The sequence below is a fragment of the Silene latifolia genome, chromosome 10 (assembly GCF_048544455.1).
Source record: "Silene latifolia isolate original U9 population chromosome 10, ASM4854445v1, whole genome shotgun sequence".
NCBI classification, from domain to species: Eukaryota; Viridiplantae; Streptophyta; class Magnoliopsida; order Caryophyllales; family Caryophyllaceae; genus Silene; species Silene latifolia.
This window is the reverse complement of record NC_133535.1, coordinates 26854141-26998319: the sequence shown is the minus strand read 5'-3', so window position 1 is coordinate 26998319 and position 144179 is coordinate 26854141. Positions and strand designations below refer to the sequence as shown.

Here is a 144179-nt window from a genome sequence, read left to right as displayed (position 1 = left end):
ACAATTTATTCCCTAGTGGCTTTTCATTTTATCTTGGACTGTTTTGTCTTTATTTTGTGGACTTGGAGAGTTTGAAGTCCTTATTTATTTTGTCGTCTTTTATTCATCGCCTCGCTTAACTGTTTAGCTAATATCAGCATCAAAATAGCTCCTTCCTACAAATAATTATATAAATCACAGTAATGTGTTCTAGGAAGTAATTTATTATTAAAATGAAATATAATGAAGAAAATATAAGTAAAATTATGGGAAATACGTATATAAAATATAGTAAATTATGCGCTTAACATGTAGTTTGCATTCATACACGTTGCATTTCGTTTGTAAAAATTTGCATAGGGAGTGTAATACTACGAATATTTTGAGTTGTTGTGATACTTTGTGATGCGATTGGTATGGATGATAATCGTAAATGGATGATTGTGTTGGATGATGCTTAGTTGTGAGGATGCTTATAAGTGATGTGGTGGTAGTTGTGGGCGAACTTCGGGACGAAGTTCATTTTAAGGGGGGAAGACTGTAATACTCCGTATTTTGATAATAATTTATGAAAGTAATTTATGTAATTTAATAATTGATTAAAGACATTTCTAATAGTAATTATGATAAGACTTTAATTAAGTAATAAATTAATAATTCAAGTCAGGAATTGGGTTTAGCTAATATTTGTGCTTTGGGCTGTGTGCCATTATTATATGGGCCAAAACGTATTAAATTGGTGTGAGTGTAATCGGGATTTATATCGGGAATTAATAATAATATAATATGAGAATAATAATATGTAAAGGTAATAATAATTATATCAATAATAATAATAAAGTTATGGCAATAATAAATTAGTAAAGATAGTATAAGGAAATCTTACCTATGGTAAGATTAATATATGTAATAATAAATAATAATATAATGGTAATAATAATAATGGTAATTCCTATACTAATTAGAATAACGTAAATTATAATAATTTCCTAATTGACCTCGTATCCTCTATAATCCTACACTATAAATACCATGTTAAATCTGAGAATTTATTCATAAAAATAGAGGAAGGAATTTTAGAAGACAGGAAGAGCAAATAAAGCGATAAAAGGTGACGGTTGTGAAGAATTATAATTGGATCGGATTCCTTTATTTATTGGATTGCTTGAGCTGCTTAATTGGAATCGCTTATCAGGTAGGGATAAATCCTACTCAACTTTTACTCGATAATGTTTGTTGGATGATTTATATTAAAGTGAATTGATCATATGAGAATTGTGTTGGTTGATATCATTGAAATTGTTGGAAGGGAGAATTATATTGTATATGTTGGTTGGATTGGTTATGATGGAGTTACTATTATTGCATTGGTTATTCAGTTTAATACTGGACGACATCCCTTCGTGGTGATGTAGATTATTATTGCGGTTATTTTGGCAGACGTCATGGTAAGAGCCTTCGGGTGACGTATTACAGATTTATTCTGGCAGACGATATTTTATCGTATTTACTCGAGGCAGGCCCCAGATTGATCTGCAGGCCATCTGGTGGATATTACTCAACTATATGTTGAGGCAGACATTACCTTTTGGTAATGTAGTGTGTATTTACTCACCTTCGGGTTGAGGCTGCCCCGGCCTGGGATTGGCGGGATGATTAGTGTAACGAGTAAGTAAAAGGGATGGAGCATGTTGTCAGGGGGTTGTGCAATGTAAAAAGGAAATTGGATTGTTATCGTATGTTTTTGTTGTTAGTATTTATTCCTACTCAACCTCGCGGTTGACTGTGTATTCGTGAACACCTGCGGTGAACCGTTTTATGGGAGCGATTTGTGGTACCAAAGATTAGCTGACTTGGGAGCATTAGGATGAGAGCCAAACTTGGAACCTTAGATGAAGTATAGATCACATATATAGTTATATCACTTATTTAATTTCCGCTGCGAGTTGTATTTATTTTTATATTAAGTTTTAGTTGATTAAAATTGTAAATCATATGTAATCATTAAAGTTTTTTTTATTTAAAGTACTTTGGTGAGTTGGACTTTGTTATCTACTACCTTGGGAAACCGAGATCGTAACAGTCCTATTTATTTGGGAATGTCTAGCTAAAGGCTCCCGAATAAATGGGGGTGTTACAAGGAGTCTAAATGTGGAGGTCATATGTCGCCAATGATGATAATTTGTTTTGCCCGTGTCATTTCCCTCTTGATAGCTTGTGCCTCTTGATGACACATGTTAAGGTTTTCGCTTGCAAAAACCCGGAAGTTTAGCTTAACAACCAAGTTGCGACCACCTTGTGAGACCGTATTAGGCCCTAGACTTGACTTAGGCTCGACATAGCTACTAAAATGTGAGGATAGAGCCTCCATATGGCCGGTCCATCAAACCGGTCCCGTTTAGGTCATGAGAGTAGTTCTCCTTACATGGTATGTCATGTCAAAACGCATAAGTATGGTGCTCATTCCTTACCGTAGAAGTGTCGGTGTGCATGTTGAGACAATTTTTGCTCAAATAAAGTAACCTCACAATAGCCAAAATAAGCCTATGTTATACCCTTGAGTCAATTGTTTCCTTTTGTTAACCCATTTTGAGCCTAAGCCTTATCATTTCTAGTGCCAACAAAACAACTACATCCCATAAACAACTCACCTTGGTTGAGTAGTCCGTCATTGTGGTTCTTTTGTGGAGTATATTTGGGTTGAAATTTTGACTCATCTTGAGGTGTATGATCTTAATGCCACATGAGTGAAACGCAACTTTGGCTACTTTTGTCTAATAAGAGGTGAATAAGTTGTGAAAAAGGCAAGAAAAAAAATCAAATAGAAAAAAAAAATGAAGAAGAAAAACAAATAGAAAAGGAGAAAAATGAAATGAAAACAAAAACAAAAAAGAAAAGAATGTATATTTTTGTGCCAAATAAAGGGTTGATAATTGCCAAGCTTTGTGGAAGAATTCATTTGCATGGGTCGAGTTTAGTAAATTGGTTAGATGTGGCGACTACTCGATCTTAAGCCCCACATTTCCTAAAAACGGTGCTTGCACCAACCCCTTTTCACCGAACCCAAGCCCCATTACAACCCGGTTGTCTCTTGTATGTGCATCATTTGACATTTCTCTTTCGGATATTGGATATAGTACCATATTAGATTGCGGGCATGCTTCGCAAGTTGAGTTAGGATAGCGATTTTGGCTATATTTTGTCACAAAAATCACCCCACTCTTTCAATTGAGTGACTAGTGAAACCCGTGAGAGTCGGACTTTGGTCTCCTTTTGGTCAAAGGTTTGATATGGAGTCGAATCTTGTGTGTGTCGTGTCATTCTTGGGGGTATAGCGAAGCACTTCCCTTTTCCCGCCTAGAATTTGTTTCTTAGGCACCCGTGTTGTCAATTTTGGTTGCTTGATCTAGAACTTGGGAGTCGGCAACTTGGTAAGACCCGAGACGACATCCTCTACTAGTGACTCTCTCTATTTAATTTTTAAAAGCAAAACGACCGCTTAGATGAGGAAAGTGGTTTGACTTTTTGTAGATGCATCCATTGCTTATTTGTGTGCTTAATGTTGGATGTGTCGCAATTTTCCGCAAGCCCCCACTTGCCTTGCATCGGAATGCATACCTCATTGTGTTTCGTTGTGAGTTGAAGGGACGGAGAAGGCCCGTTAATTGCTTTTCATCGGATATTATTAGTTTAGCTAGTTTTTTATATTAAGGGTCTTGGTTTAGTTTAAATGAGCTTACTCGAGGACGAGTAAGGTTTAAGTGTGGGGAAGTTTGATAAGTAATAATTTAGCGTCATTTTACTCGCACTTATATCTTATTTGTAACTCGGTTTTGTGTGTTTTGATCGTTAAATAGCTCATTTATTAGTTTAATTAGTATTTAATAGTTTAATTCTATTTATCGCGAATAAATGTATATATTTGTCGGAAATTGATTATTGCTTTCGTTATTAAATCCTATAGGTACCAAAATGATAAAGACGAAAATGAGACGGGTCAAAGAGTAAAGCATGAATCAAATAGACCAAGTCAAATTCAAAGTCAACCATTGACTTTGTCAAGGTGAACCCGTCTTCATCACAAACCAAGTTCCCCTGCATTTCACCATCATCAACTCGCCATTCATACCATCTCCTTCATTCACCCCGACAACCTACAACAACGACATTAACCACTGCTCCTTCACCTCCATTTCGTACCACACATCACCATTCAATCAACTACCACGGCAGCAACAACACCGACAACCACCTTCTCCTCCATCACCTTCATCCTGCAACCACTTTACCTCCTCTGCCTCGCATCATCAGAATCAACCACCGGAGCTCCATCACCACTGCACCATCAGCCCATCATCACAACAGAACCAACACGAGCAGCCTCACCCGAGCTCGACCTCATCTTCCATTCAATCACAATAACCCATCACCTGTATTGTCTATGTTCATCACCAGTCATATGCTCGTGTTCTCACCATCATTAACCAAATAGCAGCAGCATTAACCTCGCATCAACCACCATTAACGATCTGCATTCATCACCATCACCTCCACAAATCAACCACCATAGCCGTTGTTCTCCTGCACTATTTTTGCACCACCTGAGGCGAGCAGTTTCGACAACCACCATAGATTTCCTCTGTTTCAACCACACATCACCATCAATTCAACTAACCCAATTCGCGTTCTATGCCGGCTTGCCGGCAGCTGACTCCTCCAACCGGCAAGGAATACACCAAGTCTTGGTCCAATTAAATGAAGATCTCGCTACCGGTCTTGACACCGATAGCCGACTCACCGGCACAAAGCCTCCCTCTTCAAATCTCACAACGATTGATGCTTCCTCTACCGGTGCCCCGGTAGTCGAGCTGCCGGCATACAACACGCAACAGTAATTCTTCCTCTTTCATGATTGTCTCGCTACCGGTGACCAGCGACGGTCGCCGGTTGACCGGCAGCCACACCCCTGCTGCGTTTTGTCGATGTATCGTGTTTCCCCTTTCCCCTTTTTCATTGTTTTGTTTGTCGATTAATGAGGATTAGTTGAGTGGATTAATTAGGTTTATTATTATTATTATTATTATTATTATTATTATTATTTTTTTTTTTTTTATTATAAAGGGATGCGCGCAGCTTTCATTAAAATAAAAATAAAAGTTTACATGAAATTGGTGGGGAGCCGAGAGACAATCTGGGCTCCCACACCCTTAGCAATAGCAAAGCTAAGTCTAGTAAAAATGTAAGCGGCCACCCGAGCCCCCGCATCCTGAGATACCGAGAATTTCTGGATCCGCTTGAGCAAGGCAACAGCATCCGAACCCAGCTCCCCAAGTGAAGAGAAAGAGAAAGGTAGGAAACCATAACCCGCTACCGCGCACAAATCCCCATACTTAGCACACTTTCGCCGAGCAAAGACATCGGCCGACAACCCGGCCCGCACAAAATCGCCAACCCGATCCGAGTCAAAGGTGAAGAACGTCAGGTCGACGCACACATCACGCCCCTTGTCCCAAGAATAAAGCAATAAATCCGCAGGACGAAGAGAGCCACCATGCCCATCAACCAAACCGATATCAACCTCCTTCCCCGCAGTAATACCAGATCTATAGCAGATGTCGAAAAGAGTGTCCCGGACAAGGTTATGCTGATGTTTAACGCCCCACACGATCAAAAGACAAGAAACAGCGTGGTCACCAAAAACATCCCAAAGCCAAAAACCCGAGAGCAAGCGGGGACGGGGCCTAGATACCGTGAATAACGGAACACCCGGACGATACCCAAAGACACTACGGTAAGTTCTTCCGTTCATAGTCCGCCCCAACCCCGAGATAGGAACCGCACGTAACCAATCGGAGGAGTGAGAACCCTGCCGAGATCGCCATAAAGCAAGTGGCGTGGTGTCAAAGAGAAAACAGACTCGAGGCAAAGCAAAGAACCGTCGTGAAATAAATGTCCGCAATTTCTTCATAAGTTTGGGGGCAGCAACCGTCGTGAAATAATAAGCTATTATTATTATTATTATTATTATTATTATTATTATTATTATTATTATTATTATTATTATTATTATTATTATTATTATTATTATTATTATTATTATTATAATTATTATTATTATTATTATTATTATTATTATTATTATTATTATTATTATTATTATTATTATTATTATTATTATTATTATTATTATTATTATTATTATTATTATTATTATTATTATTATTATTATTATTATTATTATTATTATTATTATTATTATTATTATTATTATTATTATTATTATTATTATTATTATTATTATTATTATTATTATTATTATTATTATTATTATTATTATTATTATAAAAGACACCATTACACTACACATTACCACATTAGTCTACCATAGAATTAGACTACTCTAGATTAGAATACTCTCTCTCAATTAGATTAGAAATTAGTCTCTCCATTTGTAATAAGAACCATAATTTTCCTCTCTTATTAATTTATCATTAATTAAAGTCTTTATGTTTCTTCATCATCAATTTAACTACTCTTTAGTTCATTCGATATTCACAATTATCAATAGTTTACATTTAGTTTAGTGGGTTGTAATTTGAGGGAAGAAGAGATTCATTCCTCACTATTTTCATCCAAGTTTCCATCTTTAATATTATTATTGGTATAATTCTCTTCTCAATTTCATTGCTTTCTTCATTTGTTTACATTTCCTCATAGTTTGATTAGTATAATCTCCAACATGTTTTATTGTGTTTATCTTATGTTAAAGTTTCCACCTTTGATTGTTGTTATGGCTCATTTGTTTACATGTTGATCATTCACTTAATTTACTTCCTCTCAATTGTTTACATGTTTATTGTAGTTTAATTACTTGTCTTTATATTATGTTTGTTCTTGTTATTTTCATGATAAAGTTTCCATCTTTTGTTCTCAATTTTATAATCATGTTTGAGTAGTGTAATTGCTTGGGTGGAAGGGTAATCTTGTGTGGTTAATAGGAGTAGATTATTGGCTTGAACAAACAAATACTACATGGGTAATTTCTCTTCTAATTGTCATGCATGCTATGTGTTTGTGGAATTGCTTAAATGAGGGTTTGAGTCTCTTCCACCATCTTATGTCTTGTTAAGTGAGAGTTTAGCTTGCGACTAGATACTACATGATAATTAGGGGGATTTAATTAGTCTTAAGTGAGAGCTTAAACTTGTTTAGCCTTGGATTAGCCTTGCCTCGAGAGAGGGAGATTTAGTCTTGATTTTGCCTCGATTATTTGTTAACCTTCGCCAAGTCTCGATGTTTATCCATATGAATGAACCCGACCACCCTAGCTTTCTTAATTAGCATATTAATCAATTTGTCATTGCTTGCTTTAGTTGTAGTCTTATTAGCTAGTTTATCAATCATTCAACATTTGCTAGAACTAAACTAGAAACAAAACAATCAATTTAAGAACCACAACCACCGTCTCTTGGGATCGACCTCCTTACCCTACTACATTTATTGGTTGGTATTGAGTTTTACAAATTTTGTTTGCATACCGAGGAGTACGACAAACTTGGTATCAAAGTTTTTAATATATGCATTAATTATATTAGGTTGTGTATAATTTAGTCTTGAATTTCCCTTTTCCCTCACTTGCTATCCTAGTTGCCTTATTGTGAGAGGAGGAATATCCGTCATAAGCTTGTGACGGATAATGTCCGTCACAAGCAAGACGCTTTGTACTAACTTAATACTCCCTCTATTCAACTCCAGATTACAAGTTTGCTTTTTCATATTTGTCAACGCGTGTTTTACGCGGTAAATATCTTTAGCTACGTATTTGCAAAAATTATAAAAGTTAGACGATATTCTTAATGTACTCCTAAAGACGAATCAAATAAAATCTCACATGAATATATTTTCACTTATATATCGAGAGAAAATCGACATTGAATGTTCACTTGTGAATAGTGTACAAAAGAGAAACTTGTAATGTGGAGTTGAATGGAGGGAGTAACAAATATGGAAGATGCTTTTGTTTTTTGGCGGGGAAAAATGGACACAATGAAAGATAAAAGACAACGGTTACACACCAACCGTTGTATTATAAAGAAAACAATTACGGATTTTTAATCAACCGTTGTCGTATTGCAAAATAAAGAAGGCGGTTTGGCTTAACCCGCTTTTATTAGTTTAAATTAAATCATTCTTCAACCAACACACGTGCAAACCTTCTCCTCGCTCACTTAAAGCCCTCGAACACCGAGTTTCCCTAGAACCACTAGTATTCTCCGTCGCCATCCCCATTGCCTCTGCCGTCCCCTCCGTAATCGCCAGGCCGGGCCCGGTTACTCCTCTTTGAAGAAGTAATAATAAAACGTTCTCCTTCGTCTCATTAACTTAATGTCTATAATTTCTTTTTTAGTTGTGATATTATCTCCTAATTATCTTAGGTTTATTGTGTGTTAAACAACACCTATTATTTTAAGTATATTGTGTGTTAAATAACACCTATATTTTTAGGTATACTGTGTGATCATTTATTTGAGACGGTGCTACTGCTATGTCGACTTAATGCTTAAAGTTAGTAGTTGATGTAAAATCAGATCCGACATAACAAACTTGCAGCGGAATTAAGGAACTTGTTTATGTGTTTTTGATATGGAACGAAATCAGTAGTAAACTGATTCGAAAGCAGAAAATAAAGAAGGATATTTAGTCTGTTGTTCTACCTTGAACCCGGTGCTAATAACGAAGAGATTGGAGCCCAATCCTCAGTTGCCAATTCGAAGTACAATCTCAAATTTTGTATACAAACTGATCTTCAATGATCAAAAGCTTGCAACGGTTTTTGTGTTTATTTCAAACATCAATTTCATAATCTCAAATCTCCAAAAATACAGCAGTCTCGCCTTATATAGGCTTGATCAGAATATTCTAGTGATCTTATAAAAGATCTTATTCTTGCTAAATAAGATAACTAAAAGATAACATATTTTAAAGATGAAATACAACTAATTATATAATAAAGTAGCAGCAACATATAATCTTTTGATCTCGTTTCCTTAGCTTGTAACATGGCCAGCTATATTCGAGTTCATTTGCATATCTGAATTCGTTTGCAACATTCCCGTAGGATTTGGACAGCTTAACTTAAAACGCGCATATCTCATTCGTTACTCAACCGAATCACGCATAAGACCACTTCTTGGAAAGTTAACATCACGAACTTTCATTTCCAGTTAATGTCAGCGCAAAACGAGTCACGGATTTTGAGATATTCGTCCTTGAAGATAGCTGGACGAATCTGGAAGTTCAGAAATGTCTTAAGCATTCTTGTTTATTGCACATCCATGTTTTTCTTGCATCATACATCCCTTCTTCAAAAAGAATCGACCTGATTCTTATATCCATGCAATCCCCCGGGATCGAATACGAATGTCTTGAACTTGCTGCACCCGTTCTTGGTGTTACTCATTTTCTCATGGATAGTGACTCCGAGTACATTAAATCGAGTCAAATGAGTTTGGGCTTGGATCTTTTCTGTGTTATTCTCTAGCAAGCCCGAAACCCCTTTTACATAGCAATCCCTATTCTGATCCTCGATTGTCTGCTCATCGACAGACTCGTTGCTGACTTCGACTTTAATCGTACCATGAGGTTGCTTCTTTTTCGACTTGATAGAAATATACGGATCACAACTCCTTGGCTCTTCAATTGATTGTTTGATATCACATTCACAAACCTTGGAGCCGAAATTACCTAATAACTCCTCATCTCCATAAACATCAAATATTGGTGGTAAATCGAGATTTAAATCAGAATTACCTTCACATGAGTTTCTTCATAAAAGAACGGACTCTCAAAGAGCATAATCTGATCGTTGGAGCGTTCAAAATCTCATGCCCCCATAGGATCGTCTTGGTTTGACGAAATCAAGAGCCGAAGCTCTGATACCATATGATGTAAAATCAGATCCGACATAACAAACTTGCAGCGGAATTAAGGAACTTGTTTATGTGTTTTTGATATGGAATGAAATTAGTAGTAAACTGATTCGAAAACAAAAAATAAAAAAGGATATTTAGTCGTTGTTCTACCTCGAACCAAGTGCTAATAACGAAGAGATTGGAGCCCAATCTCAACGTTATTAGCACCGGGTTCAAGGTAGAACTACAGACTAAATATCCCCTTTATTTCATTGTTTCTTTCTTATTTTGCTGCTGTTTTGTTTCAATCACAAAAATTAAAAAACAAGTTCCTCAATTCCGCTGCAAGTTCATTATGATGGATCTTATTTTACATCAGTAGTTTATTAATTTATGATTTAGATATGGATGGAAAGCGGAAAAGAAAAGATGGGAAAAAGTCAGGCGAAGAAGATTCAGGTGATGAGAATAATTTGGAATCGGATACTGGGCGAAGGAGCCATAGGGTTTCTCTAGAAGCAATAGAGAGAGGGATACCTAATAAACTTCAATGGGATGAATTAACACGGCTGCCGGATAGTACATTTGCTGCAAATTTCACGAGTTGGATTGGTTGTTGTTTAAGAGAGTATGTGTCTCTCGGTTTGCCGCATATCAATCAGTTGAGTAAAGACCTGAAGGAAAAGCTATAGGGGAGAATAAAGGTATGTGTATACAATAATAAATGCTTTAGATGAAATTATCTTAGTATTCGATATGTGCTATTAGCTGAAGCTAACCAAATATGCTCACCATATATGCAGGCATCTTACACTGTCCTCGAAGAACATGATGGTTGCCTACAAAAAAAGATAGGGGAATCTTTCAGAGCATGGAAGTTAAAGGTTTCTCGGAACCACTTGTTCAACAAGAAGACCGGAGAGATGAGCAAGAAACCACCAATGAAGAAGTATCAGTATGTCCGCCGGCAAGATTGGTATAACTTTATCACTTATAGGCAGTCTGACAAGTTTAAGGTAGTTTATCTGCGACTCATTGAGATCACTTTATTAGTAATCACTTAATAAGTAAGGAAATATGCTTACGTTACTCGATACAATTCATTTTATGAAGACTATGAGTAAGCAAAACCTAGAGAACATTTCAAAGAAAGAGAGCGTCTTTCATGGCTCCAAGAAGTGGTTATAGATAGATTAAAAAGAAGCTTGTAAGTACTTATATTTTTAGGTGTTTTATACCGATGTGTTTGGTTCTTATGGTGAGTCTGTGCTCACAAATCTGGACCATTGAATCATGGGAAACCGAGCGCTGAGATCAAACTTATATGAAACACAACCAAGAACAAAACAGGGACATTACTTGCGCAATAAACCCATTAAACACGATCTCTTCAACCTCTCTCCATCCACAAATTATTGTCATATCTTATCTTTCAATTTCTTAACAACATCATTATTTATTAATTATCAAGTAAATCAATATAAATTCCAATTATAACAAATTTGATTTGATGCATTAGATTAAACAAATTGTCCATCAAAATCTCTAAATCAACACAAGAACAATTCCATACTAATTGTAATTCGTTTTGATATTCGAGCTTGCATCGGGATTGATGCTTTGGTTGTTAAATTTGTGTATAAGGAAGTTTGGACATGGGCCACGTCTCGGTCTGTGGATTTGGGGGGCCACCTACCGGTCCGTAGTCACGGGCCACCTGCACGCTAAGCCGATCTGTTGGACATGCAGCGGTCTTTTGATAGCCACGCTCGGCGGTGTAAAAATGCTTTCGACCGGATCATTTTAGATCGGTCGGTTTCGTCTTGGTAAGGGTCTCGAAATGATTAGATATGTTCGGAGTCGCCACCAAGCATTTGTGGGATGCCTGGAACCCGTTTGAATTCCACTTTATACCTCGGTCAAATCGAAGCACAAAGCAGCGTTTGACATAGGTACTAAAGATAAGGAAATCGTCCCTCTTTAGCATCCTATCTCTAGAATGACTCTCGTACGCCCTGGATAAGGTCGTCCACTATCCAAAGTTTCTGAGTAAGAGGTGAAGGTACATATTGGGAAGCCCTTTAATCAGACACCCAATCACGCCCGTGTTTAGCGGCCTCTACTGATCGATCTTGGTTGGTTGAATGCAAAAGTTGATAAGACGGTTTAAATGCATGAATGCGCATCCAATGATTTAAACCTAACATGTGAGAGCTTTCTAAGTCGGTTGATTTAATCCAAGTATCAAGTATAAGATGTCGAGTTGGATTAATGATTGATTTGCATGCAAGACGGAAATTAAACATCCATTTACCGTATTAGGTTTAGCGTGCATAACATGATCCATTTGTCTTAGTAAGGCATTTTGCAAATATGGTTTTGAATAATCGAATAATCATCTGATCCGTCCTATATCCGGGTTAACCGGAGTCGGGATCGTCCTAGACTAATGCTGGAAGGGAACATGCCCTGTACCAGACGACCATAAGAGGCGCGAGCCAGCCGGCGGTGTAAGGGGCCTCCCTCTGGTTTTGAAAATGAGAAGGAAAAGGCCTGCTTGAGGCGCGGGTTAGCCAACGGTTGTATGCCGTGTTCTGACTATTTAGAAAACGTTATAAAGCGTGTTAAAAATGGGTTTTTGAACCCGTTTTGATTTTGAAAGGGTCGTTTAGACCGCCTTTGTTGATTTGAAGAACTAGACCCGAATAATCATCATTATTTGATAATATTCGGTGTCGGGTTCGATTTGACAAACTTGACATGAATAGTTTTGAAAATGATTATGGACTAATTGTTTTAAGTCCATTTTGAATGTAATTAGTCGATACTCATCATCGTACCCGGGTTAAAATCCGGCATGGTATGTAGAATCAAGGATGATGTCGTGTTGGTGACTAATATGTTTGTTTGAAAATATGAAGAAATGAAATAAAAGGCTTTAAAATACCTTTTAAATGTCATTAACCAAATATTATCACCGAAACACGGATTTAACCGTCATGGTATGAAGAACCAAGGGTGAAAAATGTTTTATGGTTAAAACATGTGAAATGAAACAAAAAGGTTTCGAAAATACTTGAAATGGTAAAAAACCGATTACAAATGTGAAAAATGGATTAAGGGGAATGACGAGAACAAACACGGTTGATCTCTGGTCTGAATACCCCATTTAGGCGTGAGCCATTTGGCGACCTAAGGGGCTTCTGCCTCAGACCAAAAATCGGTTTTTGCTCGTTTATTCCATGTTTTGGTTCATGTTATGCATGTTTTAGCATGTTAAAGTCATGAAACAAATGAAAACATAATAAAAGAGGATTTTTACACCCTCATACTTACATATTTGGTTATGGTGAGTGACTGACGTAAGTGTAACAACTCGTTTGATCGGAAAAAACTCGGTTTAAAACCGTTTTGGTAAGTAAAAGAGTGTTTTAAAAGTTTAGTGATGGTGTAGTGGTCAAAGTGGTCGGTCAAGTGGTTTAATGCACGATGACGGTACCAAACAATGTGTAAGGCTCGTGTTTACGATCGGTAGGTCGTAAATACACGTCAGATTGTGACTTAAGAAGTCGAGTCGAGAATTGTAAGGGAGAAAAAAGGGAGCGGACACTCGCGTAACTCTCAAATGGGTGGCATTTGAGGGGTATTTATAGGAGAATGAGTGGTTGTGTGAGTTTTGAGCGACGTGGCCACCTAGGCTGCTCAAAGAGGCGCGAGCCACGTCGCGGGTCTTCGAGCTGTGTTGTCGCTTTCACAACAAACGCAATCATGATTTGTTCTATCCTAGGTTTTGTAGTCACATGTTTGGTACTTGACCAACATGAATCCGGGAAAACTTAGCATAGAAGGCTTTGAGATATTTTGTTTTTATGTTTGACTCGGTTTGACTCGTTGTTGGAGTCGGGATTTGAATTTTCGAGTCGGTTTTTGGTCCGGTGTCGGTTTTGACTCTAGTTAGTGTCATTGCGACCCCGTCGTCATGCATTAAACACTCCAGGTATTTTTGAAATGTTTTGTTTTCGAAATCGTTTTAAGTTTTCCGACGTAAAGTTGTACATAAACTGTCGATCAAACGCTGCGATCCCAAAACATGTTGTAGTCCGATAATCATCGGGTGTTTGTTGGAGTCTCGCAGATCATCGGGTATCTCTGAGCCCCCACTTTGACTGAGGCTTGGACAGGGCGAAAGTCAAAGTAGAGTCCCCAGGTCAATCGAAGATTACAACCTGAAGACCCAAGCGACGTCGAGGCGGCTTGAAAGGATTCGGGCCAAGGACCTGCCATCGGGAAGGGCAACGCTAAGGCGACTCGAGGGTACGAGTCAAAGGACCTATTATCGGGAACATTTTAAGGTCTGTCGACTGTCCGTGCGGGTCGTTTAAAGTCCGTTAGACTACGTACGAAGGCTCGCCAGCCATAAGAAGGAGTCATACCTGAGGCATCTTCGGATATGTCCTTGCATGGTTGCGGATAAATGCTCGCCAGCTGCGGTGCGTATGTGAGGAGGGCTCGCCAGCCGCGGTGCGTTGTAAGGCTCGCCAGCCGAGACAAGGAAATGTACCCGAGGCATCTTCGGGATCTGTCCTTGAAAGGGTGCGGACAAAGGCTCGCCGGCCATAGTGCGTATGTGAGGAGGGCTCGCCAGCCGCGGTGCGTTGTAAGGCTCGCCAGCCGAGACAAGAAAATGTACCCGAGGCATCTTCGGGATCTGTCCTTGAAAGGGTGCGGACAAAGGCTCGCCGGCCATAGTGCGTATGTGAGGAGGGCTCGCCAGCCGCGGTGCGTTGTAAGGCTCGCCAACCGAGACAAAGAAATGTATCCGAGGCATCTTCGGGACGTGTCCTTGAAAGGTTGCGGACAAAGTCTCGCCGGCCATAGTGCGTATGTGAGGAGGGCTCGCCAGCCGCGGTGCGTTGTAAGGCTCGCCAGCCGAGACAAAGAAATGTATCTGAGGCATCTTCGGGATGTCCTTGAAAGGTTGCAGACAAAGGCTCGCCAGCCAAATGATAAGGTCGGTTGATGGACCATGGGAGTAGCCGCGTCAAATGGGCTTGCTTTGAAAGTAGCGAACTCGTGATGTCGCTGGGGAAATAGTGAATTTGGATTTTCACTATCGCCGCTTTTGGAATGAGTGGGTTCCGCGAGGAAGCCCCCTGCTGGTATTTGAAGGAATAGTGAATTTGGAATTTTCACTATTGATTGAAGTGACGGTTTATATGCCGCCGTTGACATTTGAAAGAAATAGTGAATTTGGAATCTTCACTATTGATTGAAGTGACGGTTTATGTGCCGCCGTTGACATTTGAAAGAACTAGTGAATTTGGAATCTTCACTATTGATTGAAGTGACGGTTTATGTGCCGTCGTTGACATGTGTGGTGAAAATAGTGGGATTCAAATCCCAACTACTATTTTGAAAATGACGGTTTTAATTGCCGTCGTCTAAAATTTGGAGAAATAGCGGTTTTTGAATTTTCGCCATTATTTTTGAAATTGGAGGAAAATAGCGATTTTGAATTTTCGCTATTATTTTTGAAGTTGGCGGTTTTGATCGCCGTTTGCTTGAAATTTTTGAAAATAGCGAATTTAGATTTTCACTATTTGGTTTTGTTTATTTTCGAGAAAATGACGACATTCAATATCGTCAACGAAAATTCGAATTTGTTGTGGGGAATTGGGTCAAAGCCCAAATTTCGCTGAAAAAGCGAAGGGGAGGCCTGGTTTAGGCGCGAGCCATCTGGCGATAGAAGCCGGCTTCCCTATTTTCTGTTAAAAAGACGCGAGGTTGAGCTGCGGATGATTATTCATCTTCAACCTCAAAAATCTCGAAAAATCGCCATTAAAGGACCTTCTAGCTTGCTTTCACTTGTACCATTGTCAACAAATGTCATCTCAAGGTAAGTATTTCCTCTTGAATCCTTTCAAATTTGTCGATTTTAGCTTGATTAAATTAGGGCGAAATTTTGCCCTAAAAATCGAATTGGGCGTTTTTGATTGAGCCAATTTCGAGTGAAATTGATGTTTGCATTAGGTTAGAAACCTGTTTAGGAGTATAAGGATGCTTTTAGTTTGCATTTTGGTCCCCGTTCCCCCTCCCTGTGCTCGAAAAACGTGATTGAGGCGAGAAACCGTCTCATTTCACAATGCCAAGTTTATTTGCTTGGGTAATGGGTCCCACTAGGTTGCATTGTAGTTGGGAAAACCCGTGTTTGCCATTTAAGGACCTTCGTTGGATGTTTGTGGGCAAAATTGGATTTTTGCCTTTTGCGACGGTCTTACGTCTGACAAAATAAGCGCCTTTTTGGGCTTGAATTGAGTCAGTTTGCCTTGAAATGGACCTTATTTGTATTTTAGGTCACCTTGAGGCGTGATAAAATCACGTTTGCCTTTTTGCGGTCGTTTTTGAATTCTTGACCGGTTCGGGCTCAAATTAGCATATGAATTGCCCTTTTGAACCGTAGAAAAATCCCCATTGTGTCGGGAATGTATTTTGGGTTGTTGGCAGACCTTGTATGGGTCTTGAAATGTCGTTTTTGTGGTTTTGACTCGTCTTTTGCTTGAAAAGAGGGGCGAGTCATTTTTGTGTCTTTTTTTGTGAGTGGTTTGGGGCGGGATTGCCCCTTGTTTTTTGTATTGCAGGTTGTTTTTAGTTTTTTTGGGTTTATCCATTTCATGCCGTCGTAATGCCGAAATTTCGGCTGACGTTTTTTTGTTTGTAGGAGAGTGTTCGGAGCAGGCCGAGTTCATGGCTGCGACTCTTGAGGAGTTGTTCGGGTCGGGCCCGGTTAGTACTCCGGTTAGTACGCCCGCCGTGGTTGTGGAGGACGTTACTGAGGAGGAGAGACCTCATGAGCAGACTGCTGGGGCCTCAGGGGTCGTCGAGGAGCGTGCGGAGCCCGTTGTTGGGGCTGTTAGCGCCGGTAGAGCTCAGACTGGGGCTGAGGCGAGTACCTCCGGGAGGAGGGTTTCTTCGAGGGAGCGACGTCCTCGGGTGACTAGGTGGACGTTGCGGGACGTCAACAGGGTCGTTGAGTTGGGGCCTATCCACCACGTTGAGTCTCGCGGCCATAAGAGGCGGAGAGCGGAGACAGCCGAGGACGATGCTGACGCCGCGAGCTGGAGGGCCAGGCGAGTTATGGGCGGCGCCAGAGTGGGCCGAGGGTTTTGATGGTAGCCAGTTGTTGTTTCGACTGGACCGACACCTTTCCTACTGTGCTCACAAGGGCATGGTGAGTCGCATTTCCTGGCTGAATTTTGTCATTTTTGAAATGTCGAGTCTAAATAGGCATTCTGACGTTGTCTGTTTTTGATTTCAGTAGATCGGCACCATGAGGACTTTCTCGGGCTTTTCTACCTGCTTGGGACTCTACGACGTTCTCCGAGCTGGGTCGAGGGAGTTGATAGAGAGGTCGGCTTTTGGGCCGTTGGTGGCCGCTTGGCGGGACATTCACAGGTCCTCGATTAGGTCGAACCTGTGTCTGATTTGCGCTATGTTGGATCGGTACTGGGACACGACGTCGTCGTTCCACATGGAGTTTGGGGAGGTCGGCGTGACTCTAGAGGACTTTGCCATGGAATCCGGCCTTCCCTGTGGTGAGCTGCCCATTGAGTTTACCGCGACTTCGGAGAGAGTGTTCTCTCCTACGGTCACTGCTTTGATTGGTACTGCTTTGCCGGAGCCTTCCGACGTCACTCTGTACCTGATTGCGAGTTCTTACGTGAAGGACCACTTTGCTGAGAGGGTGGCAGGTGTTGCTCCGGCGCCGTTGGCGAGCCCGGAGGCAGAGGCTGTGGCCGACGCAAAGGAGGCGCGGCTGTCATTGTGGTACTTCTTGGGTGCCACGTACTTTGGTGACAAGGGCGAGCGCTTGTCGACCAAGGTGCTTCCTCTTCTTACTGACCTTGACACTTTGGGTCGGTTTGACTGGGTTACGCCGGATTTGGCGAGTTTTACCCGGTATTTGCACGCGGCGGTGCGTCCGGAGACAGTGGGAGCGGGTAGTGCTCCTGCTCAGGTTAGTCCCGGCCTCATCTTCGAGGTACGAGCGCTTTTTTTTTGTGGTAGTTTTTTTTTAGTTTGATTTTGGTTTTGACTTTGGCAATTTTTGAGAAATTGGCTAATTTGTGTTTGCTGTGTTTGATTACAGGCTTGGTTGTATGCTTACTTCATTCCTATGCGTCCGGGGACTACAGACGGTGTTCTCTCGGCTTACCCTGCTGTGAAGGGATGGACGGTGTCTCGGAAGAAGTCGACCAAGTCGACTTAAGAGGACTGTAGGCGTCGCGTGAACAAGCTTCGGGTTTCTGATGTAAGTTCTTGTTCTCTTCCCCTTTTTCCCTTAGATAGAGATAGGATGATTAGGTAGCTTAAGGAGCCCTCAGTTAGCTGAGTAGCTTTGTTTTAAATGCAGTTTGTTGGGCGGCCCTGGGAGCACTACACGGGTGTGCCGGCTGCCATCACGGAGCGTTTGCGACCTCGCAGCTCCATGCGCCTGTACTTGGAGACAACGATTGAGCCGGTTTGGTACTTGGGCGAGCGTCTAGTTTGCCAGTGCTTTACCGAGACTTTCGTCTTGCCGGTTGACCCGCCTGGCGTGTTGTTCCAGGAGTCGACTCCTGATGAGGTTGAGGAGCACCTTCACGGTCGGGGAGGTGAGGGATTCTTTGCGGGGACGCCGACTACGACACCTTCCGGTTGTCGAGGCTTGCTTGGTACCCGATCGAGGTATGTTTTCCTCTTTTCTTTTGTTTTCATTGCCTCCCTTGATAGGAGGGTTTGTCATTTTTGATGTGGATCCAAATGGCAGGGAGTCGACCCGCTGATGAGGACTCAGCCCCCAGCTTTCTCGACGGAGACCACTTTTCAGGGGCCGGGTAGCGAGGAGGTTCAGTTGCGCTTACCGGAGCCCGCGGTGGCCGAGGTGGCCGATGCCGGCATGGAGTGGAGGTTGACTGTTCTAAGGGTGAGTTCCTGACTTGAACATTCTCTCCATTTGTACTTTGCCTTACATTGTTTTGAAGGACATTTTTATTTTGCAGGTGACGACTGTTAGTCACCAGGACTTGTGGCGGATGGACAACCGCTGGAGGGCGCTTGCTGGTGACCTGGCTACGAGGGAGGCTCGGCTTTCTCAGGTACGTTTTGTGTGTTGTATTTCGTGTATTTGGTGTTGTATTTCACGTTTTTAGATCTTGAGGATCTGTTATTGTGTTTGGCAGGGCACAGCGGATCCAGCGGAGCTTGCTCGGGTCCGTGCTGAGTTGGAGGCAGCCAAGTCGACGATCGCGGGCCAGGAGTTGGGGATCATCCGTTGGGACCAGAACTTGAGGCGTCATGAGGACGAGCTGCGGAGTCGAGACGCGGAGATTGCCTCTCTGAAGGCTCAGTTGGCTGCAGCGGAGGAGCTTCACGTCGAGATGGAGCGTGAGACGCTGGAGAGTTCCCCGGAGAGGGAGTCTGAGCTGGTGGTGGTGTCTGCGTTGGCGGCGACTCCTAGTGAGACCAGGACTGGTCCGACGGGAGACGTCGAGTAGTTATTGTAGTTTGTCCGTGTCTTGGACTTTTGTTTGTACATATTTTCATTTTGCGTGAGGCGGTTTGTATATATGTGTCTTTGGATTGTGGTTTATTTTGTGATTTTTGGCTTTTTTTTTGTGTTGTGTTTCGGAGGAGCGCTGTCGGCTGTTGATTCTCCGTTTGCCTTGCACCAGTTTCTGCATCGTTAGGTGTAGAAAACAGGCAACATATAGCACATACGCATAAACGCAAACACGTAGAAGCATTTTGTTGAAAAACACGTAAAGCATTTGTTTGAAAATCAAAATTAACCAAGATAACTTGAAGTTAAAATTTGAAATTTTGAAAATTCCGTGACAAATCGTCGCGTTTGGAATTCAAAAGGAATTGATTTGAGAATTTGAGCAATTAACTCGTGTCGTGAATTAAATTGCATCGAAATTTTTGAAAATTGACTCGAAAAAATCAAACTCAAACCGTCAGGGAAGAATTTTAGAAAAGGATTTTTGCGAGTATGTTTGATTTTTTATGTCAAGACTCGAATTTGTGAGTGCTTGAATCTTTTGAGGAAAATTGATGTCGTGTTATCAATTTTCAATTTTGATTTTTGCTGGAAAATTGTGAAAAAGCGAAAAAATTTCGGCGTTCGACTGACATGGAAACGATCCATCGCGGATCGGGGCGACTAGCCCTTCCCCCCTTTAAAAAAAGAAAGAAAAATCCGTATGTTTAAAGCTGCGTCATGGAAACCGTGTCGGATTTCGTAAAACGCGAAAACAAGGAAATGTGAGTGTGAAGAAACACAAAATTTCCTGAATCATCCCGAAGAGGCGCGAGGTTCCCGGCGGGAGGTTTGAGGTGTCAGGAGAAAACACATGTTGAAAGAGACAAGTCAACAGCGGGAATCCTGGAGGAGCGTCAAAGAGGCGCGAGCGGCTTGGCGATGGAAGCCAGCTCTCCCCTTTTTCTGAAAAATGCGCTGATCATTTTGTATAAATAGGGACGTTTGCGCTTCATTGTTTCATCATCCGAAACACAAAATCATCTCTAAAAAACCTCTTCTTCTTCCACAAAAATATTTCATGGATGCTTTCGAGAACGCCTTGCGACAATGGTGCCGGGATTTGTCGCCTCCCGAGAAGTATCAACTCGATTGCATGGGAGTTGGTCAATTGTTGGCGCTTCGTCAAGTCAAGGTGCAACCTTCGTTTCTTGAAGCATGTTCTCGGTTTTGGGATTCGAAACATCATGTTTTCGTTTTCCCGAAAGGTGAAATTTGTCCTCTTGCCAAAGAAGTTGGAGTCATTGGTGGGTGGCCGGGTTGTGCTCCAGTGCTTCCTCCGACTCGGTTGTGCTACAAGGAGAAATTTCGTTCCATGTTGGGCTTATCAACAAGCCAAGTCAACTTTCTTCTTGCTCCACATGGTGTGGATATGTTGGCTCTTATCAACATCTTCTCGAATCGGTTAGATGCTAATGTCTCGGAGGTTGCTAGGAGAAGGGCTCTTGCATTTTGCCTTGTCCATGTGTACCTCTTTGTTGATGTCTTGAAGAAGGAGGGGCCAAGATGTCATGGTAGCATGACCCTTATCCATGTGATTGAGCAAATGGAGCATGGTAGAGATCCATCATGGTTGGTGCTTGAAGAGATTATCCAAGCTTTGGACAAGGAAGGCTCTTGTGGAGAAGCTCCCTCTTTCGGATCGCCAAGGATCCTCCAAGTGTGGCTATTGGAGAGGCTAAGGTATGTTGAGCCTTCGGTTAATCCTTCTTCTTACTCCTTCCGTCACCTTACCATGAGGAAGAAGTTGTACCCGGATAGTTTTGCTTCCACCGAGGCCTATTGGGCCGCAAGATTGGCGGAGGAGGGTGGTCCTCATATCCGTTGGGTGGTGCCGTGGTGGCACTTGAGGTCCTTCACGGGGTTGCCCGCTTCGGGTGCTAGTCCTCGTTCTTTGATTGTGGTGGGCTTGAAGGTAGTTTCCTTCATTTATCCCGAAAGGTTAATGAGGCAAATGGGGCATCAACAAAAGGTGCCCGCTCAAGATACTCTTGTCCAAGAGAATGTTTTCCGGAACTCCGAGCTTGTGGATTTCTTTGAAAGGTGGTGGGCCACTCGGCCGCTTTGGGAGGTGCCAAACCTCGCAGCCACGACATGGGTGACTCCCGCTTATGTCAAGTGGTCATGAGCTCCGTCCTTGGAAGAGAGATCCAAATTCCGTAAGGACGAGGTTGTCGACTTGAAGTATCGAGAGGTTGGCAAGGCCAACCATGCCTTCTTTGAGGAGTATGTTTATGGAGCTACCCCCGATGTGATAAGACCACCGAAGAGGAGGAGTTCCGGCCCCAAGAGTATGGTGGGCCGTGCATTGGCTCGTCTTGGGTCAAATATGGGGTCTTGTGCTAGACCGAAGGCCGTTGCTGTCTTAAATCCGTTTAGGATCCGTTCCGAGGAAGAAGTCCAAGCTAGGCGGACTAACAAGAAGAATAAGGGGAAGATGTACCCCGAGGGAAAAGGCAAGGGTAGAATGGAAGAGTGAAGACCTCCATTACCCGCTTTATTATTATGTTGTATTATTGTTGTGAGGTTATTATGTTGTACTAGCTAGTTATTGTGTGTTTTGTGCTAGTTTTATTATGTGAGGTGTGTTAGTTGACACCTTAGCTTTGACAAGTTGTAGACTCGTCGAGCTTTATTTGTTGTTGAAATTGTAATCCCTCCCATTATTAATTAAATAAGAGGATTGCTCGTGTCGAAAATTGTGAACGCTTGTTTCTTCCATCCATTTTGGTAAAGGCAATTCGATTTGAACCGTCCTAAACATTTGCACTTTGGGAAAGTGGTATTTTGTGGAAAGGGAGAAAAGCTCATTTTGTATTTTTGTGGGAAAGGGAATGATTTTCCCTTTCTCTTTTTTGATTGGGGATGTTTTTTTATTGTGGGAATGGTTGTTTTATTTTATTGTGGGAATGGTTGTATCCTTCTTGTGTAAGAAAGGACTGCCTACGTATCCACCTGAAGAGGTGAAATCAAACCATGATCGTAGTTCGAAATGTTTTGTGAATTCGAATTGGGTTTTTTGGTTATATCCCTCAGGCATAAGAGGGACTACCTACGTATTCACCTAAAGAGGTGAAATCAAACCATGCTCGTAGTTCAGGGGGTTTGTTTTTGTAGTGCGAATGGACGTTGCCTTTGACGGATCAAAGGACATTTGAAACGGGCAAGGTGCCGCAGATTAGACTCGATAAAACATGCAATTTCAAATCAGAACGTATTGAGGAACTTGACTTGAAAAGGGTTGAGGTCGATGCTAGTTTGCAAAACTAGGCTAGGTTGTTGGTTGCTATGGTTCAAGGGTAGTATTTCTTGAGTTGGTCTAGGTTGGTCGGGTTTGTAAATTCCTTCCCGTCTAGGTCACTCAGTCTCACTGCGCCCCCCGAAAGTATTTTCTTGACCAGATATGGCCCGGCCCAGTTGGGTTTGAACTTTCCCCTCGGATCGACGGGTAATGGTGCTCGAACTGACTTGAGGACCAAGTCGCCCTCCTGGATGTTTCTGGGTTTGGCCTTCTTGTTGAATGCCCGTTGTATACGTCGTTGGTATAGCTGGACGTTGTGCAAGGCGTTGAGTCGCCGTTCGTCTAGAAGAGTGAGTTGTCATACCTTTGACGGGTCCATTCCGCCTCAGGGACTTGACTCTCCAGTAGGATGCGTAGAGAAGGGACCTCTAACTCTACCGGTTGAACCGCCTCCATCTCGTATGCTAGGTAGAAGGGTGTGGCACCTGTCGGTGTTCGAATGGAGGTTCGGTATCCCCAGAGTGCGAATGGGAGTTTGCCCGGTCAATCTCGGTAGTTGTCTTACATTTTATTGATAATGGTAACAAGAGTTTTGTTCGCTGCCTCCACCGCTCCGTTGGTTTGGGGACGGTAGGGGGAAGATCGATGTCGTTTGATCTTGTATTTGTCCAGCAAAGCTTGAGTTTCCGCCCGGAAGTGAGAGCCTTGATCGCTGATAATCTCATGGGGTACCCATATCGGCAGATGATGTTGTTTTGAATGAATTTAGCCACTTGTTTGGCAGTCAAGACAGCATATGACTGTGCTTCTACCCATTTGGTAAAGTAGTCGATGGCGACAAGGACGAAGCAATGCCCCTTGGTGCCTATCGGGTTGACTTTCCCGATGATGTCGATGCCCCAGGTTGAGAAAGGCCAGGGTGATGTCATGGTGTATAAAAGGGATGGTGGTATGTGTTGTATGTTGGCGAAGATTTGGCAATTGTGGCAATGTTTGACGTAGTTACGGCAATCGGCTTCCATGGTTCTCCAGTAGTAACTGTAATACTCCGTATTTATAAGTCTTGGGGTACTCTATCGAGTAGCCCTTACTCTGTCGAGTAAGGGCAAGTTGCGAAATAAAATAGTTTCTGACCTGTTGGGTACTCGATCGAGTAGCTGGGGTACTCGATCGAGTAAGGGGGTACTCGATCGAGTACCTTGGGTACTCGATCGAGTGTCAGGTTTTACGGGGAGTTTTCTCGGGTTTTGTTAATTATGCGATTAAGGTATTTAAACATAATCGTCATTGTTTTAAATCACTTTTACAAAACCTAAAACCCCGTTTAAGAGAGAAAGCGGCGATTCATCTTCCTAATCGCATTCTTAGCAATTCCGGAGTTCGACGGTCGAGTTCTTGTCGTAATTCGTATCGTTGAGTTCCTTGCGTCGAGGGTAAGCTTTTAATATAATTTTTATAATGTTTTGTTAAGATTGGTTAAACCCTAATTTAAGGATTGGGGGTTTTGTGTGTAGTATGTGATGTGTAGTCTTTATGTGTTATGTGTTAGGAGGAGGATTCGTAGAAGAGGCGTTTTGATACTGTTTGTAGATACCGTCTCGCTTGTTGTGCTTTCGGGTAGGATTTCCTACTCGTATTAGTCCCATAATGGGATATTGGTGATGTGCTGTAGTTAGTTGTTGATATGATGATTGTATTGTGTTTGTGGTTGTGATTGATGTTGATGGTTCTCGAGATGCGTTCTCGGCTGAGTGGGGTCACTTGCGGGAGTGACTTCACGTCCTAGTTTCGCCCTTCGTGGAACCCGCCACGGAAGGGGATGTGCACATTAATGGGACAGGGTTATCGCTCGTATGATGAGCGGGGCTTAGGTGGGAACGGCTGCGGTCCCCCCTGGGGGGGTCCAGTGTGGACGGTCGTATTGAGATGATGGGAGTTGGTGGTGTGTGTGTGTGTGTGTGTGTATGACGGTTCATTGTCTGTTTATCTTATTATTGTTATCTATATTGATTGTGTGATTAGATGACCCGGTGTTGTTTTGTAAACTGCGGTGATCCATTCGGGGATGGTGAGCAGATATTGAGCAGGTATTGAGATGAGTACTTGGGATAGGCGGGATGCCACGACATGATGATAGGAGTCTTCCATTTGTAGCCTTAGTTTATTTACATTTGATTAGACATCATTTGAGAATAATGTATCGTACTTTTAGTTGGTTTCATGGATTGTAACTATTCGTTAAACTATTTATAATAAACGTTGTTTCACTATTGTTGTTTGATTATCATTGCCTCGGGTAACCGAGATGGTAATGTCTTCATACCTGAGTGGTCCTGGTAAGGCACTTGGAGTATGGGGGTGTTACAAAATGGTATCGGAGCGACGATCCTGAAACCTGTAACCAATGAACTTAATGAACATAGGAGTCAATTAAAATGAACCCGGGGTAAAAGTTGTAGGAGCTAGTGCAAAGGCTTGGGAGACGTCCTAAAGTCGCGGGGGTCGCCCTACAACTTTGAACCGGTCACATGGGGAAAGTGTTTGTCGAGTCGTATGTGTGTTTGGTTAACTTGTTTACAAATGTGATGGAATGTGTTGATTGTTGGATGTTCGAATTGGAAGTTGAGGAGGTGAAAGAAAAGTGATGATATATATAGAAACTGTTGATGAAATGATAGCATGTTGAATGTTTTACAACGTGGCAATTAATAGCATGATTGTTATGATATAATATGTGATTTATAAAGTTAGCATGTTAGCATATGACGTAATATGCGGGTAGCTCTTACGTATTACTGTTACTCGATCGAGTGGGACTGACTCGATCGGGTGGGTTTTAGCGATTTTGAGTCCGAATCGAGTTTTGGGGCACTCGATCGAGTAACTAGGGGTACTCGATCGAGTAGGGGTCACTCGATCGAGTAGCCTAGATACTCGATCGAGTAGGTAAGAGATCGAGGGTCTGTTTGGGTGCGGAGTTTGGGTGCTCGATCGAGTACGTGGGGCACTCGATCGAGTAGCCCGTTACTCGATCGAGTGTGTTTGGGAACTCGATCGAGTGGGTTCGGGCATCGTGTGTTCGTGTTTTGAGGTTTAGTACGTGTGTTTATGTTTACCCCTTTCTTATATAGCTTCAAGATGCCGCCCAAGAGAACTGCTTTGTACGCGAGAGCTGAGCTTATGACCGTGGATGACATCGTTAAGATGTTAGAGCACCAGGACGCTCTTACTGAGACCCTGAAGAGAGTGAATGAGGACAAGGATAAGAGTAAGGAGAAGGAGGTTGATCATTCTAAAATCAGCCTCTATATTGCGAGGTTTAACCCGAAAGAATACAAGGGAGTTGGGGAGCCTAATCTGCTTGATAGTTGGCTGAGAGAGATGGAGAACATCTTAGACTTGGTTCATTGTCCTGATGAGATGAGGGTGGAACAGGCTGCGTTCTATCTGAGGGAGGCAGCAGGCAAGTGGTGGGATTCAGTGAAGGTGAGTGCTAAGGAGATATACACCAACCAAGGCTTACCTGCTATACCTTGGGAGGAGTTTCGTAGGGTGGTGAGGAAGGAGTTAAATGCGGAGCATGTGAGGAGTAAGTTGAGGGAAGAGTTTGATAAGTTTAAGATGACCATTTGAGATGTCGTGGGCCGAGTACTACGAGACAGTTCAATGAGAAGTCCAGGTGCCGAGGATATGGGTTTGAGTGAGGAGAACCTGGCATTGAGGTTTGAGAGAGGGTTGACTACCACGATTATGGATAAGTTACCCGTGGGAATCCTTACCGATGTTAAGGAAGCTTATGAGAGGGCTGGAAGAGCTGAGAGGCTGGTGGAGATGGCTCAGGAGAGGTCTGGTGGTGAGAAGAGGAAGTCTGAGAGCGAGGGTGGTGGCCAATCTAATTACAAGAAAGGCAACCACAATCAGTCTAAGGGGTTTTCTTCTGGGTCAGGGTTCAGTGCTGGGGCTTCCTTTGGGCGTGGCCGTGGGAGTGTGAGCAATAGCCGGGGAGTGACCTGCTTTGGTTGTGGTGGCGTAGGCCACAAGAGACATGAGTGCACGAGTGCACCGGGATCTTTCCGGAGACTGCGTGAGCTTCGCGAGCAATAGACCGGGTGGATCATGGCCAAACCGGGAAGTCGAGTTACCAGAGTGGAGGCAACCGCAACGGCGGTAATTCTTATCGGAAGACACCGACGAACAACAACAACAATCAAGGGTCGGGTGCTAAGCCGACCGCATCGCCCAAGATCTTGTCAGGGAGGTGGGCGGAAGACCGATGGCAAGTTGTTCATGATGGAGAAGAAGGCGGTGAGGAAGATGCGCACGTTATCACCGGTACATTCCTTGTTAATGGTATTCCTACGTTTGTTTTGTTTGATTCGGGGGCTTCTCAGTCGTTTGTGTCTTCGAGTCATGTAAAACAGTTGGGTTTGAGAGTATATGAGTCTGTTAGTGAGCAAGTTTTCATACCTTCGGGTGAGTCTGTATCGTGTGGGAGGTTGGTTAGAAATGTATCTTTGATAGTTGGGCAAGTCGATTTCCCTGTAGACTTGCTAGAGTTTCCTTTTAATGGTTTTGAGATGATAGTTGGGATGGATTGGTTAGGAAAGTATAAAGCTAAGATAGACTGTCATCAAAAGAAAGTGTCCTTAAGAGGTCCAAAGGGTGTTAGTGTGTCTTACCGTGGGTTTCTAGTCAAACCCAAAGTTAAGTTGATTGCAGCTGTCACCTTGAAGTCTTATCGGAGGAAGGGATGTCCGTTGATCTTGTGTCATGTGAGAGATGACCGGATAGAGAGTCCGACAGTTGATGAGATACCAGTGGTGGGAGAGTTTGCGAGATGTTTTTTCGAAGAGATGCAGGGTTGCCACCGAAGAGGGAGATAGATTTCACCGTAGAGTTGAAGCCAGGGACGGGGCCAATCTCTAAGGCACCGTACCGTATGGGTCCTAAGGAGATGGAGGAACTTAGGAAGCAGTTGGATGATTTGATAGAGAAGGGATACATTAGACCAAGTGTATCGCCTTGGGGAGCACCAGTTCTGTTCGTGAAGAAGAAAGATGGGAGCTTGAGGTCGTGCATAGATTACAGGAGGGAGCCGAACCGTGTGACGATAAAGAACAAGTATCCTTTGCCAAGGATAGATGACCTGTTTGATCAGTTGAGTGGTGCAACAGTCTTTTCTAAGATTGATTTGAGGTCGGGGTACCATCAGGTGAAGATTAGAGAGGTGGACATACCGAAGACAGCTTTCACGTCAAGGTATGGCCATTATGAGTATGTGGTGATTGCCTATGCTTCTAGGCAGTTGAAGCCTTATGAGGAGAACTACCCTACTCATGATCTGGAGTTGGGCGCAGTGGTGTTTGCTCTCAAGATTTGGAGACATTACCTTTATGGAGCAATCTTTAAGGTATTTTCTGATCACAAGAGTCTTAAGTACATCTTCACGCAGAAGGAGTTGAACATGAGACAGAGGAGGTGGATGGAGCTGATTGGTGATTACGACATGGAGATTATCTACCATGAAGGGAAGGCCAATGTTGTTGCTGATGCTTTGAGTAGAAAGAGTGTACATTCCTTGTGTACAGCTCTATCTTTGATGAGGCTGAGGGATGAGGTAGCGAGCTTTGGGATACATATGATGCAGAAAGGAGATGCCATGGGTGATATGACAGTACATCTGGAGTTTTATGATGACATTCGGGATAAGCAGGCTTTGGATCCTAAGATAGTTGAGTGGAGAGCTGGAGTAGAGAAAGGGACAGTGTCCGGTTTTCTATTCATACGAGATGGTAGTTTGAGGTTTGATGGTAGGTGGTGTGTTCCTAATGATGAGGAGTTGAAAAAGACGATCATGACAGAGGCGCATTGCACACCATATTCAGTTCATCCGGGTGGAGACAAGCTATACAAGGATTTGAAGAAAACGTTTTGGTGGCCTGGGATGAAGAAAGAGACAGCTGAGTTTGTGTCCCGTTGTTTGACATGCCAGAGAGTTAAAGGGGAACAGAGAAGACCACAAGGTAAGATTCAGTCTTTAGAGGTGCCTGAGTGGAAGTGGGAATCCATTTCCATGGATTTCATTGTGGGTTTGCCTAAGAGTCAACAAGGTAACAACATGATTTGGGTGATAGTGGATCGTCTGACCAAGTCAGCTCACTTTGTTCCAATGAAAGATACATGGACTAAGGCACAATTGGCTATGGCATATCGAAAGAACGTGCTTAAGTTACATGGAGTCCCTAAGGACATAGTGTCTGACAGAGATGCGAGGTTTATATCAAGGTTTTGGAAGGAGTTGCGCAGAATCGTTGGGAACAGACTTTGAAGATGAGTACAAAGACATTTCATCCCGACAGACAGACGGGCAGATCGAGAGAACAATCAAGACTCTTGAGGATATGTTGCGAGCTTGTGTGATGGATTTTGGTGGTAGCTGGGAGCGGAGGTTGGACTTGATAGAGTTTTCTTACAACAATGCCTATCACACCAAAGTATTGGTATGGCACCGTTTGAGGCTTTGTATGGGAGGAGATGTAGGAGTCCAATGTGTTGGGACGATAGTCTTGAGGCGATGGTTTTAGGACCAGAGATGGTGCATGAGATGGTGGAACAGATTAAGATGATCAGGGAACGGATGAGAGCAGCCCAGGATCGACAAAAGAGTTATGCAGATCTACATCGTCGGGACATAGAGTTTCAAGTTGGGGACAAGGTTCTTCTGAAAGTGTCTCCGATGCGTGGAGTTATGAGATTTGGGAAGAAAGGCAAGCTAAGTCAGAAGTTTATAGGGCCTTATGAGATCTTAGAGCGAGTTGGGGAAGTTGCTTATCGTCTGGCTTTACCAGCTGCGTTAGAGAGAGTGCATAATGTGTTTCATGTATTGCAGCTGCGGAAGTATGTGAGTGACCCGTCACATGTGTTGGAGGCAGAGAGCTTAGAGCTAGATGAGTCTTTATCATACCTTGAGGTGCCTAAGCAGATTCTAGACCGAAAGGTTAGAAAGACCAGGAGTGGTGAGACAGTTTTGCTTAAGATCCTTTGGTCTAACCACGAGACCGAGGAAGCTACATGGGAGCCAGAGGAAGCTATGAAAGAGCGTTACCCTTTCCTCTTTGATCAGGTATGTATGGTTACGGGGACGTAACCTTGTTTCTTTTAGGGGGGTAGGAGATGATCGCGAGAGTTTTTAAGAGTTTTATACACCTTTTATATGTTGTGTCGGTATGTTTGTCGGGATAAGTTGGGTTAGTATCATGTTTTATGTCCGGTTGCTGAGTCGGGAAGCTTATGGGAGTACCTTTGTTTAGTAGTGGTTTGAACTTCGGGGACGAAGTTCTTTTTAAGGAGGGAAGACTGTAATACTCCGTATTTATAAGTCTTGGGGTACTCTATCGAGTAGCCCTTACTCTGTCGAGTAAGGGCAAGTTGCGAAATAAAATAGTTTTCGACTGTTGGGTACTCGATCGAGTAGTGGGGTACTCGATCGAGTAAGGGGTACTCGATCGAGTACCTTGGGTACTCGATCGAGTGTCCGGTTTTACTGGGAGTTTTCTCGGGTTTTGTTAATTATGCGATTAAGGTATTTAAACATAATCGTCATTGTTTTAAATCACTTTTACAAAACCTAAAACCCTGTTTAAGAGAGAAAGCGGCCGATTCATCTTCCTAATCGCATTCTTAGCAATTCCCGGAGTTCAGACGGTCGTTCTTGTCGTTATTCGTGTCGTTGAGTTCCTTGCGTCGAGGGTAAGCTTTTAATATAATTTTTATAATGTTTTGTTAATATTGGTTAAACCCTAATTTAGGGATTGGGGGTTTTGTGTGTAGTATGTGATGTGTAGTCTTTATGTGTTATGTGTTAGGAGGAGGATTCGTAGAAGAGGCGTTTTGATACAATTTTGTAGATACCGTCTCGCTTGTTGTGCTTTCGGGTAGGATTTCCTACTCGTATTAGTCCCATAATGGGATATTGGTGATTTTCTGTAGTTAGTTGTTGATATGATGATTGTATTGTGTTTGTGGTTGTGATTCTTTGTTGATGGTTCTCGAGATGCGTTCTCGGCTGAGTGGGGTCACTTGCGGGAGTGACTTCACGCCCTAGTTTCGCCCTTCGTGGAACCCGCCACGGAAGGGGATGTGCACATTAATGGGACGGGGTTATCGCTCGTATGATGAGCGGGGCTTAGGTGGGAACGGCTGCGGTCCCCCCCTTTGGCGTAATGGGTCCGGTGGACGGTCGGTATTGAGATGATGGGAGTTGGTGTGTGTGTGTGTGTGTGTGTGACGGTTTCATTTGTCTGTTTATCTTATTATTGTTATCTATATTGATTGTGTGATTAGTATCGACCGGTGTTGTTTTGTAAACTGCGGTGATCCATTCGGGGATGGTGAGCAGATATTGAGCGGGTATTGGGATGAGTCTTGGGATAGCTGGGATGCCACGACATGATGATAGGAGTCTTCCGCTGTAGCCTTAGTTTATTTACATTTCAGTTAGACATCATTTGAGAATAATGTATCGTACTTTTAGTTGGTTTCATGGATTGTAACTATTCGTTAAACTATTTATAATAAACGTTGTTTCACTATTGTTGTTTGATTATCATTGCCTCGGGTAACCGAGATGGTAATGTCTTCATACCTGAGTGGTCCTGGTAAGGCACTTGGAGTATGGGGGTGTTACAGTAACCTAGCCGCATGATTTTCCGTGTAAGCATCATTGCACTCATGTGAGGGCCACATTCTCCGTTGTGAACTTCTCCCATGACCTTCTTGGCTTTGTGATGGTCAATGCAAAGGAGGAGAATTCCTTGGGGTGTTCTTTTGTAGAGTTGATTTTGGTTTATCACGAATTGTGATGCAAGTAAACGGATGGCTCTTTGTCCTCTTTGATCAGAGTTGGGAGGAAATTCGCTTTTGGTTTTGTAATTGAGGATGGCTTGGTACCAAGGTTCATCGTGGCTTTCCTCGTCGTCGAGAATGGCACAAATGTGAGCTGGCTCGCTCCGTCTTTCGACACACAAGGGCATCGATGTAATGTCGTCAGGTATGTTGACGAGCGCGGCAAGTTTTGCCAGGGCATCAGCAAATTGATTTTCCTCTCGTGACAAGTGGAAGTAGTCGACTTGGTCAAAGAACTCAACCTCTTGATTGATCTTTGCTCGGTAGGGAGCTAAGCTGTCAGATCAGATTTTCCATGATCCGGATACCTGATTGATGATGAGTGAGGAATCGCCATGGACCCTCAATCTCTTGATGCCAAGTGTGATGGCTGCTTGTAGGCCGATGAGACATGCTTCATATTCAGCGGCATTTTTAGTGACGACGAAGTCTAGCTTGACCGAGATCGGAACATGTTCTCCCTCTGGTGATATTAGAAGGATTCCTACCCCGAAGCCTCTCAGATTAGATGCACCATCAAAGTATAGGTCCCATGCGTCGGAGTCGGCACAAAGGATGTCTTCGTCAGGAAGTGACCATGTGTCGGTTGTTGGATCCTCGTTGACAGGATTTTCTGCTAGGAAATCGGGCGACTGCTCTTCCCTTGATAACCTTGAGGGGTACAAATTTGAGATCAAACTCGGACAGCATGAGTGTCCATCTAGACAGCCTTCCGTTTAGTACGGGTTTTTCGAAGATGTATTTAACCGGGTCCATCTTGGAGTAGATGTGGACCGAGTAGCTGAGCATGTAATGCCGCAGCTTCTTTGTTGACCATACTAGGGCAAGCCATGTCTTTTCCAGTTGGGTATACCTCGTCTCGTACTCAATGAACTTTTTGCTGATGTAGTAGATGGCTCGCTCCTCGTTGTCAACTGTTTGTGCTAGCATTGCTCCCATGGCTGTGTTTGTAACAGTCAGGTATAGGGATAGAGGAATCCCCGGTTGAGGTGGCATGAGGACAGGAGGCTTGGATAGGATTTCCTTTGTCCTGTCGAAGGCTTTCTGACAGCCGTCGTCCCAATCAGTGTGATCGGAGGCGCGAAGCTTCTTGAATATCGGTTCACAGATCATAGTGAGCTTGGCAATGAACCGGCTGATGTATTGAACCTGACCGAGAAATCCTCGAATCTCCTTCTCGTTCCTAGGCCGAGGCATTTGTTGAAGGGCTTTGATTTTGGTTGGATCAATCTCAATGCCTCTTTTGCTGACGATATGTCCCAAGAGTTTTCCGGAGGTGACCCCGAATGCACATTTCTGAGGATTTAGTCTCATGTTATATTTCCGATGACGAGCGAAGAATTTCCGGAGGGCATTGATGTGGCCGTTCCGTTCTTTTGATTTGACGATCATGTCATCGACATATACCTCTACCTCCTTGTGCATCATATCATGTAAGAGAGTAGTAGCGGTTCTTTGATAGGTTGCCCCGGCGTTGATGAGGCCGAAAGGCATGACCGTGTAGCAATATGTACCCCACTGTGTAGTGAACGCGGTTTTGTGCATGTCTTCCTCAGCCATTTTTGTAATACTCCGTATTTGTGAGTCTTCGGGTACTCTATCGAGTAGGACTTACTCTGTCGAGTAAGGGTAAGTTGCGTTTTAGAAAAGTTTCTGACCTGTTGGGTACTCGATCGAGTAACTAGGATACTCGATCGAGTAAGGGGGTACTCGATCGAGTACCTTGGGTACTCGATCGAGTAGCCGGTTTGCGGGGAGTTTTTCTCGGGTTTTGTTAATTATGCGATTAAGATATATAACCTTCGTCGTCATTATTCTAAACACTTTTGCAAAACCTAATTTACAGTTAAAGAGAGAAAGCAAGTACGTTCTTAATCCTAATCGCATCGTTAGCAAATCCCGGAGTTTGGAAGGTCGGTTTTCATCGTTGGTTATACCGTTGAGATCCTTGCGTCGAGGGTAAGATCTATGTACCCTTTTTTGTTGTCTTTCCTTTGTTTTGGTTAAACCCTAATATAGGGATTTGGGGGTTTTTGAGTAGTATGTGATTTGGTAGCATTTGTATGTTGTATGATAGGAGGAGGTTTCGTAGAGGAAGCTTTTTGATACAGCTGTAGAGACCGTCTGATAGTGTGCTTTCCAGGTAGGATTTCCTACTCAGTATTAGTCCCATAATGGGATGATTGTTAATGTGTTGAGATTGATTGTTTGCTATAGTAATTGTATTGTGACGGCTGTGATTGTGATTGTTGTTGTGATTGGTTGTCTATGTTTCTCGAGGAGTGCCCTCGGCTGAGTGGGGTCACTTGCGGGAGTGGCTTCACGCCCTAGTTTCTCCTTCTGTGGAACCCGCCACAGAAGGGATGTGCACATTAATGGACAGGGTTATCGCTCATTATGAGAAGCGGGGATTTGGTGGGTACGGCTGCGGTCCCCCACTGGCAGGACTGATCCATTGGACAGTCGGTGATTGAGATTGTTGGAGTTGGTGTGGTTGTGTGTGTGACAGTTAAGCTGTCTGTTTATCTTATTGTTGATTTATATTGAGTTGTGTGATTAGTACTGACACCGGTTGTTGTTTTGTAAACCTGCGGTGATCCATTCGGGGATGGTGAGCAGATATTGAGCAGGTATGAGATGAGTACTGGGATAGCTGGGATTGCCACGATATGATGATAGAAGTCTTCCATTTGTAGCTTAGTAGTTTCTTTACATTTCGATTAGAAAACGATGTGATCGGTTTGAGAACATGTATTACACTTTTGGTTTTGGTTTCGAGATTGTAACCTTTTACTAAGTATTTCTATTTAAACGTTGTTTCTTTATTGTTAATTTGATTATCATTGCCTCGGGTAACCGAGATGGTAATATCTTCATACCTGAGTGGTCCTGGTAAGACACTTGGAGTATGGGGGTGTTACAAATGGTATCAGAGCGACGATCCTGAAACCTGTAACCAATGAACCTAATGAACATAGGGAGTCAATTAAAATGAACCCGGGGTAAAGGTTGTAGGACCTAATGCAAAGGCTTGGGAGACGTCCTGAAGTCGCGAACTCGCCCTACAATTTTGAACCGGTCACATGGGGGGGTGTATGTCAAGGTCGTATGTGTTGTTTGGTTAACTTGTGTGTGAATGTGATGAAGTGTGTGTAACCGTTGGGTGTTTGCGGTAGGGGGTTGAGAATGTGAAAGAAAGGTTGATGATATATGTAGAATTGATGTTGGAATGAAAACATGTTGGGTGTTTACAATGTGGCATTTAATAACATGATATAGTGATTTCGTAGATCGTATGAAAAGATGCGTAGCATTATATGCTTAGTTATGATATAATGTTGGTTTTATAAACTTTTTAGCATGTTAACATATGATATAGCATGCGGGTAGCGTTTCTGAGTTAGCATGACTCGATCGAGTGGGACTAACTTGATCGGGTGGGTTTTTGACGATTTTGAGTCCAGAATCGTGTTTTTGGGCACTCGATCGAGTACCTCGGGCACTCGATCGAGTAGGGGGTCACTCGATCAGCTACTCGGTCGAGTATGTTAGAGATCAGAAGGTCTGTTTGGGGTCTGATGTTGGGGCACTCGATCGAGTAGCCTGTTACTCGATCGAGTGTGTTTTGGAACTCGATCGAGTAGGGTCTGGGCAGCTTGTTTTCGTGTTTTGAGGTTTTAGCGCGTATGTTTATATCCACCCCTTTTCTCATATAGTTTCAAGATGCCGCCCAAGAAAACTGCTTTGTATGCGAGAGCTGAGCTTATGAACATAGATGACATCGTTAAGATGTTGGAGCATCAGGATGCTCTTACTGAGGCTTTAAAGACTGTGGGGAAGGATAAGGATAAGGATAAGGAGAAAGAGGTTGATCACTCTAAAATCAGCCTCTATATAGCGAGGTTTAACCCGAAGGAGTACAAGGGGGTTGGGGAGCCGAACCTTCTTGATAGCTGGCTTAGAGAGATGGAGAACATATTAGATTTGGTTCACCGTCCGATGGGATGAGAGTGGAACAGCTGCATTCTATATCCGAGGGAGGCGGTGGTAAGTGGTGGGATACGGTGAAGGTGAGTGCTAAGGAGTTGTATGTGAACCAAGGTTTACCTGCTATACCTTGGGAAGAGTTTCGTAGAGCTATGAGAAAAGAGTTTGTACCGGAGCATGTGAGGAGTAAGTTGAGGGAAGAGTTTGACAGTTTTAAGATGACCGCTGAGATGTCTGTGGCCGAGTACTACAGGCAGTTCAATGACAAGTCTAGGTATGCTGAGGATATGGGTTTGAGTGAGGAGAATCTGGCGCTGAGGTTTGAGAGGGGATTGACCCCTAAGATTATGGATAAGTTACCCGTGGGAGTCCTTACTGATGTTAAGGAAGCTTATGAGAGGGCTGGAAGAGCTGAGAGGTTGGTGGAGATGGCTCAGGAGAGGTCAGGTGGTGAGAAAAGGAAGTCTGAGAGCGAGGGTGGTGGCCAATCTAATCACAAGAAAGGCAACCACAATCAGTCTAAGGGGTTTTCTTCGGGTCGGGTTCAATCTTTGGGGCTTCCTTTGGGCGTGGCCGTGGAAGTGTTAGTGGTAGTTGGGGAGTGACTGCTATATTTGTGGTGGTGTAGGCCACAAGAGACATGAGTGCACAAGTGCAGGAACCTTCCGAGAGACTGCGCGAGCTATGCGAGCAATAGACCGGCAAGGTCATGGCCAAACCGGGGAAGTCAAAGTTACCAGAGTGGAGGCAACCGCAACGGCGGTAATTCTTATCAGAAACCACCAACGAACAACAACAACAACCAAGAGTCGGGTGCTAAGCCGACCACATCACCCAAGATCTTGTCCGGGGAGGTGGACGGAAGACCGATGGAAAGTTATTCATGATGGAGAAGAAAGCAGCTGAGGAGGATGCACACGTTATCACCGGTACTTTCCTTGTTAATGGTATTCATACCTTTGTATTGTTTGATTCGGGGGCTTCTCAGTCGTTTGTATCTTCGAGTCATGTTAAACGGTTGGGTTTAAGGGTGTATGAGTCTATCAGTGAGAAAGTTTTTATACCTTCGGGTGAGTTTGTATCTTGTGGGAGGTTATATAGGGATGTACCTATGATAGTTCCCTGTAGACTTGCTAAAGTTTCCTTTTGACGGTTTTGAGATGATAGTTGGGATGGATTGGCTGGGAAAGTATAAAGCTAAGATAGACTGTCATCAAAAGAAAGTGTCTTTAAGATGTCCTAAGGGAGTTAGTGTGTCTTATCGTGGGTTTCTAGTCAAACCCAAAGTTAAGTTGATTGCAGCTGTTACTTTGAAGTCATATCTAAGGAAGGGATGTCCTTTGATATTATGCCATGTGAGAGATGACCGGATAGAGGGTCCGACAGTTGATCAGATACCAGTGGTGGGAGAGTTTGAGGATGTGTTTCCAGGGGAGATTCTTGGGTTGCCGCCGGGAAGAGAGATAGATTTCACAGTAGAGTTGAAACCAGGGACGGGGCCAATCTCTAAGGCACCGTACCGTATGGGTCCTAAGGAGATGGAGGAGCTTAGGAAACAGTTGGATGATCTGATAGAGAAGGGATACATTAGACCTAGTGTATCGCCGTGGGGAGCACCAGTTCTTTTCGTGAAGAAGAAAGATGGGAGTTTGAGGTTGTGCATAGATTACGGGGAGCTGAACCGAGTGACGGTGAAGAATAAGTATCCTTTGCCAAGGATAGATGACTTGTTTGATCAATTGAGTGGTGCATCAGTCTTTTCTAAGATTGATTTGAGGTCGGGGTACCATCAGGTGAAGATTAGAGAGGTGGACATACCAAAGACAGCTTTCCCATCGAGGTATGGCCATTATGAGTATGTGGTGATGCCGTTTGGGTTGTCTAATGCACCGGCAGTGTTTATGGATTTGATGAATAGGATCTTTAGACAGTTTTTGGATAAGTTTGTAGTGGTGTTTATCGATGATATCTTAGTCTACTCCAAGACTAAGGAGGAGCATGAGGAGCATCTGAGGATCGTGTTGCAAACTTTGAGGGAGCATGAGTTGTATGCTAAGCTATCCAAGTGTGAGTTCTGGTTAGAGAAAGTTGCTTTTCTGGGGCATGTGATCTCTAAAGATGGGGTAGTGTGGATCCGCAAAGATAGAAGCAAAGTGACAAAGTGGGAAGCACCAAAGAATGTTGCTGAGATCAGAAGTTTCTTGGGTTTAGCCGGATACTACAGACGGTTCGTGAAAGATTTCTCCAAGATAGCTAGACCTATGACAGCGTTGATGAGGAAAGAGAACAAGTTTCGTTGGGATGAGAGTTGTGAGACGGCGTTCCAAACATTAAATGAGCGTTTGACCACAGCTCCTGTCTTAGCATTGCCAGAAGGAATCGAGAACTTTGAGGTTTATACAGATGCCTCAAAGAATGGGTTGGGATGTGTGTTGATGCAGAACGGTAAAGTGATTGCCTATGCTTCTAGGCAATTGAAGCCTTATGAGGAGAACTACCCTACTCATGATCTGGAGTTGGGTGCAGTGGTGTTTGCTCTCAAGATTTGGAGACATTACCTTTATGGAGCAATCTTTAAGGTATTTTCTGATCACAAGAGTCTCAAGTATATTTTCACTCAAAAGGAGTTGAACATGAGACAGAGGAGGTGGATGGAGCTGATTGGCGATTATGACATGGAAATTATCTACCATGAAGGGAAGGTCAATGTAGTTGCTGATGCTTTGAGTAGGAAGAGTGTACATTCTCTGTGTACAGCTCTATCTTTGATGAGGCTGAGAGATGAGGTAGCGAGGTTTGGGATACATATGATGCAGAAAGGAGATGCCATGGGTGATATGACAGTGCAGCTTGGGTTTTATGATGACATTCGAGGTAAGCAGGCGTTGGATCCTAAGATAGTTGAGTGGAGAGCTGGAGTAGAGAAAGGGACAGTGTCTCGATTCTCTATTCACACAGATGGTAGTTTGAGGTTTGACGGTAGCTGGTGTGTTCCTAATGATGAGGAGTTGAAAAAGACTATCATGACAGAGGCACATTGCACACCATATTCAGTTCATCCAGGTGAAGATAAGTTGTATAAGGATTTAAAGAACATGTTTTGGTGGCCTGGGATGAAGAAAGAGACAGCTGAGTTTGTGTCCCGTTGTTTGACATGCCAGAGAGTTAAAGGAGAACAGCGACGACCACAAGGTAAGATTCAGTCTTTAACGGTACCTGAGTGGAAGTGGGAATCCATTTCCATGGATTTTATCGTGGGTTTGCCAAAGAGTCAACAAGGTAACAACATGATTTGGGTAATAGTGGATCGACTGACCAAGTCAGCTCACTTTGTTCCAATGAAAGATACATGGACTAAAGCACAATTGGCTGTGGCCTATCAAAAGAATGTGCTTAAGTTACATGGAGTCCCTAAGGACATAGTGTCTGACAGAGATGCGAGATTTATATCAAGGTTTTGGAAAGAGTTGCAGGAATCGTTGGGAACAACTTTGAAGATGAGTACGACATTTCATCCTCGGCTGACAGACAGACGGACAGATCGAGAGAACAATCAAGACTCTTGAGGATATGTTGCGAGCTTGTGTGATGGATTTTGGTGGTAGCTGGGAACAGAGGTTGGACTTGATAGAATTTTCTTACAATAACATCTATCACACTAGTATTGGTATGGCACCGTTTGAGGCTTTGTATGGGAGGAGATGTAGGAGTCCGATTTGTTGGGACGATAGTTTGAGGCAAAGTGGTTTTAGGACCGAGAGATGGTGCATGAGATGGTGGAGCAGATTAAGATGATCGGGAACGGATGAGAGCAGCTCAGGATAGGCAAAAGAGTTATGCAGATCTACATCGCAGGGACATAGAGTTTCAAGTTGGGGACAAGGTTCTTTTGAAAGTGTCTCATATGCGTGGGGTTATGAGATTTGGGAAGAACGGCAAGTTAAGTCAGAAGTTTATCGGACCTTATGAGATCTTAGAGCGAGTTGGGGAAGTTGCATATCGTCTGGCTTTACCAGCGGCGTTAGAGAGAGTGCATAATGTGTTTTATGTATCGCAGCTGCGGAAATATGTGAGTGATCCGTCACATGTGTTAGAGGCAGAGAACTTAGAGCTCGATGAGTCGTTATCATATCTTGAGGTGCCTAAACAGATTCGTGACCGAAAGGTTAGGAAGACTAGGAGTGGTGAGACAGTTTTGCTTAAGATCCTTTGGTCTAACCACGAGACTGAGGAAGCTACATGGGAGCCAGAGGAAGCTATGAAAGAGCGATACTCTTTTCTTTTTGATCAGTTATGTATGGTTACGGGGACGTAACCTTGTTTCTTTTAGGGGGGTAGGAGATGATCGCGACGAGTTTTTAAGAGTTTTATACCCTTTTTGTATGTTGTGTCGGTATGTGTGTCGGGATGAGTTGGGTTAGTAACATGTTTTATGTTGAGTTTTGTTTTGGTTGTTGAGTTGGAAGTGTTGAGGGAGTACCTTTGTTTAGTAGTGGTTTGAACTTCGGGGACGAAGTTCTTTTTAAGGAGGGAAGACTGTAATACTCCGTATTTGTGAGTCTTCGGGTACTCTATCGAGTAGGCCTTACTCTGTCGAGTAAGGGTAAGTTGCGTTTTAGAAAAGTTTCTGACCTGTTGGGTACTCGATCGAGTAACTAGGATACTCGATCGAGTAAGGGGGTACTCGATCGAGTACCTTGGGTACTCGATCGAGTAGCCGGTTTGCGGGGAGTTTTTCTCGGGTTTTGTTAATTATGCGATTAAGATATATAACCTTCGTCGTCATTATTCTAAACACTTTTGCAAAACCTAATTTACTGTTAAAGAGAGAAAGCAAGTACGTTCTTAATCCTAATCGCATCGTTAGCAAATCCCGGAGTTTGGAAGGTCGGTTTTCATCGTTGGTTATACCGTTGAGATCCTTGCGTCGAGGGTAAGATCTATGTACCCTTTTTTGTTGTCTTTCCTTTGTTTTGGTTAAACCCTAATATAGGGATTTGGGGGTTTTTGAGTAGTATGTGATTTGGTAGCATTTGTATGTTGTATGATAGGAGAAGGTTTCGTAGAGGAAGCTTTTGATACGTTTGTAGAGACCGTCGATAGTGTGCTTTCCAGGTAGGATTTCCTACTCAGTATTAGTCCCATAATGGGATGATTGTTAATGTGTTGAGATTGATTGTTTGCTATAGTAATTGTATTGTGACGGCTGTGATTGTGATTGTGGTTGTGATTGGTTGTCTATGTTTCTCGGCGTGCCCTCTACCGAGTGGGGTCACTTGCGGGAGTGGCTTCACGCCCTAGTTTCTCCTTCTGTGGAACCCGCCACAGAAGGGATGTGCACATTAATGGACAGGGTTATCGCTCATTATGAGGAGCGGGGATTTGGTGGGTACGGCTGCGGTCCCCCATCGGGGATCGGGTCCAAGTGGACGATCGGTGATTGAGATTGTTGGAGTTGGTGTGGTTGTGTGTGTGACAGATTAAGTCGTCTGTTTATCTTATTGTTGATTTATATTGAGTTGTGTGATTTATCGACCCGGTTGTTGTTTTGTAAACTGCGGTGATCCATTCGGGGATGGTGAGCAGATATTGAGCGGTATGAGATGAGTACTTTGGGATAGCTAGGATTGCCACGATATGATGATAGAAGTCTTCCATTGTAGCTTAGTAGTTTCTTTACATTTCGAGTTAGAACGAAGAAATGATCGGTTTGAGAACATGTATTACACTTTTGGTTTTGGTTTCGAGATTGTAACCTTTTACTAAGTATTTCTATTTAAACGTTTTTTCTTTATTGTTAATTTGATTATCATTGCCTCGGGTAACCGAGATGGTAATATCTTCATACCTGAGTGGTCCTGGTAAGGCACTTGGAGTATAGGGGTGTTACAATTTTAATCTGGTTGTACCCGGCATACCCGTCCATGAATGATAGGAGAGCATGCTCGGCAGTGTTGTCTACCAGAATGTCAACATGTGGCAAAGGGAAGTCGTCTTTTGGACTCGCCTTATTCAGATCCCTGAAGTCGACGCAAACCCGAATTCTCCCGTATTTCTTTGATACAGGAACAATGTTGGCCACCCAATCCGAGTATTCAGACACTTTGATGAACCCAGCCTTGAACAGTTTGTCCACTTCTTCCTTGATTTTTAGGGCCCATTCAGGACGCATCCGGCGTAGCTTCTGTTTCACAGGTTTAGCCCCGGGTTTAATGGGTATCCGGTGCTCTGCAATTTCTCAGTCAATCCCAGGCATATCTCTGTAAGACCAGGCGAACACGTCCTTGTATTCGTGAAGGAGGTCAATGAACTGTTGTCTTTCCGAGGGGTCCAGGGTTGTCCCTATCCTAAGTTCTTGAGGTGTATTGTCGGTTCCTACGTTAATAGGCTTGGTTTCCTCAATGATGGGGGTTCTGGTTTCCCGCTTGTCAAGTTCTTTGGCTAAGTGAGGTGGGTAGTCACTCAAGTCAAATTCCTCATAATCATTCAGAATTGCATTGCAGTTAAATTGAGACGAGTCATAAGCAGACTTAGCGTTCATTAAGTTGACACGAGCGAAAAGCTCGGAAAGGACAGACGTCTCGTGATCAGTCAGAGGCGACACAACAGAGGAAGTGGCCCCTGGAACAGGCTCCAGGTTGTCACCTTTCACGGGAGTGGGGGTGACCTTAGTAGACTCAGCCTCTGAATCAGCCACGACTTTGTGATAGAACAGTGGGAAGGGGACCTTGACTGGGACATCAGGAGTGTTAGGAGCTATAACAGACTCTGACTCCGACTCAGACTCAGACTCGGATCCTTCTTCACTTCCCTCCTTGAACATAGGGCCTTCTCCAGTTGTTATCTTGAGAATGCGGCCTTAGCGATCAGTCCACCTGATGGTTTTCCTCCAGCCTTGGGTAGCCTTCTCCGGGTCAGTATCGGAGATCAAGGCGGTTGGATCAAACTGATTGTCTTTCAGGGCGATGTCCTCATAGTCGAGGTGTTTGATGTTATCTTCCCCGAAGAGGAGTGTGACAGCTTGTCCGTCAAGGCATGGTGACGGTTTGGACTCAGTTGATGCAGCTTCGATGTTGTCGGGAATAAAGTAGCAGTCCTAGAAGACTTCCACTCCCGGGTATCTAGCCTTTGCCACAGAGACATAGATCGGCTCTGGAAAGCCGTGGTAGAGTTCAGACTCTCCCTCGGGGACAAAGTATCCGTTGAGAGTCAGGTGGTAGGGACGGAGGATAACCCCGTGCTTCTTGCATTTTCGGATTAGGAGGTTCATCTCCTGGATATCTTTGTCAGTAGGTTCGTATCCCAGCCCAAAGGGAATGTTGGGGACCTTAGCCAATTTCAAGGGAGGCAATGGGTCCTTTAGTGGATTGAGCGGCAAACCCGGGAAATAACCCCGACGCATCATGATACGGTTGATCGTGAGGTTGGTTAACGGGTCACACTCAGAGGTCATCGATTCATTAGTTATGGCGTTCACGGCTTGGAAACCCCACATTTCATTGTCGTCCTCCTCAATGGCTTGGGAGGCTACCCCTCTTCTCATAACTGCTTTGATTGGGGAAGCGGGGATCGTGATCGTTTTCCCGTTGAAGGGGACCCTGATCTTTTGGTGGAGCGTTGATGTGACCGCCTTGACGGCGTGAATCCAGGGACGTCCCAGGAGCATGTTGAAGGACGCGTCGATGTCGACCACTTGAAAACTGGTTTGTCTTTCCAGTGGCCCGGTTGCGACGGCCAAAGTGACTAGCCCAGCGACCTTGCGACGAGTGCCGTCGTAGGCGCGTACTCCTTGATTCGTTGGGATTAAATCAGATTCCTTGATACCCAGCCTGTGGGCAGTTTTGAGAGGAATGACATTCACGGCGAAACCGTCATCCACGAGGACCATTGGTATATTCTTTTGGAGGCATTGTACGGTGATGTACAGGGCCAGGTTGTGATTGGCTCCGAACAGGGGGATATCCTCGTCGGAGAAGACGACCGGGTTACTCAGATCAGGGGCGTCTCTCGTCATGTGTTCCACTATTTCTTCTGGGGAAGAGGTGGAGGGCACGGTTAATTTTCCCAAGGCCTGCAGCAAGGCCTGTCGGTGCTCAAAAGACGTTGCGATCAATTGCCAAATTGAGATTTCGGCCTTTGCTTTTTACGGAGTCTGTTTGAGATTGAGTTCTCGGGGGCCTTTGGTTGAGTGTCCACCTCTGGGACGATTTGGTCATTCGTTGTTGGAACGACCGCTGGGTTGCTCGGATTCTGATAGGGACGTCCGGACCGGGTGAGGTGTCCGATTTTCTTCGTCCGCTTTTCCTTCCCCGGGATGACATAGACATCCTCAACATCGTCCCGCCATATGCCATTAATTTCAGGGTCTCGAGGATACCTTGGAGGGGTATTCCTCGGTGGGCAGTTCTTGTGGGGAATATTTTTGTGATGGCGATTTTTATGGGGGTAGTTATTTTGAGGGTAGTTATTTTGAGGGTGGTTATTTTGAGGGTGATTTTCGTGAGGTCTATGCCAGAATGGTCGCGAGAGCAATCCATCCTGGGGTGGGTAGTTTTGAATGCTTGGGAAATTCTCCCTCGGACGCGGTGTTGGGGGATTGAAGATGAGTCGACGGTAGGCGTCGTCGAGCCGGGTGATCCTCTCAGAGAGGCTGGCTATGGCCTCTTCAACTTGCTGAAATATAGTGAGCATGGTGGCAGCACTGAACACGAACACTCCGTCTGAAGGATCCTTTTCCAGAACATTCACCTCGTCGTCAATTGGCAAGATGAGATGAGAGCAGTCTAGGGTCGGCTCATCGTCAAAGATGGCGTGAATTCCCAGGGGATTCGTTTTTTTGTTCGGTTTGGTTGGTGGGGGTATGGGCAAATCTCCTTTCTCAATCATGTCTTGAATGAGGTGCTTGAGTTTGAAGCAATTTTTGGTATCATGCCCTTTCCCTCGATGATACTAGCATTAGACGTTGGGGTTCCAAAATCGGGACTTCTTGGCATCGGTCGGATCCAGGGTGGGTCTGATCGGTTGTAGCTTCCCTTGGTCCATAAGCCTTTTCAGGGCACTTGCATAAGTCGACCCTATGTTGGTGAACACTCTCTAGGGGCGCTCGATTTTCTTGGCAGATGGTTCGACGCGGTTAACCTCATCAATCTTGTTTGTCTGACCGTAAGGGCGAGATCCGGTTGAGGTGGATCCCTGGTAACCCCTGCCAGTGGTCTTTGCTAAGACACCCTTTCGGAGGTCGTCCTCAATACGTGTCCCCAGAATCTGCAGATCTTGGAAAGTTTTAATATTCAGATACCTCAGCAGGTTGGCATAAACCGGGCGGAGGTTTTTGACAAACTTTTCCACCAGAGTTGATTCACTCGGCTTACTGACCAGCTGAGTACTCACCCTCCTCCAACGGGTTAGGAGCTCAGTGAATCCTTCCTTGTCGTTTTGGGTTTGCACCTCGAGAGTACGGGTGTTGGCCTGGATTTCGACGTTGTCGGCATACTGTTTGGCAAACTCGACCGCGATCTCATCCCAAGTAGTAAAGTTTTTCGGGTCCAAGGAGTAGTACCATTGGCGAGGAATCGGCTCCAAAGAGGATGGGAAGATCCGGGTAAAGAGCTCATGTTTGACCCCCCCTTAATGGCCATGTAGTCTTTGAAAGCACGGATGTGGTTGAGTGGATCCTCCACTCCCTTGAATTTAGGCACATCAGTCAGGGTGAAGTTGTCAGGTAACTGGTCCCCAACAGGTTCGAACCTTCGGTTATTTTCAAGGTGGATATTGTTGACCCGGGCTAGGAGCTGTTCTTCCAAGAGTTTCACCTTTTCTCGTTTCGATCGAGAGGTGGGGTATTATGTTCCCAATTTCCTTGTTCTCGAGGGCGTCGATATGGGTCTCGACGCGATCCAGAGTGACCTTAAGAGCGGTAAGCGGTCAAGCTAGTGATCGGTTGTGACATCTCTGTTGTTATCATTGTTGTTGTGGTTGACAGACGAAGTTGAAGACGGGGCCATGGCTCTGAGGCAGAAAAACGGCTCACATTACAACTCAATCCGACACGGTTCCAAGACTGAACATAGACAACACAGAGGACGAGACAAAGATCGACTCAACAAGACGGGGCGACCGTGTGTGGTCCCTCGGTGCTGACTCGATTTATGATGTGACGGTGTTGACCGAACCTTTAACACGAGTCCAACATGATGGCGTGACGCCATTGGACGGGTCTCGTGGTGAGACGACTCATAAGTAAAGACCCATAAGTACGTTTGCTTTGACTCGATAGACACGAGGCGGAATTGGAATGGTGGACTGAAGTTTTCGAAAATAGGAATTTTCAAAAAGATTCATTTGTCGCTTTAATGAGCGGCTTCCGAAGATAAAGATCTCCGCAAGTCGATCAGTTGAAAGGGGTTGTCTTAAGTTTATTTACAAAAGACGGTTTGAGTTTGAGTCGGCTCGGAAAACAGTGTGTTGCTTCCCAAGACGGTTTTGAAATTCAAAATTGTATGTTTTGAAAACCGAGTTTGAAATGTTTGAAAAGGTCTCGGGGACGGTGCATGGTCCTCGGGATTTGAAAGTGTCTCGAGAAAAGGGTGTGTGCTTTTCTCGGGTTTTGAAAGAGCCATTGTCGGCGCGAAACGGGTTAAAATCCGTGTCTAGACGCGGCGATTATAACGGCGTAAAAAGGTGATTTGAAACGGTTATACAAAACCGGGTTTGAAAATCGTCATTATGACGGCCTAGAAAGGCGTATTGAAATGGTTATACAAAACCGGGTTTGAAAATCGTCATTACGACGGCCTAGAAAGGCGTGTTGAAATGGTTATACAAAACCGGGTTTGAAAATCGTCATTACGACGGCCTAGAAAGGCGTGTTGAAATGGTTATACAAAACCGGGTTTGAAAATCGTCATTACGACGGCCTAGAAAGGCGTGTTGAAATGGTTATACAAAACCGGATTTGAAAATCGTCATTACGACGGCCTAGAAAGGCGTGCATCGGTCGGCGAAAGACCGAGGTTTGAAATGGCCATTATAACGGCGCAAAGAGGGTGTTTTTGAAAGTTTGAAAATGACACGGAAGGACTTATGATCAAATAGCACATAAGCACTCACAGTTCATTATATTATGCATCATGCTGACACGGGTTTTGGCTTAAAAGGGTGGGTTACACACCAAGCAATCAAACCCCGATTTGCGAGAGGGATACCAATCCAAACAAAATGTGTAAGGAGGGTGTCCTAGCCTCGTGCTCGAAGGTGATGAAAGCTCTTTGACGAAACAGAAATGTTTAACGTCAATGGTATGCTTGACTCAATCGGGATTCGAAACGCGGGGATGAGAAAACTCACGCCGACGAGACGAGCCAATTGGTCGAAAAGGGTTAGGTTGTGGGCCCGGACAAGGAACCCGACCGTGACCGTAATATCAATTAATGCATTCCAACCAAGACTTCTTTCGAGTCTAACCATCTAGGGATCACAAAGACGTAAGTGTCCTAGTTCTCCCCAGCGGAGTCGCCAATCTGTGGACATGGGCCACGTCTCGGTCTGTGGATTTGGGGGGCCACCTACCGGTCCGTAGTCATGGGCCACCTGCACGCCAAGCCGATCTGTTGGACATGCAGTGGTCTTTTGAAAGCCACGCTCGGCGGCCTAAAAATGCTTTCGACCGGATCGTTTTAGATCGGTCGGTTTCGTCTCGGTAAGGGTCTCGAAACGATTAGAGATGTTCGGAGTCGCCACCAAGCATTTGTGGGATGCCTGGAACCCGTTCGAATTCCACTTTATACCTCGGTCAAATCGAAGCACAAAGCAGCGTTTGACATAGGTACTAAAGATAAGGAAATCGTCCCTCTTTAGCATCCTATCTTTAGAATGACTCTCGTACGCCCTGGATACGGTCGTCCACTATCCAAAGTTTCTGAGTAAGAGGTGAAGGTACGTATTGGGAAGCCCTTTAATCAGACACCCAATCCCGCCCGCGTTTAGCGGCCTCTACTGATCGATCTTGGTTGGTTGAATGCAAAAGTTGATAAGACGGTTTAAATGCATGAATGCGCATCCAATGATTTAAACCTAACATGTGAGAGCTTTCTAAGTCGGTTGATTTAATCCAAGTATCAAGTATAAGATGTCGAGTTGGATTAATGATTGATTTGCATGCAAGACGAAAATTAAACATCCATTTACCGTATTAGGTTTAGGGTGCATAACATGATCCATTTGTCTTAGTAAGGCATTTTGCAAATATGGTTTTGAATAATCGAATAGTCATCTGATCCGTCCTATATCCGGGTTAACCGGAGTCGGGATCGTCCTAGACTAATCTTTGGAAGGGAACAGGCCCTGTACCAGACGGCCATAAGAGGCGCAAGCCAGCCGGCGGTGTAAGGGGCCTCCCTCTGGTTTTGAAAATGAGAAGGAAAAGGCCTGCTTGAGGCGCGGGTTAGCCAACGGTTGTATACCGTGTTCTGACTGTTTAGAAAGCGTTATAAAACGTGTTAAAAATGGGTTTTTGAACCCGGTTTGATTTTGAAAAGGTCATTTAGACCGCCTTTGTTGATTTGAAGAACTAGAACCGAATAATCATCATTATTTGATAATATTCGGTGTCGGGTTCGATTTGACAAACTTGACATGAACAGTTTTGAAAATGATTATGGACTAATTGTTTTAAGTCCATTTTGAATGTAATTAGTCGATGCTCATCATCGTACCCGGGTTAAAATCCGGCATGGAATGTAGAACCAAGGATGATTTCGTGTTGGTGACTAATATGTTTGTTTGAAAATATGAAGAAATGAAATAAAAGGCTTTAAAATACCTTTTAAATGTCATTAACCAAATATTATCACCAAAATACGGATTTAACCGTCATGGACTCATGGTATGAAGAACCAAGGGTGAAAAATGTTTTATGGTTAAAACATGTGCAATGAAACAAAAAGGTTTCGAAAATACTTGAAATGGTAAAAAACCGATTACAAATATGAAAAATGGATTAAGGGGAATGACGAGAACAAACACGGTTGATCTCTGGTCTGAGTACCTCATTTAGGCGCGAGCCATTTGGTGACCTAAGGGGCTTCTACCTCAGACCAAAATTCGGTTTTGGCTCGTTTATTCCATGTTTTGGTTCATGTTATGCATGTTTTAGCATGTTAAAGTCATGAAACAAATTAAAACATAATAAAAGAGGATTTTTACACCCTCATACTTACATGTTTGGTTATGGCGAGTGACCGACGTAAGTGTAACAACTCGTTTGATCGGAAAAAAATCGGTTTAAAACCGTTTTGGTAAGTAAAAGAGTGTTTTAAAAGTTTAGTGATGGTGTAGTGGTCAAAGTGGTCGGTCAAGTGGTTTAATGCATGATGACGGTACCAAACAATGTGTAAGGCTCGTGTTTACGATCGGTAAGTCGTAAATACGCGTCGGATTGTGACTTAAGAAGTCGAGTCGAGAATTGTAAGGGAGAAAAGAGGGGGCGGACACTCGCGTAACTCTCAAATGGGTGGCATTTGAGGGGTATTTATAGGAGAATGAGTGGTTGTGTGAGTTTTGAGCGACGTGGCACTGGCCGCTCAAAGAGGCGCGAGCCACGTCGCGGGTCTTCGAGCTGTGTTGTCGCTTTCACAACAAACGCAATCATGATTTGTTCTATCCTAGGTTTTGTAGTCACATGTTTGGTACTTGACCAACATGAATCTGGGAAAACTTAGCATAGAAGGCTTTGAGATATTTTGTTTTTGTATTTGACTCGGTTTGACTCGTTGTTGGAGTCGGGATTTGAATTTTCAAGTCGGTTTTTGGTCCGGTGTCGGTTTTGACTCTAGTTAGTGTCATTGCGACCCCGTCGTCATGCATTAAACACTCCAGGTATTTTTGAATTGTTTTGAAATGTTTGTTTTCGAAATCGTTTTAAGTTTTCCGACGTAAAGTTGTACACAAACTGTCGATCAAACGCTGCGATCCCAAAACATGTTGTAGTCCGATAATCATCGGGTGTTTGTTGGAGTCTCAGAAGATACTGGGTATCTACAGGAAGTGATGGTGGACATCCATGGGGGCTTGGTTTCGATCCCGAGTTCGCGACGAGGAGCTGGTGGCTGTCCGTCTAAGAAATCTAGACTATTCATGTTCGATAGGAGGAGCGGCGCAGGCGCACACTTAAGTGATCGAAATAACTAAGAAATCTGGGTTATTCATGTTTGTTTAGGAAGGCGAAATTGAGACAAGCGTGGCTGGCATTTGGACTTGGCGGCTATGGTGGTTTGGTGTCGAGTTCTGTCTGTTTGTGGCCAAAATAGTGATGGTGGTGCTGTGGTGGTTCAAACTTGACGTAGATGACGAGTTTGTTGTGGTTTTTGGTGGGTGCGTGAAGTATATGGTGTATATGGCGGCTATATGTCCGTGCCAATGGTCGCGGTGATTGGCGAAGTGGAGTATAGGAGGTGCGGAATGAACAGTTGCGGAATTGATGGTGGTTTGTGTAATTGTGTGGTGAGCAGTGAGCTTGATAATGGAAGGTGAATGGTAATAATGGAGAGCGAAGTGGAGAAGGAAGTCAGTGGGGGAATTCCAAAGCAAGGATCAATTAATTTAATCAATTGAATGAAAGTAAATATAGGAATGAGATGCTTGAAGCAAGGGTCAGGGATCAACTTTTATTTCATCTGTCTACAACGATTCAAGTTCTTATTTGTTGATATAAGATGAATGAATGCGACATAGAAATAAATAGGCATAGAAATAAATAGGCATATTTTTGAATTGTGTCTGAGGACTGAAGCGCTGTTTGGATGTTAAATGTTACTCGTACTACGCAACAAATGTTCCGGTAGGCAGAAAGATGCATAAACATAACCAGTTAATACGATAAGGCATTCAGAGAAAAATCTAAGAAATGGAGAAGTAATTCATAGTACACATTACTGTCAATTATTGTCATATTAGCATCTTAGTCAACTTGTTCATGGCATAAATCTGTTTTTAGGTGTGAAAGGGATATCAGATGAATATTAGGCTTACGATCAACATTCCTCAACGTCGACTTTGGAGCGTAATGCTAATGTCAAGATTGTGGAATCCATGCAAAATATTATTATTCTTTTTGTACATAGGTTGAAGTCCAAGCAAGCGTCTGATTTTGCTTGATTGCTTAACGAGTATTAATCTGATTATTATGCATTTACACTCATGTATAGTGACCTAGTTGCCAACTTGCCATGAAGTGTACATCTTTTTTTTTTTTTTTACTGACTTCCGTTTAAACAAAAAGTACATAAATTCTCTAGATAAAAATAGGAGTAACATTAGAATAACATAAGAGTAACACGTAATAACAATGGAATAACATAATAATAACACGAAATTTTCTAGTTATGTTCTCACGGTTCTCTAATTATTTTTCTCTACGTGGGAGTTTCTTCTATGCCCTTTTAAATTTAATGTACACCACAATAACATCGGGATAGCACCATAATAACGCTATAATAACATCAGAATAACACTACTAACACCAAAATAACACAAGGATAACACTATAATAATATCAGAATAACACCACAATAACACTACAATAACACCAAAATAATACCGGAGTAACAATAAGCTAACCCAAGAGTAACATCGGAATAACACGAAAACACCATCCCGTGGATCAACCTCGACTTAACCACTAACTAGTTGTTTGTTGAGAATATAAATGTGTTTGATTGAGCGTACGACGACAACGTCTCATCACATTGGTGGCACAAATGGTGGTGTTTGTGTGGGTATGTGTCATGTGTGTTGTGTTGTTGTGGTGGGGCTGTTGTCGGGGTTGTTGTTGCAGCTGTTTGGGGTGATGGCCGTGTCCCACCATGGCTGGTGGTGGTTGTGGCCATAGTGGCAGTAGGAGGTAGGTGGTTGTCGTGGTCAAGGAGCGGTGTTTTGTGGTTGTTTTGCGGGTACAAGCATACGGTTCAACCGTGTGTTTGTGTGAGTGGTTGTGAATGTTTGAGTGGAACTCGAGACGGGTTTTAATTATTAAATAATGAGTATGAGTCGGGTTTCAAACCATGTAATTAGCGGGAATCAAATCGGGATTTGAATTTAATTATATTAAGTTATATAATTATATTAGTAATTAGATTAAATTAGTAATTGCGTATTTTTTTTTTTTTTTTGGTAAAATGTGAGTAATATATATATATCAAAAAAAATTGGATTTACATGTAATGCAAACCCCTAGTTACATAAGGTGTTTATGGCATAGCCAATTTACATCATTAGCATTCACAATCTCCTTCTCTCGTCCCCTAATTCTGTTTCTCACACCTTCTATAACCTGCAAGGCAATCTGGTTTGGGTGCACAAGGACTGCATCAATTCTGCACTTGTTCCGTTGATACCAGATAGAGTAAAGTTCCCCCATAAAGAGTGCAATCTGGACCCCTCTCTGGACATTAGTACCTCCTCTGCTAGACCACCAATCTAGATCAATCACCAATGGGAAGCTGCACCCTGTATTCTACTGCAGAGACAGTAACACTCTCCTACTGTACTGGCAGGCAAAGAAGAGATGAGTTAAGGATTCGTTTGCCTGTCCACAGAGCAGGCAGCTAGCATCAACATCCATCCCATAGCTAATCAGTTTGTCCACAGTGTTTAGAGCCTCATGAGCCACTAACCATCCCATAAACTGGTGCTTTGGCAAAGCCCATTTATTCCAGATCACCTTACTCCAGCAAACAGGAGGTCTAGTATTCCTGAGCCACTCATAACATCCACTAGGTGTGTACCCAGTTGATTGTACCACCCATACCCCATCCACAAACCCATGGGCAATTTCCTGCTTAACCTTACATATTCTTCTCCAAACCCAGCTGGAATTAGTTGAAGGAGTGTACTCAAACCAGTCTCTCCCTCTGATATGGTTCCATTGTACCCAAATGGAGTCCCTTTTGTCAGCAATCCAGTTCACCAACCGACCTACCATTGCTTTATTCCAGACTTCTTGATTCTTCGGTCCTAAGCCTCTTTCTTCTTTTGGCATGCAAACTTTTTCCCATGCTACTAGAGGAGCCCTCCTATATTCTGTAGCATTATCCCACATAAAATTTCTATAAGTAGCTTCTATACTTATTATGATGCCCTTGGGTAAAATAAACATCGAAGCCCAGTAGGAATGCAAGGTATTCAGGACTGATTTGATCAGCACAAGTCTCCCTGCATAAGAAAACTTCCTTGCTCCATAACTATGAACCCTCTCACATATGTTCTCAATAAGACAAGCACAGTCTGATATCTTTAGTCTAGTAGTTTGGATTGGCATTCCCAAATACCTAAAGGGGAGAGCTCCCTCAGTAAAACCTGATATCCTCAAAATATCAGTCTTAATATGATCAGGTACTCCTCTAAAACATGCATTAGATTTAGCAGGACTAATTTTTAAGCCAGAAGCTTTTGAGAAAGTGGAGAAGGACTGTAACAAAAGCATCATGGAATTAGTGTCACCTTTACTGAACAGCAGCACATCATCAGCAAACATAAGACAGGTTAGCCTCTGGTTTTTGCTCATAGGATGGAAGTGGAAATCATACTTAGTTGCATCATACTTCAAAGTTCTGGTTAAATATTCCATACACAGGGTAAAAATCAGAGGAGACAATGTATCCCCTTGTCTGAGCCCTCTCTTGCCCTTAAAAAATCCAAACATTTCCCCATTGAGAGATAAAGAGAAAGATGTAGTGGTAATGCACTGCATAACCATGCTTTGGAACTCAGCTGGGAATTTCAGCAACCTCATTAACTCCTCCACAAACTGCCATTCCACAGTGTCATATGCCTTCTGCAGGTCAATTTTGAACAGGCACCTAGCTGAAGCATTAGGTCTCTCATAGAGTCTAATGAGATCCTGACATATCAGGATATTCTCCTGAATACTCCTGTTCTGAATGAATGCTCCTTGATTCTGGTCTACTATATGAGGTAGCACTGCAGCAAGTTGTGTAAGCAATCTTTTATGTAAAAAGAAATCCTGGACAGCTCCAATCACTTCTCTCCCTACCTCTCCCCGGGCATCCTTAAAGAACTTACTCATGTACCCATCAGGGCCAGGTGACTTAATATCAGGTATGCTGAATAGAGCATCTTTGACCTCCTTCCCACTGACAGGTCTCATCAAAGCTGCACAGTCCTCAGGACTGCACTTAGGTCCTTGCCCTATAATTCTCTTGTGTATCCTTCCAATAACCTGACTAGATCCAAGAAAACCTTTATAGTAGTCTAGGAATGCATCTTGAACTTGATCAGATGTATCACAAACTCTCCCATATGTGTCCTCTATCCTGAAAACTCTATTCCCATGTTTCCTCTGCTTAAGCAAGCCATGAAAGAAGGCACTATTTGAGTCCCCATCTTGTACCCAATTATGTTTAGCTTTCTAAGCTAGAAAGTTATCTCTTGCTGTAGCTAGCTCTTTTAGTTGTGCAGCAGCTTCTGATTCAGCTGCTCTTTTATGCATATCTGAAGGATCCCTGCCTAACGGATCCTGCAATTCTTCAATCTTCTTCTGATTGATGTCAGCAGCTTGTTCAATATCACTGAATTTCTCCCTGTTCAATTGTCTAAGGCCAGGTTTCAGCATTTTCAATTTCTTGACAAGTTTAAACATTGGAGACCCAACCACCTTAGACTGCCAAGTACTTCTCACAATTGGAATAAAATCCTTGGATCCACACCACATGTTGAAGTATTTAAAACTTCTATTGCCCTGCACCTGCTTGTTACTACTCACAATATAGGGGTATGATCATACATCCCCTCTGGAAGAAAGTGGGCATACAAGTCCTGCAGATGATCACACCAATCCTTGTTAACCAACACCCTATCCAACCTGCTATATATCCTCTCCTCAGGCTATTGCTTATTGTTCCAAGTATATAGGGCACCAGTAATAGCAATGTCCAGGACACCACAATCAGCCACACAGTCCCTAAAAGGCTCCATCTCAGATGAAGGCACATTGCCACCAACTCTTTCATTTGCTGCCAATACACAATTAAAATCTCCTGCTATAGCCCATGGTCCATCAATAGTCCCTGCAATTCTCTTCAAATGTCCCCAAAGAGGTGCCTTATCATTAATTCCATTGAAAGCATATACCATAGTCAAGTAGAAAATAGTCCTACTCACTACTGATTCTACCTTCATGTGGATAAATTGGGCATTGTATTCCAGAAATTGAACCCTAAAAGACCTAGGCTGCCAAAGAATCCAGATCCTTCCTCCATTGTGATATCCACTATTAGTAGTTATGCACCAATTATTAAAGTTATTTACAACCTTATGAAAAGCCTTACTCTTTATTTTGGTTTCTAACAGGCCAAATAAGCCAACACCTTTATTTTGCAAAAAGAAATTAATAGCCTTCTGTTTTCCTACTATATTCATACCCCTCACGTTCCAAAATCCTATACTATCCATTAGATAAAATAGGGGGATTAACACTACCATTTCCAATTGTACCAGATTTGCCATGAGATTTGAATACCTCTTTGTAAGAATGTGCACCAAATGACTCCCTACTATACCCATCATTTGCCTCTTCCTGCTCACCGTCCCCCCCCCCTCCCCTCCCCCCCTCAAAAGTACCAGTCTCTTGACTGGAGTTTGTAACACCTTGGAAGGAGAAGTCAAAGGCTTACTAGGAATCAGTTGCAGTTCTGGTGTAACCACCTTCCCTTTATCATTCTTTGCAACTGGTCTCCATACTTTCTTGACCACAGTCTTCTCCTTAGTCATTTTGTCCTTCATGCACTGTTCCTGATCATGCCCCATACCTTGACATTTCATGCATTTGATGGGCTTTCACTCATATTCAATTTCAATGTGGTTCACTAATCCATGCTCATCCTTGAAAGCAATTTTGGCTGGCAACTCCTGATCAACCACCGGCTCTACCACAACCCAAGAAAATCCAAGCCTAGTTCTCTCCTCAGTAGCTGTGTCATTCTTAACATATTTGCCTACAATCCCTGCAATTTTTGGTAATCCCTTTCCCCAGAACTTCAGAGGTAACTTATGCAATCTTATCCACGCAGGAACACATTTCACATCCTCTTTAGTCATCTCCATGTCCCTTTCCCAACTTTTCACAATCATTGGTTTATTGTCAAAGAGATGGTGTCCTGATGCAAGGACCTTCTCTTTCATTTCCATCGACTTAAATCGAACCAGGAAGATCTCATTGGGCATGAAAGAGATCTTATCTATGTTAAACCTCGTCCAAATTCGCCTAATAAAACCTTCAACTATCTCCCAAGGTGGATTAGCTCCCAATATGAAACATACAACAGCTTGCTGCCAACACTCTATCTCCTCTGCAACATCCTCCTGGTCTAACTGCAGCATTTCCTCACTCCCTGTTTCAGGGACATTTTCTTGTGTATCAATGCTCTGTTCATCGTCCTCTTTTTCCTCCTCATTCTCACTTATATTGATGTCCTCTTCTGCTTCTTCTTCTTCTTCTTCTGATTCAGAATCCGTCTCTACTACCAACTCTGGTATCCCAACCACTTCATGAATATTTTTTGTTTTGCCTTCCCTCTCAACATTAGGTCCATTCCTTACACCATTAGGGTTTCCTGAAACCATCGGTACTTCTGCATTTTCCTCCAAATTCTTCCCCTCAGACATAGGAAGGATGCTCCTCCCACGTAGAGTCATCTCTCTTTGCCTCTGCTGGATTGATTTCCTGGCCATGAGCACAGAAATTAATGGCGGCACAGCATGACGCGCATGGTTTTTCTAGGGTTTTTCCTTTTTTTCTCTCTAGGTTTTTTTTGTAATTGCGTATTTAATTTAACTAGATTAGTTAGTAATTTTATTTAATTATTATATTTAGGTGACGGTTTTTATTGAAGATTATTATTAGCCGGATTGCTTAGGGAGTATGCTAAAAGGTAGGTTTATCATACTCAGTTTCAATATTGTGTTTATTTGCTAAATGAGTCATTTGTTATCAATTGCATTAAATGAGTCGGTAATTGGCATGTTATATGGTATATTGCATTTATTGTGTTGTCTTGTATGTCGGAGGACATGGAGGTTTGATTGGTTACTTGTTGTATGGAGACGAAAGGCGGTTTGGAGACCGTCTTCCGCTTGAGTCGCCTCTTGGAGCTTCCCACTCCAGGAGGGATGTGCACATTAATGGCTTGAGTCACGGAGTGACTCGCGTGGTTGAGACACGACGTCTGGCAGGGGATCCGGTTGGATTCCGAACCCGGTACGTCTAGGCACGTCTCGGCACCTGTTGGTATATCTGGGCGTGTCCCGGTACCAGTGTAATTGTCGGTATGTCTGAGCGTGTCCCGGTATCGTGGTGGTGGTTGTTTGATAGCATGTCATTCATATCATAGTCATGTTGCATATTCACACACTATTGTCGTGTCACACTTTATTTATATTTATTGAAACTGATGTGTTGTGTGTCTGTGTAATTGTCACCTATTTCCGGGGTGGCCTGTATCGATCCATATGATATTTCCAATCATATGAGGAGCAGGTTGAGTACAGGTTTATTTCTTGACGTGATCGGGATTTGGGCCCCGCCTTGGACTCGAAATCGAGTAGCGTAGCGTGGATGATATAGTCATAGACGAGTTGCATTTCATTTATTATTTGTTTATGTTTATGGTTTGTAGTCACTAAACCTATTTATTTATAATAAATGTTTCTTGATTGTATATCCGATTTACCGCCTCGGGAAACCGAGATGGTAGCATCTCTCAACTACCTTGTGTAATACCCAAGAGATGAGTGAGAGTAAGTTGTCCCACATCGGGAAAATATGGAGCTTGTGATATGTTTATAAAGGATTTCACCCACCACTTAGTAACAAGGCCTTGTGCTTTTGGGCTTAGGTGAGGACAAATAATGGGCCCAAAGGTGCACACCCATCTTATTGGGGTTGTGTTGGTGGTGGGTCGGGTTGTTATAAATGGTATCAGAGCAACCTTGCGATCGTGTGGTGAGCTTGTGGTCAGGAGTACTCGGGTCACTCACCTAGCGGGGGAGGATTCCGGGCTTGGCTGTGGTCAGCCTCCGGGCACAACGAGGACGTTATGTTATTTAACTGGGGAGTTTGTAATACCCCAAGAGATGATTGAGAGTAAGTTGTCCCACATCGGAAAAATATGGACCTTGTGATATATTTATAAAGGATTCCACTCACCACTTAGTAACAAGGCCTTGTGCTTTTGAGCTTAAGTGAGGACAAATAATGAGCCTAAAGGTGCACACCCATCTTATTGGGGTTATGTTACGACGGTGGTGGGTCGGGTTATTATACCTTGGCCGGGTAAGAAGGGGGTGTTACAGATTTTCAACATCTCTTTGGTGGACAAGTCATCATCTCCTTAAGAGGAGAGATCCCCTCCTTGTTGAATGTTCTTGTTGTTTCCTTGGTTTCTAAATTGAAAAGACCTCCCTTTTCCTTGTTAAAAGTTTGTTTCCTTTGATAATTTGGGTTTTGGCCTTGTGAGTTTTGGTTACATAGGTGGTTAAATTGACAATTTTGGAAACTCCTTGAAGTATCTCCACCCCAGCTAAGGTTTGGATTATCCCTAGAGCCAACATTGTAAGTGTTTCCACTTGGTTCATACTTGTAGTACCCACCCCTAGTAGGGTTCCTTGAATTATAGTTGCCATGTCCCATGGTGCTAACATTCTCAACTCCAATGCCTTCTTCTTGCATAATGAGGCATGATTCCACCGGATGTGGTCCTTGGCAAAAATTACATTCCACATTAGGCCCCTGTCCTCCACCCACATCTTGAGTGTTATCTATCAAGTTTGCTACCAATTGAGTAAGATAATCCACACTCTTTTCAAGCCTTTGATTGGAGAAAGGGGATGCTTCATGTGAAGAGAATCTTTGACCCCCGGCTTCCTCTCCCATAACTCCATGTGCTTGCGACAAGTCTTTCTATAATCTCATTGGCCTCCGCCACGGAGAAGTTTTCAACTCCTCCACTTGTTGCGCTATTCACCATTCTTTGGTCTTGTTGAGTAAGGCCATCACAAAAATTCACAAGGAGGTCGTCACCACTCAATCCATGATATGGACATTGGGCAACCAACCGTTTAAATCTCTCCCAATATTCATACAAACTCTCACCCACTTCTTGCTCCGGAGAGGTGATAGCTTTCTTGGCATGATTGTGTCGGAAATCGGGGTAGAACTTCTCACGAAATGCCGACTTCATTGCTTTGCAAGTGCGAATAGTATCTGGTGGGAGGTAAAAGAGCAAATCATTGGTCGCGTCTTGCAAAGAGAATGGAAAAGCTCTTAGCTTGAATTAGTCTTCCTTGACTCCGTTGGGTATTGCTCCCTCACACATCATGTGGAACTCGGAAAGGTGACGATTGGAGTCATCTCCCGAGTGCCCATGAAACTTGGGTAAATTGTGGATGAAGTATCCTTTCAACTCCAAGTTTACATTAGGCCCCATGGGTGGGTAGGCAATGCATTAGGGTTGTGTATCATAATTCCTTGCCCATAGTTCTCTAATAGTCCTAGTGTCGTTTGCCATTATTTGAGGTAAGCGAATATATAAAGGTGTAACCTCAATGACTTCCCCTTCACTTTAATCAAATACAACTTCCAGTTCCTCTTCACTTGACCCTACTCTTGGAGGTCTTTGGTAAAAGGGGTTTGTAAAGAACCAATCATAAGTTTCCCTTGCACTTGAGTCTATGTCTTGATCGCTTAATTCTCCTTGAGAACTAGGCATAAAACCTTCACACTAAACAAGACAAATTAAAACTACCACTTACTTCTAACAACAAGAAAAGCAATAAAGAACAACCAACCATAAACCACAACTCAAACTCTAGCAATGTCGCCTTCCCCGACAACGGCGCCAAAATTTGATAGAGAAAAGACTAGGGTGTCGTAAATCCACTAAATAACCTATCAAACAAACAATTTATAACCTTAACTTGACTCTACTAACTTCTAAACAAGATAATAGTAAAGTGGAAGTAAGGGTCGAACCCAAGAGAATGACTTTTAACTAAAGACTTGAATTGTGAACTATTGATCAACAATTAACTAGAGTACTAATGACAATTAAAACTCAACAATTAAAGCTAATCACAAACAATAGATATTAACATTGGTCAACATGTAGGAAACATAAAAGGAGAAATCTTTTATTGGAAACAACATGAAAAGAGTAAAAATGGAGACTTTGCTATTGGGACAATTCAACAAACAAGTAATAGGCAAGAAATCAATATGAGAGGGGACTTGGTGTAATCTCTCTTTAGTAACCAACAATGGATAAGTTAGACTCTCATTACTCTTCCTAAATTATCAACTTATTACCACCATATCAAGATTGTAACACACAAAAATGACCATTCATATGCATCCATCAAAATTTACCCAATAACTCAATACCATGAGAGGTGACTAAACATGAGCATGAATATTTATACCAAGATATGTAGTCTAAGATCAATTCTCATAAGATGAACCCATACAAATAAGAAAACATATAAACTTTCCTACTTATTATGTGAATCCTTTAACCAAACTCAACACACAACAAGTTTGCTTCAACAATCCTAGACAAATGAACCCACTTCTCTAGAATTTGCACTAATTAAGTAAACAACATGCAAGGGTAGCTAATCCAAACATTCATTCACTTAACATATGAAATAAACACAAGGAAAGAGTAATTGATAAATAAGGAAGGATTAAAGAGTCTTACAAACAACAAAGTTGGAAACATTGGAGGAATTACACCAAGAGAAAGGAACTTAGCTAACCATAGTCATTATACAACTCAAGTTCTTTGTGAAAGGATTACAACTAATATGGAATGATTAAAGTTTAATTATTACAAGATTAAAAGCAAAGCATAAGATAAAATGTTCTTCAAAAGCTTGGAGTAGTTATAGTGATGCACACAAATCTAGGTTAAACTGTCACACAAAAGCCCAAATGCGGAAAATTAGACCCGTATTTCATTAAAAATGTGCAGGCTCTGGGGAAAGGCGCAGGCTGCGCACAGGAGTCCTTCTTCGGAATTCGATCATAACCTTGATCCTTTGCTTCTCCGTCTTCACTTGACCATGCTTGGTTAGCTGAACTTCATGTCTCGGTTAGTGCAAAATGAAATCTCCATCTCTTTTTTTTTTTTTTTGGTAGAAAGTAAGAAATTTCATTAATAACTTTGAAGCCCAAGTACATGTTTTCTCAACCATACAACATATTGTCGAATTGGAGAAACCAATTCTAGTCAACTACATCCATCAAAATTAAGCAAGAAAGCTCTCTAACACTCTCCTAGATCTCACTTTACACTGCTTTTTTATCCTAACAGATACATCACTCTTAACACGCTGACAAATAGTCTCAGGAGTCCACACCATCTGGTTAACTCGGCAGTTATTCCGAGCCCACCAAATATGATAGACCAGAGCCATAAAAATAGCTACGAAGGTATCCATGTTGCCTGAACACCTATGCTCCCGCCACCAGTCCAATTGATTCTGCTGTGAGATGTTACCATTACACCAAACATTAACCAACTGCAAGCACCTCTTACTGTAGGAACATTCAAAAAATAGATGTTCATGTCCCTCCTCAGCTATACCACAGAGATCACATACAGTCTTAGTTAAAAGTCGACCTTGAATCCATAGCCACCCTTTGAAATGATGCTTAGGAATTGCAGCAGCATTCCAAATACATTGATACCAGTCCACAGTAGGATAGTCATTAACCAACCACTGGTAACTTGCAGCAATAGTATATACTCCTTCTTCACATAACCAACTATTACCCTCATATCCTGCAAGCATCTTATCCTTGACTCTACAAATTCGTCTCCAAGCCCAACTGCTCCCATGTGAAGGTTTGTAATCTTGCCAAGATCTATCTTTTAAATAAACACAGTGAACCCATTTCACCCAGAGATGGTCCTTCTTTTGCATTAGCCACCAAACATACTTCCCTACAGCAACTATATTCCATCTCCTCAAATCACATACCCCTAAACCTCCTTTATTCTTAGGCAAACACACCTTGTCCCAGGTAACTAGAGCTGGAAATTGGGATGAAACTTCCCCTTTCCACAAGAAACTCCTGCAAATGCTCTCAATTTTGGCCATAATGCATGTAGAAATTATGTATATCCTGGCCCAATAGCTGTGCAAGTTCCAAGGACACTCTGAATCAGCACTAACCTACCAGCATAGGAGAGCCTTTTAGCCCCTAGTGCTCTGATACGATCAACAATTCTTTCCACTAATATGTTACAATCCAGCACTGATAACTTTTTTGCAGAAATAGGAACTCCCAAATATTTGAAGGGGAGAACCCCAATTTTTAAACCAGTCAACTGAGCAAACTTCTCCAAAAGCTCCCTAGGCATACCATTCTCATATACATTTGACTTTTGCTTATTCATTTGTAGACCTGAGGCAGCAGAGAAGGTATTAAAAGCCCTCATAATCACTATGAGATGTGTAAACCAAGAAAAAGTTCAACATGTCCAAACTACAATAAAATGGAATAGGCCAGTGTATGACAAGGATTAGTACACAAAATTGGCCTCACAACTCTAATAAACGTCCTAATTTGACACAATTGACACGACATAAATGACTCTATTATGAACCAAACGACTCTATTATGAACCAAACGACCCCTTAGGCCTCGTTTGATTCATACGGGAATCAAATTTATGTGTTAATTTGCCATGCACAGGAGTTTAATTCCTACATTAAAATTCACATGAATTAGAGAAATCCGTTTGGTTGTCGTGTTGGAGTTTTATTCTCCTAGGAGTTTACAATAACCATGAGGGGGTCGGTAATAAAATTCCTCATCGTGTAGGAGTTTGAAACTCCTTGGTATTTGAAATTCCCCCATTTTACAAAAAATGGGGTATAACCAAACAACCTCCAAAACCACAATTTATGGAATTTTAGAATTCCCATAAATTGGATGGGCAACCAAACAAGTCCTTAATTGACGGTTATAAATACCATCCAACTACCGCTGTGAACCAAGAAAACCATTTAGGTCTAATGCTCTGTATGATACACAAGTCTAATTCTTCTTATAATTTTCAACTAGTACCTCGGTAATGTAACTAACTACTGAGATAAGAGATTACAATTCCAAGAATTTTTTTATTAGAATTAAGGAAACTCATACGTATAATTATTCTAAATTTTTTGTTGCATTGAGGCCAGGAGGGTAATGACACAAAGTTAAGTTATTGTCGGGTTGTTAATGTTTACTTGAGTCAGCTAAGTACGGGTCAGCAAGGATCTTCTCCATTTTTTAAAAGAAATGAAGAGTATTTTTTTCTCACAACACAATTTTATATTGTTGTTTTCAATCCACTTGCTTTTATCTTTATTTTTCATGCTAAATTATGATTTGTTAGATCGCTGTAAGATGAAATCTAAACCAATATAGGAAACCCTCCATTTTTAATTAGGAAATAGAGAGGATCCTAATTGACTTTTTACCGGTTATCGATAGCATATTTGTGTCTTTCCTAAATGATACCTATTTTTTGTGAATTTTGTGTATAACCCCCTTTTATGTACCATATTTTTACAAATAACCCCCTTTTAAGTCCATTTTTACAAATAACCCCCTTAAATAACAGTTAATCCTAAAAATTACCCCCTAATATCGATTACACTAACGATTGTTATAAAACCCGTTCTATATACGATATTACGACTTAAACTTTTGTAATATACCTAAACTCCCCTTACCTTACTCATAACACTACCCACCCAACAAACACACCATTCATACTTAATCAACAAATCCCCAAATCAAAACATAAACCCTAAACATAAACCCCCAAATCAATCGTCGGCAATGGACCACACAATGGGCAAGATTCTATGTCGAATGAAATCCAAACTTGTGTTTCAGGACCTATTACAAAAGTTGAAGAATGATAACCACAACGTGACCGTCGAAATAGTCTCGCAAGCCGCAATTAACAGTTTTATTTTTCTTGGAATCGGCACTAAAATAAGCTTAATACTCCGTACAAGTTAAACTTACAAGTCAAGAATTTGAAATCGCGTCAACAATTTCCATACTTGAAACTTTGAAAGCTTCTACAAAATTTTCATCTATTATTAAATTTCTCAAAGTGAGCCTGCTTTTCCGAACCGTTGCAAGCAGGGCTTACCTGTAAGCTCTGTTCTCCAATATACTTGCAATTGCTTGAGAAGTTACAAGCAGGGGTGTATGTTTAAGGTTTAGGGTAAGATTATTGGTAGTCTTGAGACAAGACTTTGGTGAGTTTTAAGACAAGACTCTCTCAATCTTACCAATAATCTACTTGAGTCTTGAGAAAGTCTTAACTCGGGTCTTGGAAATCCAAGACTCACCTTAAGACTTTGAGTAAGTCTTGACCCCACCTTTTTTACTTTATTTTTATTTTTAAAGCCTATATTTTCTCTTAATTACTATCTTATGTTCTATAAATAAACATGCTTTATTGTTAAATATTTTTTCTCAGCCATTCCTCTCATGTTTAAAGTTCAGTCCAAATAATTTCATTACAAAAATCAAAACTTTTTTATTTTTGGGTATAGATCCTAATCAAAATTTTGCTCTAAATTCTATTATGAATTTACTGCAAAATCCACAACTTCAACATATTTGTTTAGCGTGACACTCCTCAAAACCCAATCTCTATTAATCTTGACACTCAAAGTACACAACAATCCCCGAGTACAAAATACTTGTTTAGCGTGCTATATTATATTTATGCATTTTGATAAATAATGTTTAACTAACCTTTTTAGTGTGTTATATAATTAAGTTTATGCATTTCGATTAATAATGTTTAACTACAAATTAGAACTAGTTAATAAATTTATAAGAAGAAAAGTGAAATGAAAAAGTAGGGTCTGAGGTGAGTCTGACTGATAATGTATAAAGTTTGAGTTAAGTCTGAGGTGAGTCTAAACAATAGAATAATAATAAAAGTGAGTGGAAAGCTGATGTGGCAGAGTTTTAAGAGTTTGATGAGTCTGACTGATAATCTCACCCTTAGTTTTGATTTGGAGATTTGTTGATTAAGTGTGAATGGTGTGTTTGTTGGGTGAGTAGTGTTATGAGTAAAGTAAGGGTAGTTTAGGTATATTACAAAAGTTTAAGTCGTAATATCGTATATAGAACGGGTTTTATAAAAGTCGGTAGCCTAATCGACATTAGGGGGTAATTTTTAGGATTAAGTAATATTTAAGGGGGTTATTTGTAAAAATTGACTTAAAAGGGGGTTATTTGTAAAAAAAAAATGGTACATAAAAGGGGTTATAAACAAAGTTCACTATTTTTTTTCGCAATTGCTAAATCCCACACGAGGTTTTACTTAATCCCGCACACTTTACTATAGTATTCCAATTTTAACCTTTCTTTTAAAAACAAATTTTAAAAATTCTCTTCCTCGCAAAACCAAACTAATTCATCAATAATTCGTCTACTATAGATCTTAGTTCGCACAAATCATGAGTAATTTTGCAGTTTTATCAACAATTTTATTAATACACGCCTTAATATTGATTTAGTGAATATTTATTTAAAGAAATACGAAGTAAGAAATTTGCAATTAGGATTTCTTTCAATTGTCATCTCCTTCAACTGCACATTGTTCCCCCAGATTGCACCTAAGATGTTGAATACTCCGTACAAACAAAGCTATCAATAACTCGTCTAAACACAGAAGCATTTGCCACGCCATTCCCCAATTTCAATTAACATAATTGTAATTGAGCAAAACAATGTTAATTATACATTTAATCAAATTCATTGTCGTCGACTACCATCGTCGGAGTTAGGTGTTTGTTTGTTGGCGCGGTGGGCAGGCATCGGCCATCGTCGGAGTACGGTGTTCATCTGTAGGTTGGCGTTGATGTTGGCACGGTGAGACGAAGGGGAGAATAGTGTGTTTTTTTTTTTCAATTCTCTCTCAATGGTTGTGAAATGTGAAAGGGTTATACTCGGTATAAGAGAGAAAAATGTGGGGATTTAGTAAAATGGTGTGCGAAATTTAGCTAAAGTTAGTTATTGTACCATTAAAAACTTGACTCCTATACTTTTAACTAAAGAAAAAAACTCACCATTAAACAGGTTATATATACAACATGTTGTATAATCTATTAGATGCCTAAATATATCCGAAAAACTTTTTGTAGAAAATAGCTGTAGTTGGAACTTTTTTTTTTTTTTTAACTCATACCATGATTAGAATATTCGTAAAAGCCATGAAAATCATGAGTTCACAATTTCACATGATATTATCACATAATAAATCCAGCAGACAGCGTAGGCAATGTTCCTTAAGCCTGACGGCTCGGCTCGAAGCAACCGCCCACGTTAACGTCCAAACTTACATTTCACAAGTCTACTCACACATGCATGCACTTTCCTTATACTCCCTATATATAACATCCACTCCCTTTACTCATTGTCCCTGCACAATCTTAAATCTCCCCATTCTCTCTTTCACAAGTCCACAACTACTTGCTCCTTCATTTAGTCAGTGGCGGATCCTGAACTTTACCAAAGGTATCCTCGTACTCGTATGACTCAATAAAATTCCCAAAACGCTTATAAATTTATTATCTACTAACCCGCTATTTCAACCAGTGGCGGCTCAAAAAAATTCAAAGATATTTTCCTTTAGTCCTTTACAGTCGACGATTATGGACCGGAGATGGAGGGCTGATGTCATTCCGGCCCCAAACTGTCCCCGGTGTGCTTCCTCAAACACCAAGTTCTGTTACTACAACAATTACAGCTTGTCCCAACCAAGGTTCTTCTGCAAGGGTTGCAAGCGGTATTGGACCAAGGGTGGCTCCCTTCGAAGCATTCCTGTTGGTGGTGGTTGTCGCAAACGTCGTTCGAGGTCTACCAAAGTTAGCAGTAGTTCACCAAACTCATCCTCTGATTGCTCTGAAAAATTAATAGGGCCTGACATTGACATGGCCGCAATTTTTGCTAAATTCCTGAACTATAATCAGGGCAATCTCAGACGGGAGATTAATGGGGCGGCAAACACCACATCTTCTGAAGGTTCTCATGATTCTCTGACATCCAGCTCTTGTGGATTGGAAAATGGGTTTGATTCACAGATAATTTCAGGTGACTTTTTCGTTCCTGAGCATAACCAGCTTCAGGAAGAAGGAGCAGTTCAGGGATTACTGAACCTTGATTTAGCCTGTTTTGATGACATAATAGGAGATGTTTTTTGGTCAGATGACTCAAATATCTCCAGCCTCACATGGCAGCCAGTACCTCAGTCAGAGGAATTTAATCCAACATCATTACCAGTACACCAGTATGATGTCTCAACTGATCGTCTTTCCACCAATAACTGGAGTTGCTTTGATAACTCAGAATTTGAAGCACTCTCTTGACCTTGGAATTTTTCATAAACTAGTGGAGTCCGGAAACACCCTTGCGTTGGATACATTTAGTTCTTCCAACCAAGTATGAGTAACACTATCAAAAATCTTGCAGTGTAGAATTATGATGAATGAAACCAGATATATCTTCAAGAGTAAATAGACAGCACTGTTCAGAATAGCAGTGTGCCGGTAATAGTCTCACAGATAAGGATGGTTCAATTTTTTTGCCCTATTGTCATTCTGTAATAACTAATAATCATTTGCTAATACTGTTATTGGTATATAAAACTCAAAATACTACGAAAGACAATAGAAAAAAAAACACGCTGAAATTACAGCCTGTCCGAAACTCAAAATCCATCCCATTACTCTATTTATTTATCCACTGCGTATTACTCCATACTATAAATAGGGTGAGTGCAGTTACAAATTATACCTTCAAGAGGGGTGCAGATCCTCTCCAGTACGGTACAATCTAATGGCCAGTATTTTTTACTCATGCTTAAAATTGTCTACTAAACTAATTCTATTTTGTTGTCCTGAGATTTGAATAACTTTTCACATTGGTGACATGGCATTTCATCTGTAAGCCTGGTGTGGTGATTAAATTGATAAGAAAACAATATTAAGGTTTATTTTCTCATTAGATTGCTCATACAGATTTCACTGATGTACAAAATTTGTGTTTATGTCATACAGATTGCAGACTATGGAGTATCTGACTTCACCAAAGTGAGAAATACTCAAACCTTATGCAATTAAAGTAAAAGCTTTCTCAAATCTCAAGTCACCAAAACGAAATTAACCCAAAACTCTGGACAATAAGTCAAATCTCACGCATCAAAATAGATTTTTCCCTTTAACTAAGGGTACTTCGACGCTTAAAATAACCAGGACCTGCAACTCATTCAAATCCATATGCTACAGAAAACATCACAGATTCACAGGGGCCAACAAAAATAATATACTCCCAACAATTTCACACAACAATAGAAAAGGCAAATCTACTACATTCTTTTGGTTGGTAATTTATGCATACTACTTTTTTCGATTATGGATCACATAATATTCACAAGAAAGTAGAACCCCACTAAATTTTGTGAATTTGTCAGATTTGCAACGAAGTCAAAATCAAATGTATAAGCAATGCTTACTTGAGATAGGAGTCATCACGTTCCTACGAACCACATTATCCCATTGGCAAAAAGGATATCCAGATTCCAGATGGCACGTCGCGTTCCATACCAAAGGATAAACTTAATACCTGCATTATAACTAGTCACTTTCAAATGGTTGTAAGCACATGTGAGTAACATTCATGAAGGTTTCTAAAACTACCATACCAACGTGAAAATGACATTTAGCTAACAAACCTTAAATCATTGTTGTTGAGTCAGTATCATCTAGCTGATATCATAATGTTTCACCCATCAGGTCATATGTCATCTTATAGCCCAACCCATGTGAAGATGTCATTGCATGTAGCTACTTCTTGCATCATACCGGAAAAAAAAAATAGATGGTGAGAATGTCATTCTTCATCATTTTCTAGTGCAGAAGATCCTTGCCCATATCTTCTGATGCCTACATCCGAAAAAAAATAATCTTTCTTAAAAAATCTTACTTGAGCAAAAAAAGGAGCAAACTATCTGGTTCCAGTAATGCTAGACACGCATTAATGCTATACTATAAATCAAAACCTTCAAGAAACTCCCACTCAGAAATGACAAGTCTAGTAATGTTAATACACTGTTGTTTTACCAGACATGGGTGAAATCGTAAGCCAACTTCAAGCTCTACTTTACTTGAAGAAGTAACAACCATTCACAATTGAAGAATGAATTACTACTACAGAATGGTTGTAAATCTGGGAAGTGACACTACGTGGCGATCATTTGAACTTTGACGTTATCATAACCATGTTGGCCACATAAATGGCACAGTGACCTAAATCAGTGTGTGACAACTGGAACGTATATAATACCATGATTATAAATACCTAATCATTGTGCAAGTATAGTTGCAGAAGGACACAATAGCGAGGATCCTGACAAGGAGATAACAACTTGTTTTCCTTCCATCCCGATTACAAATTGTTTTGTAAGAGTCACTATGATTCTTGAAAAAACTCATTGATGATACAACTAGAAATTACATAGTATATTTGAGTCAGGTTAAATACAAGTTTCGCAAATGTGGAAACTCTTTATGAAAAACTCATTGATGATTAAAAAAAACACCTCTCTCTCCAATGGAAAAAAAGAAAAGCAAACGAGTATTCAACAATCAGTTTGTCATTAAGGTTCATGTAACCTCGTTCATACAGTAATCGATAACTATGACATGGAACTGGAACAAAATAATCACATAAGCTATAAGTAGAGAGGTTACCAAAAGGCGGCCAGTGCTTTTAAATCATAGCAGCGGTCATCATGAGGTTCTTGCCCATCAACCAAGTGTGGAGCCTTCCAGTTATGATATGATTCATGCAAGGGCATGCATGCTTCTCCAGTCAAGTTTAGGGACAGCTCTCAGCATTAGCAACAAGTACGTACCTGAGTCCCTGTGCTCCAACATTATATCAATGCCGAAAAAGCTTCTGTCCAAGCGTGGTAATAGGGTAGGATGTTTACAGCCTTAAAACTATGCTAAAAGTCTAAAATAACAGAGAGGTTATTTCAGGATGACCATTAAAGAAAATTGCATAGACAATTTCATCGACTGCCTGCTATTTCATAACGTAATAAGTACAGACAGGTTAGTGAACTATCTTGTTTTATCTCATCATGTTCCAAAGCCAAAGCATAGCGAGTGTTGACTCACTGGAAATGAAAGAACTTCCCACAAGAGGGAGTTTCATAAGAGGCAATGATCTTATGATATAGTAGTGGTAAGCAAATCAATTCAAACGAGTTTTTCTAGGACTAAAGATGACTAATTAGTTACTGGAAAAACTTGGCCATGATACAGAAGACGAAAATTCTCATAACAAGCAATGAGTGGATTCCAAAAGAACCTGAAAAAAAGCACAATATACGTCTTAAGAGATCTATCGGACCACATGCTAATCCTTCTCAAGCACCATCACTTTTTATGTGAGGTTAACTAAACCTCGGCAAAAATGCAACAAGGCCATTAATGGCTGGTTCCAAAAACAGCTTGCATTAAAACATAACTCAATTCAACCATAACATTTTTAAACAGGCTCTTCATCTAAGTCTTATGACACCCAAGTTCATGATGATTGCCATTAAAAATTCAAAATCGGTTCAGAAATCACCGATACAGGTGCCCATGAAGCAGAGAGACTCGCGAAGTTGCGAGGCTACAGTGCCCATAATCGAAATCAGTCAGTGACAGCATAATACTAAAGTGTGCTCACTCCCAGCTTAAATTTTGTGCCAGTTCGCCTTTGGTAATCTAATAGTGGACTTAAAACCATGGGTAGTATTTTATTCAGAGCTGACATTCTAATTTGAGATACAGTTCTTTGAAATGATCTGAAAATGTTTTAACACTTCCTTTACCAGCTTTTTTGGGGGTATACATCTGATCATATTATGTAGAGTCAGTCTATTCTTCAATCTCAATAAAAGCACATTGCACAAGTTAAAATCAGGTCAGACAACACCACAGCAGAACTTAGCATGTCAGACATTGGAACTACTTGCTTTCTGCAACAAAATCTGACCAGGATTTGACTTACCTAAATGAAACCACAATGCATTTAGAGTAACCTATTATTTCAGCATATGTAAGTATGTAACAGGTTTAATCAAAACAACTGTTACACACAGGCAATGTACATTCATCCAAATATGAAACATAAGAATTACTTCCAAATCATGATTATAAAAAAATGTATGATAGGAAGATACAGTTGTTACAACTATCACTGACTGTTGATCACTGATCAACATAAGTTATTGTTTCACTTCAGGGTGCCACTTGATGCTACATCCGACACTGCCAAAAGAATTTAGAAGCTGTCAGCTTTCAAAGAATAAGTTCCTCACAAAGGCGAATGTGGGCGAATGTGAGAGAAGGCTGTATAAGGACCTTGGTTTTTGAACTGATGTCACGGGTTGGCCACTGAGGACAGAGTCGATTGCCATACTCAAATCCCTAAGGAAATTATTGACAGTGGAAACATATTAACCGGTGCCAAGAGTTCCAGGCTTTTAAGGCATTTAGTTATGGGGTTAGATGTTTTACCTCCCAGTGATGGGCAAATTGTTGCTTGGTCTGGAATCATCAAATTGACCATGGTAGACAAGCTCAAACGGCCTCCTTCCATCCTGTCGCAAATTGCATATACTCTTAAGAAATAGTCTAACACAATAAGGTTATGACAACAAGCATATTTCAATGAGAGTACATTTAGCTAGTTAGCACAGAAAATCTTATTTGTACCAGAACATTGAATTCAAAATTAACTGGGATCTAATAACCATTCACCTTTTTAAACAATAAGAACTCAGGAGTGCAAACTGCTCCAAAATCACGTGCAACATCTTGGGTCTGCACAGCCAAGATTCATTGTGACAATAGTTATTAGATGTTGACAAGTAGCTATAATCAAGAGAATTAGTATTGGATACATATAAAAAATCAAATATGAATAAATTTATGAGTTAAGCATGCTTACTAAGGCTAAGTAACCCAATATCAGAAGCAAAATATACACACAGTACATAACTTTGCAAAGTAATCCTACAATTCAAGCAAGTAACAACATTGTCCCATGAAAAATCATCATCATCCACCAAAGAGAATACGCTTCAAGCAAGGTATGGGGTTAAACATACACAGCCTCTCCCTGACATTATGATTCCATTTACACTAATTGGAAACAGGATAGCCATTAGCTACTTCATGGAAAGAGAAACATCGAGAGTTTTAAGAGCAATTTAGCTCATTACATTATTTCACTAATTCAATGAAACAATAAAGTTTTAGCCCACCTAAACTTACAAAGAATAATTCCAAAATGGCTACAGTAAAAAAGTAGACCATCAAATTTCAACAGTACTTTCATAAACGCAAAAGTGAATCAAATGGTCACATAGTGGAGGATAAGAAACCTTTCTCATGGAAACAAATTATTCACCCATCAATATTAAAGGTCTTAAAGATCATATTAACTGATCAACCAAGCTTCAAGATTTGCATTGTGTAAAATTTTTTACAGGTTCGACATACTTGCTCGATAGGAGTAGTCTCTACTCACAGGTCTCATTAACAGAATCAGAAGGGCGGTGATGCTTCCAAAGGTGACATCAAATCTTCTACATTTCACATACCTTACAGCTTTTAGTTTATCGGAATTCACTAACAGACTATCATTATACGTGGAATCCATCCTCCTTATCCAATAAAAGTAAGCATGATAAAGCACAACCACATACTAAGAGCTTGAAGAATACAGAAGATATTTGCAAGTTTTCTAAAGATCCAGAAGAAAATCATTTTTTTTCCATGGCATAGTACTTGAAAAGTAATGATGATTAGACAAATAACATCTACAGAGACCAAACAAATACTACTTTGGTCTGCAAATATTACAGCCTAGCCAGACAATAAACACAAAACACTTATTGCCTACATGAAAATATAAAAGTAATTTCAGCAGCCTACCTCATCATACAAATAAGGAAATGGGTAGCCATATACTTTAGCGTCTTCTGCCATGAATTCGGGTCCATCCTGGGATGACAATTGCTATATCTAGTCATCTACTTAGGCAAAGATTGGACCTTAAATCATAGAATCTTTGGAAGTGTAAACCTGTGGATGAGTGACAACAGAATTGGAAGATATCGCTACAACTGCGAGTCCTTTCTGCAGAATAATATTGCCACAAGCTAATCACATCGAATAATAGACAGAAATGGATAACCGAACAATCATTTAATCTGCGTACCTTCATATAAAACTCAGTAAGCTTCACAATACTCTTCTTCAAATGTATGACAAAGGGGCAATGGTTGCAGATGAACATTACCTGCATCAGCCGTTGTTAGTGGGAAACAGCACACTTGTATCATTCATTCACTAAAACATACTCCGTAAACAAAAGCACTACATCTTACAATCACATTCCCAATGAATATACATTTCTAAGTTCCGTCATGGGTCTACTCCGGGTCAGTCAAATGTATGCCGAGTAAACAACTACTGTCATGGTCCCAATCATTTGTTACCTTCGATTAAAATACCACTCACAAAAAATAAATAGGGTAAGCAAATGATTGGGACGCACTGAGTATTTGATCATTGAGGGTCAATGCTTAGTTGAGCATGCCAACAAGGCGCTCGGAGAGAGTTTGGGGATTACTTTGCTTAAGGTTATATCAATTAGTTACCGAATCCTACTTCTGCGCTAGTATTTCCCGGTTTTAACCTCCCCAAGTAGACTTGAAATACCCAATAGAGTTTCCTATTGCTTTTATACTTTTTCCCCGAGGGAATGATAATGGTAACTAGAGCGATAGTTGATCCATAGATTGAAGATACATATTTGTCAATAATCCACCATATTCTAAACAAAGTTGTGCTATGTACATATCATAATTTGCACCAATTACAAGACCTCTACTTCCTCTTTTCATACTATGGAGCGCGCAATATCCAAAATTCATGGCAAGTCACTCTTTACGTGTACGAGCATACCAATTATAAGATCCAAAAACTTGCATAAGACGGTCTTACAGTCCGATAAACTCACTTCAAAACATCAACAACTCGCACTAGTGACGCAAACCACAACATAAGAAAGAGAAATGAATCATACCAATAGAGCTGGATACGCTTCGAAATCCTGTAAAGTCCATGTCTTCCCCGTCAACGGCTCCGATAACTAGTACAAACACAGAAACTCAATCACATTCAACTCATCCACATTCGGAATATGACATCATATTACGTAACTTCCAAATTTCAGCACAATCAGTTCATACTATAGTCAAATTATGAAATTAAACATTGTGTAAATTGATCGTCATGAGTAGGTTACCTCAAAATCAGGAGCACGAAACCCTAGAGAAACGCGGTTGGATTCAGTCCTAGCTGCTCTGACAACAAGAGACGACGGCTTTCGAGGAAGACGGGGGTTCAATTTGGGAGAAATATTAAACCCTAAAAATGGCGAAATCAAAGAAGATTTGAAAGCGGATGAATTGAGCGAGAAAGTGAGCGAAGACGCGGTGAAGAAGCGCGGAAAAGTAGTTGGTGATAATGCAACGGTATTCATAGTGTTAGTTAAAACAAGTTGAGGTCACTGTTGTTGTTTCATCACCACACTTTTCTGTTTTCTCTGTCTAATCTTATCTCTTGTGCTTATTTCTTACTGGGATCAGCTCTTGGATAGTAGTGCTTTTTTCTTAGCATTTTTTCTTAGCAATAGGTCTTGGTATAGACGGGTTGGGCGAACAGACGGGTAAAGACCTCTAATAAAATGGGTAGGGGAGACAAGGTGGGGCACCCTCCATGTGCTTCCCACTTTATGACAAATGGGTATTTTGTGAGGGAAAATGGTATCCGTCTATACGTATAGATGGATAGTGTCCGTCTATAATGAGAAATTGTGTTTTCTTAGGGTGCGTTTTGGTTCGCGCCTGGGTATTGCCTTGAAATCAAAAATGATATTCGAGTGGGTTTGGAACTTGATTACTCATACTTGTATTTGTTTCAATTTTAGGTGAGATGAGGTTGAAGTGTTTCATCTAAGTTTTTTTCATGGTTGGTTTATTATTTGATAATCATGGGTATCAATCTCATACCCACGTCCCCTTTGGGTATCAGAAACTCATATCTCATGTAAAAAAAAAAAAAAAATCATTTAAAATATGTTTATTTTCATAGGGGGACCATCAATCCAAGGCCTAAGGTAGGAGGATCAAATACCAGAAAACTAAATTCAAGAGACCGCAACAAAAACTGGACTCGGTCTTTATCAGTTAGGAAATTCAACACTACATGAAAATGATACGGAGTAATCAACAAAGGGTGATCTATGTTAGCAGGATTAAGAACCGGTGAACGAAGTCCAACAATTTTCTCCTTCCAAAGTTGAATAACTCTGGATTCTCGTACGGAGTGTAAAAGAGTTGTGCCTAAATCAATGTAACTTCAACACTTCCCTATCTGTCACATCTGACATGAAACTCCGGCCGACTCATGAAACATGGAATTCCCACTCTAAACGATTATAAATTCTACGTTAGTGTTCGAGTTTAAAACACTGTTGATCACTTTGCCTCCAGGTTTGAGGAGCAATGTTTGTAGATCTTGCATACACTTGTTTCATTCTGTACATGCTAAAAATATTTTCGTTAGGGCGTATGTATAAAGTGAGTTACAAGGACAGTTTCAGATTTCAAACTCAAGAAACAGAGTATTACTTACCCTCAGTGACTTTACCGGCTAACATTTACTACTATACAAGTTGAAAATTAGCTTCATATCTAACTGAGAATGCTAATCAATGGTAATATCAGTTACTTTTAACTGTCTCAAAATGCATGTGCACTTCAGGCTAATGAACTGTGTCAAAACTTCGTCGCAAAGCAATCCACGTTTCGATCAGCAAGTAGCATAATAGAGGTCGCAAATGGCTGTGCAGTACTGAATGAACATACCAGTGAGGATCGGCAAATATTGAAAACCCACTGCAAATCTCCTCTTGACTCAAGCCAGGTTATTAGAGCATTTTCCAAGTTGGGAAGTTTCGTTACCTAAACTGGGAAGACGAGCCTTTTGATTTTTGATTTTGCCTCAAACCCCGGGATAAGCCACTGTCACTAACACTCCCCTCGAGAAGATTGTCACGAAAATCTGAGAATTCCTTTGAATATGAATTTAGTGGAACAAGACTGTCATCTTTTGAACTTCTATGCAGCTCCAGTTTCTTGACATTTTCAGATATCTCGTGAAATGTTCGGTTTATTTTTGCAAATCCCCTTTCAACGGGCTCAACCACATGGGACATGGTGTACTTCATGTCATCTGCTATCTGGACAATACAAGACAAACGATTTTGTCAGCAGCTTGATTAGACGCAAACAAAAGACAAATCATAGTTTAACTCAAGTGACTGGATCAAATTAAGAAAAGATACAATTTAACCCAGTTAAACTTCTTTGCTTTTTGTTGGATGTATGCTCTTTATCTACTTTTATTGTCGATATTGGGTGTTATTCTGGGAACTTTTTTTCGGGTTTGTTGGTTTGGCTATGTTACAAGGACTGTCAGAATTTGGAAATATCTGTCAAAGATGCGCATGTCCAACAGCTGGACTCCGCTATTTTAGGGAAAAAAATCGCATTTTAACCTTAAAATAAAGCGTCCAAGTGTCATACTCATGTCCAAGTGTTACATGTGCGTTGAGCATTTAAGTATTTAACACGGGTATGCAAGAGAATGTGAGGAGTGAGGACTCTAGAGTAACACAGGATTGGTCAAACTTTTGTAATGATGTACCTCGCTTGATTTTTTTTTTCCAAAAAAAAGAAGGATAAATGAAAGTACAAAATTTATTGCACTCACAATTTCCCCACTGCCGACGACCACATCACGAACAGATTGTGGAAAGTTCATCTTCTTTTCTCTGTCATCAAGTCGAGAAAATCTCATCTTAGTAATACGAGCACCATCTCTAACCTCCTCTGGGTCAGGAGGGGTTCCCAGGGCAGCATAGTCATCCATAACGGCCACATTTCTAACACACCGTTCTCCACGTTTGTAAGGTACTGCCGGAAATGTGTATAGATGAACCACAGCAGCAACACCCATCTATCAATACAGCATAATGTTAGAGCTACAGATATAGATGGGACCGGTGTAGAAACTAGGACACAAGAAAGCCACTTCCCATTATGAGCTTGAGAAAAAATAACACAAAAAATGAAATAATGGAATGCTGTCCCAAGTCTCATAACACATGATTCAGCAGAAAAGTCCTTCAGAAGGGACACGATTAATGATGACATTGCAATGTCAAAAGAAACACAATCAGGGGCAGGTTCATGTCTACACACATAAGATCCTAGGAAACATCAACCAAAATAAATTGTGCACTTTGTCCAATGGTGGCTTTGAAAAAAAACATATGCGGAGTACAATATTAATGACTGAGGAACTTTCTATAGGACCTCGTAAACAAATATTCAGGGTCTACCACAGCACGCCACCAGCTAGTACGTTACATTCTTTCTTTCTTTCTAGATGATAAACAGCGCTCTATGATTCAAATTACGTAACCAAGTCACCGCAAAGATAACACATCTCCAGAAAGGCAGAAACATAACTGTCAATCTTACACTACTTACGCCTATGAAAGTTTGTTGTAGTCCACTTAACTACACTTAACTCGGGATTTTGAAGACAAGAACAGTAATTCAAAAGATAAGACATTGAAGACAAAACGACCTGTGATGCCACTTTTTTCATCAAGGCAAATATTTATCTAACTCTTGTGCATGATTAATCAACTACCCCGCATGGAACTGTGGGTCCTGAGTTTCTGACAAAGTAAGCAACTGGGAAGCTATTTATACGCGCAGCTTGTTCTTGTTTAAGCCGTTTAAGTTGTTTCGGTCAGCCATTGGTTGTATGGTAATATATCGTTCTAGAATTGGTCTTGGTTAAATAATCGCCAGGACAGGCCATATTGATCATATATCAGCCAGAACAGCTAAAAATCAGCTATACTGAAAGATTGTCTGTAGATTAAAATTTTTGGAGAAAGCAAAGAAATTTGTGTCACTCATCATCTAACCTATATTATGTATTATACAACATGTCAAAAAAAAAAAAAAAACTCCCTTCTTAAGCACCTAACTGAGCAAAAGCAAAGAACTACTGATTAATCCACTTAGATACAAGTAGATAACTGAAAAACTACAGACATACAAAGCAAATTACCTCAATACAGATTATATAGTCTTGGATACGTGTTTTCAGCTCCTGGGCAAATGAACCTCTGAAGGCCCCTATAGAGAAAAGGAATGCAACAGCCACTCCTTGCCACCATGTCAAGAATACTATGGACTTAAAAGTCAAAAATTTTGCCAAAGGTTTGATAGGCTCAAGCTTATCTTTGGTTACTGCATAAAATTGAACAAGACAATACAAAGCCCAAGTTTGACTGAAGTTAAGAACAGCTGCTAAATAGGGGTATCTGCAGGAAAAAAAATCCATAAAAACAGATCAGTAAAAGAACTTCACTGTTCAATATGCAGACTATTAAACGCCATATCAAGCCTTTTTATCTCATGTCATGCATCTTGGCTAGCAGGATACCTCTCATTTCCTTTTCACTACTAAGAATACATGATCATAAAGATATGCTCCGATACAAGTTGCATAAATACTGAGCTCAAATTCCAAAATATACAAGAAGCTCAAATGCAGCATCTTACCCATAATTCCACTGGAATTTTCCTTCTCCGTAAACACCACAGGCTTGCAAGAGTATCGCTAAAAATGCACATATCAACTTCACTATCATCTGAAAAGTCAAAATACTAACATAAGAACTTTGAGTTATGCTGACAGGATGAAAGTTTAACTGAGCCCCAAAAGGCAATATTAATGACGACATTTGGATAACCAATGATACTAACTACATACTTCATATATTCAGAACAGAAGATTTTAAATTCATAGCATTGTAATCTGGCCTTCAGTATCAAACAAAATTGTTTTACCCAAGGTTAGGGTGGGGAGTTATAGGGTCCATGAATATTATTATCATATTAATTAATTTTCAATTCTTCAATTCAGTCACTTACGTATTGAACAATTCCAATTTTGACAGCTTGATAGAAGTCTTCACCAAGATACCACTCTTTTATAAAGTATTTAAGAGGAAATGGATGCTCCACAACACCATACGAATATGCTTCTTCCAGAAGGGGTGAGCCAGAATTTATAATACTCTGACTTTCCATAAATTCAATTGTCTTCACTTCACCACCTGTAAGAAAATTAAGTGAGTCCAATCAACAACCTTTTCAGTAAATCCAATCATTAACCATGCTAGCAAACCACTTCCACAAAAGAGATCAAAGCATTAAGAATGTTATGCTAGAACACATAGATATAAATAAGTATTGAACTTTAGAAAATACCTAAGCAAGCAATCAAATATCTCTCAAAACAGTACAAGGCAAAAGCTTCATAGCAGTCTCGAATTACTTCACAGTTGAATGCGGCTTTTGAATTCAACAGCGATAAGAACTGTAAGGAAAACAAGACAATTAGCAAGCAGAACACTGCAGATACCGTATCAGTAAGCCAAGGAACTATTATTAAGTAAAATTAATTGAGAGAAGCAACTTTATCAGTCCAACAAAGTGGCCAATAATATTTGACATATCAACGGCTAAATTTGATAGAACAGAAGCCAATTTAGACAAAGCAAGAAAAAGGCTATAGCAACAGCTCTTCTACGGCGTCGAGGATTGAGAAATGTTCAAAATTAAAAATAAAGAATAAAAAACGAATGACAATAAATTGAACCCCCTACGAGGAGTAAATGGCCACAATAGTTGACAAATGTGGAGTGCGAGGGAGATTACCAAATTATGGAATTTGACCAATACTTTGTGTCTATATCAGAGGCGGAACTAGCCAACAGTTACTAGGGCTGTAGCCCGAGATTATTTTCAGATAAAGAAAAATTAGTAAGCTAAGGGATTCATTCTAACAAACTTGGTCTAGTGGTAAACTTGAGCTGTTTTAGCGTATTGGAGTTTTGTGTTGGTGCAAGTACTATTTTATGTGGAGTCGTTTCCATAAAAAGAAAGCACAGATAAAAATACGATGCTTAAATGAAAAACAAATAATACTATATTTCTAACCTTATTAAATTAAGTGAAACTATTTATGTTGTGCACGATATTATTCAATGATAATATCGAGCAGTGGCAGATAATAAGCTTGTATTTCGAACATCTTTTTTAATTTTTTTTTTTTTTTTTTTTGTTTCTACTACTTATAAATCTAGCCATAGTAGCAAAAAAGTTTCTGGTTCTACCCCTTGTCTATATGATTAAGTAACAAAATTATATATCAAATATAAAAATTAAAAATACAACAACAAACAACAACATCAGAGCCTTAATCCCAAAATGATTTGGGGTCGGCTGACATGAATCATCCTTTCGAACCGTCCATGGGTGAACGCACGCCTCAAAATGCGAATAAAAAAAGGGAAGATGAAGAACAAAAAGGGAGAACGAAAATGTAATGGAAAGTCAAGGTGAACTTAGGGGTTTTAAAATCGAATTCCGTCTTTCTTTTATAAAAACTTAAAATTTAAATCGAGAGAAAAGATTAAAACGATTTTTAAAACCGAAATATAAAAATTAAAAATAATAAAATAAATAAATAAATAAGTAAAGGCTTCAATGCATCATAGGTTACATCCACCCCATAACCATCATCATAATAGTATAGGAGATCATGAGGTCAAATACAATATATCAGCACAGGTGAACATAACTTAGAAATAAGAGTGCCTTCATTTGAAGTTACTACACAGTTTACAAAAATAAATTTTCGATCCCCCACTAATCCACTATGCCTCTAGCCCAAAAATACATATATCAGCATAGTAGTAACTTAATTTTAGAAATAAGAGTAATTTCATTAAAAGTTTTAATTTACACAATGTCGATTTATATTCCTCACTCCGCCTCTAAATTAACTGCACTAGTGACATAATCTTTCCACCTTTTACTCTTACTATGTATCTCCCAACAAATACTAGACACGGTTATTTAAATCTCTCCCAATTATTATAAACTGTGTAGGGTAGAATAACAGGACTGTCTCAACAATTTATCACAAAAAAAAGCAATTTCAACAACTAGGGTGGTGGGCCCCATGGCTAGTTCCAAATCTATCGTCCTACATTACTTTTTATGTGATAAAGTACATAGTTTATACCAAGTCCCGCAGCCGCACATAAAGCATAGATAGGCCCATAGTGAAATGAGATTGATAACATGTGTCTACTGACTGTACTCAGCAGTAGCTGTTAGGCGTATTCCAGTCTCCAGAAGCCATAACATTTAATTTATTCTCCATTACTTATACTTTGAGGCGGTAAAATTTCTATCATTAGCTTTTGTTTCATTCACTACTTTCAGCACTTGGTGAAAATGCACTTTTGTCTCATAAAGATGTTCTGTGATAGTTAATTATAGTATAGTGAGGCACGTTCAAGAGAGCTGTCTAAACTCTAAACACACTACAAAAATTGTCGAAGTAAGATAAATAACCAGCACCAAAACAAAGAAAAAGGACGTTCAGAAACATCAGTAATTTACTATTTTATTCTAGTGAATTTGATATTGTCTTGCCACAATTTACCATCAAACCCCCAAAGACCCGCAAGTCAGAAGTCAAAAATTAGAAGGCTTATAACAAGTGAAAAATGCAATTATGCAACTGACAATGAGAAGAACAACCAAACCCTTATAATAATGCTCAAAGTTTGGATCCTCTTACCGATTCTATAGCATACACAGGAACCATCAATATAAGCCCTATTAAAAATTTCTGTTCCTGCAATAAATACAAAGAAAAGGGAATACATCATAGTCCACACAATGGTTATGAGAATATAGAATGGATGATAAAACCTTTTTCAATGTATACAAAATATGCATGCAACGGGACGCTAAGAAAAAAATCATCAACGTAGAGCAACTGAAAAAACCATTACCCCACTCCCACAAAGACATGGAGGGGTGAGTATGGTTGGAAAGACGCAACCTTTCACTTCTCTTGACAGCATATACAGGTTGATTGCATCGAGAATTGCATCAACCAAACCATATATGAATTAACAACAAAAATCAACATACTGAAACCTTGGGCTAGAGAAATACAAACCTCTGGTTGATTGTAAGAAGCCAAGTGCTCAAAAATGAGATAAACAGACAGCACAAGCGCTGTAAGGACAAATATACTAGCACTCGTGATGCTCCAGCTGTAGAGTGTTGTAGGCCCAGTACCCAATTCGAGAAACCATGTTTGCCCTGGTCTACTAACAGACTCCCTCACATTTAGAGCAAAATACAGAATGTAAACAGCCCACCTCCATTCCATGAGAAATGCCCTAGAAAGAGTATTTCTTCAATGCTATATAAAGATAACACCAACCTACATACATCCAATGCTCAAAATGGCGCCTTTGAATTTGAGTCCTAGCCAAAGTCCAAATCAATACTCACTTCCTAACTTGTTTGGAAACAATTACCAGAAATGGTATATAAGGACAAGCTGCAACCAGGACAAAAACCAATGAATATCAAACATAAAACCCAAAACCATATTAGACATATAAGTGGTGGTAATGTGGGCGACATTATAAGAAACAAAGCCAAATTCCACAGCAGGAGAAAATTGTAAATAAATATCAATTGCAGCAAAATTAATAACTATATGCAGACTCAGAAATCCAGTATAGGAGTCCAAAATCAATAAGTAGCTTAATCAAAGTATTCCAAGTTACCAACTATCCAGTGATCATTATTTACCATTATTTACTATACAATGTAAACAACAAGCCGTCCAATAACCCAGTGGAGTACCTCAGTTATGTTGGGAGGGGTCCCGGCCCCACTAATCATTTAAGTACATCTAAATTTCATTGAAGAAAAGATCACTCGGCCACCATTGGCTCGGTGTTAAGTGTAAGTATTCACACACGGGATTAGGAGTCCAACTCTTAGCCCCCTTCTTCTTTATTTCAAGACGCGCCTCCGAAAAATAAGTAACTATAGGCTACAGCAACTGTCATTGTTTTAAAAGCTAAACCTAACCGAAACATGCCCAGGATAATTACCGATACGTGATACTTGCTGTTATGAACTAATCAAAGTCGAAAACTAATAGCACAACCATAGAACTCTTATGACAAAGCAAGAAATTTGCCCTGAAAACCCTAAAAATTAAGCACATTGGACAGAAACACCATACCCACACAATTAACCCAGTAAAGAATCACATACTAGTAGATTGAAACAACAAATCGTTCAATGTCTAAATAATGAACATAACACATAAACAAAAAGCTAACTTAAAGAGAAAAACCACATCAATTTCCCTAAAAAGCTAACTTAAGAGAAAAAGGTGAGAAATTGAAGCAACCCCATTAAACAAACACATAAAACCAACAATGTTAACCAATGATCAAACACCAAACAACCATGTATCACCAATAAAGTAAAAAAAAATCAATCAAAACAAATTCAGAAGAAACCCAGAAAATCATGCAAAAGATATGAATAAATAAAATCATGAAAGATACGTAATTAATAAAAATTAAGAAATTAATTGGTACCTGAAGAACAAAAAGCGGAAAAAGGAGGGAGGATGAGGAAGAAGTTTGAGGAATGAAGAAAGGATCTTGTTTGTTTACGTATTTGTTTGTTTGTTTGATTGTTTGGTTTGACCGTTTGTTTCAATAGGAGAGAGATAGAAACGTGTAAATCTTCCAACTTTACTTCTTTAGGACTCTTTTTTTATTGCGTTAAATTTTGGATTTTTTTTTTTTGTCAAAGTCAGTCTAACATTTGGTCACTTTGTACAAGTGCAGTCTAACATTATTTTTTTGCCCTAAAGATTACTAAAGTTTATGTTTTATTTGTTAACAAGTACCAACTGACTTTTTTCGTCAAAAATGTCTAGATTTCGTCTTGACTTAACCATAAAACATGATTTTTTAAATTAAAATCCTATAATTACAATTAACAAGCACTTTACATTTATTATTCACCAACTTTAACTAGACCTTTTAAGAGAAAATGGTGAGGTTGGGAGTTGGTGTAGAGGTGGAAAATGAGTTAAATTATGAGATTAATCCGTTTTAAGGAAAGGAATTAGGGAGAAAACTAAATAAAACATTTTCATCCTCAAGTCAAATCTCAAATTTGATTTTTTTTTATGGAAAACGTTAGTTGATACTTGTTAACAAACAATATACAAACTTTAGGTACTTTTGGGCAAAAAAAATAATGTTAGGTACCTCCGTGCAAAGTGACCTAAATGTTAGGTACCTTCTGACAAAAAACCCTTAAATTTTGTACTCTTTTACGGGTACTTGATTTTATTTCTTGTACACAAATAACGACGTGATAGGACTTGGAAACAAAGAAAAAAGGGAAAATGCACGCGGTGCCCTTGAACTTTCGATTTTTGCCCGAAATACCCAATTTTTTGTTCCGGAAAACTTAAAGAGGCTATAACCCGTGTTTACGAGCTCAGAAAGTGACGATTTTTTTTTCAAATTGATTATCTTTTCGAGAACTACGACTTGAAAAAAAAAATTGTCGCGTTTGGAATTCGTGACAAAGAGAGATGGTCACTCAAAGTTTGTTCGGTAAATAAAACTTTGACGTACAAAAACTACTAGCTACGAGATCCAAATACGACAATTTTTTTTTTCAAATCGTAGTTCTCGGAAAGATAATCGATTTGAAAAAAAAAATTATCACTTTCTGAACTCGTAGACACGGGTTATAGCCTCTTTAAGTTTTCCGGAACAAAAAATTGGGTATTTCGGGCAAAAATCGAAAGTTTAAGGGCACCGCGTGCATTTTCCCAAGAAAAAATAAATCGGATTGGTTTTAGTTTACTTGGTAGTGTTTATGAAAACGCAAACTCTATAATACCCCCTAACCAACTGCTTCGTTTCTTCAAGGTTTTATTAATCTTGGATAGGAATCAAAGTGATTGTGATATGTTTCACCTAACGTTGTTCATTTTCATAACCAAAATGCATTAATTTGGTTAATTTTTTTTAATGTTTGTCAATGATTTTTTTTTTTATGGTGATATTTATTTTCTTACCGCAGGCTTATAAATAATTTTTACATGATTTCATATGTTGCTAATGTTTTTTTTTAAGGCAAACACTATCAGGTATATGTCGCTAACAGTTTTAAATATGTGTCTCCGTCTTTTTAGCACATGGGAGTATGAATTTACTTTGGTAATGGTTAGCCATCCAATTCATGGATGATGAACTTCATATACGGAGTAGTATTCAAACTATTCATTGCACAAAGAGTTAAGACTTTTAGGCCTCATTTAGTTGCCCACCAAATTCATGGGAATTCTAAAATCCCATGAATTGTGTGTAAAATGGGGGAGTTTCAAACTCCAAGGAGTTTCCAACTCTTGCATGATGAGGGAATTTAACTACCTACCCCCCTCATGGTCATTGGAAACTCCTAGGAGAATAGAACTCCAACATGGCAATCAAACGGATTCTTGTTATTCATGTGAATTTTGATGTTTGGATGAACGTTTGGATGAATAATGGAGAGTGTGAGCTACAATTTCATTTTTCTTTTCTTTTATTTCATTTTTGTCGTCCTTATTTAAAACCTAAACCTAGGGTTGAGAAAAAATATACGATACGGTTTTATTATACAAATACAACTAGATTTAATGCTCGTTAGAGTAATATCTGCTCATTTTGTTTTTTTTTTTTCAAGGACTCGCAATAAATTAAGTGTCTCAATAAAATCTTTCAAAATATTATTATGCTTGAAGTTTTTTTTTTGGTATTAACCAGGAGTGTCCCTTACCGACAGCTATAACTTGTTTAAGAGATGAGAGCCCTTACCACTCACCAACCAATTTTGGTATTATGCTTGAAGTTTTAAAATTCATAAAATATACTCTACCTTATAATTGGTGTGGAAGGCCATAACATCCTGAATGTTTTTTATTAGATTGTCGTGTAATATTAAGTGAATAAACACACCCTCATGATCAGTTTTAACATTATTATATTTTTAGTTGTTTGAACTTTTAAGACTTCTGAATAAGGTAGAATAACTCCTCATTAGTTGATTTAGTACCCATGAGTGGGGATTATTCGAAATAGTACAATAGTATACCCGTGCGATGAATAGATCACTATGCACTATACTAACCTTAGTCCTTAAGTGGGCAAGTAAGGGGTTAAATAAATTTCCGAAAAAATCATTTTAACTTATATATGCAATATTGTTTTGATTTTTTTAAACACAAATAGCCTATATGTTCTTGTATTTGCCAAGTGTTGATAGTCATAACTCATAAGGTATGATAACATGAAGTATAAAATCATTATATTGACTGATGGTAAAATCTTTATTTACAACTTTTCTATGCATATTATAAATTGTACTCCGTACTTATTTAAATAATTTAGTAATTTATAAAACTTGGAGTAAACTTAATTACTGTAGTAGCTTTTCAATTACCCACAATGTTTGTCTTTGATTATTAGAGTAAGTATATGTCAAGGAATATTGAAAATTAGCGTGCAATTTCTAATAAAATTAAAATTGTGTACATTGGTAATTGGTTTGCAACCAAACTCAGGGACAATATTGCAATTCTACTTAAACTCACTTCCATTATATTATACTTTATTTATTATAATCTGCTTATAAAAAAAAAGTTAAATTCACAAAAAGTGAAAATATGGTGAATAAGGCTGGCCAACATGACACTTTTCCTCACTTGGATTATGAAGATAAGTTAATTATATATATGTCCAAGCATGTTGTAGATATTGACTACTACTGAGTCTCGAAATTTTATGTATGGAAAAAAAAAAGTTTTTATAGCAAGCAAGACTGCAAGACCTTATCCTGTTGTACTATACTCCTTCTATCTCAATGAATTATTTATACTTGCTTTATTTTATGAGGGAAAAATAAAATAAGTGTAAACTATTGACTGAGACGGAGGGAGTATATGATAAACTTTGTTAATAAGCATGTGATCATATCTATGTAGTGCGATGTATCAAAGTCAACAAAAACTTCTATCTGATTTGCAGAATTGTATGAAGAGGAACGAATAAAGCTAATACAATGGTAGTATACAAAATCTGTTGGGAAAAACTCGTATTTCCCTATTTGTGTAATTACGGGAAAAATAAATAAATAGTGAATAAATTAAATTGAGACAAAGACACAATAGAATTTTTGGTTACGCGGAAAAACCCAAATAGGTAAACAACCGCGGGACGAGTAGCCCAATTCTTCTACTATAATATTTGTAGTAGGATTACAAGTCGTCACCTTAATAAGGTGGATATCTCTCACTATTAATAGTGGCTTTCTTCTCTCACAAAACTCTCACAATAATAATACTAATTATTGTGGATTAATAATATATGTTTTGTATTTTTGATTGATGATGTGAACTTTCTAATGCTACGTATTTATAGGTGATCATAGTAGAGTAACCTATGCTTCCTTAAAAGCTCAAATGAATGTTATTTCTCATACATTCATTCAACTAAGGAGTTTTACGTATGTGAGAGTGAACGCATGTAGCTTGTTCATTCAATAGAGAAGTTTCATAGCATAGAAACATCTTGTATTTACTTCATGTGTTAATTCCCTCAATTAAAGAGAGAATAACCCAACAAATCTCCCCCTTCTCGACTTAATTGGAGGGCATCACCACACCGGAACCATCGCAACAATCATCAAACTTCTTTGTTGATATGGTCTTGGTCATCATGTCGGACCAATTGTCATCAGTGTGAACTTTATCAAGTTGAAGCTTCTTTTCTTCTAACACATCTCGAATCCAATGATATCGAACATCGATGTGTTTGGATCTTGAATGGTAGGCTGGATTTTTAGCTAAGTGAATAGCGCTTTGATTATCACAAAGTAGAACATATTCTTCTTGCTTTTGACCAAGTTCTAGCAAGAAATTCTTCAGCCACAACATTTCCTTACAAGCTTCGGTAATTTGCAATATACTAAAGCCGGTAGTTGACAACGCAACACATTTTTGAGTTTAGATCGCCAAGATACGACTCCCCCGCAAAAGTAGTCAAATAACCCGATGTCGATTTTTGAGTCGACATCGCATGACCATGTCTGCATCACAATAACCTTTTAGCAAAGGTTCGCCTTTTCCAAAACATAAGCATCTATTGCTCGTTCCACGGAGATATTTAAATATCAATTTCACAGCGGACCAATGTTCCTTTCCGGGATTAGATAAATGGCGACTAACTACTCCGATTTGCATAAGCAATGTCGGGTCTTGTACATATCATAGCATACATTAGATCGCCAACAAGCGGCGGAAGAATAAGGGACATTTCGCATCTCTTGCCTTTCATTCTCACTAATGGACTTTGCTTTTTCCGAGTTTGATATGTCCAGGAAGTGGCATACTAACCGGCTTGGCATTGTTCATCTTGAATTTCTCAAGGACTTTCTCAATATATCTCTCTTGGGATAGCCATAAGAGTTTTTTCTCTCAGTCACGAGTAATTTTTATCCCAAGGATCTGTCTCGCCGGTCCCAAATCTTTCATAGCAAACGATTTGCTTAGAGCTTTCTTGAGCGATACAATTTTCAGCTTATCTTGCCCAACAATTAACATATCATCAACATACACTACTACAAATCCAGGCAACTACAACGCCCCTTTAACAACGATTATTCACGAAAATCACAATAGACGTTGTAGAATGTATGGCGCGAATTTTACTAAAATAAATTACAACGGGTATGGTTATAAAAACCGTTGTTATTAGTTTTAACAACGGGTCACACATGCACAACCGTTGTTAATAATTTGGCGCAAAATTGGCGCAAAGTTAGTGAAAAGTAATAACAACGGTTATTTTTGAAACCCGTTGTTAAAACTTATTTAACAACGGGTGTTTTTTACAACCGTTGTTAAAACATATTTCACAACGGTTGTTGTTTAATAACCGTTGTCAATACCTTCCATACTATAAACCACACAAATAAACAGAAGTCTGCTGCCACACAAAACACAACCCTTATTAATACACAAACACAAACACAGCAGACAAACAAACACAAAACACATACACACTCTCTTTCTCTCTTTCTCTCTTTCTCTCTTTCTCATCGTCGCTTTATCTTCTCGCCACCGTGATTTCGTCGTCTATTACGTTCTCGTATTTATCAGGTAAATCTCGCCAATCCGTTAGTTTCATCGTCATTATTTTCTTTTTCTATTTATTTCTTTTGCATGTATGTGTTTGTATCGACCATTATGTTATTTGTTTAAGTATTGTTCGCATAATTAGTTAGTAAAACAATGAAGAAGCAAGATGAAGAAGTAAGATAAACATAATTAATATATATATATATATATATTAATTTATAAATACATAAATTAAAAAAAAATTACATATGTAAAAATGCAATTCTTATATTTTCATAGAGGATCTTATTCTGCTCTATCGTATCCGTCCTCTCCTCCTTGGCTATTTTGAGGTTCCGTTCAGCAGTTGCTATATCGTCATATAGCCGCAATCGCTCGCTTTCGCTCTCCGTCAAGCCATCTTCTTTGGCGTGCTTGATGCGGATCGAGCATCCGCAAGGTAGCTCTGAAACTTTCCTCAATATGGAGGAACAGGCGGATGAAGTTGTTGTTGTTCTCGATCATGGTAAGAGTCTTAAGGATGAAATCATTCATTTTGTTGGAGTTTTTTGAGTTTGTTTTGAAAGATTAAGTAGAGTTTGTTTTAGCAGTTAGGGTTTGGAGATGAATATATTGAGATAATGAAAATGTTAGTTGAGATATGCAATGTATTTATACTAAGCAATGTGTGGGTTGAGTTGCTTTTTAATTAATATATATGTTAGGAAGTTGTGCCATAATCATCATCATATCTCTCAATAATGCTGCTTCAAATCTTATTACTAACCCTTCTTATTCCATATTAACTGTTCATATGTACAGTGATGTTAGTAATAATGCATGCATCGGAATTCTAACAGGCCGTAATTATGCATGCATCTAGTAATATTTAATTTAATTTTTTTTTTATTTTTTAAGAACAAACAACAACGGTTATTTTAAAACAACCCGTTGTCTTTAGTTATAACAACTGTTTTGTATATTAAAACCCGTTGTTATAACTTCCCCCCCCCCCCCCCCCAAAATTGAGTCACACTTTCCACAACGGGTTTTTATACATAAAACCGTTGTTAATAGTTTTAACAACGGTTTCCTTAAGAAAACTAACCGTTGTTAAAACCTTCTACAACGGACGCTTTAACAACGTCCGCTTTTTTATATAACAACGGTTTTTGACCGTTGTTATAGCCTGTATCTGTAGTAGTGATATAACAATAGTATGATGAAATCACCACTTGCGTACCTCTTCATGAAAATACAATGATCAGTTTGTGTTTTGTTAAAACCGTGCTCGGTCATGAAGAAGTCAAATTTCTTATACCATTGTCGTGGTGCTTGCTTCAAACCATAAAGACTTTTGTTAAGACGACAGACGAGATTTTTTTTACCTGGTTTTTCGAATCCTTCAGGTTGCTCCATATAAATCTCCTCGTCAAGATCTCCATGTAAGAATGCAGTTTTCACATCGAGTTGCTCAATCTCCAAATCTAGACTAGCAGCTAGACCCATTACAACTCGAATGGATGACATCTTCACAACAGGGGAAAATATCTCATCAAAATCAATCCCCTTTTTCTGATTGCATCCCTTAACAACAATTCGAGCTTTGTATCGAGGTTTAGGATTGTTCTCTTCATTCTTGAGCTTGAACACCCATTTACATCTCAACGCTCGTTTTCCTTTAGGCAACTCCACTAGATCATAAGTGTAATTCTCATGCAAGGATTGCATTTCTTCTTGCATAGCTTTCTCCCATTCTTCTTTATGATCGCTGGTTAGCACTTCTCGATAATTCTGAGGCTCCCCCGCATCAGCAATAAGTTCATACTCTTCTTCACTATATCTAGTGGATGGACGTCGTTCTCTACTGCCATGACGTGGTTCAGGTTGAACCGGAGCATTTATATCATCTGCTTCAAACTGTTCAACATTCTGATCATGATTTTGTTCTCTTTCTTCTCTCCCTACATCATTTGGTACCACAGGGGATGGTGAAGAATTATCACGAACAATAATATGAGGTTGAGACTTCTCAGACTCCTTGAGGTCTTCTATTGTTTGATCCTCGAAAAATACAACATCTCGGCTTCTCACGACCTTTCTTTTAATTGGATCCCATAATCTATAGCCAAATTCATCTTTGGGTGAGCCAAGGTAAATACATTGCCTGGTTTTTGAATCAAGTTTGGCTCGCTCATCCTTTGGAATGTGGACGAATGCGCGACAACCAAATACCTTCAGGTGATCATAAGATATCTTCTTTCCCGACCATACTTCATCTGGAATGCCTCTATTTAAAGAGTTTGATGGCGAGAGATTGATAATATCAATAGCAGTCTTCTGACTTCTCCCCAATATGAGTTTGGGAGTTTTGCGTGAGATAACATACATCGAACTCTTTCACAAATAGTCCGGTTCATTCTTTCAGCTATGCCATTTAGCTGAGGTGTCTTCGGAGGAGTCTTTTCTAGTCGAATGCCAAAAGACTTGCAATAATCTTCAAATGGACCACGGTATTCACCACCATTATCAGCACGGACGCACTTTAACTTCTTACCCATCTGACGTTCCACCATGGCATGAAATTCCTTAAAGGATTGGAGTACCTGGTCTTTGGTTTTCAACAAATATAACCAAACTTTTCTCGAATGATCATCAATAAATGTGACAAAATAAGATGCACCTCCTTGAGATTTTTCAGTCATAGAGCAAACGTCAGTATGAACCAAATCTAGGATATATTTTCTTCTAGATGGCGAACTGGATCTTTTAAATGAGACTCTATGCTGCTTTCCTGCTAAGCAGTGTGTGCAAGGATTAAGAGATTTACCTTTCACCTTTGGTAGTAGGTCTTTTTGTGAGAGAATTTGTAATCCTTTCTCACTCATATGTCCTAACCTTTTATGCCATAGTTCTAAGGAAGAATTATCATGAGCAATATTTGCCTCCCCCTTGAATAAGCGCCCATGGGTGAAATATAAGGTACCTTCTTTCTTTCCTCGAGCGATAATCATATTACCATTGGTGAGCTTCCACTTTCCATCACCAAAGTAATTCATATACCCAGCATCATCAAGTTGACCAGCTGACATCAGATTAAGCCGCATATCGGGTACATGTCTCACATCCTTCAACATAAGCTTACAACCGGTACTAGTCACTAGTTGAATATCTCCTAAGCCAACAATTTTGCTTGTGACTTGATTTCCCATTTTCACCGTACCGAAATCACCTTTCTTGTAGGATGAAAATAACCATTCATGTGGGGTGATGTGAAATGATGCACCTGAATCGACAATCCATAGGCTTTCATCAGAAGCTAAATTGAGATAAATGTCTTCTCCGATTATAAATATATCGGTTTCTTCCTCAATTGCGACAGCGCTGGTGCTTGGTTCTTCTTTCTTCTTTGGGTCAATTTGATCTGGCTTGACCGTACCATTTTTCTGGTCTCTCTTCAGATTTCGACATTCGGGTTTTCTATGACCCGGTTTACCACAATAATAACAAGTGACGCTTGCTCTAGAACGAGATTTGGATCTTCCTCGTCACTTGTCATGCCCCTTGTTTCTAGAGTTATCACGATTTTCACTTCTGCCTCTGTTTTCAACAACATTAACATCTGAATCTGTTGAAATACCACGCTCCTTTCTCCTTGCTTCTTCATTTAGAAGATCACAATCGATGTGACATCCATGGTGAGATTTCCTTCAAGGGATGAGTTGCGAGTGTAACAACTAAAGTGTCCCAACTCTCAGGAAGAGAGCTTAAAAGCAATAGTGCTTGTAGCTCATCATCAATCTTCATATCCACCTTGGTTAACTGGTTTACAAGACCCTTGAAATTGTTCAAGTGCTCAATCATGCCTTGACCATCTTTATAATCTAACTTCACCAATCGTCTTACGAGAAGAGCTTTATTTCTAGGAGTTTTCTTTTGAATCATAGATTCAAGTTTTGACCATAATTCATGGGCATTAGTGAAAGTAGCCACATGCTCAAATAAACTTCGGTCGATATATTTACGTATCATAGCGACCGCTTTCCGATTAAGGAGATCCCAATCTTTGTCTGATTTTCCTTCCGGCTTGTCTTCACTAATGATAGGCTCATACAAATCTTTACAATATAAATGATCCTCCATCATCGGTTTCCAATAGGAATAATTATCAGCCGTGAGTTTAAACATATCACCATCATAATGAGTGATGGTATTCTCCATAATAATACACAAGAAAATATAATGAGCCCACTAACGTGGCTCTGATACCATTGTTGGGAAAAACTCGTATTTCCCTCTTTGTGTAATTACGGGAAAAATAAATAAATAGTGAATAAATTAAATTGAGACAAAGACACAATAGAATTTTTGGTTACGCGGAAAAACCCAAATAGGTAAACAACCGCGGGACGAGTAGCCCAATTCTTCTACTATAATATTTGTAGTAGGATTACAAGTCGTCACCTTAATAAGGTGGATATCTCTCACTATTAATAGTGGCTTTCTTCTCTCACAAAACTCTCACAATAATAATACTAATTATTGTGGATTAATAATATATGTTTTGTATTTTTGATTGATGATGTGAACTTTCTAATGCTACGTATTTATAGGTGATCATAGTAGAGTAACCTATGCTTCCTTAAAAGCTCAAATGAATGTTATTTCTCATACATTCATTCAACTAAGGAGTTTTACGTATGTGAGAATGAACGCATGTAGCTTGTTCATTCAATAGAGAAGTTTCATAGCATAGAAACATCTTGTATTTACTTCATGTGTTAATTCCCTCAATTAAAGAGAGAATAACCCAACAAAATCATCGATGGCGTCAATCAAGATCACCATGCTGTACCTAACTCATTAGCAATGATAAACTATCGACATCCACATGCTTGAAAAAATGCCTTAAAAAGCTATCTAGATTCACATCTTTTATTGTTGTATACGGAGTATAACTCATTATCAATAGTAAACTCTTAAAATCAATGTTTTTCGTCGACCTCACCAAAGGCATGAATAAGAGGAATAATAAAAACAAATATCAGATCACGCTTTTTCCAAACTCATACTTTACGAACAATATTACAGTGTAATAAGATAAAAACAAATCGTACTTCACGAACCGTATTACAAACAATAGCATAGTGTAATAATAAATTCCCTAGAACTAAAACAAAAAGATGTACATAAACTAAAAGAATATTTTTTACCCATATAAACTATAATATGCATATTCTTGGTCGACCTCACCAAAGGCATGGAGAGGAATAATAAAAACAAATATCAACAACACGTTTTTCCCAATCAAATCGTAAAACAGTATTACGAACAATAGCATAGTGTAATAAGAAAATAAAACCCTTAGAAAAATTAACGCAAACACAAGATGTACATAAACATAATATTTGTACCGACCTTTTTAGGTTGATTTGATTGTCATTGTCTTGAATAACATAATCCGTCATTAGTAGTGTCAATTATAAAAACACACGTGTTCATCCTTTTATCATTATATAAAACTTCACAAAAGAAAAGCATTATAAGACGAAGGGCATAGCTCAAAATAATAAAGATAATATATTAGTGTCACTGCATGATTATATATAAATTAAGAATGATAAAAGCTGTTGAGAGCATATATAATAGCATAGGCGAACTATTTAAGTCATATATAATACGTACTAACGTAGCATAGGTGGAGTGTTTAAGCAATTATCAGCTTCTAAGAGCATCTCCAATTGACAGCTACAACACGTTGTAGCTTGATTTGCCAATACGGTTTTTTAAACTATTTTGCTCTTCGACTTCCGCTCCAGTGGTTGGCTACAACACTTTCTAGCTTTATAGGTCCTACAATAGAATTTTCCTCCAATTATAAATTTTGCTTTTTATTTTATTTTTAATTTTTAAAACCAAGCTACATGCTTGGTAGAGCTACAATGCTCATAAGCTACATCAATCTTTCCTCACTCCAATGGTAAGCTACTTGCTTGCTATTTTATAAAAATTGCAAGCAAGTCCTTAGAGCAAACCATTAGAGATGCTCTAAGAGTTCTAGTGCTCCTCCATCTTTGTTTTTTCAGAGTAGCCTTTTAGGTGTTCATTGTCTATTAAATTCTTGTACGGAGTATTTACTAATTTGTATAATTGTATTTCGTGTCAAATTCACTCGAAAAAATTTAGTCGTTTGTAAAAGTTGGACTGTCTATAATCGCTCGAAAAAAAGCTTCCTTTAATAATATAGATAGATTATGATTTACCGTGTAAATTATACGGATTTTCATACATACGATACGAATGTTTTAAACCGTTATCAGATCCGTATCGGCAAAGTTTTTTTTCCCGATGTTGCTTTTGTATAATGAACATAGAAAATTTTGAACTTTTAAATATGTACTATAGTATTAAGTGTGGACACTGAATCTCGCTAATTACATACAATATCACGTACGAGTATTGGTCATCGTGATCTTCAAAATGTTTGTAAAACATTGCATTTCATTGTTACAATTACAATCCTATTTAATACCATGTCTCAGAATTTGTAGTAATTTACTAGTAACTCTTTTAAGGAGAAAGCTTGTTATTATCATTTATCGTGAAAGCAAAAGCTGAAAATGTACGTCTAAATCTATATCCGGGTATACAGAAATCAGATATACGAAAAAATCATATATACGAAAATGAAATCGGATCGGATCTGTATCAGCAAAGTCGTGATTTAAAAAACCATATTATCGTGCGTAAACTTCTGGGCTATGGCTGATGTAGTAGTGACATTTGTATAGGTAAGTGCTGACATAATACGAAAAAATTATATATTCGCCCACCCCACTTCAATATGAAAATATCATAGTTACATAGTTTAGTTACACTCTAATACGTGTTCTCGATTTATTAAAAACCCACCAGTTATTAATCCTCTCGAGTTCATGAACCTCTTTACTTATACAGCAAGTCTCGCTTGTGGTCATCACAAGCTTGTTTACTATGACTTCTGCGAGTATAAATAATACTCCCTCCGTTCCAGTGATATGTTTACACTTGCTTTATTTCCCTCTCACAAAATAAAGGAAGTGTAAACATATCACTAGAAGAAGTTTATGGGTGAAAACTTTGAGATGCGAGATACACTTAAACAAATAGTTGAAAATTTGTGATAAGTTATACATTGGTAATGCAAGACTCAATCTTGTCTTAAGAGGTCAAATCTGCACACGGTTCACGATTCACGATTCACGGTTCACGATCACTAGTTGTTCGATTTCATTAAGGTTTTTTTATATGCTTCAGATCATGATAGGAGTTTTGTTAAAGTGACAAACAACCGATTGAAATGAAGGTAAGAGTATCACATCATAGAAGTAGATGTCAGCACCGAGACCAAACAAACGAAAAACTTAGGCCACACATAAATGTACTAGACCATCCAGCGTCTCTCTGAAGTTTTTGTGCTTTCCGAAATATGAAAATTGTACGATTTAAGGAGCATGAAATACAAGTGAGACATTGAAAGGTAATTCAGAAACAACCAAATAGTGAAAATTGAAAGTATTTCATAGACGGAAAGAGTCAGAGAGTACATACAAGACAACTAAAATTTGATCATGCGTACAATTCAACCCGAACAAAAAACTAATTAAGAATAAGAGGAGTGATCATCATTATGTAGGAAGAAACTGTACCAACCAAATACGCATGGTTCAAGAGCTGGGTAACCGAGCGGGAGGCGACAATGAACAGGATGCAAATAATTGTAGCTTCATGTCAATTTGTGCTTCAATAACCACAATGAATGCTTGCCCGCATTAGTCCCCCAGCATCTTCCACGTCCTTCAAGAACCTACATTCAACCAAAATAGATAAGAAAACCATTCTTCAAGATATCATAGAATTATGCATGGAAGAAAACGGTCAGGACGAAGAACTATTGATTGGTACTGTAATCTTTAGCAAATAGCAAATCTATAAAGCCAAGAGCAAGATGGCTCTATTCTGCCTAGGTTCGCAGGAGAAATTAAAACATATGGAGTATGTGAATGTGCGGCATGATCAATCAACCCCACACCATTGACAACAGACACCAACATGGTTCGAAAGAGGGTAAGATGTACGCATTCACCAAGAGTAACAAAGAGGTTGTACCAAGTGATTCTTAAAAAAAAGGGTAACATTTACGAGCCGTTTTGATTGAGAAATTATAAAGCAAGAGTAAAAGAAATATATCTTTGGCTCCAATTGAAATGGACGATACCCAACCCTTCTACCAGCCAAGATATATAGAAGGGTGGAAGTCAGAAAATTGTCTTAGCTAGCCCTATGATTTCGACTTCCCCATATTAACACTAGACAACTGAGAGACTGAGAGTCACTCATAGCATTGGTCATCACAACTTGATCTTGGCCATAGCGCATAAGCGCGGTTGATACCGCCTCAAAATACTGTCCCGCCAACTTTCAAATCTTGTCCACTCAATGGCACTGCGGTGTTGCGAACAATAATTGATTCCATGATTGGTATTTGGTACTCTTAAGTAGTTACTTTTTGCAAAGGAATCGAAGACTCATTACTCCTTGCTCTTTGATTATGATGGAAAGTAAACTGTAAAAAGTCTCTTGATACAATTCTCAGCACAAATTACATATTGCATCATCCAAAAATGATATGTATTTGTTATTAATAGCAGGATACGGCCACGAACATCCAACTTCTCTTACCCTAGTCATTTTTTGGAGCCCTCTGTAAACACACATAATGTTGTTCTATTCCTACCCTAAACCTTCATAGAATTTCATCTATGGCGGGTAGAACCGAAAATACCTCTCAGAATTGAGGGAGTAGAAAAATACCTCTCAGAATTGAGAATCGTCGTGCCTCCTAGAATAAAATGAATCCCAGAGTTATTGGAATTAAACAGAGCAACAGCACGTGATTCCGCATACGTTGTCCCACCAACGATAAAAATGACAACATCTTGTGGTCTGCATAAAGAAAATAATACTAGAAGTCAGTTAATGCCGGCAGATTTCATGGATTCATAGGGAATGTCAGAAATGCTGTCCTTTAGAAGATAAATTTAGCTCAAATCATGAGAACTATGGAACATTTAAAGTGAGAAGAAATGGATGTAAAACCAGTCATAAGTATTTCTCCAAATTACTTGAATCATAACTCACGAAACTGATATCCAACCGTAAATTTCTTTCCATTTAATTTTGGTGGTCAACCAATGTTAACTTTGTACATTAATTTCTACATAGTGTTAACAAGTTAACATTTACAGTACAGTATCATGTTTCATTTATTAAACAATTATTTTCCTGTTACAGTTTCGAAAAAGAGTAATAATTACCTGCCCTGCTGAAAATGATTCCCTTCGACTGGGTAATCAGCATCATTCAACTGCCCCTCGGAAATGCTTTCCATAGTCTTATATAGAAGAGGCTGGTGTTGGGTATACACATTTTCAACTCCCTATATTCGCAAATTCCAGTGATAAGATACTTCTCCAGCTATACAAGTAAACAACAACATCACCCCACTACCTCACCGGTTTCCGGAAATGGCGAAGCAGGGGGTTAGGTGTACACAACCTTACCCCTGCATTCAGAACACAGATTAGCTATTTTCTGCCAACCGATAAGCCTCAAGCTATACACTATACTACAAAAATTAAAGTAGCACACTCTCCAACCAATGTTACGAACCTTCAATCCACTAGCCATGTTATGAACAATGTTGGTGAGATCTCGGCTTCGAAATAAATCCCAGGTATGATCATGAACACATGCCTGTCTCACAAGAATATGCACGTACTGCCACCGGCAAAAGAGTTGAGAGACAGGTACCCATCAGACTACGAACACCTCTAGAAGTGTGGGAACAAACATAAACCACATTCCACAGGAACAGAAACGGAAACAAAACTTGTGTAATTGCAGTAATGGAAGAACAAAAACGCCAAATGAATCTAAGACTACTACTTAATGATAAACCTATGCACAGTAGATCTTTATGAAGGAGAAAGAAAAGGGAAATGCCATAAACAAACATGTGATGCAGAATGAGCTCCTTTAAGTGTATTACCCCTAGCGGCATTACTCCACCCTTGTGCTTCTTCGTATTTGAGTACAGCTTGTGGGAGAGTTGTATTAATTCCCCTGAAGGATATTCCTTCTCATAGCGCAAAGCATACAACATAAGCGATCTTAATTGATCAATATCAGACACATTGTCATTGTTTATAAGATTTGTCAGAGCCTGCATACGCGCAAAAAGAAAAAAAAAAGAAAATTAAAAACCGCAATGAATAATTTCTGTATACAGAGAGTCAAAAACAGAAAGCATTGAAATTTGGTTTTTATCATCATCTTTCTAAAAATAATAAACTAAGAGAATTATGCAGGCGAATACTGATTATTATTTTTTGGTATAAGGAAAGCCACAAGGGCAGTATAGATGCTGACAGATTTTGAACCCGGGTCATGACTACCATTACTCAATGACTTCACGAGCTAAGCTCGGCTAGCTCACATCTGCTACCATTAAAGATTGATAATAAATACTTCATAGAGGTCAGAAATGTCAGCAGGAAATGAGGCAGAAACAGGTCACTCTATGCTTCACAGATCAATTAAATACATAGCTAAATAGTGTAGTCATAAACATATATAGCTGAATAGTGCAGTCAAAGGGTAGGAATGCGAGCATCACAATGACCAAAGATGAATCCACGATACAAGGACAGGGTGTGGGATTTCGCATAATTACTTAGAAAGTCAGGGTGAATTGAACAAGTTTGAACAGAGATACATCAGGCTGCCAAAGACCAGTTCATCTTTTGATATCCTATTAAGTTCTTGAATCTTTGAGGAAGCAGATTAGGAAGATATAATCTTTTGTATAATTAGCGCCTCACCTCATATTATACCGAGCAGAAAAGCTAGATATAACTTAAAGGATCTCTTCTACAATGGTTCACAAGCAATTATATAGAAGAGACAAATTTAAGCACAGAAGAGGATATAATAACCTCAAATGCTGCAGCCTTGCCCTCATTGCAAGCCAACTCTTGTTCGGTTTGTGAAACTAACATAAGCTTTCTGTCCTCGACTATCTTGCTCATTTCCGTCACCAATGTCACATGCTTTGAGACATTACAATGCATTCTTCTGAACTCAGGGTAGTTATCAACAAATCCGGCCAACTCCTCTAAAACCATACCAATGGAAAATACATAAGCAAAAGCGATAAGCATGTCTACATAATCACTGTGACATATCCATTAACTTGGCAGAACGGAGATGTGTTTAAGTGTACATTATTATATTATTTCGCATTTACCAATTGTTTGGATACTTAGATTACTGTTTGCAGTTTGCTGAAATTTATCCACCATTTCTTTGAGATTTATTCCAATGTCTCCGAAGTTCTCATACATGTTCGCTTTGAAAAAAGCATCTTGCTCAGAAGACAGCACAACCTCCTAAGGAACAAAGTAAAATGATAACCAATGCACTGACAAAATGAAAAACAGATTTTAGATGAGATGGTCTTTACAGCGAAAAGGATCAGTTCTTAAGATTTAAGGTGGTCTTCTAAAGCTTTAGGTTACAACTCCCTCCCAAAACTTCAAAAGTCAGCCTCATGTCACCATGGAATTATCTCGGTCGTCACCCAAGTTTTTGAAAAATCATGAAACCAAACTCACTTGCTGATCCTTGGGAAAATTTCCAACATTCCTCAAATCAACTTTGTTATCTTCGATTCCTATCAATTCATGAACCATTGCCTAAAGAAAATAATATACTTCAAATTAGATAAGGTGCAAAATCGGCTCGTTACTCCAGCTACTATTCTACAAAAGAAATGAAAAAAGATTATAGTGGGTAGCCAAGCTAGCAAAAACTTTACACAGAAGCATATGCAGATTCAGCAGAGTCAGTGCCACATTACCTGATACGACCACTGATTTAGCAAAGGAGTAAATGGATCACCCCTTCTGTCCAAGACGAGCAACAATGTATCTGTCCTCTTAAAATCGAAAAGGCCACTCTCTTGCTCACACATAAATTTCTGAAACAGCATCCTCTAATTTAGTTGCTTCAAGACTAACCATAAAAGACAAACAAATAAGGCTCAAGAAAATTGTTGAAAAGATGAGAAGGCCAAGGTCAACAACAAACCAAGCGTTTAATTACCCAGTAGCGGTACAAAGAAACTCATGTATATCTTTAAGATTTTACATCAATTAACCCATATGTAGACTTATTTCCCTCCTGCACATCCTTCTAGGTAATAATATATTGGGAGATGTAGAGCTCTAGAGCACAAAATATTAGTAAGTGTACTTACCGCAGTACTCTGTGCAATTAATTTTGCAATATCCGATGTTTGTTGGTATCTGATAAAGGGCCGTCCTTTAAGTGCCAAAAAAACTGTTGAAATTCTCTCAACAACTAGATCATAGTAGTGCTGCAGACTTGAACGTTCCAAGGCCGGCACCCCTCGACATTTAATCCCTACCGGAACCATATAAAGGTGATTTGAAGGAATGTTAAGACTAAAATGGCAACAGTCAACAGAAACAAAGTCAGCATAAAGTTCCTGCAGCATAAGATTATGGAAAACTATCAGATGACAAGCAAAACACAAAAACGGAGAAAGCGTTATGTACACTTGTACATGAAGTGACATTTCTCGAATAACAAGTAGATTGATACACGATAGCAAGAAGAATAGGACCAGCAGATATGAGTATGCTAGCATATAGCTTCCAATAAATTCATTAAAAATATAGATACCAACAACTCCCTCCATTCAATATGATAAATTATATTTTCAAAATATGTGATTAAGTTTTGAAACATGTATTGGATCCAATATTCCAAATGAAAGGAGGAAGTACTACCAGCAAGCAGTAAGGTTTACATGCAACTCTCATTAGTCATTCGGAACTCCCTTGGGTTAATAACTGAAAGAGCGAGCAATGCACATCTGATACTCCCTAATGATTATGATGATGATCCAGGTCACATGATTTGGAGATAAGGTGACTATGGCCATCTAAAGCAACCCCGTGTAGTTTTTTTATATGCATCACATCAATTTGATATCTGCGCATATCACATAATGTCTCCCTTCCAATATTCTATTTGTACCATCTTAGAGAGGCCACTGTTTCAAGTTTTGTAATCTCATAAAGCACGAAAAGTATCAGCAAAATCCAAATTAATGAACTAATTTGACCATTCTTAAAACTTCCTATCATGTAATTCCTTCATTTTGCAAGTCTTTCTGCTGATAAACCCTACATTAAAGGAATCGTCACACAAATTTACAGCTCGGGTACAAATTTTTGCCTTCCTTTAATGAAGCCTGATTCATAGAGAAATGTAAAGTTTTGTTCAGCTTTAAGAGAGATATATCTTGTTTAAAAAGGAAAAAATGTTCAGAAGTTTAGGAAGGTCAGAACAAGGGAAGAGTAAGGGAACCTCAAATAATGAGACTCTTTTACACTTTTACTACTTATCAAGTGTACTTGATACAGATAATTGATTGAGATCTTCACAAGGACAATGAGCTTTGATTTAATCACAAACAAAAATCATGCTAATTGAGAAAAAAAGATGACACAAGTAAGACAAATTAAAGACTAAATAATACCCTAAGCTGTAATTTCCAAGTATGTGTAATTTGACATGTATAAGGAAGTATCGAACACAACATAAAAACAAACAAAGCGAGAGTACAAAGTAATATAAATTATTATAGCGATGATAAACAAACGATTCCAGATAGTCTTCATAGTTTGACGATCAAGAGATTTGGCAAAACTCAGCTAACCAAAATGTCGAGCAATACAAGTTACAGCCAATCAACATGCATGTTCAACTAACAGTATTACAGATGACCATCATATTGCTGTCTTGTATTCTTGTCCCTTAAAAGAGTCTTTACCTTTCAAATGTAGGGGGTTAAATATCGCCTCTTAAAAAATTACAGTACTCTTGTAGTCTTGTGTCACTCACTTCTTATAATCCTTTCTCAGTGTCAAACTACTTATTAGCAATGGGATCAGGGAGAACTGAGAAGCATCTAGTACCTGAACTTGCTGCACAATTTCGTGTTCATCTGTATCTGCTAACATCTGAATCTGTGAATCCTTCAATATGTTGGAAAAAACTGTCAAGGTGTCAAACCAGTACAGAGAATGATCAACTCACTGAAAAAAACCATGAATAAGCAATAAGTGAAAATAAATGTTGGTCAAGAAATCACGTATAAATTCACACGAACACTGAGATTTAAATAAATGACTAACAAAGATGATACTCCCCGAATCTTGGACTAGTAAGCTGACGCCTCAAATGTTGAACATTTTCTGACGTAGGTCTAAGAAAGCAAACAGCTTTAAGATGCAACAGGGATTCCTTTGACATGGATATGGAGTCTATCATCTCTACCAGAAACACTTCCTTCTTTAGTAGATCTGACTGACTATAGACCACACTTACAACACTAACCTGAAATAAATTAACAGGTTTTAAAGTTGCGCACTTGAGAGCAATGATAATTATATTAAATCACACATAATACTCTGAAATTAAATCCTATCCAACTCAGATACTTACAGCTGACTCCATACTACCACTAAAAGTGCTACCTCCTTATGTTCAGTGCACTTTTCAATTTTATATGATGCTCACAAGTCACAACCACAAACTAGCTCACCAAGGAATTAATCCAAAATCTGACAAACTCAGCCACGTCACGCCTTCTGATCACCAAGCTACAATAAAACGACTAACTTAACCTTGAACCACATATTGAAATATCAAATATTTTTGTTCGCCATCTTTACCAGTCCACAGTCTACATGATCACTATCACTGACAAAACCTTCTCGAGCAACATTTTCATACAAGAGGTTATGATACAAGTAACGGTTCAACTGGATTTGAGTGTGTAAGGCACTATAATTGGTTTTATGATACAATAGTTACTCTAGTGTTATTACCAATTTTACTTGTCTGTAGTTCAAATTCAGTGTTGTAAGGGTCGGTTATGTTATACTCACACTATCTTTATAGTGAAGTTGAGTGATTTGACGTCCGTCTGGAAGGGTCTTGCCTTAGATATTGACCCTATATAGTGTCTTAACTTATTATTTGCTTGCGGCTTATTTTACTTGTACATTATTATTCGTCTATAGGTGCTTACTTGATCAACAACCTCATTTAACAATAAGGATAAATGAGATGAACAAACATTAGAAGGCCGTTTTACAGTCTCAGGCGATAATTATTGGTGACTCCAAACAAAAGTCTCTCATTTATATCTAATACTCCCTCTGTCCTAGTCAATTGTTTACATATTTCATTTTGGGTGTCTCAGTCAATAGTACCTTTCTCTTTATTCCAGCACACCCAATTTTGTCCACTTGTCACGTCTTTGTTGCCAAAACCAAAACCAAAGGTAAAAAACAAATGAACGGGATGGAGGGAGTAATAATTACTAACACGAATAACACAACCTTGCTTAAAAGCTACCAGAAGATGATCAATGATCACCATCATCACCTTGTTTACGACGCAAGCAAAATCAAGAAAACTAACAAATTATCAATCCTGACCAATTTTCTCAGCCAGTAAACAACAATAACATAAACAATGAATAGTATGTAATTAATATTTTAAAAAAATGATAAAAATTGAAAGGTAGCATACAGTGTGAGAATCGAGAATGAGGATTTTCATGCCGGAAATTTGTTGGAGCATATTATTGATGTAATCACGAACAGCAGTGACTAACACCATCTTCTTTCAATTAACAAAGGTTTCTCTCTCTAACTCAAGCACTCAACAATGGCGGAATTGTACAACGGAGTGTAGCTTTTCAAAGTTGCTGTGAACGAAACTGCTGTTTTTTCTTATTGACATTTCTAAGCTGTAGTCAACCAAAAGTCGCCGGGCGGCTTTGTGAAACAAAATTATTATATTTTAAACTTTAACATTAAAATCAAATCGGGTCCATAGCTCAGTGGTAGAGCATTTGACTGCAGATCAAGAGGTCACCGGTTCGATCCCGGTTGGGCCCTTTTTATTATATTTAGAAGCATTGAAATAAACTAAATATATATTTCATATTTGCCCTAATTTTATCTTAGAAGCAAGATTAAAATAAACTAAATATATATTTCATATATTTTCCATTCTAATTTTAGTTTGTGACAATTATCTTAGAAGCATTTATTTATTACTATAAGATTTTAATTATTTTTAAATCAAGATTGAAATAAACTAAATATATATTTCATATATTTTCCATTGTAATTTTAGTTTGTGACAATGAAAAAATACTCAAACTTCTTTTCCATATAATGATCAATTCTATAAACTCGTTTATACTTTTAAGATCGGATTGACTTTTCTTTATTGAGCTAACTTAAAACCCTAAATAGAGTTAAGATCATTTTGTCCCACTTCGGTGTTCCATCTTGTAACCCAATTCTCAGCTTGTCCAATCATGACTTAACCCAACGATGACTTGACATAAACCTAAATTTTGACGTGTCTTTATTATTGGTCTAGATATCGTTCTCTTTTACTTAATCCATAGCCAAGCCGAGTAATCTAACCACCGGTGGAGAGAGAGTTGGTGCTAACAAGGCGCATAAATTATTTTGACATGATTTGAACTGAGGTACCGCAAAAACATAGACCAATTAACCCGTTTAAGACCTTAACCGAAGCTACCCTTTAGAAGAAAAGCAACATTCAGTTGAAAATGGAGTTAATCACTTGAACTAGTGTAGATCTCGCGCAAATGCGCAGTTTTCTAGATAATAATGTACAAAGACATTACTTTGGGATGAGTGATTTCATTACAATATATAGCAAAGTTACAACTTACCTAGTCAGTATACATGACTAAGAATTAGGAGTATTTTTTTTTTTTTTTTTTTTTGTGGTGTTGCCTAGGAGTATTCCCTACCGACAGTTAGGGCAATCTCCTTCGGAGTACTGAAGACAATTTAATGGGTTGACCCCTCTCAAGTTTGGCTTTTTCATTCGTAAGAGTTAGGAATCGAACTCATGGCCACTTGTTTAAGAGATGAGAACCTAACCACTCACACCGGCCAACTTTGGTAGAATTAGGAGTAAGTTATGCTAACAACTAAACTAACTAGGAGATAATCAAGGGCAATATTTACATACAATATGACTAACAAATATCTACATAATATTTGTCTAACACACCTCCGCAGTCGGAGCGGCAGGAGATCGAACGCTCAGGCTGGTACGAAACCGAGTAAATAGATGACGAGGGAGGACCTTGGTGAAAATATCGGCATATTGATACTCGGAAAGCACATGAAGCACACGAACTTCACCAAGTTTAACTTTGTCGCGAACAAAATGTATATCAATTTCAACATGTTTGGTTCGCTGATGTTGTACCGAGTTACCAGATAAGTATACGGCCGAAATATTATCGCAAAAAACGAGTGTGTAACGCATACTATGTCGAAGCAATTACTTAACATTCAATTTAAAATCCCAGGTACATTTTATTTTACACATTTTTCATGCTTTAATTATCATATTTACCATTTATCCCCTTTATATTTATTTGATCTCAAAATTTGATCTTTCTTTTCAAATCACCTAATTTGGTGCTCGTATAAATAATAGGGTTTTGTTTTGAATTTGTTTGATTTAGATTGATCTAATTAATGGGTTTTTACAAAGGAGTTGTTGAGGAGCTTTTTTTCATGTTGATTACGGTTCTCTTCATTCAAGAGCCTATCAAGGTATTGGCTTAAAATTTTGTTAGAATATTAGGCGATATAAAGCGTCTTATAAGAGGATAGTGGGTTGATTTAATACATGTCACGTTCTTTCGACTCTTTTTAGTACATATCACGTTCTTTCGATTACAGTTTAGGAACCGGTATGACGCTGAAGGCTTGAGAAGTGCCTCAGTATCGCCATTTCAGTTACTCTTTATTTTTCATTTTAATTTGATTTCTTTTTTTTGCAGAAGAGGCAGTGTTAAAAATGATGTATATTTTTGCCAAAGGGCAATTGCTAGATAGGCAGTATAAGAGTTTGGATGTGAAGAAAAAATATAAAAATTATTTGATTCGTGAAAAATGTGGGAGGACATCTTGAGACATGGAACATAGGACTTTTGGGTCCAATGATGCTAGTAAAGGCAAACCATATTTGTCTTAGAGATAGATCAACCAGGTGAGCATATATTTAACCAGTTACTACATTCTACTATTTTTTTTTTTTAACAAAAGGACTTCGTGGATTATGTGAGTTCCTTTTTTACAAGTTGGTTTGAAGGGCATGTTGATTAATCTTTTCCTTCCTGTTTGGTCTGAAGGGCGAAGCATGATGAGATTGGCCCTTATGCTGATCTTTTGTTTTCTTGTTAGTCAATTTACCTTCTCAATTATCTTTAATACTTTAATATCTTCAGAAGTTTAAATCATATTTGTTCATGCATTTGTATTAACTTGATACATATAAATTGAAATATTTGCCAAGGGAAGGGGAGGGGGAAGAGGGAGGAGGAGGAGGAGGAGGAGAAGAAGAAGGAAGAGGGGGGAGATTGACTACAAAAGTTCCAAGTTGGATATGGTAAGCCGTCTCAGAAAGAAATGAGCCACTAAGTAACATGAACAACATTGAGAGGGCGTTTATTTTGCTTCACCCACCTTCTTCTATTATGGTCTGGTTTGACAGGCTTCTTACAACATTGAGAGGGCCAGGTGAGAGATTTCAACATCCCAAGGAATAAATTAGGCGTTCCATTCAATAATAGAACATTACTATAATGGTCTTATTATGAGATGTTTTGTCCAAGAACAGAAGGATAGAATAGGATGCAGTTGTCCTAGAAAGTAGAAATCAAGGACCAACGTGCAAAAACCAATCTATAGTGTAGTTGTTTGCTTGCTTTGTAAACGATTTTTCCTTGAAACTTTATCGGAGAACACATATCTATCTCTTTGTCGCTATAATTTCTTACCAATCAATTGTAATTGTTTTGGAGATTAGAGTATTTGCTATAAAAATTACCCTCTATAGCAATTAAGAGGTTTATATGCAATTCTTTTGTTACTGACCAATACCAGAGAGGAAATCCAACGTATCTGTCAAATTATTGGGTGTCGTTGATATTTATCCACTTGATTTTAGCTTTTACCATTTCTTTATATTTTAGTTAGTTTATAAACCAATTATCTAGAGTCGTTTTCCATTAGAGATGGTAGAAATGTAGACTTCGGATCCAGAGTAGAGACGACATGAAATTTATGGCTCCTGCATGCTTATATTTGTAATTTCATGTTAAAATGTGAAATAGAGAAAAGGTTGCAAATGCTCTGACAGATACGTTGTGACCAAAATTTGAGTAAGGAATCATAGGATGTATTAAAGCTTGACATTTGTTCAGATTAACATGGGCTTCTGTTTTCATCATCAACCCTCAACAAATTTGAATAGGGAATCAAGGGGTGCATTGATGCTTGATGTTTGCTCAAATAGGCATCGGCTTGCTTTGGCACTGAGAATCTTGATTTTACGCATTTGTACTACTGCCTAAAAATGTCGAAAGTAAGTTTGGATTGCCACCATCCATGTTATCTATATGTTTTTACTTCACATTCGATTCATCTTATGCGCATTTATTTCATAATGCCGATTGTTTGATGTTTATTTATGCCTTACATCTAGATTTTGTAGCTCTATGATCGTCGCAAACTATCAATGCTGCCAAATATAAACTATTCAGCTGGGACTCAGGCACGACGTTCCTCGATTCGTATGAAACATAGAAAATGGGTAAAAGTTGGAGATTTTAGATCGGATTTTCGGGGCTTGGGAGTCCTATTTTCTTGTTTTTAATATCATTTTTTTTTAGCAAAAAATAAAAAAATGACATCTGCATGTTTCTTTACTTTAGGCTGATCTCAGAAAAATGTTGTCTTCCCTACTGCCGACAGATTGACGTCGGCGTTGCTGCAAGAAGCTAAGGTGAAGTACTAAAAACATGCATTACTTCCTCAGCCAGGAATTTTAGTTGTATGATTATGCGATATGTGATTCCCAACTTTAAATGTTATCTAATTGTCAGGTTTTTCAAACAACCAATAGAAAATGATGGGGACTTAGGACCATGAAAGACTTGCTAAAGGATGCCTTTATATGTCCATGTTGGGAATGTTGTAACAAATATAGAGTTAGACGAAAAAAAATAGAACAAGTAAAGGGAACTATAAGCATAATGTGTACCAATGAATGTCCAAAACTATACAAATACTTGTACCCTTCTGAAGAGAAGTTATTCCAGATTACATAAATCAGTTGTGAAGACAGAAGTGTCCTTTCTGTAAGAATACTTGTATTCACAGTCAATATTTGTACAGTACTTTGGAAGTTAATGTTGCCATCGACTGATTTCTTATTGCGTATAGCCTGCATATACTTTCAATGGTGAGGTGCTCATTTCGCTGGCTGTAGATAATTGTGACGGGGGAGCTAGTGTTGACAGCAACGTAGTCAGCGTGTAAGTTACTTTGACTAAATTGTACAGTTTTAAGATGTTGCCGAGAGATACAATTGAATTAGTGCAATGCTAGAATAGTGATTACAAACTCGAGTACATATGCAATAATGTCAGTGGGGGAACACTACAGTGTTTAACAGAGGCAAGTAAGCCAACTTACTATGTAACACTAATGAATTGAATTGGTTTTGTTATAAATAATATTATAATAGGTTGTGGCTAACTGTTGATTTGTTGTTGCAAATTGAGAAAAAAAAACGGCATATTTCCTTGATATGTTGATTTGTCTATTTTTCAGTTTCGAAGACTTAAATGACGACATACAACGTTTGAACTATGGCGAGTTATAGCTTACCACTGTTGTTGATTTTATTGATTGTAGCTTTTCCTGTAGGGAAAAAAACCTAGCAAAAATAAGTTAAATCAGACATAGTGACAATCATTAACCATCACACTACCAACCTAATTCCGCTTACAATTCCACCAAATTGGGGCACCGCGACCGATAGGGTGCGGTGCAACAACTAGTGCTTTTAAAAACATACTCCGTATGTGGTACCCTTAATATTTTTCATTAACTAATCACCGTGACCTTATTAGTGTTTTCCGTCAAATTTTTCGTAATTCCTCTGTTAAATGCTAATTTGGTGACACATAAGCAGTCCAGTGACAGGGCTGTAACACCCCCATACTCCAAGTGCCTTACCAGGACCACTTAAGGCATGGAAATGCTACCATCTCGGTTACCCGAGGCAATGATTATCATAAGACAATAAAGAAACATATTTAAATAGTAATTAACGTTTAATGTGATTACATGCCAAACCAAAACTGATAAAGAGATACAAGTTCTCCAAAACTATCTACTATCAAAAGACTATAAAACTATCAAACACAGCGGAAGACTTCTAAACTGCATCGTGGTGACTCCTCCCAGTTATCCCATACGCATCAGCTCATACCTACTCAATAACTGTTCACCACCCCCGAATGGATCACCACAGTTTTTAAAACATTTAAACCGGGGTCAGTACTATTTACACAAGTTATATAATCAACAGTACAGCAACCAACACAGCTCAAGCAATCATACACAATCAGGCACTCCACTCCATCTCCGTCACCGACCGTCCACTTTGGACCGACCACGCCAGTGGGGGACCGCAGCCGTTCCCACCTAAGCCCCGCTCATCATACCGAGCGATAACCCTGTCCCATTAATGTGCACATCCCCTTCCGTGGCGGGTTCCACGAAGGGCGAAACTAGGGCGTGAAGCCACTCCCGCAAGTGACTCCACCACTCGAGAACGCATCTCGAGAACCACCGACAAACAATCATAACCACAATATCAACAACCCTTTGAATCAATCAACAATGTATAAGCACAACCGTCGAATCAATCAATCACACTAATTACAAAGACAATCACCACACATTATGTAAGTAATACCGAGTAGGAAACCCTACCTGGAAAGCAACACAATCATCAGACGATCTAGCAGCTGTCTCAAAACCTCTCCTCTACAAATCCTTCTCCTATCACATAATCACATATCCACAATCTAACCTTAACAAATAATAAAAACCCCCAATTCCCAAAATTAGGGTTTAACGAAACTTAAAGAAATACTATAAAAATGGTATACAGGTCTTACCCTCGACGCAAGGATCACTATGATGCAAAGAACAAGATGATCCGACACTCCTAGCCTTGGGGATTTGCCAACAACGCGACGGGAGAGAACTACGTAACTCCTTTTCTTTTGAAGGGTTTAGAAAGGTTAAAAGAAATGACGAAATAAACTGACGGAAACCTTTTATATCAAACTCGCGTTATTAGCAAAACCCGTCAAATCATTCCCCGTAAACCGGCTACTCGATCGAGTAGCTAAGGTACTCGATCGAGTGCCCCCTTACTCGATCGAGTATCTACGTTACTCGATCGAGTACCCAACAGATCAGAAACTATTTTAAAACGCAACTCTCCCTTACTCGACAGAGTAAGGCCTACTCGATAGAGTACCCAGAGACTTATAAATACGGAGTATTACAGTCTTCCCTCCTTAAAAAGAACTTCGTCCCCGAAGTTCAACTCATACATAAAAACAACCATACTAACTCGACCAAGACACAACAACATAACTAAGAACTCAAGAACTCGACCAAACATAAAACATGAACTTTTAACACCCACTCCACCAACTATGTTTACTTCCTTAACATGACTCACGATATCGTACCCACCACATATATATCTCTCACGACACCAACTTCATACATAACCAACTACCATCCTCTAACGCTGCTAGCTCCATAATATCATCCACTATCAAATCCAAAATCAAGACACTCATAGACATCAAACGGAATGTTACATTCTACCACCCTTAAAAGGAACTTCGTCCTCGAAGTTTACTCACACTCATAACCTCATCATCCAACTGTCAACACTAGCTGTTACAAGCACGGCCATGACCTTTAATGAAACAGTCCTTTATGCTACACCAACAGTCCACTTCCAAACATACTACCATATGTACAACCATCAAAATCTCTTTTATCGCATCCTACTCCTCTTAAGATAAATGTTACGTCCTCGTAACCTACTAATACTATATCCTTAGTTATATCTTCTCATTATTCTCATCATCATCACATGTCATAGATAACCACCTATACTCTAAACACTCGCCATGCATGTATCCAAGGCTCTCTTACTTAAACAATTCTCATACTTCAATTCACTCGTCACACCACCTAACCTATACCTCAAAATCTTTAGCTTAACCCAAAACTTCAACTTTTCCACATTACCGCAACATGACATACCTCTCTATATAAACTATATAAAACTCCCATCATCAAAAGCATAACTCACGATCCACACTTGTTACGTACACTCATTCCAGATCCTCAAGTTCTTTTCTTTCATCACTGCAAAACTCATACATGACTTAACATGACAGTAAAACCAAACACCTTACCCTCACTGTCCCAACAAAAGATAATGAACCACCTGCAGCTTTCAGATCATTACCACACATGTTCTACGAATTACTTGTCATTACCATGTCTACTAAAGCCTTATCTAGAACAAGATCAAAATTACTATAACAACCTCTCACAACCGTGTCCCATCAATAGAACATCACTATACCATGACAACAACGAAAACATATACGACTCTATTTCATATCATACTCTACCCTCATTCCAAAACTTAACTGATAAGGAGATACAAGTTCTCCAAAACTATCTACTATCAAAAGACTATAAAACTATCAAACACAGCGGAAGACTTCTAAACTGCATCGTGGTGACTCCTCCCAGTTATCCCATACGCATCAGCTCATACCTACTCAATAACTGTTCACCACCCCCGAATGGATCACCACAGTTTTTAAAACATTTAAACCGGGGTCAGTACTATTTACACAAGTTATATAATCAAGATAAAGAACCAAACACAGCTCAAGCAATCATACACAATCGGCACTCCACTCCATCTCCGTCACCGATCGCATCCACTTGGGACCACCGATGGGGGACCGCGGCCGTTCCCACCTAAGCCCCGCTCATCATACCGAGCGATAACCCTGTCCCATTAATGTGCACATCCCCTTCCGTGGCGGGTTCCACGAAGGGCGAAACTAGGGCGTGAAGCCACTCCCGCAAGTGACTCCACTCAGCCGAGAACGCATCTCGAGAACCACTGACAAACAATCATAACCACAATATCAACAACCGCCCGAATCAATCAACAATGTATAAGCACAACCGTCTGAATCAATCAATCACACTAATTACAGCACAATCACCACACATTATGTAAGTAATACTGAGTAGGGAAACCCTACCTGGAAAGCAACACAATCATCAGACGATCTAGCAGCTGTCTCAAAACCTCTCCTCTACAAATCCTTCTCCTATCACATAATCACATATCCACAATCTAACCTTAACAAATAATAAAAACCCCCAATTCCCAAAATTAGGGTTTAACGAAACTTAAAGAAATACTATAAAAATGGTATACAGGTCTTACCCTCGACGCAAGGATCACTATGATGCAAAGAACAAGATGATCCGACACTCCTAGCCTTGGGGATTTGCCAACAACGCGACGGGAGAGAACTACGTAACTCCTTTTCTTTTGAAGGGTTTAGAAAGGTTAAAAGAAATGACGAAATAAACTGACGAAAAACTTTTATATCAAACTCGCGTTATTAGTAAAACCCGTCAAATCATTCCCCGTAAACCGGCTACTCGATCGAGTAGCTAAGGTACTCGATCGAGTGCCCCTTTACTCGATCGAGTATCTACGTTACTCGATCAAGTACCCAATAGATCAGAAACTATTTTAAAACGCAACTCTCCCTTACTCGACAGAGTAAGGCCTACTCAATAGAGTACCCAGAGACTTATAAATACGGAGTATTACAAGGGCAAATAAGTGGCCACGACTTGGAGGTTTCTTTACTGTACGACTATATTGAAAAAAAAACCTCCATCTTCTTTTTCCTCGGGTTCCATTTTCTTCCATCTCTCCTAATCTCTTTTTTTTTTTCTTTTCAACTCCGACTTTGTTTGATAACACCCTTATCTCGCTTCTTCTTCATCTGCACTCGGTAACCAAAAAGGTATGTTCATCTTCCCTAGTTTAATTTTCATGTTTATTTGTTATACAATCTTTTTTTTCCTTTTCATCATCTCCAACTTTTCTTTTTATTTTATAACCAGACTTTATACAACCTTTATTTTGAAAGTTTGGGGTTATTTGTTGATTGAAATATGTTGTTCAGTTTGAAAGTTTTGATTTTGCATAATAGATTTTCCAATTTTCATGTCTTAAAGTGGCTTCTTCTAATGTCTATGTTTTTGTTCAAGAAGCCATTAATTCTGATGCTAGGGAGAAACTTGTTGTAATACCCGCCCTTTTAGGGACCCTTTGACCAGAGTTGACTGACCTTGGGAGCGGTAATAGGCCTTAGAAGTGCGTGCCAAAGCTATCTTGGGTTACGAGTTATGGGTGGTACTCGATAGAGTAGAGGCTACTCGATCGAGTAGCGTTGTTACTCGATCGAGTAGAGGGTCACTCGATCGAGTATGTGGGATACTCGATCGAGTACCGGGTTTTCAGCATGGGTTTTTAATCGCGTTTTGTTAAATCCGCAAATCATTTCCGCCTCATTCCTTCTATCCTTTAGTCGCCTGTTTCCCTTCCCTTCACCATAAAACCTCCATGGAAGCCTTTTGAAGGTTCTTATGCCTTAGGAGAGCGTCACTTGAGTCGGGTAGCGGTCTTTTGCCGGGTTTCTCCTTATAGTTATGTCGTCATCATCATCCGTATCCTTGTCTTTGCAGTTAGGGTTTGCTTGGTAGTAATAGATGATTGTGTTGTGGTTATAGGCTTTGCTTGATTGCTGGATATGTCATATGTTAGCATGGATTGGTTGTAGTTGCTTGAAGGTAGGTTCGCCTACTCAGTTTCTGTAGATGGTCTAGTGTGTTGGTTGTTGTGTCGTTGTGGTTGTATTGTGATTGTTGAGTAATATCGTATTCGTATTGTGATGGTTGTTGATTGTGATTGTTTGTCTCTGGTTCTCGAGATGCGTTCTCGGCTGAGTGGAGTCACTTGCGGGAGTGGCTTCACGCCCTAGTTTCGCCCTTCGTGGAACCCGCCACGGAAGGGGATGTGTACATTAATGGGACAGGGTTATCGCTCGGTATGATGAGCGGGGCTTAGGTGGGAACGGCTGCGGTCCCCCACTGGCAGGGCTGGTCCAGTGGACAGTCGGTGACGGAGATTGATTGGAGTGGGTGTGATTGTGTGTGTGACTTATCGTGTTGTGTTGTATTGCTAGATGTCATTGGTCTTGTCGTGTCTTATCTCATTACTGACCTTGTGTGGTTGTCTTGTTGTTTATGTGTCTGCCATGATCCCTTATGGTGAGCAGTCTGTCTTAGCAGGTGTTGACATCGTTGATAGCTGGAGTCCAGGCAGGGATGAGTCTTCACGAGATTTGATAGAAATAGCGAGTAGCCTTGAGTTGTAACTTTTATAATGTTTGTTGTTTTTAGATCACTTGTAATATAACGTAATAGTTCTTTTATCGGCATTTGAATATTACTGTCCTCGGGCAACCGAGATGGTAATCTCCTTATATGCTAAGGAAGGCCTAGTTAAGGCTCCTCTGGATATGGGGGTGTTACAAAGTGGTATCAGAGCGACGATTTTGGAACCTGTAACAAATAAATTTAATGAACGTAGTAAGTCTAATAAAATGAACCTGGTGTATGTATAATGAGAGCCCCAGCTGATGCTAGATTTTGGGTGAGTAGGCGCCCTCATTTCAAAATCTTGGCCCCATGGTACTTAAGCCAGTCACAAGGTATGGGAATGTGGAGTCCGTGTGTATATATGTGACGTATATGTTAGTCGTGTAGGAGTTATTTGTGGTTGAGTCTTTGCTAACGTAAGGATGGGTATAGTAGTTGCGTCTGGATGGTGTATAATGAAGTTTTGGCATAATTAGCGAGCTTGTACAGTGATTACGAGATACGTGATGAGAGTTTATTTGATAGAAATGCGTGAAAATGTAGAAGTGTATGCCGTGACATGAAGGTGATCATGTTAGTGTTTGTTTCAGGTTGTCAATACTGGTAATCCTGTATGAGGTTATAGGTTCTACCGTAGCTATAATGTGGATAGTTAAAAGTGTTGAGTTATGATGTGAGAAATAGAAAATAGAGATGCATTTTGTGTCATGTGGTATAGTTAAGAGTTTCCGCTGTGCAATGATCAATTTGTGTAGAATAATTTGATTATGTTGAAATTGGAGCAAGATACGCTTTAGTTTGTTTATATGGAATATACTCGGATGATATGAGGAAATTTATCGTTAATTATATGTTAATTACATGGGCATGAGTTTGTTAAAAAGGTAAGATAAACTTAGACATGGTATGATAACATAATAGTGTATATAAATGACTCGGTAACAGGTAAACCGTGTCGTGTGAATTTGTTGTGACATAACATGATATGAATCTTGCCTGGTGAGACGGAATAATATGTTCGAGTAATTATGGTAATACATGAACGAGTATGATAACTAGTGGCGAATTCCGAACTTAGTTTGGAATCGACACGCGATATTGTTTTTGCAGGAATCTTCAATATATTTCGTATTTCAGACCGAGTACTCAATCTTACTTGACCGAGTGCGAGTGTTTACAAGACCGAGTAGACCTCACTCGATCTAGTTAGGAGGCTATGACGTCGGATTGTAGAAATTTTCTGCAGGTACCCGATGAAATAGCACCTACTCGATCGAGTAGAGGGCACTCGATCGAGTATCCTAGGCACTCGATCGAGTACCCTAGGCACTCGATCGAGTAGGCTACAGTGCAGAAGTTCTTACGGGTTTCATAAAACCCTTACTTTTTCTCATTCCTCTTATTCTATCTTCTTTATTTCGAAACCCTAAGCCCCCATATCTCTCAAAGGCTCTAAAATCTCTCATATTCTTGTGTTGGTAGTGATTAGTTTGGGTTTTTTGCTTAGTTTAATTTCGTTCTTCTACTTCCCTATTTAATCAAGGTATGATTTCTCCTCTATTTACATGTTTTTATTGCTTAATTTGTGGGAATGAAGGTGGAATCTAAAATTTTCGATTCATAGGGGCAAACTATTGCTTTTAATTGTTGTAATATGATTCACATGCCTTCCTTCTTGATTATTGGTGATTAATTACTGTAAAATAGGCTAGAAATTACCCAATTGAAGCCGAAATTTCTAGGGTTTGCAAAAAAATCAAAACTGATTTTGGGTTGTTTTTACATGTTATATGGTGAATTGAACACTGTATATGGTACATATCATGTTGAAGGATGAATTTTGGTGATTTGCACCTTAAAAGTTGTCTTAAAACTCCATCTTAAAAGTGCCCTAAATTGAAATTCGTCTTCTGTATTTGAAATTTGATGTTGGATATAACTGTTTAAGTAAAGGTTAAACTTCAGTATAGTAGTGGTAATGATAATTGATGAAGAATATGTCAAAATCGTTGCAGCTGTAGAGATCGTCTGACAAGTTTAATTGAGTTGTTTGTTCCTAATATTGAAGGTTGATGATGATATGTTCTAAATTACTTTTCTATGAGCATGTACAAATACCTCACATGTTATTAGGTGTGTGTATAGAGTAACATTTGAATCATGTTAGGATGTTAGAATTGGTTGAGTATGCGTGTTTACCATGATAAGCTTTTCACAACTATTGATTATGAGTTGCTATAAACTGAATTTATATATCAAATTGGGAACTTGTTGGTGAATGTGTGTACCTAGCTGAGCATTTAAAGTTCGATTGTATGAATTACGTGATTCACATGTCTATACGAGTTTGTTTAAGTTATATGCTGAAACGGATGCCGAGACCGAACGTAGGGACCCGTCAGAGTAAACGGGGAAGGGTGACACAGCCTGAGATTGGGGAAGGGAGTGGACCCGTGGTACCCGCGGTACCGGAGTACCCTTCAGTAGTGTTTGTAGATTTTAAACAGAGAGAGCGTTTTGTAGTTTTGCAAAAACGCAAAATGAGGCCAACGAGGTGTGTGGATACCACACTTTTGGAGGATTTGGGAATAGAGACGGATGTCCGTCATATATTCGAGACTTTGGGTTTTACGGGGTTGTATCGGCTGAGGAAACATTCCTACCCTTTCCTTACTTTGGAGTTTATGAGCTCCTTTAGTTATGACCCAACTGGCCAAACCGTTGAGTTTCGGTTGATGAACACAAGTTTCTTGCTTACCATGGACCTTTTCGCTTCTCACCTTGGGTTGGCCAAGCCTCCCAAGGATTCTATCACTGATATTCCTGCTGAGTGCGGTGTCTGCCGCCTAATGCCTTGTCTTACCGGGAAACCAGCTCCCACTTCAAGCAACATGTTGATTAATGATGTTCAGCATGTTACCTTGATGATCTTTCTCTGTTCTCTTTCGAACCTCCTTTATGATAGACCGGATATCGGTAAACTGAACAATCATGAGGTGTTGCTTCTGATGCCTTACCTCAACCCAGAGCGGGCCGAGAGGGTCGTCTTTAATGCTCCTGCCATCGTATGTGCTAGCCTTGCTTTGATGGCTACGACCACTTCCCAGTACTTGAGTTGTGGCGCTATAGCCACTCGGTTAGCTGAAAAGCTAACTACCTTTGAGGCTTCTTCCGAGTACGTTCCTCTGGCTACACCGGTGCCCATCATGGACAGTGACTACTACCTCGACCTGAAATGGTTGAGAACTTTAGCTGATGGCAGCCTTGCTTGGAGGGTGTGGGGCATGAGCTGGATGAAGATTCCGGCTTCTGAGCACCTCCCACCGACAGAGCCGTTAGACCCGGTGGTCATAGTTGTGGACTTCGATGAGGAGGAGGAGGGTGATGACGTACCTCGACAATTGAGGACGTACCTCATTGATGACACGATTCTCCAGGTCATGCCCGAGCCAAAGAAGGGGGAGAACGCGACGGTAGTGGAGGAGAGGCCCAGGTTGGGGAGAGGACCCCGTTGAGTGAGAGAGAGGACCGCTGAGACTAGACCACGACCGGTAGCACCACCACAGCAGCACCCTTTTCCGTGCTACCCTTACCTCGACACCCCGGAGACGCGATCGAGCTACTTAGCAGAGAGAGTGTCATCTACCTTGACACTCCGGAACATGCATGAGATGGCGTACACTCAGGGAATTGGGACAGAGGGACCGCATCCGGTATGGTGGAGTGGATTTGGGGACTATAGTGGGGTTTTCCACTCCTACGGGGTGGATCAGTCAGCTTGGGGGACACCTCAGTCCTTTGCTTACGGTGGCTTGACCCCATGGTACGTGAGTCCTGGAGCCGGAGCAGGGGTTGATGCGGGCATTGGTTCATCGGGAGCGGGTACATCGGGAGGCGGTGGTGGTGGAGATGAGGTGATGGAGGAGGAGCAGCAGCAGCAACAGCATGAGTGATACTCCTATTCTTTATCCTTGTGTTTAGTTGATGATAGTCGTCGTTAGATTATGGTAGTTGTTGGTTGTTAGAACTTTTATTTTCGGATTTGTATGGTTAGCCATAAGGCCGGATTTACTAGTATGACTTTGCTGCAGGATTTTGGGAGTCGGGAAGTTATTCCGACTCATGTTATGGGACGATTATGTATATACATGTGGTTTATGACAGTTTTTCCAAGGCATGTGGCCTGTAGGTACTCGACAGAGTACCCCGTACTCGGTCGAGTAGCTGCAGGTATGACAGAATTGAGGCATTCTGATCTCAGGGCTACTCGATCGAGTAGCCAAGACACTCGATCGAGTAGCATGGCACTCGATCGAGTAGCCAAGACACTCGATCGAGTAGCGTGGCACTCGATCGAGTACCACTACATACTCGATCGAGTAGCACTGTTACAGGAACTTTTGAAAATTAAAAATCGTTTAATTGTTATATAATTGTGTGTTTGATGTTTAACATGGTTATTAGTGACTAACAACATGTTCGGACCGTTCACTTCATGTGTTGGAAGTTGTGCTTGGTTTTAAACGCGAATTTGCAACGAATAAGGGAGTTGTAATTATTCTTTTTGCATTCGTTTTACATCCGTTTTGTCTACAAGTTATATTTCACCGGATTCTATATACATACAAATGCAAATGATATACTTATACATGCTTGGCGGTGACTAATTGTTTGAATAGGGTTGTATACATCTTTATGATTGACTAGTTGTACGAGTAATATGAGTAATGTCAACGATAAATAACATGGTTTTGGTTTATTTTACGATGCAAGTAATAGGTAATATGTGTGGTAACTTGGTGGTGAACTTCGGGGACGAAGTTCCTTTTTAGAGGGGAAGAGTAATGTCGCAAAAAAAAAGGCTGATAAAAAGGCTGATTTTGGGAATTATGTGGTTGTTCGTTTATGATGTTTTGTTGGCTATTTACAAAGTTTTCTACTACTTTGATCACTTTGATTGTATGAAGTTGTAACTGGTTACCTTAGTTTGTTGAGTAATTCATGCGTCGAAGTGAAAGTGGATAGTATGTTTTAAAAGACGGTCATAAAGAGATAGTTATGGTACAATGTGTCGTAGTAGAATCGCGTTGTTGAGCAACATGGTGGTATAGTCGTGCGGCATTAAGTTGATACGAGATGTGTTTCGTGTTGATAGTTGTTACTAGTGAGTGGGGTAATCTCATATATGATGGGTGATCGTTGTTTGTGCTGTTTTGTATTGCGAGTTTGGTGTTTATATGATACCTTGTCAGAGTCGACCTATATAGAGTGACAGTTGATGATGATGACATGAGGGTGGCATTTCAGGGGAATAGTGACCTGTGTCGAACAAGTAGTGATGTTGTGTTTCCGTGTCTTGTGCTTTGAGATAGGTGAGTGGAACTTCGGGGACGAAGTTCTTTTTAAGGGGGGAAGGCTGTAATACCCGCCCTTTTAGGGACCCTTTGACCAGAGTTGACTGACCTTGGGAGCGGTAATAGGCCTTAGAAGTGCGTGCCAAAGCTATCTTGGGTTAGGAGTTATGGGTGGTACTCGATAGAGTAGAGACTACTCGATCGAGTAGCGTTGTTACTCGATCGAGTAGGGGGTCACTCGATCGAGTATGTGGGATACTCGATCGAGTACCGGGTTTTCAGCATGGGTTTTTAATCGCGTTTTGTTAAATCCGCAAATCATTTCCGCCTCATTCCTTCTATCCTTTAGTCGCCTCTTTCCCTTCCCTTCACCATAAAACCTCCATGGAAGCCCTTTGAAGGTTCATGTGCCTTAGGAGAGCGTCACTTGAGTCGGGTAGCGGTCTTTTGCCGGGTTTCTCCTTATAGGTATGTCGTCATCATCATCCGTATCCTTGTCTTTGCAGTTAGGGTTTGCTTGGTAGTAATTGATGATTGTGTTGTGGTTATAGGCTTTGCTTGATTGCTGGATATGTCATATGTTGGCATGGATTGGTTGTAGTTGCTTAAAGGTAGGTTCGCCTACTCAGTTTCTGTAGATGGTCTAGTGTGTTGGTTGTTTTGTCATTGTGGTTGTATTTTGATTGTTGAGTAATATCGTATTCGTATTGTGACGGTTGTTGATTATGATTGTTTATCTCTGGTTCTCGAGATGCGTTCTCGGCTGAGTGGAGTCACTTGCGGGAGTGGCTTCACGCCCTAGTTTCGCCCTTCGTGGAACCCGCCACGGAAGGGGATGTGCACATTAATGGAACAGGGTTATCGCTCGGTATGATGAGCACGGCTTAGGTGGAAACGGCTGCGGTCCCCCACTGGCAGGGCTGGTCCAGTGGACAGTCGGTGACGGAGATTGATTGGAGTGGGTGTGATTGTGTGTGTGACTGATCGTGTTGTGTTGTATTGCTAGATGTCGTTGGTCTTGTCGTGTCTTATCTCAGTACTGACCTTGTGTGGTTGTCTTGTTGTTTATGTGTCTGCCGTGATCCCTTATGGTGAGCAGACTGTCTTAGCAGGTGTTGACATCGTTGATAGCTGGAGTCTGGGCAAGGATGAGTCTTCACAAGATTTGATAGAAATAGGGAGTAGCCTTGAGTTGTAACTTTTATAATGTTTGTTGTTTTTAGATCACTTCTAATATAACGTAATAGTTCTTTTATCGGCATTTGAATATTATTGTCCTCGGGCAACCGAGATGGTAATGCCCTTATATGCTAAGGAAGGCCTAGTTAAGGCTCCTCTGGATATGGGGGTGTTAAACTTGTAGGCCTTATATTATTGTTCTTCACAACATGCTGGTAACAAATCAATATATTTCAGATGCTATGTAGACGATGATTTGCTTAAGGCCTGGTGTGAATGCTGATTAAATAATAGTCAGAATTCCTGACAAGGTGTTTCCATAGAGTTGTTTCTACCAGACTTTCAGAAGACGATAGTTTTCAAATTACCTTTGACATCCAAATGGTATTTTGGTCTCAACAGTAGGAGTAATATAAAAAGCATAAATATGAAATATGGGATCGAATTTCAAAGTATTGTAAAGCTGATATTCATACGAAATCCAAATATCCAAAAATTTTCAAATCATCTTTTTTCCACTTCATGTGCTTTAATTGGGTTGTGGTCTTATGTACTCCATAAGTAATATGTGCATGAGTGCATATGAATTGTGCAATTAGCTACATCTTGCAGATGAACTTCTTGCGGGTGAAGAAAGCACTATAGGGCATTGGCTAAATGCTTTATCGGGTGAATTTGTGTCATTAGCTAATTCTCATTCTACTCACCTAATGAATTTAGTTAGGTTAAGATGCATTAGTTCTTATTTTGCAGTGGTTCAAATGTTTTATTGGAAATGCAAAAAACAAAGGAGAGAGGGAGAATAAAATGTAGAGGGTAATTTGAAAAGGGGGAAGAATGCACAGATTAAAGTTTCCAGTTAGGAGTAAACAATAAGTTGGAGGGAAAATTGTAAGGGATAGAGAGGAGTGAAATGGTGAATGGTAGAGACTAAAGAGCAACAAATTACACATTAGCAGCTTAATAAGCAAATAACAGAAATTGACGGAATCTTAAAAGTAAGGTCACGGTGATTATTAATGAAAAACATAAAGGGTATCAATGATGTTTTTATTATAAGAGTATCATGTAGAAAACTTACAAACATAGGGGTACCTTATAGAAAAACCCAAAAGAATATTTATGTGCAATTTTTGGGTTTTTTTGTAGAGTTTTTTTTATAAGATTTGTTATATACAAAAGATTAATTTGAGAGAAAATGAGAAAAATTAAAGTGGGTGGAAATATATAGCGAAATTGGCCTCTATTTATAGATCTAAAAAAAATATGAACGTTGGAGTTTTTTTTTTTAATTGTAGATTTTTTTATAGGCGTTTTAAATACGTAGCTGGAGCAGGTGCCATGGACCAGGCCAACACTGATTAGGAACCTGGCCACAATCCTAACCATACTGCCCTAATAATAGCCACTGCCAGGCCTGCTTTGGGAGGTCACAAGTATCAGTACAAGCACAACCACCAGCTGCCACCTTGGCCGGCTGAAATTTTGATCAACTAAGCTCAGAAAAGTCATAGGGACTCAGGCTTAATTCACACTACATCCAACAGAAAACCAAGCTGAAAGACAAGTTGCAGATAGGGACATAAAGCATAAAGCAGATTGCCATTTCTGGCTAAACAAGGGAAGAACTGATGCTAAGGTCCTTTTTGTTGTCTCTCCATATTTCAGATGTCACCTAGAGCCAAACTCAAAGCACCAACTGCATCAATCCGTCCTTATACTCCCAGCCAAAGCAACACAACAGCCAAGGAGAACAACCTGTCATTATCAGCTGCAATTTTCTTTTGTTTTGTTCAGTTTGCTTTAAATCATTTTGTTATCATTTGTAAAATATTTCCATCACTTTGTTTGTATCCTAAGAACTAATCTTGGCCCTTATATGAGACTTCTAGGGTTATTTTGAAACAGAATTCCAAGGGAGAGGCCTATATAAGGACTTCTACCCCATCTGCATTGAGGCAGCTTTTGACAAATATTAAATATGAGATTTCTCTCATTTTCAAACCTCTTTAACTTGTGATTAGTCTGTAGTTAAGAGTCAGGCCCGTTAACATCTTGTGCTTAGACTGTAGATGTTGAACAAAGTTTATTGATAAGGATTATTCTATCCTGTGCTCAGACTGTGGGTTGTTTGGCTTTCCTGTTGGCTTGAGTTGGTTATTTATCTGTGCTTGGGTATGATAAATCTCAATTTAAGTTGTCTAAATTATTAACTTACTTCCATGTGAACATTCTGTGAGATTTGAGTTGATAATTATATTAGTTGGTCATTATTCAGTCCCAAACAACAGTCCTGTGTCAAGTTGTTTGAATTCATCTGTCAATCAGTCTTTACTAGTTCTTTTAAAAATACTTAGAGTGTCTCTAAAATAATAAAAATTTACTCAGAGTTAGTTTACTCAGTTAAATGATTTGTCACCAAATTTCATGAATTTAGCAGGTCATTTGCTATTTTTACCAAATTTATAAACTTAGCAGTATTCAGGAGATTGTGTCTGAGTCCTTGCCAGAATCACTTCATTTCTGTCAAGTCATTGGGTTATACACTGCAATTTGGTATCAGGGCTAGGTTATAACACAATTCCACCTTTATGTTAGTCTTGGGTTGAGAGAAGTGTGAGTTCATTATCCCTATCTACAACAAAAACACAAAAACAACCGCGAGTGATGAGAGACTTACTGGTATTGAAACTAGGATAGAAACTCTAGCAAGAAATGTCGATACACTGCTCAATGTTGTCCACACAGTAATAGAGAAGATCCCAAACTATGATCCAAGAAGACAACCACCTGCGAGAGGAAGGGGAAGAGACAGAGGCTTCTTTGTGGGAGCGGGGAGAGGACAACCACTACATGAATATGAGTCAGACTCTGTAGAAAGCAACATGACTGGGGAGGAGGTTTCTGAGCACACAGACAAGCATCTAAAGGTAGAAATCCCTTAATTTTATGGTAGCCTAAATCCTGATGATTTATTAGATGGATTAGGGATATTGAGAAAATCTTTGAGTATAATGGATACACTGATGTTAAGGCCTTTAAAGGTTTTGTCTTAAAATTAAAGGGCTATGCTTCTCTATGGTTTGATAATCTGAAACACCAAAGGCTTAGAGAAGGGAAATAACCACTTAGGTCTTGGTCTAAGCTTAAGAAAAAATGTTGGGTAAATTTATCACCAAAGATTCTACTCAGGATCTCTTTATTAAACTATCTAGGCTTAGGGAAGATGAGGTAGTTAACCTTGCAATGTGAGATTATTGAAAAACCTGAGCAAAGGATTATTGTTAGGTTTCAAGAGGGTCTTGATAAGAGTATTGCTGCAAAGGTTAGGATGCAACATTTATGGTCTTATGATGATGTGGTTAATCTGTCATTAATAGTTGAGAAAATGGGAAAGGCTAAGCCTACAGTGTCTAAGACCACCACTAGACCTGCATTCAGACCATTTACTGGTGTCAGGATTGGGAACACACATAAGACATTTGTCCCACCTACACTAGATAAAGGAAAAACCCCCCATGAACCAGAGAACCAACCCACTTGTGACTGAGGGAAAGATTAAGTGCTTTAAGTGCCAAGGATATGACCACTTTAGGAAGGATTGTCCTTCTAGGAGAGCACTGACAACAATGGAAGTAGAATAATGGGAAAGGGAAGGATTGGTTGAGTATGAGGAGGAAGAGAACCTAGTGTTAGAGGAAATGGAAACTGAGGAGGGGTCACGCCAAGATCAGGTTGTGGTTCACCCTGACACAGGACATAGCTTGGTCTTATGGAGGGTCATGTACTCACAACAGGCACCATTGGAAGCTGGCCAGAGGTCCCTGATCTTCAGAAGTAGGTGCACATTTCATGGAAGGGTCTGTAACTTGAGCATAGATGGAGGGAGCTGTACCAATTTGGCTTCCATCACTATGGTCAACAACCTGAATTTGGTGACACAGGATCACCCAAATCCTTACAGGCTCAGATGGTTAAACAAGGTAGCAGAGTTTAAGGTTGATAAGCAAAGTCTGGTTCCATTCTCTATTGGGAAGGTGTACAAAGATGAGGTGTTATGTGATGTTATACTCATGGATGCTTGCCACCTACTGTTATGGAGGCCATGGGAATTTGACAGAAATACAACTCATCAGGGCAAGGAGAATGTTTACAGTTTCAAACATGAAGGTAAGAAGGTCACCTTGACCCCCTTACTACCAAATCAGAGAAACTATGAAAGTCCAAACATGCCAGAGGAGATCAGTGGTGTGATGTTCTTATCTGAGGCTGCCATGATCCAAGAATTGAAATAGGACCAACCTGTATTGATCTTGTTGTCCAAGAAAGTGACTTAGAAGGAGGGTTCAGAATTGCCTGCAGAAATTGAACATTTGATCCATAAGTTCAGAGATGTGTTTCCAAAAGAATTACCTAGTGGACTGCCACCCTTGAGGGAGATTGAGCACCATATTGATCTTATATCAGGCTATGTGCTACCTAACAGGCCTGCTTATAGGAGTGGTCCAGCAGCCACCAAGAAACTACAACACAAAATTGAGGAGCTTATGAGCAAGGGTTAGACGGATCCATAATTCTTCCCATCAAAGACAGGACATTTAAGATACTTGTAATGCATTTAACACGTGTAAGGCAGCGGAATTAAAATAAAATAAAAGATAAAAAGATAGACGAATCTAGCCTCTTTGCGGTTTGGCAATCAAGAGCACGAGACTCTGATACCAATTGAAGGGTCTATTACAGTCGAAATACTCGGGGGGGGGGGGGGGGGATTGAGTATTTAAAAACTTATGCCCACTTTTTATTTTATATAAATGTAATTAGCTACTTAAAGTTTATTGATTAAACTTTAACTAATTAACCAAGTGAATATGAACGTAATGAAATGAACGAAAAGGAAAACTGCAAGGACACACGATATTTGAAGTGGTTCAACTTCACACGGCAAAGCCTACGTCCATTATTCTCGATTAATAACTTTAGTACCTTTCTCCGGATTACAAAATTATCAACCCAACTCGTATAGCTAACTCTAGCTATAAATCAATTTGAATATCACTAGATAAATTCGATTTGACTATCTTAAGTTACTAAGAAAGCACTTGATTGTTCTTCTAAGTGTTCACACACTTGAACGAGTAAGAAATAATATGAAATACTATTAACTTATAACGTAACCTTAAGAATAATAATATATAATTTTAAGAGCACGACTTTCGCAAAGGTTTTCAAATGCAAAACAATAAAAATAACAAATTAAAATTAAACTCAAAATTATTTGCAAGGAATTTAATATTTCGAAAAGCTTATTTCAATTGAAAGATTATCTTGTGTTTTTATAGTAGAGAGGACGATTAGGGTTTAGAACAAAACCCTAATGGATGCCGTGAGATGGAAGATTATTTCACAAGAAATAAATCTTATCTCTTCCTTAATTTAATTCATGAGATAATTTAATTTAAGTAAATAAGATAAAAGTAAATCTTATCTTACCTAAAATTAATCTCTATGATTTTCTGATAAGTAAACAAATCAAATCAAATATATATTTAAGATATATAAAAATATCTTATCAAAATATTATTAGATTTAATTTGATAGGTTACTTGCACTAGAGGACTCACGAAACAAGGGCGGCTCAAGCCGTGCGGTCGAACCCTTGGTCGTGTCCAGCTAGGTCGAAAATCCACTCCTTGGATTAGGGTTAGGTCAAATAATCAAGCAAACCCTAGGTAGCATGACGACCCATAAGCCGTTTTACTAACCAATAGAGAACTGCGAATTATTCATTATGACAACCCATATTTTATCTCTATCATATAGACACATGATTTTGAAATACATTTGAAGAATTTTATCTTTTGAAAATGATTTTAAAACTATTAAAATCGTGCCATAAAATTATTACTCAAAGTAGGTGAAATAGCTATAACTTTACTTTCCCAATATTTCTTCTTAAGATATCGTTATTAGATGAAGACCTATACTAGCTAATCTTCCTGGAGATCTTTAGTAATAGGATCTTCATGTTATCTTGATCATAAGCTCTTTATCTTGAGCTTGTTAAAGACTTGATCGAGCCTTTTGCTTGAGTGATCATCATACTTGAAACTAGTTACAGTTGTTATGACACTTTAAGAATCTTCAATGTTATAGCTCAAGCAGCTATAACATTACTTGAACGATGCTTCACAAATCTTCAATGTTATAGCTAAAGATGCTATAACATTACTTGCTAAAACTTGTAACCTAAGCCAATCTAACAAAGACTAAACAAACGATTACGAGCAAGAGTAAATATAATACGAAGCACACACTTGTCATTATCAAAATTTATCATATAACTATATGGTCTAACAGCCTTAATTCTAGACCAAATTGTTACTCGTAACTAGTTAAACATTTATTTTTGTCCGTCTTACCCGGGTGAACTCAAAGACCTTACCTTTTCATATATTGTTTACACATCTTGTCATTAGCTTAATCTTGCTTTTCATTTGTCATAGAAAACAATCATCTTACTTTGTTAGACTAAACTTAGACTTGAACAAACTAGACATCAATCCCCTCCATCCTTGAGAACGATCTTGACCGTTAGCTACATAGTAGTTGAGCTTATAAATTTGTTTGCATATTAAGGAGTACGACATTCTCGATATCAGTAGCATAAAAAATATTGTAGGTTCTGTATATATTGTGTGTGTAATATTTAGTTTAATATATTATTAAATAACCAAGTTTAAGTGCCAGAATAAATACTTTACGAAATATTAGGGAAAGATTAAGCAAATATTTTGCCATGGACGTGACGTAAATCGTGACAAAAAAAATATTTTTCATGAAACAAATTCGTGGCTAAATACATTTTTGCCACGTTTGTGACCTAATTCGTTGCTAAACGCTAATTAAACACTATTTGCCATTAAAATTGGTATTACCCGTCTATTTTTTTTATGTGTGGCTAATGTTCAACATATAATTTAACATTAATAAGTCAAAACTAATTTTAAGAAGCTAGATTATATTTGTATGATACATTTGTTAGGGTTAAAAAAGTCATACTATATTCATAGAAAAATATGATATATCCCATATATTATTATTATTATTATTATTATTGTTATTATTATTATTATTATTATTATTATTATTATTATTATTATTATTATTATTATTATTATTATTATTATTATTATTATTATTATTATTATTATTATTATTATTATTATTATTATTAGACCTACTTAACGCTCTTATTTTAGGAATTGTAGGGGCGATTGAGTTATTTAAACACCGACAAAGTTCTCAAAAATAGGTCTTGTAACCATATAAGAACGTAGAAGAAAAAAAATACTAATTAGGGTCATACCCGAGTTGCAGATCCAATACTTAAATTCAAGATTACGAGCGCAGCTATGGCTTCGATAGTTCTTGGTAAACATGTTTGTAATTCTATCCCGAGCAACGTCAACAGGATACTAGTCAGGAGTGTCAATCTCGTCCCCACTCGTGAGCGTAGGCAGTGTGTCACAAAAACTGCTACGAGCTGGGCGATATGTTGAGATGACAGCAATAGTTGGAGCCGAACGTCGAATAGGACACATTAGTTGTTGACATCTGCATGTATACGCCGATATCAAAGAACTGGTGCCACCTTTCTCAAGAACCCGTTTGTGCCGAGCAGTTGCCCTGGATAAGAAATAGAAATATAGGGTTCATATATTAGGATTATATAACAAGATAAAGAAATAGAAATATAGAAATAGAAATATAGAGATTATATAACAGGATAAAAAAATGTACTGTATATGCAATCATTTTCTTACCTGGAAGAGCGTTGAGGTAGCCAATGCTAAATCTCACAAAGAAGCAAAGTAGCAGACTCAGGCATGACTTGTTCTTTTTCCTGTTAGAAATCCAAAGTTTATTGTTTTGTGTTCGATTTAATGTAAGTTTTTTTATTAAAGATCAAAATTAATACGGGTAATTCAAATATATTTCATACTAGAACTAAATGAAATTTGAGAAACTAAAACAACTTATCAAATTTCCAAACACCATATGCCTAATGTCAATACCAACTGTTGGGTATTAGTTAGTTTTATATGACTTCCTCCCTCTTTTAGCTCACATGATAATTTGCAATTTATGAATTGATTATGTGAGCTAATTACGTGTTCTATGTGTTTTGCATGTCTTGTTGCAATTTACGGCATTCATCAAGGATCATGAGACTACTTGGAGCGTATCTTGGACATTTAGAGGCGTTTTGGGAAGTTTCACGCATCGCGAGGGGGGGGGGGGGGGAAACGGGATTTGGTTGGCACTTACATAAAGAAATGGAGTACTAATGAAGAAAGGAAGAGATCGCAAAGACCCCAAAATTTTGGGGTCTTCATGAAAGCAACCTAAGTTAATTTGTTGTGCCCCCAAGAATTATTTGAACCCGAGAATCTTGGGGTTTGATTGGTATTTGATGATATTTTAGGTTTAATGTCACGCCCCCAGGAAAAGAATTGTTTGAACCCCAAATTCTTGGGGATTGTGTAATTCAGGCGACTCTTCATTTTCCTACTAGTTTATTATATATTAAAGCTTATTATTAGAGAATCTTAAACTATGCTTTTTCACACATATTCTAGTCTACAAAAACCCTAGTTTTTCAATAATCTTAGTTACTTTGTTATCAACATTTCTTTCAAATAATTCAAGTTCTTATCCGGGTTATTTTGTTCTTATTATTCAAGTTTTTTTTTCTTACTTTTGTTGGTAATTTCTTATTGTCTACTTTATTTTTAGTATTTCATTTTTTCATCTCTAATTTATAATTATGAAATTGTTTACATATATAGTTTTTATTTGCTTACATTTTATTATACGTGAGAAGATTATAAATCTAGGGAAAGAGATGTAGCATATATAATTAGCATATGTCTCATTGTTGAATTGCGTTTGTTTTGTCATTATATTGTCTCTACTTCTTCGCTTGTTTTAATTGATAAACAATGATTTGTAGCCAAAGTCATTTGTTTATAGACTATAGTTGTTAATTTTCGACCTAAGACCGAAAGCCGGGATGGGAATTTGACAAAGCATGAGTAGTAAGACGACCTAGTAAAATTGAGAGCCTTTAGGACCCGTCTTAAGGTTGGCAATAACTATGAAGCATGTGCCTTTGACCTAGATAATACCGACATCAGAATACCCATATTTGACAATATTATATGCTAGTTTATGTGTGAAACCCGTATCCCTAGATCCCTTTTATATTGATACATTTTCATCTTGCTAATCGCTTTATTTTACAAACGCAACTACCAACCAAACTCGTTAATTGACCTTGATAAAATTCGCTCCATGACAACTAATTACAAGACTCGTCTCCCCGAGATCGACCCCTACTTCCATAACTACATTAATTTGTTTGTAAGCCAAGCATAGGGTAAAAATGTTATCTTTGTTCAGGGTACGCGACAACTCTATCACCAACCCTAGACATAAATGCTTTATCTTTTCTTCCAATATGCTTCCCTATCCCTATGCTTGGCTAACAATGGCGGAAGTGTACAACGGAGTGTAGCTTTTCAAAGTTGCTGTGAACGAAACTGCTGTTTTTTCTTCTTGACATTTCTAAGTTATAGTCAACCAAAAGTCGTCGGGCGGTTTTGTGAAATGAAATTATTATATTTTAAACTTTAACATTAAAATCAAGTCGGGTCCATAGCTCAGTGGTAGAGCATTTGACTGCAGATCAAGAGGTCACCGGTTCGATCCCGGTTAGGCCCTTTTTATTATATTTTTGCCCCAATTTTATCTTAGAAGCATTTATTTATTACTATAAGATTTTAATTATTTTAAAATCAAGATTGAAATAAACTAAATATATATTTAATATATTTTTCATTCTAATTTTAGTTTGTGACAATTATCTTAGAAGCATTTATTTATTACTATAAGATTTTAATTATTTTTAAATCAAGATTGAAATAAACTAAATATATATTTCATATATTTTCCATTCTAATTTTAGTTTGTGACAATGAGAAAATACTCAAACTTCTTTTCCATGTAATGATCAATTCTATAAACTCTTTTATACTTTTAAGATCAGATTAACTTTTCTTTATTGAGCTAACTTAAAACCCTAAATAGGGTTAAGATCATTTTGTCCCACTTCGGTGTTCCATCTTGTAACCCAATTCTCAGCTTGTCCAATCATGACTTAACCCGACGATGACTTGACATAAACCTAAATTTTGACGTGTCTTTATTATTGGTCTAGGTATCGTTTTCTTTTACTTAATCCATAGCCAAGCCGAGTAATCTAACCACCGGTGGAGAGGGAGTTGGTGCTAACAAGGCACATAAATTTTATCTAAGAAGCATTTATTTATTACTATAAGATTTTAATTATTTTTTAATCAAGATTGAAATAAACTAAATATATATTTCATATATTTTCCATTCTAATTTTAGTTTGTGACAACGAAAAAAATACTCAAACTGCTTTTCCATATATTGATCAATTCTATAAACTCGTTTATACTTTTAAGATCGGATTGACTTTTCTTTATTGAGCTAACTTATAACCCTAAATAGAGTTAAGATCATTTTGTCCCACTTCGGTGTTCCATCTTGTAACCCAATTCCCAGCTTGTCCAATCATGACTTAACCCAACGATGACTTGACATAAACCTAAATTTTGACGTGTCTTTATTATTGGTCTAGATATCGTTCTCTTTTACTTAATCCATAGCCAAGCCGAGTAATCTAACCACCGGTGGAGAGGGATTTGGTGCTAACAAGGCGCATAAATTATTTTGACATGATTTGAACTGAGGTACCGCAAAAACATAGACCATTTAACCCGTTTAAGACCTTAACCGAAGCTACCCTTTAGAATAAAAGCAACATTCAGTTGAAAATGGAGTTAATCACTTGAACTAGTGTAGATCTCTCGCAAATGCGCAGTTTTCTAGATAATAATGTACAAAGACGTTACACATTATAACTGTTAATGATTATAATCCCATATTTGGGATGAGTGATTTCATTACAATATATAGCAAAGTTACAACTTACCTAGTCAGTATACATGGCTAAGAATTAGGAGTATTTTTTTTTTGTGTTTACTAGGAGTATCTGATGTAAAATCTGGTTGATTTTAAGGATTAGAGCAGTTTGTTGGGCTGTTCGAATTATGTAGTAAAATACGCAGCGAAATATTAAACTGTTTATTTGATTTTTATATGTTTTGAACAAAAATTAAAAGATATGACGCGATCACTCTCTCCTCCCTCGTAAGGAATTTGATTGTAACACACGACTGGTTTTTTTTTGTGAATCTCACCTCACAAGGATCAACCACACTCTAATCTCTCTCTCGCAAGAAAGAAATAAGACACTCAAAGCTCGCAAGCAATAAGCAACAAGAAAACTTGTATTAATTCTCAAACTCAATGTATATATATGTGTATCTTAAAAAACTGAATACAAAAGACCCTATTTATGCTAAGTAGAAAACCGACCTCCCTTTCCTAAACTTCCTTAACTCGTCCTAAACATATTAGTAAACCGACTCATAGTATGGCAAATTGCCTTATTACAATCCTGCTAAGATTAGGAAAGAACTAAAATTAGGAAAGCTTTCCTAAAGATTTTAGGAAAGTGCTACTACAACTCGAATTTAAACCTTTATAGTACTTTTTCCTAAATTATAAACATACTAGGATATGACTCCTTAAGCAAGAAGTCTCGACATCACTACCTTGGATGGCAAGTAATCACGTGAACTTGTCTGAATAATACTGGAGCATTTTGAACACTCCCGACGAGTGTTCGATAATCTTCATTTCGACAGATTTCATTCCAATACTTCGTTACTACCCATTGCTCCTGCATCATTCTCCCTTTCTTACAAAAAATTTGTCCTCAAATTTTGAAGATATGTGAAATCACCCGGATCAAAAACAAACCATACAAATTTAATCATGATAATAGTTACCATCCCAAGTAGAATCCCTTCGAGCTCCTCTAATGTGGCATTCCTCTTGTAGCTTCTAGGACCATCCCCTTTATTATTAAGTCTATACTCTTCAGACCACCCTTTCTTGTGCCTTCCACCCCACCTCCCTCCTTGCACAAGTGTAGCAAAGTCAAAACGATACTTGTTTGGAATAATAAGATTACCTCGAACCTCCACCTGAATCGAACTCACGAAGTAATGTTGATAGTTTCCACCATATAGTTTCTTGTCAATGGATATATCAAGTGGCGACTTATACGGTTCTTTGAGTTGTAAATTCGAACAAGTATTATCATGTAGTAATTTCTTACCCAATATTGGTAATAAATAAGAATCGTCGGACTCACCATTGGACATATTTGGAATTTCTTCATTATCACCTTCATCTAATGATTCAACAATATGTGTGTCAATCTCGTCTTCCCCTTTAGATTCATCACTCTTAATCCGACAGTCTTTCGAACTGTCTGTTTGGGCAAGATAAGGCATCTCCACAATCTGACAGTCACATGTACTACTATGTGCAAGCTTTTTTGCTTCTTCTTCGTGAATGTCTTTGAATGACTCAACTTGTTCTTCTTGAAGCTCTTTTTCGACATGCTCTTCTTCTTCCTTATGAATAGCAACAAACTCAATCTCTTCTTCCTTGATCGGACTAGTTTGAAGATATAAATTGCGAACCACTTCTTCTTCTTGATCATCATCACTCAATGGTTCAACATCATAAACCATTCTTTCTTCTTCGTTTACACCATCAATGATCAGATTTGTTTTTTTTTTTTTTGGGCATAACAAATTCAGGAATCATCTTGCCAAGCTCTTGTGTGGTTAGAGCTCGTTTTTTAGTACACTCATTATCTATGTGTCCATAGCCTTGACACTTGAAACATCGCCTCATAGAACTTCCTTTAGTAGACTTCACGGCTACTCCCTTGCCCTTGTCTTTCACGTTTTTTATTTGAACTTCTTTAGGCTTGCTAAATTCTGGCTCCGAATAAGAAATTGAATCTGAATTTGATCCTCTTGAATAGGCATAGGATTTCCTTGTTTTGTCTTGCTTTTCAAACTTTAGAGCCAATCTACAAACATCATCAAATCCATTATAAATCTGAACCTCAACTCTTGAAGCAAGTGACGGTATTAGACCCTTGATGAATCTTGCCACCCTAAGCTCTTCCTTCTCTTCAAGATCACAAACAATCATCATTCTTTCAAATTCTTTGATATACTCGGCCACAGACAGATTTTCTTGTGACAAAGATTGCAACTTTGGGTAATTTTCTTGCTCATAGTCTCTTGGTAAGGATCTCCTTATAAGATGCTTCTTTAGTTTCTCCCAAGTATCAATCTTGCTCTTCTTATCTCGCTTTCTCTGTTTTTTCAAGTTTTCATACCCCAATGATGCATATTTAGTGAGTTTTAGAATAGCTACCTTGAATTGTTTATGCTCATCGTACTCTCTGTACTCGAAAACTCGTTCAGCTTGTCTAATCCAATCCATAAACTTCTCGAGATCCAAATCTCCATTGAAATCAAGTATGTCTAGCTTTAGACCTCGATCATCTTCGTTCTTGTTCTCTTTTTTGGACTTGGAAATCGCATCATCCAAATATGATCCACTAGACCTGCTACGACTTGGACTTTGTTCTCTACCTCGTTCAACTGAAAGGTTCTTTATCATGTATTTTAATTCGGCCATATCGTGCTTCATCTGATCTAATTGTTCTTGAAATTAGCTTGAACCATTACCGGTACCCTTGCGGGAATCGGCTTCTCCCGGCATCTTCACTTCCCAAGATTAACTTGTTAAGAGAAAAATTAATAACCTTGCTCTGGTAACCAAATTGATGTAAAATCTGGTTGATTTTAAGGATTAGAACAGTTCGTTGGATTGTTGAATTATGTAGTAAAATACGCAGCGGAATATTAAACTGTTTATTTGATTTTTATATGTTTTGAAGAAAAATTAAAAGATATGACGCGATCACTCTCTCCTCCCTCGCAAGGAATTTGATTGTAACACACGACTGGTTTTTTTGTGACTCTCACCTCGCAAGGATCAACCACATTCTAATCTCTCCCTCGCAAGAAAGAAATAACACTCAAAGCTCGCAAGCAATAAGCAACAAGAAAACTTGTATTAATTCTCAAACTCAATGTATATACGTGTATCTTAAAAACTGAATACAAAAGACCCTATTTATGCTAAGTAGAAAACCGACCTCCCTTCCCTAAACTTCCTTAACTCGTCCTAAACAGATTAGGAAACCGACCCATAGTATGGCAAATTGCCTTATTACAATCCTGCTGAGATTAGGAAAGAGCTAAAATTAGGAAAGCTTTCCTAAAGATTTTAGGAAAGTGCTACTACAACTCGAATTTAAACCTTTATAGTACTTTTTCCTAAATTCTAAACATACTAGGATATGACTCCTTAAGCAAGAAGTCTCGACATCACTACCTTGGATGGCAAGTAATCACGTGAACTTGTCTGAATAATACTGGAGCATTTCGAACAGTCCCGACGAGTGTTCGATAATCTTCATTTTGACAGATTTCACTCCAAAACTTTGTTACTACCCATTGCTCCTGCATCAGTATCCCCTACCGACAGCTAGGGCAATCTTCTTCGGAGTACTGAAGACAATTTGATGGGTTGACCCCTCTCAAGTTTGGCTTTTTTATTCGTAAGAGTTAGGAATCGAACCCCTGGCCACTTGTTTAAGAGATGAGAACCTAACCACTCACACCAGCCAACTTTGGTAGAATTAGGAGTAAGTTATGCTAACAACTAAACTAACTAGGAGAGAATCAAGGGCAATATTTACATACAATATGACTAACAAATATCTACATAATATTTGTCTAACACACCCCCGCAGTTGGAGCGGCAGGAGATCGAACGCTCAGTCTGGTACGAAACCGAGTAAATAGATGACGAGGGAGGACCTTGGTGAAAATATCGGCATATTGATACTCGGAAGGCACATGAAGCACACGAACTTCACCAAGTTTAACTTTGTCGCAAACAAAATGTATATCAATTTCAACATGTTTGGTTCGCTGATGTTGTACCGGGTTACCAGATAAGTATACGGCCGAAATATTATCGCAAAAACGAGTGTGCAACGCATACTATGTCGAAGCAATTACTTAACATTCAATTTAAAATCTCAGGTACATTTTATTTTACACATTTTTCATGCTTTAATTATCATATTTACCATTTATCCCCTTTATATTTATTTGATCTCAAAATTTGATCTTTCTTTTCAAATCACCTAATTTGGTGCTCGTATAAATAATAAGGTTTTGTTTGGAATTTGTTTGATTTTAGATTGATCTAATTAATGGGTTTTTACAAAGGGGTTGCTGAGGAGCTTTTTTTCATGTTGATTACGGTTCTCTTCATCCAAGAGCCTATCAAGGTATTGACTTAAAATCTTGTTAGAATATTAGGTGATATAAAGCGTCTTATAAGAGGATAGTGGGTTGATTTAATACATGTCACGTTCTGTCGACTCTTTTCAGTACATGTCACGTTCTTTCTACTACAGTTTAGGCACTGGTATGACGCCGAAGGCTTGAGAAGTGCCCCTGTATCGCCATTTCAGTTACTCTTTATTTTTCATTTTAATTTGATTTTTTTTTTTTGCTAAAGAGGCAGTGTTAAAAATGATGTATATTTTTGCCAAAGGGAAATTGCTAGATAGGCAATATAAGAGTTTGGATGTGAAGAAAAAATATAAAAATTATTTGATTCGTGAAAAATGTGGGAGGACATCTTGAGACATGGAACATAGGACTTTTGGGTCCAATGATGCTAGTAAAGGCAAACTATACTTGTCTTAGAGATAGACCAATCAGGTGAGCATATATTTAACCAATTACTACATTCTACTATTTGTTTTTTTTAACAAAAGGAGTTCGTGGATTATGTGAGCTCTTTTTTTACAAGTTGGTTTGAAGGGCATGTTGATTAATCTTTTTCTTCCTGTGTGGTCTGAAGGGCGAAGCATGATGAGATTGGCCCTTATGCTGATCTTTTGCTTTTTGGTTAGTCAATTTACCTTCTCAATTATCTTTAATACTTTAATATCTTCAGAAGTTTAAATCTTATTTGTTCATGCATTTGTATTAACTTGATACATATGAATTGAAATATTTGCCAAGGGAAGGGGAGGGGGAAGGGGGAGGAAGAGGAGGAGGAGGAGGAGGAGGAGGAGGAGGAGGAGGAAGAGGGGGGAGATTGACTAGAAAAGTTCCAAGTTGGATATGGTAAGCCGTCTCAGAAAGAAATGAGCCACTAAGTAACATGAACAACATTGAGATGGCGTTTATTTTGCTTCACCCACCTTCTTCTGTTATGGTCTGGTTTGACAAGCTTCTTACAACATTGAGAGGGCCAGGTGAGAGATTTCAACATCCCAAGGAATAAATTAGGCGTTCCATTCAATAATAGAACATTACTATAATGGTCTTATTATGAGATGTTTTATCCAAGAACAGAAGGATAGAATAGGATGCGGTTGTCCTAGAAAGAAGAAATCAAGGACCAACATGCAGAAACCAGTCTATAGTGTAGTTGTTTGCTTGCTTTGTAAACGATTTTCCTTGAAACTTTATCGGAGAACACATATCTATCTCTTTGTCGCTATCATTTCTTATCAATCAATTGTAATTGTTTTGGAGATTAGAGTATTTCCTATAAAAATTACCCTCTATAGCAATTAAGTGGTTTATATGCAATTCTTTTGTTACTGACCAATACCATAGAGGAAATCCAACGTATCTGTCAAATTATTGGGTGTCGCTGATATTTATCCACTTGATATTAGCTTTTACCATTTCTTTATATTTTAGTTGGTTTATAAACCAATTATCTAGAGTCATTTTCCATTAGAGATGGTAGAAATGTAGACTTCAGATCCAGATTACAGACGACATGAAATTTATGGCTCCTGCATGCTTATGTTTGTAATTTCTTGTTAAAATGTGAAATAGAGAAAAGGTTGCAGATGCTCTGATAGATACGTTGTGACCAAAATTTGAGTAAGGAATCATAGGATGTATTAAAGCTTGACATTTGTTCAGATTAACACGGGCTTCTGTTTTCTCTGCCTGATACATCATCAACCCTCAACAAATTTGAATAAGGAATCAAGGGATGCATTGATGCTTGATGTTTGCTCAAATAGGCACTGGCTTGCTTTGGCACTGAGAATCTTGATTTTACGCATTTGTACTACTGCCTAAAAATGTCGAAAGTAAGTTTGGATTGCCACCATCCATTTTATCTATATGTTTTTACTTCACATTCGATTCACCTTATGCGCATTTCTTTCATAATGCCGATTGTTTGATGTTTATTTATGCCTTACATCTGGATTTTGTAGCTCTATGATCGTCGCAAACTATCAATGCTGCCAAATATAAACTATTCAGCTGGGACTCAAGCACGACGTTCCTCGATTCGTATGCAACATAGCAAATGGGTAAAAGTTGGAGATTTTAGATCGGATTTTCGGGGCTTGGGACTCCTATTTTCCTGTTTTTAATATCATTTTTTTTATCAAAAAAATAAAAAAAATGACATCTGCATGTTTCCTTACTTTAGGATGATCTCAGAAAAATGTTGTCTTCCCTACTGTCGACAGATTGACGTCGGCGTTGCTGCAAAGAAGCTAAGGTGAAGTACTAAAAACAGGCATTACTTCCTCAGCCAGGAATTTTAGTTGTATGATTATGTGATACGTGATTCCCAACTTTAAATGTTATCTATTTGTCAGGTTTTTCAAACAACCAATAGAAAATGATGGGGACTTAGGACCATTAAAGACTTGCTAAAGGATGCCTTTATATGTCCATGTTGTAACAAATATAGAGTTAGACGAAAAAAATAGAACTAGTAAAGGGAACTATAAGCATAATGTGTACCAATAAATGTCCAAAACTATACAAGTACTTGTATCATTCTGAAGAGAAGTTATTCCGGATTACATAAATCAGTTGTGAAGACTGAAGTGTCCTTTCTGTAAGAATACTTGTATTCACAGTCTATATTTGTACAGTACTTTGGAAGTTAATGCTGCCATCGACTGATTTCTTAATGCGTATAGGCTGCATATACTTTCAATGGTGGGGAGCTCATTTCGGTGGCTATAGATAATTCTGACGGGGGAGCCAGTGTTGACAGCAACGTAGTCAGCGTGTAAGTTACTTTGACTAAATTGTACAGTTTTAAGGTGTTGCCGAGAGATACAATTGAATTAGTGAAATGCTAGAATAGTGATTACAAACTCGAGTACATATGCAACGATGTCAGTGGGGAAACACTAAAGTGTTTAACAGAGGCAAGTAAGCCAACTTGCTATGTAACACTAATGAATTGAATTGGTTTTGTTATAAATAGTATTATAACAGGGTTGTGGCTAACTGCTGATTTGTTGTTGCAAATTGAGAAAAAAACGACATATTTCCTTGATATGTTGATTTGTCTATTTTTTAGTTTCGGAGACTTAAATGACGACATACAACGTTTGAACTATGGCGAGTTATAGCTTACCACTGTCGTTGATTTTATTGATTGTAGCTTTCCTGTAGGGAAAAAAACCTAGCAAAAATAAGTTAAATCAGACATAGTGACAATCATTAACCATCACACTACCAACCTAATTCCGCTTACAATTCCACGAAATTGGGGCACCGCGTTCGATAGGGCGCGGTGCAACAACTAGTGCTTTTAAAAACATACTCCGTATGTGGTACCCTTAATATTTTTCATTAACTAATCACCGTGACCTTATTAGTGTTTTCCGTCAAATTTTTCGTAATTCCTCTGTTAAATGCTGATTTGGTGACACATAAGCAGTCCAGTGATAGGGCAAGTAAGTGGCCACGACTTGGAGTTTTCTTTACTGTACGACTATATTTGAAAAAAAAACCTCCATCTTCTTTTTCCTCTGGTTCCATTTTCTACCATCTATGCTCATCTTTTTTTTTCTTTTCATCTCCGACTTTGTTTGATAAAACCCTTATCTCGCTTCTTCTTTATCTGCACTCGGTAACCAAAAAGGTATGTTCATCTTCCCTAGTTTAATTTTCATGTTTATTTGTTGTACAATCTTTTTATTTTTCCTTTTCATCATCTCCAACTTTTCTTTTTATTTTATAATCAAACTTTATACAACCTTTATTTTGAAAGTTTGGGGTTATCTGTTGATTGAAATATGTTGTTCAGTTTGAAAGTTTTGATTTTGCATAATAGATTTTCCAATTTTCATGTCTTAAAGTGGCTTCTTCTAATGTCGATGTTTTTGTTCAAGAAGCCATTAATTCTGATGTTAGGGAGAAACTTGTAGGCCTTATATTATTGTTCTTCACAACATGCTGGTAACAAATCAATATATTTCAGATGCTATGTATGCGATGATTAGCTAAAGGCCTGGTGTGAATGCTGATTAAATAATAGTCAGAATTCCTGACAAGGTGTTTCCATAAAGATGTTTCTACCAGACTTTCAGAAGACGATAGTTTTCAAATTACCTTTGACATCCAAATGGTATTTTGGTCTCAACAGTAGGAGTAATATAAAAAGCATAAATATGAAATATGGGATCGAATTTCAAAGTATTGTAAAGCTGATATTCATACGAAATCCAAATATCCAAAAATTTTCAAATCATCTTTTTTCCACTTCATGTGCTTTAATTGGGTTGTGGTCTTATGTACTCCATAAGTAATATGTGCATGAGTGCATATGAATTGTGCTATTAGCTACATCTTGCAGATGAACTTCTTGCGGGTGAAGAAAGCACTATAGGGCATTCGCTAAATGCTTTATCAGGTGAATTTGTGCCATTAGCTAATTCTCATTCTACTCACCTAATGAATTTAGTTAGGTTAAGATGCATTAGTTCTTATTTTGCAGTGGTTCAAATGTTTTATTGGAAATGCAAAAAACAAAGGAGAGAGGGAGAATAAAATGTAGGGGGCAATTTGGAAGAGGGGAAGAATGCACAGATTAAAGTTTCCAGTTAGGAGTAAACAATATGTTGGAGGGAAAATTGTAAGGGATAGAGAGGAGTGAAATGATGAATGGTTGAGACTAAAGAGCAACAAATTACACATTAGCAGCTTAATAAGAAAATAACAGAAATTGACGGAATCTTAAAAGTAAGGTCACAGTGATTAGTTAATAAAAAACATAAAGGGTATCAATGATGTTTTTATTATAGGAGTATCATGTAGAAAACTTACAAACATAGGGGTACCTTATAGAAAAACCCAAAAGAATATTTATGTGCAATTTTTGGGTTTTTTTGTAGAGTTTTTTTATAAGATTTGTTATATACAAAAGATTAATTTGAGAGAAAATGAGAAAAATTAAAGTGGGTGGAAATATATAGCAAAATTAGCCTCTATTTATAGATCTCCAAAAAATATGAACGTTGGAGTTTTTTTTTTTTAATTGTAGATTTTTTTATAGGCGTTTTAAATACGTAGCTGGAGCAGGTGCCATGGATCAGGCCAACATTGATCAGGAACCTGGCCACAATCCTAACCATACTGCCCTAATAATAGCCACTGCCAGGCCTGCTTTGGGAGGTCACAAGTATTAGTACAAGCACAAACACCAGCTGCCACCTTGGCCGGCTGAAATTTTGATCAACTAAGCTCAGAAAAGTCATAGGGACTCACGCTTAATTCACACTGCATCCAACAGAAAACCAAGCTGAAAGACAAGTTGCAGATAGTGACATAAAGCACAAAGCAGATTGCCATTTCTGGCTAAACAAGGGAAGAACTGATGCTAAGGTCCTTTTTGTTGACTCTCCATATTTCAGATGTCACCTAGAGCTAAACTCAAAGCACCAACTTCATCAATCCGTCCTTATTGTAACACCCCCGCACACCCGGATGCCTTACCAATGACCATCCCAGTGTATGACGGTGTCACCATCTCAGTTTCCCGAGGAGGTAGATCAAATTAGACAATAAAAGAACAATCGTATAATATTAATGTGCCTTATACAACTCAACTCAATATAAAGTCTTTATAATAAAGGTACAACTACAACACTCATGACACTGAATCTCTAGACTGGTAGCGTGATGACTCGATCCCTCCAATCCTAGCAGCCACAATCAACAGTACCTGCTAAGCCAACTACTCACCATCCCCGAATGGATCACCGCAGACACCACAAAACAACACGGGGTCGATCGACTAATCAAATGTAAGACAGGTCAACAATGTAAACAGCTGATCATCCTCTATCCCAGTCTCTCGATCTCGCACTGTGACCGACTACACCCCGAAGGGTGTAGCCCTGCCAGATTACCCATCACAACAGGTAATCCTCGCCGCCAGTGGGTGACCGCATCCCATCCCACCTAGTCCAGCTCATCGACGAGCGACAACCATCCCTGTCCCTTAATGTGCACATCCCCTCCCGTGGCGGGTTCCACGGAGGGCGAACCAGGGTGTGAAGCCACTCCCGCAAGTGACTCCACCACACTCACACATACCACAGCATCACAACTGTCACAACACAACATCCGTCACCACACGACCACATCACCACCGCCACTACAACCCCCAACCTTCGACGATCAGCAGATAACAACATTTATAAAACAAACACAATCTTAATCAATTAACAGTACTGAGTAGAAAAACCCCACCTCGTCGCAAAGCATGTAAGACCTCCACACACAGCCACGCACGACTCCAATAAGCATCCTAACATTACACATCGGCGGTGACATAGACGACCACCACACACGTCATCCTTCCCCAGCGAATCCCGTCCTTTCCATGGTGGAGGTTTAGGCTAAATACATTAGAGTGTGAAGATATGGGGTGATAGGAGAGGGAGATAGGCTAGGGTTAGAGAAAGAGAAACTGTTGAGGAAAAGAGAAAAATGAAATGAATCTCGCGAACTTGCGTTTATACTAACGTGTCGA

General features: G+C 39.3%; 5 protein-coding genes and 2 non-coding genes across 8 annotated transcripts; 3 read left to right on the top strand and 4 right to left on the bottom strand.

The window, feature by feature from the left end:
• Window positions 1–60916: 60916 nt before the first annotated feature.
• LOC141607335 (uncharacterized) lies at window positions 60917–61771 on the bottom strand. Its single transcript, XM_074426689.1, has one exon. It carries the CDS (start codon window positions 61769–61771, stop codon window positions 60917–60919), a length of 855 nt encoding a protein of 284 aa, XP_074282790.1.
• Window positions 61772–65868: 4097 nt separating this feature from the next.
• Window positions 65869–67214, top strand: LOC141605414 (uncharacterized). The gene has a single exon (XM_074424156.1). It carries the CDS (start codon window positions 66353–66355, stop codon window positions 67064–67066), a length of 714 nt encoding a protein of 237 aa, XP_074280257.1. The 5' UTR covers window positions 65869–66352; the 3' UTR covers window positions 67067–67214.
• Window positions 67215–70759: 3545 nt separating this feature from the next.
• LOC141605413 (uncharacterized) lies at window positions 70760–74439 on the bottom strand. The gene is made up of 9 exons (XM_074424155.1): window positions 74073–74439; window positions 73851–73916; window positions 72981–73061; window positions 72845–72898; window positions 72695–72763; window positions 71516–71578; window positions 71273–71355; window positions 71117–71182; window positions 70760–71023 (listed from the first exon to the last, which is right to left on the bottom strand). The coding sequence occupies exons 1-9, from the start codon at window positions 74307–74309 to the stop codon at window positions 70981–70983; spliced, it is 762 nt and encodes a 253-aa protein (XP_074280256.1). The 5' UTR covers window positions 74310–74439; the 3' UTR covers window positions 70760–70980.
• A 934-nt stretch (window positions 74440–75373) lies between these two features.
• On the bottom strand, window positions 75374–83613 carry LOC141605412 (protein LAZ1 homolog 1). Its single transcript, XM_074424154.1, has 9 exons — window positions 83415–83613; window positions 81962–82351; window positions 81575–81631; window positions 79189–79297; window positions 78850–79034; window positions 78478–78566; window positions 77981–78236; window positions 76604–76849; window positions 75374–76070 (listed from the first exon to the last, which is right to left on the bottom strand). Exons 2-9 carry the CDS (start codon window positions 82175–82177, stop codon window positions 75789–75791), a joined length of 1440 nt encoding a protein of 479 aa, XP_074280255.1. The 5' UTR covers window positions 82178–82351; window positions 83415–83613; the 3' UTR covers window positions 75374–75788.
• A 12928-nt stretch (window positions 83614–96541) lies between these two features.
• On the bottom strand, window positions 96542–104952 carry LOC141605411 (vacuolar protein sorting-associated protein 45 homolog). 2 transcript variants are annotated; one of them, XM_074424151.1, is made up of 13 exons: window positions 104735–104952; window positions 103330–103531; window positions 103111–103190; window positions 101361–101612; window positions 100962–101081; window positions 100717–100797; window positions 100350–100491; window positions 100039–100217; window positions 99093–99266; window positions 98714–98821; window positions 98359–98480; window positions 97856–97987; window positions 96542–96848 (listed from the first exon to the last, which is right to left on the bottom strand). In XM_074424151.1, exons 1-13 carry the CDS (start codon window positions 104822–104824, stop codon window positions 96785–96787), a joined length of 1746 nt encoding a protein of 581 aa, XP_074280252.1. In that variant the 5' UTR covers window positions 104825–104952; the 3' UTR covers window positions 96542–96784. The 2 variants fall into 2 exon arrangements, with proteins under 2 accessions (XP_074280252.1, XP_074280253.1); XM_074424152.1 differs by lacking the exon at window positions 104735–104952 and having other exon boundaries at window positions 103111–103230; window positions 103330–103449.
• Window positions 104953–105033: 81 nt separating this feature from the next.
• Window positions 105034–105105, top strand: TRNAC-GCA (transfer RNA cysteine (anticodon GCA)). Its single transcript has one exon. It is a non-coding gene; the product is annotated as a tRNA-Cys (tRNA).
• A 26792-nt stretch (window positions 105106–131897) lies between these two features.
• Window positions 131898–131969, top strand: TRNAC-GCA (transfer RNA cysteine (anticodon GCA)). The gene has a single exon. It is a non-coding gene; the product is annotated as a tRNA-Cys (tRNA).
• Window positions 131970–144179: the final 12210 nt, after the last annotated feature.

Coding starts and splice junctions, on each gene's coding strand:
- LOC141607335 (XM_074426689.1), bottom strand. CDS start 61,771: ATGGCCAAAATTGAGAGCATTTGCAGGAGTTTCTTGTGGAAAGGGGAA.
- LOC141605414 (XM_074424156.1), top strand. CDS start 66,353: ATGGACCGGAGATGGAGGGCTGATGTCATTCCGGCCCCAAACTGTCCC.
- LOC141605413 (XM_074424155.1), bottom strand. CDS start 74,309: ATGAATACCGTTGCATTATCACCAACTACTTTTCCGCGCTTCTTCACC. Junction 72,899..72,980: donor TTACTGAGTTTTATATGAAG/GTACGCAGATTA, acceptor ATTATTCTGCAG/AAAGGACTCGCAGTTGTAGC. Junction 72,764..72,844: donor CTGTTGTCACTCATCCACAG/GTTTACACTTCC, acceptor TTGTCATCCCAG/GATGGACCCGAATTCATGGC.
- LOC141605412 (XM_074424154.1), bottom strand. CDS start 82,177: ATGGAATGGAGGTGGGCTGTTTACATTCTGTATTTTGCTCTAAATGTG. Junction 81,632..81,961: donor CTTCTTACAATCAACCAGAG/GTTTGTATTTCT, acceptor TATTTATTGCAG/GAACAGAAATTTTTAATAGG. Junction 76,071..76,603: donor TCGTCGGCAGTGGGGAAATT/GTGAGTGCAATA, acceptor TGTATTGTCCAG/ATAGCAGATGACATGAAGTA.
- LOC141605411 (XM_074424151.1), bottom strand. CDS start 104,824: ATGGTGTTAGTCACTGCTGTTCGTGATTACATCAATAATATGCTCCAA. Junction 103,191..103,329: donor ATTCGGGGAGTATCATCTTT/GTTAGTCATTTA, acceptor ACACCTTGACAG/TTTTTTCCAACATATTGAAG. Junction 101,613..103,110: donor AAATTGTGCAGCAAGTTCAG/GTACTAGATGCT, acceptor CTTATGCTGCAG/GAACTTTATGCTGACTTTGT.